We start from the raw sequence: 138,190 nt of genomic DNA on the forward strand, positions 1-138,190 counted from the left end.
ACTTATTCTTTAATAAGTTACAGATGAGCATTGCGTTTTAGAAAAATACCGTTGACGTTCTAAATCTTACTCTCTTGTGTGCTGGATTTGTTAGTAATACCATGAGCATTTGTGCGTTTCTTGAAAGGTTTATCATTCACTATATTTCCAAATACTAAAAAGTTGATAAATAATGTTTTAAAAGAGAAAAAATTGGCCAGCACTTTTCCTTTTTCTTTCTTTGTTTTTGGGCCAACTGGCCAGCCCTTTTCCTGGAATCTAGCTAATCTTGTTAGTTCACTTAGGGAGATTATTTTCCATTTTTAAAAAGGTTAGTTTCATTATTAGTCCCTAAAGTTTGATATTATTTTGGTTTTACCTGTTAAAATTTGAAACCAGTGATTTTGGTTTCTGATATTTGATCTTATTTTAGTTTTAGTCTCTAAAATTTAAAATCACTGGCTTTGACTCCTTAAATTTGATCTTATTTTGGTTTGAGTCCTGGAAATTTTAAAACTAATAATTTTGGTCATTAAGATTTGACTTCATTTTGGTCTATTTTAAGATTTATGGTCCCTAAAAGCAATGGTCCAAATCAAAGTGAAGTTGAATTTCAAGGGTTAAAGCCACTTGTTTCAAACTTCAGAGACAAAAATTGATTTCAAATTTCAAAGACTAAAGTCGGTGTTAACTCTTAAAGTTATTTTGCAATTCTGTTTTAAAGTTATTACTTCTTACTTTTTTCGGGCCATCGTTGGTTCTTTCTTTCTTTTTCCCCTACAAGAAACAAACAAATTAACGCAAAAGATGCACAACCAGTTCAACAACAAAAAGCGTGAAACTACAAAACGCAAAACAACAAAAAAGAAGAAATGTCATCCAGTTTCTAAGACTTCCTGAGTCATCGTTCTTTCTTTACTGAATGGTCAGTAACGGTCTTTTATAAGTTTATATACAAAGTTACGGTGTATTAAATATAGGGAAAAGTTAAGCAATATTTTAATTTGCCAACAAATTTAAAACTGAACATTAATTTGGCACCTATGCTTTTGTATGTCCAATTATGAAATCAGTCTCTAGGCTTTAGTTTAATGCCCAAGAATGCCACATCCTATTTAGAATAATCCTTATTCAGAACCAGAAGCTATATCTTAATTAGGTTCTATTAAGTACAGTTATATATTCAAAAATCTTACAAGTTGAAGCTCATTAATTGCATTCACTTCAACCTGGTGTTCTTCAGAATTTTGGGTACCTTAAAAAATTTATAACTTATCCTAGAAATATTTAACCTTAAAAACTGCCTCATCAGTTCTCACTATTGGATCCAGATTTTACACACACTAGGAAAACTTATTTCTCATGTTATATAGTTCTCCAATTAATGTAATCTATGAGTTGAAAAACTTAAAATGTCTTCTCCAAGGGAAACAAATCGGGACCAGGAAACCGGTATGTTACTTTGCAAATTGGACGCATTTTACTAATTTTTAAGCTCTTGTTCTGGAATAATATAGCTCTTGGGCTCTCTTAATTCTTGAAGAAATCTGTGACTATAAAACCTATGACTAGTCATTTTTTCAAGCTGTTCGGTTCTTGTGAAAGTTATCTACTACCATTTGAACTTTCAAGTGAAATGGTCTTAATATCAAATTAATCACAGAAAATGTTCTAAAAACAAAGGGTGATGATGATGGGTCTTGTTTGAACAGCAAGTTTCAATCCGTGGCACCTTTATTTTCTTCCTTTTTCTTGGAGGCTTCGTACTCAATGGCAGGGAACTTTTCTTCCTTTTTCTTGGAGACTCGGTACTCAATGGCAGGGGTAGCCTTGTGGCTGGGGGATGGAACCCTGGTAAAGTTGGCAGTGATAAGATCAAAGTATAAAGGGAACTGTTCCAAAACAAAAGCGGTGACAACCAAAGAAGATATGATATAAACAATAGGATAACTTCTATGGATGTGTTGCTCAAGCAAGAAGGCATGGCAAACACAGAAAGAGAGCCAAATGTTGGCAATGGCCAAGAACAAGGAGGTCATGCCAAAGATAAGCCTCCTTGGAAGTTCCATGTGGAAGTCGATAGGCTGATAACGAGAGGTGAGAATAGAGAGGAAGAGGAAGGTGGAGATGAGGGAGAAGCAAAGGGCCACCAATGATGAGGAAGAAAACCATTTGTATCCTGTTCTGTTTTCATTGGTTGGTTCAAGGAATACCGGCGGCACGTTGGAGTTCGTGGAAAAGGCCACTGTGGCAATCAGCGTCGACACCACAGAACATGCCTGTGAGGTTTTACTCAGCCACTTTCCGCCGCTTGTCACTAGATTCTTGTGAGTTTCCCTGAAGATATCATCTGGGGTTTCAAACTTCTTGTTGTATCCCGCGAACACATCAGCGGGTGCTGAATCCTTCACAAACTGCATCACCAATAACATGCATAACATGTTCATCCAGCATTTAACAAAACAATATTGGGCTAATGTGCAGATTTGCTTCAGAAGTTTTGAATCAAGACCAATGTTGCCTCGAAAGGTTTTTTTTGGGGTTCAATGACGTCATGAATCTTTCAAAACATAGCAATATTATCCCATCCCATTAAAAAAATAACCTTAACTGTTAAAATATTAACATTGAGTATTAATATTTTTAATAATAAGAAGAAACACTGCTATGTTTTGAAACTTTAGGGGCAACTTTGAATTTAAAAAAAAAAAAGGGAAAAATTTGCATCTTAACCCGATAACATTCATATTAACAAAACGATTGGAAAGGGGGAAAAAAACAGTAAAAACTGTACGCACATTAAACCACTTGATCTCCCATTGCATCTGAAGTGCTTCTCCAGGAATGAGCCAAGGCTCGTCTCCAAGCCTGGCTGCCAAATGCAATGCACTGTTGCCCTCTTTATCCCCTTGCCGAAAGAGATTTTCGTTAAGGATTTTCTTTTCACACAGAAACTGATATACCTTGGTCTGTCTATTTTCTGCTGCTAATAAGACGATGTTTTTTTCTTCATGATTCACATCCTCAATAGTAGATGGAAATAATTCCAGAATTTTCTCCACCATTTCTTTGACACCATTTTTCGCAGCAATCATTAGCGGCGTCTCAATTTTCTTTTGGCCATTTTCCCCCATTGGCCCCGACTCTATCTTCTCTTGACCATTTTTCACCATCGGCCTCGACTCTATTGAATCACTCAAAATGGTAGATTAATTATTGCAAGTGAATTAAGAAATCTATGTTAAATATAGCTCAGACTTGATTTTTTTTAATAAATATCTAATACTAGTACTTTATTAATTGTTGATGATAGATTGGTGAATATTAACCTCTGTGTGCGCGCGCGCGCTTTTGGTTTTTTTTTTTTTTAATATTTTGGGCCGGCGGGGGGGTTGTTAAAGACACGAACAAGTTGAGCGTGCCAAACATAAAATTTCTCTGAAGTTGACTAATAGACTTTCAGTGGAACTGTATAGGTCTTATCTTTCATAAATGCTAAAATCGCACATGCTTTTTTAAACAAAATAAACAAATGTCGTTTCAAACAAAAATTAAACAACAAATGCTACATTATATTGTACTAAAAATTATATAAATATTTACTTTATTAATTTATACCAAAAACATGCATCAAAATGGAGAGGATACTTCTGCGTGCATAGTTGCAAAATATTCATGAAAAACGTGTAATTTTTTGTTGGGTTCCTCAAAGAACTTCGCATAAGTTCTGGAAGTAGAGAAAAAGCAGTTTGCATGATCTAAAATAATTTGTATAATTTACTTTTTTATTGCTTGGAAAAGTCTGCATATATATGAGTTACAGGTAAAGGGAAAAAAATGTGATTAATTTCAACAAAACTTATGAGAGATTCATGTAATTTACTAGACGAGATTTTTACCAGTGAAAGTTGGAGTCTTTCCAAGTGGAGTTCCAGTCGCTGACTTGTAAGCATCCTCAAGAAGTGCAATCATTATTTGGACGGACAATTTATGCGTCTCCTTCTTTTTTCGAATCCCATTTAATTTTCTCCATCCACCTGGGAAGTTGTGTGTGTGTATATATAGAGTCAGATCATATATCACTGATTATTTCGAATTAATCAATTAATACATATTTTCTCCGTGTGTGTGCATGACATTTTAATTAAATAAAGTAAACATTTAAGATTGACATGGGCTATATATGTACGTACCTCGTTCAAGAATTTCCAGCAGGTGATGCAGGCCTAGTGTTATGCTATCGAATACCTTCTCAGACCAGGTTGCGTGACCACATGAACATATGGCTGTCAAAGAAAAGTTATTAATTAGTTCCTGATGAACCTTATAGACACTCACCCTCTGAAATTCTTTAATACTTTTCTGATCCTTAATATAGGACCTAATTGGGAAGCTGATATTAGTCCTATATATAAGACTTATTTTACATATTTACCAATTTTTTTCCAAATTAATTCTATTGATGTTCCCTTAACAATGATCAAGTAGAAGAGGGAGGAGGGAATCGAAAAAGATGCTTAGGGTATTTAAAAAAAAATCATATTACTAATTTAACTAGCATCTTTCATCTATTCAAATTAATTAATTAGGTCTTATATTAAAAATACGAGGAATATAACTTTTTCTATGTTGACTCAGACAACATGGATGCCGGCACATGGCACAAAGTAAAAACGAGCATCAGCCTGTAAAACGTGCTTACCATCAATAAGCTTGAAGATAGCATCACTGACTTTCGATGATTTCTGCTCTTCTTCCAAATCGGGACGCTTCGTAGCTTCCTTCTTCTCCCTGATTGGCAGCACTTTCGAGTTCGAAAAAAAACAATAAATAAACGGGGAAAGGATGATGACCATAGAATTTATATGTGTGTGTGTGTGTGGTGTTCAATATAAAGAAACACGTACTTCTCAAGAATGCCAAGCATGAAATCTAATCTAACGCGCGCGAGCGCGCGCGCGCACAATGCATTTGCCTTCCATAGACAATACTTACAATGGTAAATGAGATATTCAATGAATGGTCGATGAAAGAGGCTAGAACTTTTGAAAGCTGAAGGCATTGCTGCTAGGAGATGAAGTGGAGACAATCCTTCGTGGTTGAACCTCGTGGCTTTCACGAGATCTTTATAAAGGTAAATTATTTCAACGGCCACATCTGCGAAATCATAAAGCAAAGCCATTCAAAATAGCACATTAAAACGGCAACAAAACAGGCAAAATAGATGAGTATTAGTTTCGATTTACCAAAGTGTCCTTCTGCAACTGCACAATGAAGAATAGTATCTTTATTGTCCCTTATACAGTGGGCAACGTTGGCGGAAGAATCTCCAAAGCGATGCACATATAGATAATGAAGCCAAAGAAAAGTTTTTTTCTTGCCATTGAGAGCTGCTAGGAAGAGCGGAGTCTCGCCAGCAATGTTGCGGCTACCAAGTAAGAAGGGATTTTCGCGACCTATCTTCTTACACATTTCAACTTTTCCCATTGAGGCTGCTATGTGTAAGGGAGTGTTCTTTCTCTTATTCCCAGCCCCAAGAACGGCGTGCTTGTTCACACTCTCCTCGTCATCTTCTTGAACTAAGAGGTCAACCATGTCTGCCACCACTTTCTCTTCGCCATTAGACACAACCATATGTAACACTGTGTCTCCTGCAATCGTTATCTCGGCTATGCGTAGGTCCCTTTCTTTCTTGAACGTTTCAAATGCTTCTGACCACTTTCCTCTCATGGCATCACTGCGCAGTTTCTCCAACGAAGTCATTGTCTGGCACGATTGACTTCGATGGACAAATTAATTGAAGGGGTTGTTATATGTATATACAAGACACAAGTAATTCCGAATCTTAAAAAGAGAAGTAGGGTCATTCATGGACAAGTTTTGCCTCACGTAGAAATGGAATAACTTGGATTGATTGCCAGGGATATATGGGATTGATTCTATTATTATATTATTTTTATATTTTCATTTTAAAAATGGAACATAAAATAATAATTACGCTTTTTAAATGATGCCTTTGTATAGTCTTGAGTGCGTCATTGTTTCGAGCGCCTCAACTGCATATGTCAGAAGACCCTTATTGCACAGCACGAGCAATTGCCCTTAGACTTTAAATGATTATATAATTGATAATTGAAGAAAAACTTCGATCCTATTCTACATTTATTGTGGTCGAAAAGATCTTACCGTGTCACCCTACGTACATCGCTGCAACCCAACTTAATTTACTGAGCAGAAAGTTTCCATCGCATGCTATGCTTGCATAAATTACATTTCAGTCAAGCGCCTACTTAAAAATGCAATTGAATCCCCGGTGATGTGGCAAAAAATTGTGAGAGATATGAAAACGAAACAGGAAAAGAACAGCACATGATGATTCAACGAACGAAAGGGGAGGGAAAAGAAAAATACAATCAATATTAGCTCTATCGACTGGCGCCATCGAGAAGGATGATCCTATCTTATGCTTTTCTTTCGAGTGCGTCATTGTGTCGAATATGTGATGTGCATAAAGAAATGAATATCACTTTCTCTTCCAGTCTAACACTAACAGTACTGCAGGGGAATCGAGAATTGAAGAACAGAGTAAACGAAGAAGAAAGGTAGATGGAATAACTTGAACTGAGAAAGAACCGCTGCTTTGCCTGGGCCTAACAATTGGAATTGTTTACTCAATATCATTATCATCAATATCAATATTCGATTCAATATTCAACATTATCGTCATCGTCAACAATAATAATACCTCTTCCACAAAGGCATATTCTTCCACGGCTTATGACAGACACAATTCACTTTTCACGAGCTGGTTTCACATTAAACCAAGCCATACATGTAGGATTGCTTTCATGTGAAGTGAACATTGTGTTGGGCTTATTCTCCATTTCGAATCCACATATTTGCGTCCCGCCTCTAACCTCTTTAGCCTCCTCACTCCTTACTTCCTCTTTAGCTTTCAATGAACTCCACTTCACTGTCTCTGTTGTTCTTGGCTCCCCGTACTATCATTCTTCTCTTGCATTTGTTTCCTTCCTTATTTGTCTTATCTTACCCAAAAATAGTGAATCTAGAAGCAGTGTCAGCTGTGTATTTGAACAATCATTGGTTGTGTATTTAAGCAATTTCTCATGCTCATGACAGTGTTGCTTTAATGAACTATGCTCTGGCAGACAAGGGATGTATTCCACCATGGGCTGCATTTGAAAAGCAACAAAAAGGGAATATGTCTATTTCTCTTTTTTTTTTTGAACAATTTGTTGGCCACGGTGGTTTTGTGGTTTGAGCATTCTCTATATATATATATATATATATATATATATATATTGGGTTAGAGTATATTTGGTTTTGTTAATGTTAACAGTCATTTCTCATGTTCTAATGTTACCAAGTCCTTTTCAAACTAGGAGGTTCCGAATTAAAGCACCAACATTTTTCAGATTTGTCTGGTTCTTTTTACTGTTTGTTTTGGTTGAAGAGTATGAATGTACGAGTCTTTGTGGAATTTTTTGAATGTTATAAGTGGTCCGATAAAGTTGTGACATAACAGTTTTAAAGTTTTCATAATTTCAGCCATTTCCCTCGGATATTATAGTACCATATGACTATTAAAAATAATAATACCATATGACGAAACCGAAGAAAGTTTTAACTTGATTCCCACATGCACAAGAAGGCTTCATTAACATAATCTGATTTTCAATTAGAATATCGATGAATCAAGTAATCAAGTAATATCTGAAAAACTAAACTTAGGATTGCAAGCAATGAAGTGGGAAGAATTTTTTCTGCGTAAATATAATCAAGGTGTCCTAAATGATGTCCTTAAAAGGGTGTAGCTCATCATATCCTCGGGTTATAAGGTTAATAGCTTCTAAACAATCAGAATAAAGAGCTATTTTCCAATAAACCTTGTATGCTTTTGCTATAGCTTTCTTCATTTTTTTTCCCCGCAACATGGCACGATTTTTGCTTAGATTTGTGTCCAGTGGGTTATGGCAGCTTCAATGAATTTCTACAGCTATATTGACACCATCCACACCTTACATATATTATTTTTCTAAATATAATTATAAATCACTATATCACTATATTTAAGTAAATAGTGATGGAGTGAAAAAAGTTGAAATATTATTATTTGATAGGAAAGTTGGTTATAATAGAGATGAGCATGGAATCAAGTCCTGTTTGGTACGAAGCATTGAAAATGAGAGATTAGGATTGGAATTGCAATTCAAAAAAATTATTAAAATAGTATTTAGCATGAGTAATTGCTTGTTATATAGGATTAGACAAACCCATAGAGGCAGGACTAGAGAATACCACTTCCTCCCATGGTATTCTTCAATCCCACATATATGGGTTTGACTAATCCCATATAACAAGCAATCTCTTATACTAAACACTCTTTTAATAGATTTTCTGAATTGTAATTCCAATCCCAATCTCTCATTTTCAATACTTCCTGTCAAATGTAACCAATTATTCTTTTTTTTTAGTCAATTTGCTTTTCTATAAACAAGGGCGTATTAGTTTAATGTGCGACATATTGACGGAAAATTTATTGGGCAATTGTTATAGCTCTTGAACAAATGGCCAGAAATCGCATTAACTTGTATTTTTTTTCCCCAGTTGCTAACAAAAATATGGGGCATGTGGCATCTTAATTGGGCCGAATATCGCAAGGACAAAAACGAACCAAGATTCAAATATCAACATATTAGGATTGGCTCTATTAAAAAGGACATTTTTATTATTTTTTTTAATTTCAAAATTTCAATTTATGTTTATTTCCTTCTTTGCATGCTTGGAAAATATTAATTTCAGAATTCTTTTTCTAGAAAATTTTCCTTCTTTTTACTGGGTTATTTGAGTTTCTGCTGTGTTTTTAAAACAGTTAAATAGAGACATGGGTGTTAAAAAATTCCGTTAGCTTTAACTATGATTATTCCTGTTTCTGCGTCTTTTGGCTCCTCTCAGCAAGCGCACATACGAATCAACATGGGCTAATATTGCAGGAATTGCTTAAGAGAGACCTGGAGGAAAGAATGTTTCTGGGTTTGTTGTTGGAGTGGAACCTATGAATAGGAACAATCATAGTGATAGAGAGCCCCGAAAGGAGCAGACCAAATATCTCACCCACCCGTTCTTCCTTCTCTCTCTCTGTCTCTCTACAATGGAATGAGAGAGAAGAAAAGCCCATTAATAGACAAATCCCAAAATCCCCCATTTATGCGCTACTTTTTTTGTTTTTGGTACAATGATCAAATATATATGAAGACGAGGAAGGTTCATTACAGCACTAAAAGTAGCGCCATTCAGAGAAGCTCTGATACATTTAAGTATGAAATGAGCAGAGCTTTTGTATGCTTGCTTCGGAGTGAATCGAATGAGACAATCTTGATGATTAAGAAGGATCCAAGTACTGCAAATTGTCTCCTCCGCCGTTTTCTTCTTCTGAAAGAATAACTCCCAAAGTATATCCGAATTGTCCCGGAGGGGGAGGTTCCCTGTTTTAATTATCTCAATCGAAGGCTAAGGAGATAAGTGAAGAGGACCTTCTAAACTCTTGAAGGATGCTAGTTGGCTCTATTATTTGTAAGGTAATGGTATAGACCATAGGATTTGAGGGCTAAAACTCACTTATGCTCCGCTGATATGCCTTTTCCTCTATCCTTCACGCCCCCTTTTCTTTCATTTATTCGGAGAGGGTTGCCCTCAAAATTTGCCCCAACAGCTGCCTTGTTCTCTCATTACTTTTACCGGTTTCGGTTCTCTGTTATCCTTTTCTGCGTTGTTTCTCTAATATCTCTCGGTTATTAATGTTTATTAGTTGGGTCTTTCTTCGTTTGTTTCTCCTTGGCCATTTGGATTCAAGGGTTTCATTGATCACACTTTGTGGGGTTTTCTATGTGGCAGATTTGTATTTCTTTGGGATTGTTGCCTTCTTTTTTTGTTCACTAAAGCGATTCATGAAAGCAGTTTCAATGCTTATTGAATTGATGAGCAAGGTCGTGCTTATCAAATCTGAGCTATTCAAATTTAATACAAACTGCCGAGATTTAATCTTTTTAAAAAAAATTTCCTTTAATATGTACAAAATCTAAAATAAATGCAATCTTTTATATGTAAGTTTTTTTAAAAAATATTTTTTTATTTAAAAGTACTAATTAAAAATTTTAAATCCAGATTATTAAAACTGTATCTGAATGATTTAGATTTCACTGTAGCAATGAGCATCATCGATAAGCACTGAAACCGGTTCTAGCGAGTCATATGGTATTTTGCAGAATTTTAGGCTAAATTCTAAAATTCATAACATATAGTTAACTTAAAATATAGTATTAAGCTCATTATTCTTGTCTCCTTTTAAAACTCAAGAAGTCACCTCCATAGTAAAAATATGAAACTGGCTTCACATGTGCCATCTAATATAAGAATAAAACCGATGACAACAAAATATAAGTTAGAAGAGCCTTGTGCAATTTTTGAGTGTTGTCATGGAGCAAGAAGAAATCATCGGCACGGAAAGAGATCCACAAACAAACAATGGACGTGAACATGAAGTACAAGGCACGGTAAAATCGGGAAGGAACGAACGTACGACCATAAAAATATTGATGAGAAGGAGAAGCAACTATAGACAAGAAGCAGATGGTGGAAATGAGAGGGCAGAAGAGGGCCACCAATGAAGAATCTTTAAAAATTTTGAATGCTTGTGGCTTGTTTCTAAGGATTGCATAGCCCTTCTCATCATAACCGCCCTGGTACGTTGGTACGTGCGGCGAAGGCCACCAACATGCTTGTGAGGTTTTAGCCACCCGCTCTCCCTGTTTTTTCTTAAGTTCCCTGTGACTCTTTCTGAATATGTCTTTAGGGGTCTCCATTTTCTTATCGTATTTCTTTGACAAACCACGAGGGGCTAACTTATTCACAAACTGCGTCACCATACATAAATATATCAACTTACCATGTTAGCTGTCCTTTTTACTTGCCATCAATTTATTTTCTACTTTTCAAATTTTTTTTCTTATTTCTTTTTATCATTAGATCCCACATAAAATGAGTAAAATTTTGATATCTTATGAGCAAAAAATAGTTTTTTTTCCAAATTTTTATGCTTTTTTGAAAGAAAATCATATCTAAATTAAACAACTACACTCCTTTGAAAAATCTTTAAAAAAAAATGAAAATTACATCATTATTTGCCCATAAGATATTAAAATTTCACTCGTTTTATGTAGAACCTAATGTTTAGAAAAACAATAAAATTCATTTGGGAAGTAGGAAAAAACTTAAGGAGCAGTTAACAACCCAAATCCCAAACAAGTCATTGAAATAGTGATACTCACATTAAACCGGCGGACTTCCTTTCGCAAGAAGAGTGTTTCCTCAACAATAGGGTTGCTCCAATTAGGCTCAACCTTAACCTTAGCTGCCAAGTGCAGTTAATTGTTTCCCTCTTTATCTACTTGCCCAAACAGACTTTCCTATAGCCATTTTTGTTTGCACCAAAAACATATGTACTTCCATTTGTCTATATTCTGCTGCTAATAAAATTTTGTTCTTTCTCTCAATATTCACATCTTTAATTGTTAACAAAAAAAAAATTCTAAAATTGTCTTCATTTCTGTCACCCCATTCTTGGCAGCAATCATTAAGGGTGTGTCGATTGTTATTGTACCAGATGCTGGTGTTGCCATTGACTCCAGCTCTATCCACCAATAATGCCATTCACAATTCAAATCATAAAATTAGTTTATAATTACAGGATTTTTTGGCACAAAAATATACTCAAAGTATTTACTCAGTATTTTATAATTTCAGGTGAAGAATGGTTTTTGATTCCTAAAATGTCAAGTTTTATATATGAAAAATATAATAATGACAATGCTTTATAAACTGAGATCTTGGTTTTCAATAATCTCTTTCACCGTTATCTTTTTCTGTCTCCATGGAAATTGAAAGATGCTCCGAGAGAGTTCTTGATATTATTTGTGACATATCTTCTTTGGAAGCATGCTGAAGGAGTATGTTTTTTTTTTGGTGGCTCTCACGTGTATCAGGTGAAAACCATTATTCCTCTCTCTTTCTTTGTTTATTTGTGCTTTAAGTTTAGTTAGAAGAAACAAAATACTTAGTTCTTCAAATGTTTTCTTTAGTTAAAAAGACGGTGAAAAATTGGGGGGAGCAAAGAAAAGGAAAAGGAAAAATGAAAAAAAAATCATTGATTTCAAAGTGACAAGTTAGTGATTTTGAAATATTTTGACATGTCAAAACCATTACAAAATAATCAGTATCGCCTAGTTGTCATTTTTTAAATTCAGCAATTATTTTTTTGTCATTTTTATTAAAGAAAATGTAAATTAAATTACACACAAACATAAATGCATGGATGCATGTACAAGTTTAGTAGTGCATATTAAAATATTAAAGGGAGAGTCTCAGTTACATCCAATCGAAATACCTAAATTCAAATTTAGGCTATCACTTTTAACAAATCCTAATTAGGCCATGAGACCTAATTAGGGATTTTTGAATGTTGTTAAATAACCAAAACGCCTTTAAGAAAAATTGATTACAAGTGATCCATCATCTCTTATGATTTTTTAGATGAAAAAACATACAAGTAATTTTACAATGTTTGAAATTTGTATATATAAAACTTATGCTATTAAAGATATTTTAATAAGATATGTTAAAATACAAATATAAGTAACCTTCAAATAAATTTTTTTTTTCAGTTCTTATAATTCACGTTAGTTTCATTTATTTAAGCAATGTTGGATCCAACCGAAAACATAAATTATTACAACTTAATATTAAATATTTATTATAATTAAAATAATTTAAAATCTTAAAATAAATATTTACAACCTGGAAAGGAAAAAAAGATTTATTTAAAGACTGCTTATTATAAGTGGAAATGTTTTATGAAAATATTTTGAAGGTTTTAGTTATATATACAAAATTTCAAACACTTAAAAATTATTTATATTTTTCGGTCTAAATATTAATAATAAGATATGATGAACCACTTTAGAGGGATCAAATAATCAATTTTTATTTTTAACTAAAAAGAGGCACTATGGTCATTTAATAACATCCAACAATCCCTAATTCGGTCTCATATCCTAATTAGAAATTTGTTAAAAATGTAGGTTTCAATTTGAATTTAAATATTGCGGCTAGATTTAATTGGGGTTTTCCCAATATTAAATAAAAATTTATGTGTACATGCGTAGGTTCAAGATCGTAATAGATGGGGGCATCATATCATCAATAATTTAACATATCCACACATGCATCACAAGATTTGGGTGGTGTTCGATATGCCCACCCAACCTAATTCAGATAATTCAGATTTATTTTTTATTTTTATTTTTAAATAATTATTTTAATAAATATATATAATTTAAAATAAAGATAACATTTTAACTATCCATTTTAAAAATTATTAGTTAAAAATTTAATTCTAAACAGTTGAAACTAACTATATTTGGATGATACAAGTTTCATCATGATACACCACTAGGATGAGGACTAAAACTAAGTCTACATGCTAGTGGGAAAAGCAGCAACTTCCACCCACTTTGAGACATAGTCAACTGCCACAATAATGTATTGATTGTTGAAGGATTTGGGAAAGGGTCCCATGAAATCAATCCCCCCATACATCAAACAATTCTACTTCAAGAATATTACTAAGTGGCATTTCATTCTTTCTAGAGATATTGCCTACTCTCTAGCATCAATCACACTTCAAAGCAAAGTTTTAAGAGTCTCTAAATAAGGAAAGCCAGTAGAAACCACATTGTAATACTTTAGCAGCTATCTTATTGCCTCCAAAATGCCCTTCATACTCTGGAGAATGGCAACATCTTAGAATTTCTTGCTGTTCACATTCAGGAACACATATCCACATTGATGAAACAAATAAGGTCCCTCCCAAGAGTATGACTTAACATCATGCAAGAAGTTTTCTCCATTCATAAGGTTTCAAATCATGAGGCATGATACTACAAACAAGATAATTGACAATGTCTACGTACCAAGGAGTCGTCATGTGGTTGACATTTAAGAGTTGTTCATCAAGAAATGCCTCACTGATCACTTTGTCAGCTTCTAGTTCAGCATTAGTACTTAATCTAGATAAATGATCAACAACTTGATTTTTTGTGCCCTTTCTATCAACAATTTCTAAATCAAACACTTGCAACAAAAGCACCCATATAATCAATCTTGCTTTTAAGTCTTTCTTATTGAAAAGATATCTTAGAGCCAAATAATCAGTGTACACAGTGACTTTGGCTCCCACGAGCTATGATTGAAACTTACCAAAAGCAAACACCACAGCAAGTAATTCTGTTTTCGTAGTGGTGTAGTTTTCTTGAGCATCATCTAATGTGTGGCTTGCTTAGTAAATCGGGTAAAACACTTTGTATTTCTTTTGCCCAAGTAGAACACCCACAGCATAATCACTAATGTCACACATCATAATGAGAGGTCAGCTCCAATCTGTAGGTGTAGAGACTAGCCTTTTCTTCAATTCCACAAATGCACCTAAGCAAGCATCATCGAACTTAAATTCAGCATCTTTCTCAAGTAATGCATAGAGAGGTTTGGCTATCTTAGAGAAATCTTTGATAAAGCATCAGTAGAAGCCTGCATGGCCAAGAATGCTTCTTACACCCTTGATCTTAGTAGGTGAAGGAAGTTGCTCAATCATCGAAATCTTTGCTTTATCCACCTCTAGACCATTCATGGAGACTCTATGGCCAAGAACTACGCCTTCTTTAACCATAAAGTGGCATTTCTCCCAATTTAAGACTAAGTTGGTCTCTTCACATGATTCCAACACCTTAGCCAAGTTGTTTAGACACTCATCATAGGAATTCCCAAAGTGAAGTCATTCATGAAGACTTCTATAGTATGCTCAGTCATGTTAGAGAAGATAGCCATCATGCACCTTTGAAAAGTAGCTGACACATTGCACAGCCCAAAAGGCATACATTTAAATGCAAAAGTCTTATATGGACAAGTGAATATAGTCTTTTCTTGATCTTCTAGAGCAATAGCAATTCGGTTGTACCCAGAAGACACATCCAGAAAACAGAGGAATTCCTTACCAACCAATTTATCCAGTATCTAATCAATGAATAGAAGCGGAAAATGATCCTTTCTAGTGGTAGCATTTAACTTGCAATAATCCATACAAACTCTCTAGATAGTAACAGTACAAGTAGGAATTAGCTCATTATGGGTGTTAGAGACTACTATCATACTGCCCTTTTCAAGGACGCATTGGATTGGGCTCACCCATGAGCTGTTAGATATAGGATACACAATACCTGCATTAAGCCTCTTTAGGATCTCCTTCTTTACTACTTCCTTCATAATTGGGTTCAATCTTATTTAATGCTCAATAGAGGGTTACGGTTGACTTCAAAAAAGATCTTATGCATGCAAGTTAAAGGGCTAATACCTTTGATATCTGTAATAGTCCATCCAATAGCTCTTTTATGAGCTCTTTTACAAGCACATCTTAAATAATGTCATAGGGTAGGCTATACTTCTATCAGCAAATTACAAAGTCATAGTGGTTGGTCTAGCCTCACACAACTTCAGATTGTTGAAAATATAAAAAGGCATCAAGTTGACACTAGCTCGAAGATCACTAAATGCCTTACCCAAAAACTTGCTTCTGATATGGTATGGAATCAAAAAGCTATCAGGGTCTTTCATCTTTTGAGGTATTTGCTTGATGATATCAGTACAACTCTTGGTAAGAGCAACTGTTTCAAACTCAATGAACCTCTTTTTCTTAGAGAGCACATCTTTCATGAACTTGGCATATTTAGGCATCTGCTCCGAAGCTTCCACTAAAAGAATGTTAATGTGTAGTTGTTTGAATATCTCCAAGGATTTCTTGAATTAGCTATCATCTTGCTATTTTACAAGCCATTGAGGGAAAGGTCGTGGAGGCATATATTTTGGCTTAGCCTCTTGTTGCTTCTTGTGATCTTCACCATCCCTTTTAGCTTTACTATCATTTCTCTTCTTAGCTTGCTTCTTCTTTTTGCTGTCATCTTCTTCAACTACAATTTCTTCATCAACTTCCTCATCTTCATTAAAGACAACATCATTGCTCATTCCACTAGGTTTAGGCATATCTGGTAATTGCTTTCCACTTGATAGAGTAATTGCCTTGCATTCCTCTTTACCATCCCTTTTTAGGTTGCGAATGGTGTCACTAGCTAGGAAGGTTTCCTCTTGACGTAGCATTCATCTGAGATGTGAATTGCTCTACTTGCACTTCAAGATTTTTTATTGCTATCCCATGAGAGAAAGAGTCGATTTAGTCTCAGCCCTTACAAATTCTTGATTAGCTAAAATTTGAGCTAACATCCTCTCTATCTTAGAATCTTCTTCCTTCTTAAGAATTTGCCTTGGTTAAAATTGAAAACCCAGTAGATGAAGTGGTTTAGTACTAAAAGATAGCAAATAATTTAATTTTTGCCCTTGACTCCAAGAGAGGTTAGGATGATTTCACCATGCTAGATTGTAAGTCTACGAGTAAGGATTGTTCTAAGGATTTTGAAATTTGCCCATGTAATTAATAGATCCAATAGTCATGTAGAGAAGACATTGGTTAGACATGTGGACATCCTGACATTATTCATAAACAACAGGTGTGACATGAATAGAATACACACTTTGAGAATTGCTCTTTTGCATATAGGACTGTAGCGCATCAAACCACTTATTCATTGCAGATAAGATAGCAACAATTTGTGAGGAAGAATCATCCTTAGTAGTAGCCAGTGCTTGTGTAGTCTTCCTATCAGTGCTTTGAATATTATGTGTTACTAGTTGATCTAAAGGTTGAATCACCTCATTAATAGGAACATTACGGTATCCCCCATTAGTTATAGAATCAAGCATTGCCTTAGATTGAGGATTAAGGCGATTACAAAAAATTTGGACTATCAACCATTGTTGAATCTATGATTAGTGCGTTGCTTCATCAACATCTTATATCTCTACCAAGCTGCATAAAGATGCTCATCTAAATGCTGTCTAAAACTCAAAAATTCATCCCTAGCTTCCATAGATTTATCATCTAAAAAGAATTGAGCTCTAAATTTGCTTTCAATCTTATTCCAAAAGCTAATAGACCCTTTTGGAAGATTTTTGAACCATTCTCTAGCCTTTTCTTGAAGAGTAAAAGGGAATAACCAGAGTCTAAAGACATCTTTGGATACCCCATTCCGTTTGAAAAAATCACACACTTCTAGCAAATATATCAAGTGCTTGTTGGCATCTTTAGTATAAAGACCATGGAACATCCCATGTAATTAAAGCATTATGATCATAGCCAACTTTATCTCAGAAGTGTATGCTTGCGTTTCCGCCATCCAAATACAAGATTAAGGGCCCCTCAAATTCTTGCTTGCAAAGTCATTGACTATAGCCCTATCAAATTCATCTTCAGCCATGGTTTGAGAATTAGTATCTTCATCAAAAAGATCAACTTCATGCAGTACCACTTCCAAACTGTCTAGATCCAAATATTGCATAAGGTAGAATATACTAGTGGGAAAACAACAAAGCAAGTATTAAACTAAAATAGGAACAAAAGTAGACAAAAATAAAACTATATGAAGTAATTATGTATTTATCTACAAGCTCAAGCAAAATTCACTAACACTAACCTAGAGTTGGCCAAGGGATTCTTGACACCAAATCCCCAGGCACTAAAAACTAGTTTGTACTACAGTACACAAGTCATGACAAGTAATACAATAATGAGAAAAGATCATTCCCACAGAGATTTGTGCAAAAATCAAGATAATTTTTGAAAACAAAGTTTAAAAAATAGAAAGCGATAAAAATAATTGACTCTTAAACTTAAAGGGATAAAATGGACCTAGGATTATTCATCCCATTTGTATTTGATAACCTTTAATTTATCACCTCTCATGGATGTTTTTAATGAAAAAATGTGTTAGTCTAGGATTCAAAAAGTACTTGTAAAAACTTTCTCAAGTCAAGAATATGTGTTTAATTCTATTAATTGCTCAATCTCTTGTTACAATTAATAAAACCCAAATTTAAGTTCCAATCCTAAAATGAATATGCAAGATCGGCAAGTATATCTCTATCCTACTGACAAAACCATCTATTTAACAAGCAAACTTCAAGTTCTTACACTATTTTACCTAAGTTCTTTACTCGACCTGGCCCTCTCAAGCATCAATCAAGTGAACAAAACAAATAAATGGTGATCAAGCATTTAGAAGCATTAAGAAAAGAGTAAAATAAACACACACACACGCGCGCGCGCGCGCGCACACACATATCATTAATCACAAAATGAGAGGATTAATCAAGAGTTAACCCATACAAGTGTCCAAATAATCCTAGAATAAAGTATTTAGCTACTCATAATCAGCTACAAGCCACAAATACAAACAAAATTCACATCCATAGCAGATTACAAGAGAGGAAAGGGAGGAGAAGTAGCAAAACCAAGAAGATGAAGCTCCAAATCTCTTTCAAAGCTCAATCCCTTGTTCCAAACTCTTCAAGCATCCAAACCCTAGCACATAAAACTCCGAAGAATGCCCAAGAACTGCAAAATGCCATCTAAGGTCAAAATATGAGCTTAAAACCTAAAATGTTCGGGCTTAGTTGAGCTATGCATTTTACTGTCAGTGAGTATGTTGTGGTTGAGTTTGCCTTTATTTTAGTTAGGCTATAGCCAACTTCGAGTATGTTGCGGCTCACTTTGCTTCTAGAAGATTATGTTCTTCTCCCTCAAATAAGGATTTCTGTCACATCCCAAATTTTTGGGCCTAGAAGTACTAAAATTAGCTTGAATTGGGAGCCTACCAGACCCCTTATGGCAGGAGTCCCAGAGATTCCCTAGAAGGATGGAGGGATTCCTAGGGACTAATGCAAAGAGAAAGCTTTCTGGGACTGAGAAAAGAGAAAGTTAGAGACTCAGAAGAAGTCTCAAGGCCCAAGAAGAAGAAATAGAGATGAATGTAGGCCAATAGTTATGTTGGAAGCCTCAATGAGGTGAATTTTGAGGTTAAGTCAACCAGGGGCAAAACTGTAATTTTGTAAAGTTTTGGACTAGTAAGGGTAAAAATGGAAATTATGCTCGAAAATCTCAAAAAAAATCCCAAAAAATGGGAAATGGTATGTTAAGGCCCAAACACTTCAGAAAAATTTCAGAAAAATGGGAATAAGGTTCAGAGGCCTGTATGAGGCTAAAAATGACGAAAATGCCGCTAGAAGGAAATTATGGAATTCCTAGGGTTTTGACTGATTTTAAATACTATTAAAAATGAATTATTTAAAGTATACAGAGGTCTTAGATAATTGGAAGGAAATGGGAGAAGATACTTGAGGAATTATCACAGGTTTTAAAAATAATTCCGTCCCCAGAAATCGAAGAAATTGGCTTGAATAAAATTTAAAGCCTATTTACATACTATCCAGGGAAAGTCAAAGTCAAATGTCTAGAGGTTAACTTTGAACTTAAGAAAAATTAGATGAATTCCCCATGATGAACAAATAGTATTGGTACCCGAAGATAGATTCTCAGAGTTGTGGATCGGTAGAAAGAATTCGGTCCAGATCACTCCGAAATAAATATTATTAATTATTTTAATTATTTTAATGGAAGAACAAGGGAAGAGCATCACTCTCTCTTTGGACATGTTATATAATGTCATGTGGATTTATTTGATGAGAGAAAATGGTGCTACAACATGTCCCAGTGGTCCCGGGAAAGTCAGGACCCCAAAAAGTATCCTACACGGTGTAGAATGGTAAGATAGGTGGAGGAATGCCTAAGAGTTGTATTTTGCACGAATTTTATATTAATTTGCTCCCTATTTTAATGCTTTAATGATGAAGGAAAATGGAAGAGAAAAGTGTACTGTTTGATGGGAAAAGAAGGTATTATGTGTACGGCTGGATACAATACACATGTACGGTCGGATGCAAGACACGTTGGATTAAAAGCATGTGGATTGATGATGTAAGCATGATGTCATCATGATAAGGTAAGTATGATGTCATAGGACACTTGTCACCATAAGATTAAAAGAGAAAATGGACGGTCCAGATCAAGCTACACATTTTTAAGATCAACGGCCTAGATTCAGTCTTATTTTCTATAAATACCCCTCCCCTTCCTCTCATTTCATCCTAAGCCATGGAAACCTTGGGGAAGCTCTAGAAAAGTGGTTTCTAGAGAGAGAAAGAAGAGGGAGAAAGAAAGGCCAAGTGGTCTCATGCAAGATCAAGCTCTAAAACAAGATATGTTCATGGTTTTTGATATAGTTTTCACTACTCTTGTTGTTGTTGAGCTTGGTTATGGATTTTAATGATTTTTGGGAGCTTGGAACCCTTGAGGAAGGTGCTTCACGAAATTTTTAAGGATAGGGGAAGATGAAATTGATGTTAGATTAATGTTCAACGGCTTGAAAAGAACACGAATCAGGTGGTTTTATGCTTAAATTGGTTGAATTTCATGATTGTGTAACATGAGTACTATTTCAGTCAGACCTGGTTCTTGTGCCTAGGATTTGATTTTGATGATTTTGATGCTTCCAATGTGTTTAAAATGAAAAATTGTGTATGGATAAGATGAAAGAATGAAGTTGGAAGCATTGGAATCAAAACTGAAAATTAAGTGGTAGATTTCGTTTTTGGCCTAAAACCAGGGGAAGAAATTAGAGTTTGATAAATCTAAGATCATATTTGGATTTCTTGGGTAAAATTGTATAGGATTGGCCTAAGGGAACAATTTTTACAAAGCTAGAACACTACATTATAAATTAAGGAAAAATGGATTAAGTTTAAAGACTTAAGTCTTCCATATTGTGTAATTCTTAGTCCTAATGAGTAATGTGATCCTTGTGACTGTGATTAGGACCTTAAGGCATTCAAGAGAAGGTTTGGATATGGTTGAGTAAGCAATCTTAATGGTTGGAAGCAAAAGGGAGTAAGAAGAAAGCTTAAGGACACAAGGTAGCAAACATGACCTTACTCTGATGTGCTTGGTATTTGCTTGCATGTATAACATGTTCTGTGTTTATATGATTTTATGAACTCATGCATTATGATTATGGATATGTTTGAAATATGTCATAAGCCTATATGTTTTATGGTTAATGCATGATGATTTCCAAACATGTCACTATGTTATAGAAATGTTAAGTTGCAAGCATGTTATGAATGCCAAGCTTGTCATGTATGTTTAGGGTGGTTATTATTTACTACTGAGATTCTCCTGAATCTCACCCTCCCTTAACCAATCAGAGTAGGTCAATGATAAAGAGAAGGCCTGCATGAAGAAGGCCAAGAAGATGGAAGCAAAGAGAGTGGAGAATTTACATGCGTTTCCATGTAATGATTGACATTGCTAATTATGTAATTAATTGTGGATGTATCAGGCATGAAATGTGATATAATGTTTGATGTATAATGTAATGGCATTCAACTCAAATTATATGAATGAATGGGAATCCATAAGGCTAGTTATTGCATGTTTGAACAAAGAGAGGATTAAAGTAAGAATTATTTAATAGATAAAACGTAGGTCCTGGAACAATCAGTTTTCAGCTCTAGTTTGACCTATCAAATGAATGAGTTTAGGCAGGAAATTTGACGTGGTTAAATGACAAATCCTAAACTTTAAAACAAGTGGTAGATCACTTAAAACGGATGTGTGTGCTAAGAGTTATGCCCTCCTGAAGTTGGACCTATAATCTGGAAAATACCCAGTGAACAGTAACCTGAGAACTTATTGCGAATTTTCAATCTACAGGCTTGGTTCATGAATCGCTTGAACCATAATGCTTCCAAATGCATACTTTGAGGGGCTAAAGGTAGGATGTTTCAATTTCCACCTATGTATGTTTTCTAATGATTCTTCTTTATTCTCATCATGCCTTCATGAAGTAGCCTTAATCCTCAAACTCTTCGAAAGGCTTCAAAGTGGCTTGACATTTAATTCTTAGATCAAAATATACCTTACAAAAGAGTAACTCCATAAGCTCATAAATATCAAATTGAAACCAAAATATGCAAAAATTAAGTAATAACGTGCAACCCAAAAACATCATGCACATTTTATCTTTGAGTATTCAAAATATGCACTAATGCACCAAAAAGTATCCAAAGCTTAAGAAATATAACCCTAATCTGATCCACTAACACTTGAATCAGTGTCTCAACTAGTTTGGTGCCTGGTCTAGTCTCAAATCCTCCCTCTTCGTTTGATCTCTCTCTCTTCCCCCTTCTTTTCTTCAAGGACCCACCATCTAAGCGCTCTAAATATCTACCTATTACTATGAAGAGGATGAAAATGCACCTGAGAAGAAAGCACTATCCAATTAAAGCACATCCTTCATCTCCTCAATTTCTTCTATCAAACGCTAGTGAAAGTAGTGGCACATCCTTTATCACCCCTGTCAAGTAAAGGTTGATGTTTTTTGGTTCTCTTATCAGCCTACATGCTATTATCAAGAGGAATCGAGGGAGACTGGAATGGATACATTCTCACTAAGGAGTGAAAGAAAAAAAAAATTCCTTTACGAGTCAATTAACTGCCACTGTTGATAAAATAATGACATATATAATGAATTCTTCTTTTCAAATCGAGTAAGAAAGGCTCCTTTGACATATGCATTTTATAATTTTTAGCAAGTTTTATATAATTGCTTTAATCTAAATAAATGACAAGTACTATTATATTGTTTTGATGCAGAGCCCCATAGATTATCCTATCCATCAATGCTTTACAAAGCCGGATCAAAAGTCAAACCGAAAAAACCAGCGGGTCATAATTTAAACGATTACAACAGTCAAACCGTCTGGTCAGACTGGTGACACAATAATTAAACAAAAATAATATTAGATATAATACATAAATAATAAATTATTAAATAATTCAGAAATACATTTAAATAATCCAAAATTATGATGACTTGGTAAACTAACATAATATTATTTCTCATAACTCACAAATCATTGAAAGTAATTAGTACTGGGAAAACGGGCCGGGCCGGCCCTGCAGGGCCGGGCCGGCCCTGCAGGGCCGGCCCGTGACGGGCTCGGGCTTAAATGGGCCGGCCCGTTTAAGCCCGAGTTCCAAAAATAAGTCATTTTTTCAAGCCCGGCCCGTGAGATGACGGGCTCGGGCTAGCCCGCGGGCTTTTGGTCTTTTTAATTAAAATAATTTTTTTTATTTTTTTGTATATTTTATCAAAATAATAAAAATGAAACAATAAAAATTACTAATAAAAGGTATAAATATAAATAAAATTGAGTCACAAATATAAATATTATCATGTCTAAACATATATTACAGTATAATAAAGTCTATTGAATAAACAAACTAAATAGAGGACAAATATAAACAATTAAATAAGCATTAAGTTCAGTAGATAATTACAATGCGGATGATCTAGTTTGATTATAAATAATTAACAAAAAAGTTTAACTAACAAACATAGTATACATAAAGAATAATCATTTATTATACCGACAAAAAAGAAAAGAGTTCATCATTCTTAGTTCTAAATTTGTTTCTACTATAAAAATGATATAGATCTTTATTTTAGTTTAAAAGATTTTTTGATCAATTATATTTCAAGTATAAAAAATATGGGAGAATGATAAATAAAGACTGTAAAAATTATAGATACAGTATTTTAATAGGTTTTGACAACTTATAAATAACAATATATTTTTATGAATATACTAGTTTTAAATTTTACAATTTTCATGTTTTTTTGGTTATTTTTCCCACAACTATAGTGATTCTTTTTTTCTTTTTGTGAATGCTATCTATGTGAGCTGTCAAGATAAGTAAAACTAAGAGTATGCTATGTTTAAAATGTTAGGGTTTTCTTTTTTAAGTTAAGAAAAAAAGACAAAAATTAAAAAAAAAATTTGGTCGGCCTAAACGGGCCGGCCCGCGGCCCTACAGGGCCGGCCCGTTTATTTTTCGGCCCTACAGGGCTAGCCCTTTTAAGCCCGACTTCCCTTTCAAGGCTCCAAAATACAAGCCCGGCCCTCGACTTAAACGGGCTTAAACGGGCCGGCCCGACGGGCTCGGCCCGTTTTCCCGGCTCTAAAAGTAATGTTCTAAAACCTTACATATTTAAATTTATACACATTTAAAATATTCTGTAATATTAAATATTATTAATTTATTCAAATCAAAATAGGGTTTTAAAAGTCAAACTAGACATCGAAGCAGAAAAGGTCAGCCGCTTATAGGCTTAACACCCCTATTTCTTTTGGCCAGTTGTGGGCGAGGAGGGATTCGAACCCCCAACACCGTGGTTCGTAGCCACATGCTCTAATCTTATGAGCTACAAGCTTTCAATAAAATAATACCATATGACTACAAATGGTCTAAAAATATATTAGGATTTTGGGAGTCAATTTTTTAAATTTTTTAAGTAATTTTTTATTTTTCAGTATTTTTTATGTTATGCTAAAAAACCGTCTAGTTTTCTAAAAACTATTCTATTGCTGGTCCAATTTTGGGTTCTGGCTTAATGATGGCTCAACCCCGGTGCAATCCAACTCAATTATAAAATCTATTTTATGGTCTAGACCGAGCTGTTAATGAGTCAGATTGACGGTTCGACTGACGGTTCGACTGATCAAATCGTTTGGTCTTGTTCTTTAATCATTGCTATCAACTAAGTTTTTCATAGTACAGGGTGATGGAGGAAGTGGAGGAGAGTTAAGAATGAGGAAGAAAATTGAGAGCGCAAAACTTTCTTATCTGGTATCATTGTTATCTCTATCACCATCGATTGACGGCTAAGAAGAAAAAGAGGCGAGATGAAGAATACCACTGTGTTTGACAGTGCTTTCTTCTTCAGTGCATTTTTAATCCCTTTAACGTACGCTTCGACGGTGCTTCCTTCTCCAATACTTGAAGAAACATCGTTCATCAAGGGATAAGAGGAAGAGAGTGTGTTTGGGAAATGAAGAGAGAGGTGAGAGGGTTTGAGAAAGAGTAACTGAGTAAAAGACAAGGGCAAAAGCAGAAATTACTAGGCCCGAGATATTTTTTTTGGTTAAACAATAGATTACTTAAAATTAGTAGCGCGTAGATAAAATAATATGAACTGTAGCATTTTTATTGGGCAAGCGCAAATTAGTTGGTACTTGGGAAGAATTTATCATTTCGAATATTTTATTAGATTAAATTTTTCTTAGGCCAACTAAAATAATTTATTTACAGTTAATTAATGTCCTAAAATCATTCAACTTTTTTAATGCATACCAACGAGTGTTTCCAAAAAAATTATATTTTTATTTTAATTAATTTTTATTTACATTATTCGATCATTTATATTTTACAAAAGGGAGAGCAGAAAGTAGTTAAGTATGAAGTGAGTAATAAAAACAAGCATTATGTTAGAAAGGACAACGGTGTCATTAGTTAATTGAATTGAACTCTATATAAATGGATCTAATGTGATGTCAGTTTTGAGTGCAGGATGTATTATCCTCACCAATGAGATGGAAGATAACTTAAGTCTCCCTCCTTAATCCCAATTGTTTTGGGTTGTTGGTTAATCTCTCAAATTAGGGATTTGGTTAACTCTAAAAAGATTCTTGTACTTTGTTCATTATTAATAACACTTTATATTTTTCATTCTCATTACTCCACATGGTATCCAGATTTCCAAGTTCGTTTGGGCCAGAAACAAAGAGCCCAGTTCTTGAAGATCAGTTTTTCAGTTAGAAGCAAATCCTCTGGCAAACGGCCTCGTCTGTGTAAGCCAGAGGGATCTATTATTCAGTCCAGCGATCGAGTCCAGCATGTTTTAACAAAGCCCTAGCAGAATCATGTTTTCCAGTTTAGGGAAGCAGATCCTCTCAGCGTCTTATTTCTCAGAATCCCTCAGAATCCTGAAATCCTTGCCGTCCAAATAATCCAAAGGCTCATAGTCAACCATCTTCAACCTTTTGCTTCTCTCTCCTCTTTCGACTCCCAAGAACTGGTATTGGACTACTACTGGTTAACAACCATTTTTTGGGCAAGAGGGCAAGCAAAACGAAGAAAGAAAGTTAAGACCAAGACGGAGGCAGCCAAAGTGTGAGATCTGTTTTGAGAGTGTGAAGGCGACGCGAGTCTGTCAAGCAAGAAGGTAGACTATTTCAGGTTCAATATGCCAAAATGGGTGCTGGTGTTCGACCTTGTGTCAAATGGACCATAAATTTCAAGACATAATGTTGGGTTCCGACCCTCTGGTGGTGTTGTGAAACCTTCACTCACTGGGTGGACAGTGAGCTCTGCACCAATACCTCGTTGATCGCCACATTTTGTTCTGGTGCCAGTCATAAATATGAGCATTGAGCATTTCTGATATTTATCTGCCTCTAACATCTTCATTTTAAATGGCCAAGGGAGAGAGTTGAGTGATGTTTTGTTTAAAATTTGTAATTTACGCTTGAGTTGCTTAATAACCATGAATCCAAAAATGCATGAAGCTATTCTGTCTATCCCATTCTTCATCTTTCACGTCATTCTCATAATCGAATTGGAAGAGGGAAGTTACAGGTCCTAGGTCCCAACCACAATCAAACTGCAGATATTTTGATTTTGATGAATCTTTAATCATTAATATTAATTTTTCTTTTAAAAAAAATATTTGATATGGAAAGCATGGTAGTGGAAGGAGCCAAGGAGGCGATTGCAGTGGTAGGCGGGAAGCGTGAAGGGCAGGCCACAACAGCTAGTTGGGAGGGAGAGGGAGTAGGAAGAGGAGAGAGAAGTCATAGGTTGAGGATGAATGGATGATACACAATGGGCCTTTAGATCATTTGGACGGTCAAGATTTTAGGCTTCTGAGGGATGCTGAGAAAAAAGACGCTGAGACGATCCGGACCCTCCAGTTTAGAGAGGGTTCTCGCCGTCGATTCTTCAAATTTCTTGATTTCCGTCATGTTCACGTCTTCGCCGCGGTCAAAGCTTTCAGAATGTCCCCTTCGTCTTGCCATTTCTTGTCGCTGTGTGCATCAAGATAAGCGGCAGAGGACAATGACCCATCATCCGTCACAAGGGCGCTGTTTTATGTTCCATTCTTGAGCGTTTGCCACTGTCAGATATGTGTTGAAGACCAGTGATGGAACACCGTATTCTTCATCATTCGAATCTGTATTAAAGGTCAGCAATGAAGCACCGCAGTTAACGTCCAGTGCCATCCTCGACGACACCAACATTCTTTTTAATCATCTTCGTGAAACAGGTTAGCCATTGACTACTTCTATCTCGCCGCTTTAGCGGATCCCAGTTGCTCTCTAATCCACGATGTATGCGTGTCTACTTGCCGTCGAAGCCATTTCACAGGTCTCCCAAGATTGCCGCTCGTGCTGTCGTCTTGAAAAAAACCATTGCCTTAGGATTTTTCAAATTTCTGGTTTCTTGGAAGGGAAAACCGGAAAGCAACATCAATCTAGAACGTGTCCGAGTCGAAAGATGAAATTTGAAAGGGGTTGGCTATAAATCGACAAATGAGATTCTGATAGCTTGAGAATCCCATGGTTGATGAAGTTGCGAGGGGAGAAATCTTGAAGACATTGACATTCACCTTTGAAGACAAGTCTATCTTGTTGTCGAAGCTCTGCTGCAAGATTCATATGGGTTGTTTCCCAAGATATGGTTGAAGTCTCTGCTTTGAACAACACTCTCTGCAAGCGAGGCAGAGGGAGCAGGGAAGCCATTAATGCCCCAGATTGAAGCAATGCGATGCTATTTTTTTTCCTTGGTGCAATTGCAGACATAACGGTGAGAAGCATCTAAAGCTGGAGAACTGGGTTGCTTCAGCCTCGGGAAGGTCTAAAGGAGCCACCAGTTTGCGACCAGCTATTGTTTGCCCCAGTTCATGGATGCCTAAACTTTGAAGAGAGATTGTCAAGAGGGTTGGTCTCGTGGGCATTAGGAAACTTGATGGAGATAAATTTCTTGGTTCTTTTGATTATCGATGAGGCTGTGATATCTCTTTAAGGATCGCTGGTTTAGGGTGCTGTTGCTTCCACCATTCATGTTAAGTGGAGAAGATGGATTCAGCTATGCTAGCTTTGAGACAGCAGCGTATAATCTGAAAGTCTTAAATCTACCAATTGAGTTTTCATTAACTGTGACGAGTACAATCATGGGCATCGTCCATTAGTCTGAACATAATTCTCGCTATGGTTCTCTGGTCCCGCCACGCAAGCAAACCAATGATGACATGTGGCACAAGAAGTTGAAATTGAAGTTGTTAGTGGGCGGATCAGGTGGCATTAATTCTTAGGAGCAAGCGTGACTGAAGCGTGTTTGAAGGTATCATGTTATTTGTCACATCGAATTTGTATACCCTTGATGCTTTTGTGTTTGGCAAGTTAGTCACTTTAGTCAAGAGGCGCTCAACTTGAGGTGCCTGTTAGAAAGGGTAACCGTGTGATTAGTTAATTGAGTTGAACTCTATATAAATAGGTCTAATGTGATGTTGGTTTAGAACGTATGATGTCTTATCCTCACTAATGAGAGGAAGAATAATTTGGGTTTTCCTTCTTAATCTCAATTGTTTTGAATCGTGGGTTAATCTCTCAAATAAGGAATTTGGTTAACCCTAAGAAGATTTTTGTACTTTGTTCTTCATTAACAACACTTCATATTTTTCACTCTCATTGCTTCACACATTATGTTTTTAAATTTATTATTTAATCAATGTAGGATATGGGTCTCAAGAAGATTTAATAAATTTGTCAACAACTATACTCGCAATGACAAAAATGATCATCCACGCAAGTTTCCTTTGGCGGAAGCGCCGTGCTTGTTCATGCACATCGGATTACACTCTTCATTGAGGCAGCTCGCTAGAAAATGTTCCTCCACGCATATCCTATGAATCTGACCACTTGTCTCTCTCATAGCTGACAAAAATAAAATGCATAATAACATACACAAAATTTATAATGAAGACTAAATCATAATGTAATTAATAAGAAATCGATGGCAAAATAAATAAGTGATCTCAAAAAATATATATAATAACTAAAATGTCATTTACTCATAATAAGCCGAATACTACACATTTATTATCATTTTCTGTATTAAAATTTCTCATTGTATATTGCTCATTTATTGTGAGACTTTTTCGTTAATATATATTTTTCAGACCTCATAATGGTTTTTCCGAAATTAATTGTATTGGTCATCTATATATTGAATTGAACCTGAAAAGGTGACGACGACGAGCGACAAAACAAGTACCGGTGAAGAAATATTCTCGGCCATCCTCGATCTTGTTAAGAAGCAACCCGAACTATCCAAATTAATTACCTTTTTTTTTCTTCTTAATGTTCAGTAGTTGCTAGGGGAAGTTCATAATAGAGTGTTTATATAGGGGTTTGAAGTGGCCAGGATCTAAATTTTGACCAAATAAAAAAAAAAGCACTGAATCGGCAGAAATTTAATGGCAATCAAAAATGATTATATCATTTCATAATTAATAAATAGCGGGGATTTTCTGCCGAAAAAAGGAAAGAAAATAAACGAGAAAAATACTATGAAGGAAAACATCTAAAAATAGTTTAAAAAAAATCAGTTTTTGAGAGTTTTTCCTTATAATTTTTTTCCTTTTTAATTATCTTCTCATCTAAATTAAGAGTTAATTAGTTTAATGTCCATTTCTGCGGGAGTATGTGTACTCCCTCTGGTCTTATTTATATGACATTTTATATCCAAATAATTAAATTACGAAAGATGGCCAAAATTAGTTAATGATCTTATTTTTTATATAAAAATTATAACATTCCAATTTATCCCTGTTAACCTTTTCTTTTAAAACTTAAAGTCCAACATGCCACCAAATAAACAAATTACAATTATGACATTCTTGGAAATATTTATACGTGCTTTAATTTACTAAATTTTATAATGGGTCTTATATTAAGACCAAACAAAATTTCTACATAATGCCTTACACATTAAGTATTTGTTATAAATTTAGTCTAATTGATTATCGGTCAAATTTTTTACCTAAAGCAATGAGGCATAAGAACAAGAACAAGAATAGATAGATAATTTTAATAAGAGGAATTATTTTAAAATTCCAAAAAAAGGAATCTAAATTTAAAACAAAACAATTCGCCACCAACTCGGGGACACTGATTTTTTTGTTCCCTGCCTACTGCATCACCTATTGTATACATATACAATGTTTTGAATAAATCTTTGGCGTCAAATCAATTTAAATAGTTTGATTCAATTTATTTATTTATTTTACTGAAAATTTTGGAGAAAACAATGATTTCATATATAAAGATCGACCATGAAAATCACTGCCAAGTGATGCAATGCCCTGTCTGGCTTGTTATCCACTTGCCTAAATAGACTTTCCTTAAGGATTTTATTTCTACACATACTGATACAGCTTGGTTTTCAATGGTGTCGACCCAAGTCACACTGACCTACTCTCACAAAATTGACGTTAACGTTATGATTCATTAATAATAATGTACAACAAAAAACAATGACGCTAAGCAAGCAAATAAATTTCAGGGCATGGTACCCTGCAACTTATAAGAAGTCAAATTTTTATGATTAAGGGGAAGCGATGGAAGTTGGATTAAGGGGTTTGAGAAGAAATTGGGAAACTGTTTAGCAATAAAAGCTTAATTATGTGCTGTTTTGCAAGGTTTGAAAATGGCTAGAGACTCTCAAATATACAGCACTTGATTGTTGAATGTGATTCCACTGTTACTGTTGATATGTTACAACAAAACTATAGGAAGAGGAAGAAGTTGATTATAGTATTTTAAAGCTTGTAAAAACTGAGTTGTTTTGCTTTGAACATGTTGGGATACGTCAAGTATATAGAGAGGAAAACACTTGTGCAGATTATTTAGCTAATCTGAGTTTTGAACAGGGTGAGGTGGAACCTGTTTTATTGTCCCGCCTCCGAGGTGAGGGAATGTCTGTACAATGACTTTTCCATGTTCACCTTTGATATAATTATGGGCTCTTGCCCCAAATTATAACAAAAATATATATAAATAATACACTCAATCTATCTTTTAGTTCATTTCAGAGGAGACTAAACTAGTTTTAATTCAACCACGTGCAATAGTAAGTCACCTTTAGTACTAGTGTCAGTCAATTTTATATCTAGAATATAAGCTAACTATCAAGTATGAAGAGTTGTTTGACTTAAATGGAATGGGCTTGGCACCATAAATTAATGCTTAATATTAACTTTGGTCTTAAATATAACAGTTGGATAATGAGTTATTTTGATCCTAAATATAAAAATTTAATTTACTTTGTCTTTCAAATTTTTTAAACATATCCCTATTGATTGCATATAAACTAAATGAGTATGCTATGCTCAGATCAATCGTGTGATAGGCATATTATCATTCCTACTGACTGTTGATAGCGTCCCTTATTGCTTGAAACTTCATCTGACTTACATGCCCTGCCTTTCACTATATATGTACAGGATAGCCCATGTTGAATTCAAAATTTGAATCAATTATCATATAATCATTAATTATCTCAACTTATTCAAGACAATCATGAATCATCCCAATAATTAAGTAATATCTGCTCAGTATATGACAAACAATAATCATCCCAACATTTTTATTAAATTACTCAATTTGGTCAACTCGAGGTATATATACTTGAATCAGATCAGTTGATCATTATTTGCACCCTTGTCTTCCCTGCCTACTCAAAACTCGTGACTTCATTAATGAAACTAATTATAGATACCTTATGATTGAGCCACAAGTCGGACCGACATCATCAGGAGCAGCCAACAAAAGAAATTATATAAGTGAGGTCCAACTGTCCAAGGAATAATTATCACAAAACTCAAGTATAGTACTAGACAATGAATTAGTATGCTGCTCATTGCACACACGTTACTGCAAATAAAAGAAAAATAGAATTATCAAATCCCGCACCCGCACACGCACGCACACGAGGTTCTTAAATGAAAGTGATGATGGATTTTGTCGTTTGAATAGTAAGACATACACTTAATTTTGCTGGCTCGAATCTGCTTTAATTTTCCTTTTTCTAGGGCCTTTCGTAACGGAGGGCATTTGTGGTTTTGCGGTTGGGGGGTGGAAACTCGGTAAACATAGACATTAACGTACGACCAATGAATATGGGTAGTGAAAGAATGGCAAGGATGGCAATTGGCAAGCCAAGACTTGCATAGGCAGTTAAAGATTTGCAAAGTTGCATGAGAGAGATCCACAAAGCAACAATGGAGCCAACCATGGTCAAAATAGCAAGGTGAAGAATAAAAGGAACATATCTCCAGAAGTTAAAAGATTTAGAACGAAAAGCAAGTATGGCCAAGAAGGAGATGGTGGAAGTGAGGGACAAGGAAAGGGCCACAAGTGATGAGCAGCTCTTTCCATCGAACTTCTCTGACACAATATAGGAAAAGGCCATGGATGCAATTACGGTCGATGCCACAGAACATGTTTGCGAGGTCTGATTCAACCACATTCTATCCCTTGCCATTGGTAACTCGTAATTGTCTCTGAAGACTTCTTCTGCTGTTTTCCCATCATTGTTGGTTTTCTCCCACAATTCTGAAGGCACTGAATTTTTCACAAACTGCATCACCATCCATATATATACCATGTTTATTTATCCAACAAGTTCAATAAACCTTTGACTTCAAGTCAACTAAACAGAAAATATATATATATTTCCTATAGTGATTATTAGTATTTTAATTTTCGATCAGACCTCATGACCAAGACAGAGAAATTTGGGAGAAAGACACAAAAATACTCTCAATTCCATGAACCCCAATTAAGGACTTTGAAATAGTCTATAGAAATTAGTCTGAGATTAAATTGTAAAACAAATTTACCTAAGTTCCCTTAATTTGAAATTCTTTTTGAAATTTCAAGTTTGGAAAATGAAAAAAAAAAACACAAAATGACAACAATAATTCAGTTAGCAATATGAGTTATTTCCCAGAAAACTTGTATACTCCCTGAGGATTTTATAGGAATTAAATCATTTCGAGGACATTAAGATATTCTCAAATTACAGTCCTCGATGTATGTCTTACTCCCAAAAGAATTTAATAAAAATGGATACCTACCTCAAACCACTTGAGTTCCTCCACCATGGTAGTTGTCTGCCAATCTAGGTTGATCCCAGGATTGGCTGCCAAGTGTAATGCAGTGTTTCCATCTTTATCAACTTGACTAAATACCCTTTTGTCGAGGAATTTATTTTCGCACAAAATCTGATACAGCTTGGTCTGCCTCTTTTCTGCTGCCAATAGAATTGTGTTTTTTCCCTCTTCATTTACAATGTTCACCGTGGATGGAAAAAAATCTAGTAACTTCATCACTATTTCTTTCACACCGTTCTGAGCAGCAATCATTAAGGGCGTCTCAACTATCATAAACACTGCCTCTGTCCAATCATTCATAGTCCAAATCACAAAATTAAATTATTGTTGTTGCAGCAATTTGAACTCAGAAAAATCATGCTAACTGAAACTCGCTCTCATGTAAGGTCTACAATTAACTCATGAATTAATATTTCTAATTATTTAACGAACCTTGATCGATCACTATTCTTTGATGGTATAAAGGTAATTCTCATGTCAATCATAATTGTATAAAATCATACAATTTTATAACTATAATTTAATATTTGTATTAAGGATGGGCATTTTGGCCAAAATAACAAGTCAATACTACGATTTAACAGTCAATACTAAGTTGAATAAATGAAGGTTGAACCTTAAAACTAAAAAAGAGAATTGTACAATATATATTTTGATTTTAAAGAAGATCTATATAGATTTTTAAAATAAAAAGGATGTCTTTGTATCTTACATGAAATAGGGGGGAGGTTACTATATTTTACTTTAATAATAATGCTTCAAGCTGGATGTTTCATGAATCTTTTTACCGTTATCCCCTTCTGATTGTTGGGAAATTGAATGCTGCTTCACTCTCAATACATGTAATAGAGTTTCATCAGAAGTTTCTTGAAGAAGCCAGTCCATTAGTTCAAGAGAACATGTGTATTTCTGCATTTTTCTTATCTCAATGAACCATTTTCCTATGAAATAAAACCCCAAGTCAGTGGCCGCAAAATATTTATAGAAAATAATATTTAAAAATATTTTATAATTAAAATAAAGTATGTTCAATTAAACTTTTGTATTTAGCCATTGAGTTTAACCCATCAATACTATTTGGTCTTTTCCTTAAACTTAAATTTCAATAGAGTATCATATGATTATAATCACATTTTATTCATTGGTTTCATTACATAAATACTCATTAAGAATATACTCTTCCAATCCTAAATGCAAGATCCATTTTATAATGTAATTTATACTACAAAATGGATCTTACATTTGAACCGGAAGAATAGTTATCAACTCATGTAATACACCTGATATATTTAAAATAAAAATATGTCATGACGTGAATCACTTATAACAAGTGAATAATATTTCAATTAAACGTGCTAAGAATAATATTTCAAAGAAAATAATTTATCTAACAATTAACAAGAGAAATGTAAAGCAAGACAAGAGACGTGATTAATTTATATACACGGGGAAAAGGACACAAAAATACCCTAAAAATGCTCAAAGACAAATTAAGGGGTTAGATTTTAAAATATCAAATCAAATCCCTTATACTATTCTAGAAATTTTTATACGTTGCGAAATGATAACATTGGCCATTTACTCTCAGTGACTACTTTTATTTAGCTACTAACTATTTTAGTTTCGCTATTAACCACTTTTATATTTTCAAAGTTCTGATGACCACACTTGTCCTACACAAGAGTAGTAAATAACTAAATAAGAGCAATTACTAGATCTTGAACATCACTTGATATATTTTTTAAATTTTTGAAACAAAAGCAATCACTAGCGATACTAGAGTAGTCAATAACTAAATAAGAATACTTATCAAAATTCTAGAAACAAATATAGTCAATAGTTAAATAAGAACAGTTATTACTTAAACAGAGAATAGTCATTAAAGCTTCAGCAATTAGTCGTTGAAGCTCCAATAGCCATTTGCCAGAAGTTACCGCGATAAAAAACCAGCCAAGAGTGCAAAGGTGTCTTTCTTTTTTTTTTTCCCCAAAAAAAAAGTGAATAGCAAGATTTGAAATTTTCAAAATAGTACAAAGTTTTTGTCTTGAGATTTTAAAATTTTTCTACCCTAATTTGTCATTTAGCAATTTTTAGGATATTTTATTGTTTTTCTCCCTTGTCATAATGTACCTCCTTCAGAAAATAATAGGTAGAATTATCCCTAAGGATTAAATTCATAAACTTTTATTTCTAAAAACCACTAATAGTTTGGCCTGACTTTCTTCTGGAAATCGTAATACATTTCCTTTGATCATAAATATAAGAATCATTTTATAGTGTAAATTATACTATAAAATGGGTTTTAAATTTAAGACTGAAAGAGTGTGTACATATATATCATATCCATGTACTTGTATACATGATTATTATCTAATATTGGTAGACGTGTGCTTTTATATGCATAGTCACATGGCTTACCTCCAAAATGTACAAAAAAGTGCTCCAGGATTGATAGGGGGACTACCAGGAAGTAAGCCAATTTACACAACCAACGCACAATTGGATTCAAGATATACGCACTCCAAGTACGTCCTTCAAAAGCACCGTCTGCAAATATGAGTCACAAATTAAAATTTATTTGTTGCGAAACATGACGAATAAACCACATAACACTCAATTCTCAAACACAAATTATTCACATTCGCCCTCTAAATTTTATTTGTTGAATTTAAAGAGCTCGAAATGCGACTCAAATAATGGGATTCTTTAGCTAGAGTTCTTGAGTTTAAAAGCGTACGAGTTTTTTAGCATTTCATAAAAAATAATTCTTTTAGTAATGAATTTAAAATTCAAAGAGGGTATATAATTAGGTGCGTGCATGGGAAAGCCAAGGAGAAAGTAGTTTCATGGTCCAATGTTATCATGCGTACATGGGTCATCCTGAGACTTGGCTTGCAGTTATCAGTGGTTTGGATTATTAATCGAACACAAAAGCTTCACAGGTAACCATCATTCTCTTCACCATATATTGCAGTTATGAAGAACCGTGCTTGTAAATCATACTTACAGTTTATTTTGTCTTTCAATTTACGCCTGATGGCCCGACGCATAGTTCGGGTTCTTCCCATTCTGTCAGTCTCATGCCCTGCCCCTCTCTCTGAACTCTAAAAAACCCTTCCAAATTCCAAACAAACATGCCACCCGCATATTATTATTCATTATTATTCATTTTATAATATAGAACATAATGAATAAATAGCATGATGACAAAATTAGAAGGAAAAGAAAGACTCAATATACATATCTGCACTCTTGACAAAATTAACCATAAGATTGAATTGCTACTTATCACTACAATCATTCATTTGCTGGACAAGCAATTTAAACAACTAGGCCAAACATCCTTTTGCTCGGCGAGTTCACATTCTGCTCATCGAATGCTCATCCCTTCAAACGCAACTTTTGAGGAGAGGAGGACCATTTTTCTGAAAAAGAATGCTACTCATCATTATTTTTTATTTTCCCTATTTATTTAGTTTTATGAAAATATATAAGGTTAAGTAGCATTCAACACCTTAAAGTATGTTTTTGGGAACACTTAGTATTATAGAGTAATTTTTTGTGCATCCTAAATCATAAAGTATTTTTTCAATAATATACAGTACTGTAAATAATTTTTGATGTATCTAGTAATTAAAAAAATATTTTTAATTTTTAGTAGCACTTATTATCTTAAGATAATCTTTTATGCATTCAGCACCCTAAAATGCCTTGCCCCAAAAATTACTTTGAGATATTAGGTGCTATTAGAAAAAAAAATGTTTTGGGTGATGTATGCACCCAAAATTACTCTACAATACTAAGAATTCCTGAAAAAATATTTAAGGTGTTGGATGCTAATTTGCCCTATCATATTTTCATAAAAATAAATAAATAAGAACAGCAAAAAATAATAATGAGTGGCATCCTTATTTAAAAAGAAAAATTGTTCCTCAATCCCTCAAACGCTGCTTTTAAAGGGATGTACATTCCCTGTGCATTGATTCCATGAGAGGGGAATGTGAAGTGATTTTATTATATTACACCAGCATTTTTTGCTACCACCAACATTACTCTAGAAAATATATTGAATGGGATGTAGATCCTATTAAATGGTACGTTTAAAGGTTGCTGTAGGAAGCTTGAAATGCAGGATATGAAGGTTAATGGATCTCGTAGAGATTTCTTCCTGACAATGCCGTTTGGAGATAAAGGACATACAGAAAGACATTGTACTTACAGTGATAAAGAAGTTTAACAACGAAGGATCGACTAGGAAGATCAGTACTTTCAAAAGCTGAAGGGGTTGCTGCTAGGAGATGGAGTGGAGACAACCCATTGTTATTTTGTGTCATCATCTCTTTAAGACGATGTCCGCAACGTTGAAGTATTTCGATTGCCACATCTGCGAAATCAAAGCAAACCATATACACTTAATAAATAATGCATTAAAACATGGCAATATTATATGAAAGAATGAATAATTAATTGTTTCTTTTTACCAATATGTCCTCCTGCAATTGCACAGTGAAGAACGGTGTCATTGTTGCCCCGTGTGATCTGAGCAGAGGGCATCGCAGGTCCTAGACGTATTATCCCCCAAATATAAGAATAAAGCCAAATAAAAGTTTTTCTGTTGCCATGGAGAGCCGCTATAAATAGAGGTGTCTCGCCCGCAAGGTTACGTTCATCAATCAGAGAGGGCCGTGCATCAGTGATCATCCTACAAATGTTAACATTTCCTATTGAAGCTGCTGAATGCAGAGGAGTGTCACCTTTGTTATTCCCAACCCAAACACTCTCACTTGATGGCGTGTCCGGAAAATCATTATGATCAACAAAGGATACAAAGGATTCCACCACATGCTCTTTCCCACTAGACACTGCCATGTGTAATATGGTGTCTCCTGCCGCCGTTATCCTGGCCCTGCGAACCTCCTCGTATTGTCGGTACATGTACAGAACTCTATCCCACTCGCCATTCGTGACTGCAGTTCGTATGTACTCCACCTGTCTATTGGTGGCGTTCGAAGTCATTTTCTCCTACACAATTGGCCTCAATGGACATTAAATAATTTTCATGACCTAAGCATGGATCATGTCTTATTTGGATAAAGAACCAATCCTAAAAGATTTTTGGCCTAAATCAACCTCACTTGTGCCCCGTTAGCCCTGAATTACAACATTAGTCATCTTCATACGCGCACTCTCTTCTCTAAACCGTATGCACAGATTATTGAGGTTAACTATTCAAGTCAAATCAATTTTCTTAATTATATAAATGAATGTTTATCAAAACAATAACTTGCTCACGTCAATTAGGAACTAGAAAGCTCTTCATTAGTACAAGTCTACTTTCATGAATTGTGCTCAATCTCGTAACCAAAACTCCAACAGAAAGAAACCAATCGAATTCAGGTATATTTTAAATGTCAAAGTACACGTCAAATTTTTTGATAAATTTTTCAAACAATACATATAAATCCTTCAAATTAAATTGAAATGGTGTAAATGAAAAGGGGAGGATTTACCAACAAAAAATAATAATAAATAAATGACACAAAGATCCAGATCAGAGCCTTGCCAAAGAAACAGCAGCATAAGAATGTGACTTCACCAACAAAATCTTGAAGAACCCATTTGGTTCAATATAAATATGAAATATTACTAATTTGCAGCTTGCTAATCAATTTGGTTATTGATTAATCCTAGTATGTACATAATATTATTCGAATATCCACAGAATTCAAGATTGTTGTAGAAAATATGCTCAAGATAATGGACACACGAAGATGGACCTAAACATAATGGATCGTGTCTTGAATATTACAGTCTAGTCATCTTCTGACCCAAACTGCTGTGCGGGTATACAAATTATTGATTTTCATGTTTCTAACATCCACAAATCGTAAACTACATCTGGACACAACTCTATTTTCCGTCTTGTAAATAATATCTAGAAAGCTCTTAATTCTTTCCCTTTGCCCACGCCTACAATTTCATAAAAGCAGTCAATCTCGTGATTTAGCAATGATAAGAATGTAAAATGCAGGTATATTCTTAATCTTGCCGTATTTGTCAATTTAATATATTTTTCAAACCCACATCTTTCAGATGAATACTCAATTTAAACCCTTCCCAAATTAAATTTAAATGACACAAGTGAGAACTGTCGGCCATGGTTGTGGAAGATCAGACCAAACAAAAACCCCAAAAAAGAAAATATTACCATAACACTCGGAAGGGAAAAACTTGAAGAAGAAGAAGATGAAAAAGTTAATGATATCGAAGAACAAGAGCCTTACTATTGCCAGAGAAATAGCAGAACGAGATCGTAACTTCGCCCAAGCTAAATCTCCAAAAAGCAGAGATGATGAGTGTGGAGAAGAGAGTAAACAATGAAGCATTATATGGAAAACGAGGAGACCATTAAATATTTTAATAAAAAAATTTTAAAATATCCTATTAAAGAATAAAATCAATATATATATAAATACTCTTCCACCAAAGTTAGCAGCTTATATGGCTTATTGATGGCTCTCCTCACAAAATACTGTTCACAAGCCTTTTGATTGTTATCTCGGGCTGCGTTTAAGTTGGCTTTTTATTGTTCATGTATCTGACTCGGGAAAGTACATATCATGTAAGCAGATCAGAAGTTTAAAATTCAAATACTATTCAAGTCCCGCCTTATACGATACGATGTTCCTTTCTTGAGTTCAAATTTGAATCTGAATCTCATCTTATCTGGGTTTCAATATTCTACTCAAACCCTCTCCGTTATCTCTTCTCTCGGCTTTCCCTCCAAAAACTTCTTCTTCCACTGCCTATTTGTCATTGATTCCTTTATCTTCTTTCTTCACAGGGTCCTTCATCTTCAGCCAGGTGAGATGAAAAGAATATACTATGCTACATGCCTCATGGAGTATTTTCAACTTTGAATCAATGATCTGCAGCCTCATATCTCTCATTCTAAGTTTCAATGTTCATATTTCCTCCCCTACATCACGCCTCAACCAGCCTTCCGTCATCAATTTCTCTTCTTCTCCACTCTCTCTTCATCAGTTTTTGCTTCTTCTTCATGGTCTCCTTTACCTTCTTCTACTTCTAATCAACGATTTCATGGTTTCTTACAGGTCACAGCAATGGGAAAGGAGAGAAGAGAGGGAGAACTGCCGTCGAAAGAGTGGAGACGGATAGCCATTGGTTCCTTTTCCATTCTCTTTATGAGAAGCCAATAGCTGTGGGGAGTTTGAGACGAATTTGTTTATGTTTGTCAAGGTTATCATTTTTTACCTTCCAACCCTCTTTCTCAGGATCTGATCCTTTTCATTTTTCTCAAAATTTTAATTAGACAGACTGTGGGCAAATGTCATTGTGTTTATGAATAGTCATCACACGGGGATTTTCTCTTTTTAACAGGAGGCTATTAAAGCTCTTCAATCGGTAAGCCCGCTTAGATTTATGGTTGTAATATTTTTCATTTGTTTCTCTCTCTTCTAGCCGAGTAAAATGTTGGCGGTGATTCGGTGAATAAGACTCAAGAGTAAAGTCTGAATGTGTTGGTTTGTGTAAGGGAAGAACAATGGGGGAAGAGTCCATTGCTCAACTAAGATACTTTTCTCAAGGATGAGGGTATTCATAATGTTTGATTCTTCACATTTCTATGACTTCGATTTTGTTGAAGATACATATCTATATTTGGTATTAGAAATTATTCCCATTGGTTCTAAACCTACTTCATTCTTGATGGTTCCATATATTAATTTCGTTGGGTTGGTTTGTCCGTATGATTTTAGCATGGTAAGGGTGTTCTGGAAAACTAAGTATGACTTATAGGGGATATATTAGTATCATTTAACAGTAATTTGTCTATTTCCATGGGGTTTTAATAGAAACTTTTGATCTCTTTTATGGAGTTGAAGTTGTGGATGTAAATACTTTCTTCCAAAATGTATTTTAATATGTACAATTTCTTTCCTTTTCATTTTATGTAGTTTGAGTTTGTTTTTCTACTCCTACACTTTAGGTAAGAAACTCAATGCTTTGACCACATTTTCATAATATAAGATGTCATTGTTGAACTTGCTATTACTTTCCATCAATAATACACTGATATCATGCAATAATACTTGGTATGTATGAAAAAGTGTTTATTTCCTTTTATTTCAAGATTTTGGGGAAACAATTTTTTAAAATGATTGCAAAGTCTTTAACCAATTTACGGGTTTTTGGGTTCTAATGTAAACTTGTATGCAGTTCAATTGTGGATGTGACAATTGATAAAGGGCAGTTACCTTTTGACAAATCTTCTCAGGAAATTATTTAAGTGTAAGTCTGCTCTCTTCTCTTCTTTTAGGGCTTGTGTCATGGTTTGTGATTGGAATTTATGTTATTGGTGGTCAGGAAGGTGATTTTATGGCCAAACTTGGCCCACCTATCTTCAAGTGTTCACGCATACTAGAGGTAAGCCGTGGGCAAAACCCTCTGTTTTTTCCTCCCCATTTGATCTTATGGTGATAATTGGTAAACCCGGTGCATGCATTTCCATCTATTCCCAAAGTTTGGCTCACTGATTCATTTTATACTGCTGTCTTAGGCGGTGAATACTGATTTTTACATCTGGATGATGAGACAAAGTGGAAAGTGATGCCTCCCATGCTAAAACAGAACTCACACATTGAATTTGGATAGATTAACAAAACTAAATAAATAAGTTAATTATAAGAAATATAATATTACATCGCTAAAATACCCCTTTGTAACATGTGATTATACATTTGTTTATATGTTAGGTAAATTAGCTTAAAAATGATAAAAATAAAAAAACAAAGTAAATTAAAATTTTGTATTTAAAATAAAATCTAATTTCCAAATTAGCTCAATAGAGGAGAACTTTCTTGCGTATATCTTGAGATTGGCTGCAAATTTTTCATATTTGTTTTCTTTGTAGAATTCCAACTCTGTAAGTGAATGACACTTTGTGATATGTACCATAGATGAATTGACGTGGCGTGAATAAAGGTTTGCATAGTCATATTATAAAGAATTTTCAAAATGGGTCGCATATTAAAATGTCAGCTAGCAATGACATCTTTTCAACGTAGTGCCATATATGGACCATCCGAAAAACAATGATGTGCACGCTTTTCGGGAATCATTATGCATTTTAAAAATAAAGGAAACTAGTATTAGGTTATGTCTAACTCAAATACTTAGAGCAATAAGGTTTGCATAGTTAATCTAGAGTATTTATAGCTAAAAGTGTCTTTCGATCCACTTATAACTCTCTCCTAAGTAATAAGGTTATGTCTAACTCAAATACTTAAGAGGATAAAATAATTTCACTCTTCATCAATTATATGGGGCTCCTAGGTATATTTCTATCCTACTCGCAAATCAGATAAAAATCTAATCCCATATTACTCAATCCTAGAGCCTAATTAAGATTTCCTTCGTCAAGGCTAACCTCAATGCTCAAACTCATATTTAATGATGGCCAAACATTAAACAGATATATTAAACCAAGATCAAGTAACCAAAATTAACATCAAGCATAATTCATTAAATGAAAACAAAGTCTAATCCATACGTAAGTTCATAGCTACTCTAAGTCTAGAAGAAAACTAGCCACACATGGCTAAAATAAAATCCATAAAAATAAAATTCAAACTAAAAAGAAAGAGTTCAGATTTAACAAAAGAATAAAGATGGAAATAAGAAAACAAATCTATGAGACGTCCTTCTCCGCTGTCGCTAGAAAGAGAATCGCCACCTCTGCTTGCTACCTCCAGTCTGCTCGTCTCGATTCCTCACTGCCGTCACCGCGGAACCAAGAATTACAAATGGATTCTGCCGCTCTATACTCGCTGCTTCTTCTCTGCCTTCAGCTCTCGCTGCCGCTCAATAGCCGAAGAAGTCGAGATGCCCCTTCGCTGCTACCCCAGGTTCCTATTTATAATTGTTGCGTGTCTTCTCTCCCGTGCATCCCCGCCTCTTATCGATATCCATCCATATATATCCAATATAATATAATATATTATATCTCATCATGATTTGCTTTGCGTTATCACGGATGCTTGTTTCCTTCAATCAATATAATACAATATATTATATTTGACTAATTCCTTGATTCTTGACCGGGACCCACGGCTTCTTCTTTTCTCCCCTCTTCACGCCTTTGATTCTCATATGTGATGTGAATATATATATATATATATATATATATTATTTACTGCATATGTTGCTCCTTTTTGTCTCATCTTTTGTTTATGATATTTTCTTCTCTCAATAATTTTATATCTCCTGCATTAAAGATGATAAAAGATTTGAGTAGATTTCATGCAAAAATCATCTTTTATCTTATAATTAATTTAAAAGAAGATACATTAATAAAAGATGGTTGAATAGGTATAAATTATCCATAGATTTCACTAAATATATTTCAAAATCTATACCTATTTAATTATAAAAATAATCATTATCATTAATATATATACTCATATAACATACAGTACAATTACAATAAAAAACAGTAGACCTCTCCTCTTCTTTGTTTTTCTTTAGATTATACATAAAACATAAATACTTTTCCACTTCTATTTATGAAGTAAAGGAAGAAAGTTTTTTTTATTTTATTTATAAGTACCTTCATTGAATTTTTAATATAAATATATTATTTTGTTATTTATTTATTATAGTGTAAATATTTATTTTAAAAAAAATATATTAAATATAGATAAAATTAAAAGGTTATTATATTTTAACTGAAAGATAATACAATTTAAGGTTTCCTTACAACGAATAAAACTCGCTTGTAAATAGATAAATAGAGGAAGGGTATACATTTGCATAAGAAATGCAGGACTCCTGGGCAGTTTTTTTTTTTTTTTTTTTGAATTAGGATGTAATTCACTCGGTGTACGGCATTCGTAGGTAACCCACTAATCCGGGAGGTGAGGGCTCGCAACGAAGACCATGTAAGTAGGTACGTAGCTTGGCAAACCTTTACTTAATTATCCGACCAAATGAGTTTCCTCTCCAGGGTAGCTTTGGAACACGAGAAAAAGAATAAAAAAGGTGATTATAGTGCCTGCAACACGCTAAGTCTTTGGAACACGAGAAAAAGAATAAAAAAAAGGTACTTATGGTGCCTGCAACACGGTAACTTAGTTGTCGTCAACTCCTTTGCCCTTCATTGTCATTTTGAATCCTGAGATCGTGACATTGTTGGAACAACTTGCGCTCTCCATTTTTCTCTTTCTTCCATGCTCTTTACTTTCTAAAAGAACTTTTGCCTTTGATTTTTCATCTTGATTCTTCAGTACTTTTCTTTTGTAGTAAATTATCCTTAAAAAAATTAGTAAAAAATCTCTGTTTAAAATTTTAATTAAGGGTCTGTTTGGGTGACACCCCAAACCATGGTTTGGGGACCCAAACCATGGTTTGGAGATTTAGTCACCCAAACACCCCCTCCAAAAACCAAAACCATGGTTTTGGGTCAAAACCATGGTTTTGGAAAAAGCAAAATTTTTTTGCTTTTGAAGAAAAAAGGGAGAGTGTGAGGGCCTATATGATATGTATCTTGTTATTTTTTTTATAAACATATTTTTTATAAATATATTTAATCTTATATTTTATAAATATATATACACATTAATTATTTATTAATTATATTATCTTATGTATTACTCCTCCGGTCCTAATTATAAGACCCAATTGACTTATTTGAGGAGATTAAGGAAGTAAGTTAAGTTGGTTATTTATAATAAATAAGTGTTGTTATTCCTAAAATATTCTTTCTAATTAAGTATATTGGCTAAAACTATCATTATTAAAAGGATTATCTTGGAAAAAAATGCATAAATATAAGAGAGAAAATGGATTGGGTCTTATAATTAGGACCAAATAAAAAGTCAAATTGGGTCTTATAATAAGGACCGGAGGAGTATTAATTATGTTGGTAAAAAACATATTATTAACAATTTTATTCCTTCAAATTAAAATATATCATAAAATCTATTTTTTCTGTAATTATCATATTAACTTATGTCTTTTTTTTAGTAATTTGTATATATAAAAAGTGCTTTTGATAACAACTATCCAAACACTCTCACTTCTCAGAATCACTTTTTTACAAAATCTATTCTTCACAGAATCTATTTTCCCCAGAATCTATTCTCCAGAATCACTTTTCCAAACCACGGTTTGGTTTCATCCAAACACACCCTAATAAGAAGGACTTGAAATTATACAAATATAAGTGTAATCCGTAAGTACAATATGTCATCCACTGAGTGCAACATATTATTCCCTGTGTACAATTACACACAGCGGATGATATTTTACACCCACGGATCATATTTGTACTTGTACAAATCAGGTTTTTCTGGCCAATTAAAATTTCAAACTGAGATTTTTATACTAATTTTTTCATTATCTTTTACATCTCTTCCTCTATTTTCTTTTTCTTATTTTCCTATCTCTCCCTCTTTTCTGTTTTCCTGATGAACTTTTTCTTTTTTCTCAGAATTCTTACATATTTTGAGCAAGTAAAAAATATTGAACTAAATAACGCGCTCAAACCACTGATTTACTCGGGTGACTCCTAGTTCATACCGGGTAATTCCGTTCGTACCAGTTCACTTTTTCCCAGTTTAGGTGATGACTTGGACCGAAAAACTGGCTGATTGGCTAGTCTCCAGCCTAATCCGGTTTTTTTAACCTGTCTTTTGATGTTGTTTTGGCCTAGTCTTATTTTCATAAATTATGACTACAACCTATATTCCCTATTTCCCAATCACATCACTTCAATTTAACTTGAAAAGTTTAAATCTGCTTGTCTTTTCTTAACAAAATATTGGTTAAACGTATATTAATGTGAATGCACGGAATGATTAAAAATAAAATAAAGGAGGAAATGGGGAAACGATGAAGAAGACAAAAGAAAATCGAAGCCAAAGAAGGAAGGAGCAAACCAGTAAAAAAAAAAAAAAAAAAGAACAAATAGAAGAAGAAGAAAAATAAAAAAGGATAAAGAAGAGGAAAAGAAAAGAGAGAGCGCAAAGAAGATGAGCATGATGTGTAGAGCCGGGAAAACGGGCCGAGCCCGTCGGACCGGTCCTTTTAGGCCCTGAAATTATAAGGGCCAGGTTTAATATTTTTCTATTAAAATAAGAAATAAGTCCTGGAGGGCCGAAAGCTTAAAAGGGCCGGCCCTGGAGGGCCGTGGGCAGGCCCTTTTAAGCCCTTTTATAATTTTTTTATTTTTTAAATTTTTTTATATAATATTAATGTTATTAATTTTTTACTTTGTTAATAATATTTCAAATATTTAGTTATTATTATCATTTTAAAATTAAATTTAGTTTTAGACAATAATTTATCCAATTAAATTTTTAAAAAATGGGTTAATTTGGACTTTAATAATGATTTGATTTATATTATATGCGTTGATATTTTTAAACTATATATATATATTTGATAATAGAATATTTTTATACTTATATAACTTGTGATTCTATAATTTGAATTAAAAATTCATGAGTTTCAACAACAATGTTTCTCACATTAAAGTAAAATAATAGTTAGATTACAAAATTTAAAAATAAAATTCTTATAAAAAAGAAAAACTTGATATTTTTGTTACGAAAGAAAAGTATACTTATGAAAAAATTAATTAATTATAGTGATGATGAAGTTTTAAAAGATTAATGATAGTGTTTATTTATTGCACAATTACATTATAGATAAAACTTTTAGATGTTGTTATCTTGTTCATGAATGTTTTAGATGTTCTTAGATGTTGATGAATATTTATATATGATAGTATTTTATATTTGTGACTTAATTTTATTCATATTTATGTCTTTTATTAATAATTTTATTGGTTTATTTTTATATTTTTATAAAAAATATGATAAATATAAAAAATAGTATTTTTTTAAAACAGGCCAAAAGCCCGCGGGCTGGCCCTGGCCCTGTAGCTTAAGGGCCAGGCCTAACAAATTGGAATATTTTTAAAATTTCAGCCCTGGAGGGCCGGCCCTTTTAAACCCGCCAGCCTTGAAGGGCCGGCCCTGATTCCTAGCTCTAATGATGTGTTTGTTGACTTTGAGGCCATTCCCATTCCCCTAATGATCTATTGACCCCAAGGAACAAAAAATCGGACCGGACATTAAACCGGTTGAGATAGTAGGTCAAGGGTTAATGGTCAGACCAGGGTTGAACCGGGGTCTGACCGGTCATATTAAAATAATTCAATTTAATTGACAATATCAATATTTATAAATAATAATCACTCAATAAAATAAAAGAAACATATACCAAAAGTTATATATTATATAATTTTTATAAAACATAAAACAAATCACGAAGTGAAATTATATTATATTTAGGATTACAATCTGTACGCAACAATTTTTTTTAAAAAAATCAGAGTCATGCCTTGAAACTCTTGAGATCATATTCAGAAAATCAAATAGAGGATATTTGCTTCATTTCTATGTCTCGAGATGTGAATAGATAGAAACAATAAGAGAAGCATAGAAGCTGAGGCGTTAACGAGAGAGGAGCGAAAGCCAAACCTTAGGTACCTGGTAGTATAGATCGGCAAAGATGAGAGGAGAGAAGGCATTATTGCGATGGCTGTGACTGTGCGAATCTCGGCGTGGTGGCTGAGTAAATGACTGGGGCAGTCGTGAAAGGTGAGTGAAGCAGGACGAGTCGAGAATGAGTATGAATCACTAGAGAGAAAAAGACGAGTGAGAAAGGGAGAGGGGGGAGAGAGAGAGAGAGGGGACGGTGCGGGGAGCATGAGGAGTGAGGTTAGTGATGAAGATGAATTTCGACTAGGGATTTCAGGATTTGGGAGAAGGAATGAGAATGGCTGAAGATTTGGGGCATGTAGAGTCTGTGAATGTGTTTAAAATTTCTTTTTTATATATTTTTTAAACAGAGAACCATTTGTTTCCTGAGGCCGTACACCAAAATATTAAATCGGCCAAACCATCAAAACCGGTGGGTTACCCGGTTTTTACCGGTTTTGACCGGTTAAACCGGTTTTTTACCGGTTCGATGATAAGCCGGTTTTTTCTCTCAACCAGACCGGATCAGAGACCAGTTCATCGGTTTTTCGGTTGAACCAACTGGTCCGGTCCGGTTTTTTTTTTTTTTTTTTTCATTGATTGACCCCAAAAGCAAGTCTTCCTCTTTTAATTTGCTTATGCTTCATACGAAATTGCCTTTGATTTTCGTTTCGGATTTCACTCACAGAAAGAAGAAAGAATAAGGACTTGTTTGGTTGAAGGAAAGGGTGGGAGAAGGAAGGAAAAATGATATTTAGTGTCCTAAAATAACATTTGGTGTTTTTAAAATATTTTTCCCCATATCTAGGGTGCTCATTGCTGAATACTTTAAGCATAAAATTACACCAAAAGTGCTTTATGATACTGGGTGCTGCAAAGAAAATACAAAGAAAATACTTTAAAGTTATAAATATACCAATAATTAATTTAAAATGCTAAGTACTATTCGAAGTACCGACCTAAACCCAAAAATGAATCGTATTGAACTATTGATATTCTTAAAGTGAAATACCCTGTCCATGCACAAAGACTTGTACTGCCGGCTACAATTACAACTGCACAACGGAATTCGGTTTTATAAAGCTATTGTCGATATTTCTGTCCAAACAAAAAACATATCAACATTTTTTTACAAACCTAAAATACTATTTAATGCCTGCTTCCATCTATTTTCCCGTTTTCATTCCCATCCCTTAATAATTAAATTATGTTTAAATAACTTCTATAATTAGGGATAAGTATACTTCGGCAAAAAAAAAAAAATTATGGGTAAGTATGGTCAATGTTATTTTTCACACACATTATTCTTCCCTTCACTCAATTTTCAAGTCGCATTCAAGTAATATGAGATTCTATCACCTGATTTTTGTCTATTTTGGATCTTATTGAGCCATGTCTATCGATCCAAATGCAAGTCCTTTTCTCTTGGGAAAATGGAACCAAGGTCCAAAAGAAGAATAAATACTACAAAAAAAGTCTCGCGTAAGTCCCAAATAGATTATGTTAAATCCGGTCAAAAAAAAAAAATAGATTATGTTAAATATTACCAAAAAGTTCCAAGAGATTATGGGCCTGTTTGAGATATCGGTGAAAATAACTTATAACGATATTTTACATAAGTCGAGATAAAACTCTCTTCACATATTTACCTCCTATTCCGTAAATCACAATTAAAAAACTACTTATAAATTGTTTCAAACACATCATATAAATCCCAAAGAAATCTCATTGCAAAAGAATCAAAAGCTATAATTACTTTTCTGTCTTTAATGACTTAGAAACAAAAAGTGGAAGGAAGAGTGATTTTTGTGAGTGCTTGGATAACTCCATAAACACTTTGCAGAAGTATTTTTTTACAAATCAAGACAAACTCTTCAATATATTTACTTCATATATCATAAAAATATTTTTGAAACTATAATTTTGTTTTTATCCAAACACCCTTTAAGAAAGAAATTCCAGACCAAAGAAATGGAATTCGTCAATCATCTTTACCCTTACTGTCATTGAAGTCGAAACGGCTTCCTTCTTCACCATCTCAACATATTTTTGGTTCACAACGCTAATCTCCTTTTCATTGTGTCGTGTTGATAATTTAAATTAGAGTTTCGTTATGGGTAGATAAGATAATAAATGGGTATTATGTTTCTAGGTATATTGTGAGTGGCCTACTGTGTTTGGCTATGATTAAGGGGAATGATTGAAAATGATGATAGTTTTTATGGGTAGAATGCCTTTGATACGGAATGAAAAAATATGTTGAAAAAATATGTTGTTAATACAAGTCGTGATAATTATCAATCTAGTTATTTCACTTGTTAATGACAATTGTATTGAGTAGGTTCATATTAAAGATGACAAGTACGTCCGAAGAGCATCCAACATCATAAATTATTTTTTAATACATCTAACATCCTAAAACTCTAAATTATTTTTGGTGTATCCAACACCTTAAATTATTAAGTGTAAAATTACAACAAAAAAATACTTTAGTTAGAGGGACTACATTGCATTAAGTCAAATTATAAAACTGAGTTATAAACAAGTTAAAACTATAAGAACTGAAAAATTAATTTTCTCAAATAAAATTTTAATTTTTTATAAAGAAAATAAAACTTTAATTTTTACATGGCCGAACTATTTTGTGCATTTTTCTTCAACTTAGGAGGTCTGGATGGGAGTAATATCTATTTTTTAAATTTATATTAAAATTATATTTTTTTCCATCCTCTCTCTAGTGGCTAGTCAATATCACTCCCTCTCCCTCTCTCTCTAATTTTCACTTGTTACTTTGCATGTGGTTATTATTGAGGGGGGACCACGCGATGCATTATTGAGAGGACCCAATCATGCTCAATTAGTACAAATTGCATGTGATTGAAACTGACCAAAAGAGTCTGCTCTGAGACAAATAGCAGAACTCAGGGCCCCACACAGACGTAATGGTGGAATTTCGCGTGGAAATGGCCTCGAATCCGCTCCTTTCCGTCGCTTGTGCTTACTGACCAATGTGGGGAGTGTGGCAATGGAACTGGAGAGTGGAGACCTTGACCACGTGCTCGGGAAATGTAAGTGGGCCATCCCCTGTTGGAATCTTATAGTCTCTAGTAACCGAGTCTCACAATTCATGGCAGCCTTGTCGATGAATGGCTCGAGACAAATCAAAAAACCAGGAGAACCAACACTACTTGGCGCATGTCATGGTCCAGAAATGTATGGGCCTTATGGAAAGAGATGGGCTGAAAGCTCATTTACATGGACCCAAACAGGTGGAATCCAAATAGGTTTGGAGATGGAAATATGAGGTAGAATAGGAGGCAGCGTGGGATGTCGATTGTCGAAGGATTTATGTAGAATCTCTCTGGTTTCCCTTTTCCTCTCCCTGTGTCTCTTTCCCTCCGAGCCTGCGGCTCTCTTCTTTCTTTCTGTGAATTCTGTTATTTTCTTAGAATTCCTGTGACTGTTCTTGAGTACTATAACTGATCTCTCTCTCTTGCGATTGTATGGTGATGAATTTCGAACTATACGGTATCAGATTTGCATCCATATCTCTGTTCTATTTTCTTGTGCATTTCTGACTATAATTTCAAGTAACATCACTGTTACATTGGTGCTGAAAGCACAAGTGACTTGTAGTTGGGCAAGGGCGATAGGCAATTCAACCATCAAACTGAAAGCTTGTAGAACATGGTCTTGATGTTTTTCGTCAACAATAATACCACATGGCTTAATCGGGACAATCATTGAAACTTGCTCCCAAGCAAAATGAAGTTGAAGAAATTAATTGCAAAATCCCTCTGCACTTTGGGCAAAGGAAGAATTGACCTGCCTATATGGGTCGTTCTATATAAGTCCATAGCAATATAAATATCATTTTGGGCTTCTAATGCACCACACAATGGTACTAGCTCCTTGTGGAAGAACGACGCTGGTAATTTAGTCATTCTAAGGACAATAGACATGAGGCGATGAAGAGCAACAAATTCATATGTAATATGTTCATCTAGCCAACAGTTATGGTGTCCACAATGATAAAGACCTTCAAAATGATGTAAAGTTAATGCATATGCACTGAAGGTGCTGAGAACCAATTCAATAATGTCCAGATCAATACCTTCTACTATCCATTTATTGTCGGTGCTTGGCTCCATAGGTACTTGTTCAAAGTTTGCATGCGGCATATGTTTAGCAAAATGCTTGTGTCCCATCCAAATCAGTCCTTTGATATGCAATAATTCTAACAAGCGTCTCTTATAATCATTCAAGCTCCTTTAGGTAGCAAGAGATGAAAAAGTAGAACAAAAATCACTATTAATTAGTTGTAGCAGAATATTTTTATCTGGAAAAATAATCACATCAGCAACTGAGACATTAGAACACTTCAAAATTTTGGATGCAAGTTTCATAACTAATGCACAGATAGGTGCAATGTCAATAAAAACATCCTTATCATTTCCTCTGTAGTTCTTTGCCATCAAAACAAAATGCTGCAGAGATGGAACCAAAGTATGATACCCAAAAAGTATAAGGTATGGCCACCAATTAGTAGTTAAGAATTGAACAAGGATTGAGGGACCAGCATCAAACACCAACTGTATATGTAAGCTACTATATGTGATAAACAACAAGGACCAACCAGGGTGTCCTTTTGAATGAACACTTCATAAAAATCAATCTTTCTGGAATATTCAATATATTCTATAGTTCCTTACCATGTCAATTTCCAGACAATTTCCAGACCAGACGAGAGGGGTAGAGGTAAGGCATAGGCACAACATTCTTCGAAAGCCGAGGGTTTAGAATTTAATATATTGAGGAAGTACCTATGGCATAGGTCTTGGGAACTTAAAAAAATTTAAGAGAGCTGCATTAGTAGACGCCCCGAAGGGTCGCTGAGCAGAGTCGACGGAGGGGATGATCTCAGAATCGTGGCTAATTACCACCTCATCGGTGTCTGAATTATGGATGACTTCAAAAGCATAATGTAACGACTGCAAGTCGGCTTCACAAGGTGGGGATGCATCGTACGTGTTTTTCAAGAATGTCATCTTCAACAACAGTCTTGCTCATTGTCATTGATAAGGTGTCAGAATCCACAATAGTTGAAGCACCACATATTGATATTTATTTTTTTTAATAAAGATAAAAATAGAAAAATTCTTATGAACGACAAATATTAGGGGGGTGTTCAATTTGTTTGAAGAATAACTTCTGAAAAATAGATTTTAGAAAGAATAGATTTGATAAAAAATAAATTTTGTAAAAAAGTGATTATGAGAAGTGAGAGTGTTTGGATAGTTATTATCAGAATCATTTTTTATATATACAAATTACTAAAAAAGACATAAGTTAATATGATAATTACATAAAAGATAGATTTTATGATATATTTTAATTTGAAGGAATAAAATTGTTAATAATTATTTTTTACTAACATAATTAATAATACATAATATAATATAATTAATGAATAATTAATATGTGCATATATATTTATGATATAAGATTAATATTTTATAAAAAACTAATTGAGGAATGTTAAAGTCATATTATTGTTGAGATTTACTCTGACAGACACAATCATATTTTCTAATTTGAGCCAGAAACAGAATGGATTCACTTTTCCTGAAACCAGAGTTTTGGATTCCAAAACTATTATTTTGACTCCAACTATAATTTCAGATTATGGCTATAAAATTGATACTATTTAAGTGATATCCTACTAAAATTATAGTTTTGCCTTCGAAACTATAGTCACAAGAATCACCAAATAGGCCCTAAGTAAGCATGGTGCGCCGTAGAAAGTGGAAACAATCCGGTTTTACTTCCAATGCAGCACCGTGAAAGAAGGTCTGACACGGAAGTGAAAAGTCAAGAATGAAAAGACGCGACATCCTTGTGAGGACAAGAATAACCTACCGCGTTAATACCAGTGACGGGATGGATCAAATGTTAATATAATAAATTTAATTTTCAAAATAACTATAATTAATATAAAAAAATATTAGTTAAAATAAATGATTTTAAAATTAAAAAATTAAAAATATATTTTTTTAAAGTTAAAGAATCCAAATAAAAGATTGTATAAAAACAAAAAATTAAATGTCTATTTTAACCTTATATCTATATTTATATTATTATATAAATATATAATATTTTTTAATTTAACCATTGGTCTGAATTTTTTTTTTTTTTTAAACAAGGCAAGAAAACTTGATTTAAAAGTTCATGGCGGATGAGTCAGCTAAAGCCATGTCAACGTGCATTCGGTCTATACAGTCCAGAGGGGGCCTCTGCCAGTAGATCGTTTCTTCCTGTATGTCCTGTGCCTTTTTGGCCAAGAAGTCTGCACAATGGATAGCCTTCCGTGGTGCGTGGTTGATGCTGACTTCCCAATCTGAGTAAATTAGCTCCCGGATTTCTGTTAATTCGGTCTGGAGAAAGTGGTTTGCTCCTCCTTCGGTTTCTATCAGTCTGAGAGCTTCCATTAAATCTGTGAAGACCTCAATCTTACTGAAACCTTGCTGTTTGCACATTTGCAGACCTGTTAGTAAGGCCATTAGCTCAGCCGCTATCGGTGGTAGGACACCTAATCGTCTCTGAAAGCCAATACGCCATCTGCCTGCAGCATCCCTTACCAGACCTCCACATGCTGCCTGTCGGTGTTGATTCACGGAACCATCTACATCAAGTCTCATGACTCCTTCCAAAGGGGGGCGCCACTTCTCTTCCCTTGACACTGCGGCACCAAATATCATGTGTTGCAATCTTCCTCTTTCCGTAGACTCCATGAGTTGGTAGAGTAGTGTGTGTCTGATTTCCTTAGCCGAAAACCGTTGTCCCTCAAGCACACCTCTGCATCTGTTCTTCCAAATGAGCCAGCATGTTGTGGTAAAGACCTTTGGCCAGCTCCATTTTGCAAAGTATGCGTTTCCTACTCCTTTTGATAAATTTTGCTTCATCCAAACCTGCAAGTTAGATTGAAAAAAAACTAAAAAGAAGATTGGGATGCACAATGTTTATCTAGATTTCTCTAGCAATCTCACAGTCTCTCAAAATGTGTATAGTGTTTTCCTCACCTAAGCACTCAAACGGGCACTCCTCACTTGTTTGGACTCCTCTCTTTTTTCTAAGCACGTTGGTAGGTAGTCTCTCTTGAATAGCTTGCCAAAGGAAATATTTCATTTTTTCTGGGACCGGAAGTTTCCAAATGACCTTCCACTGGGCTCTATTATTAGTGCAGAGATGTCTGAAGGTTTTATTATACGCGGCTTTGACACTGAAATTCCCATCTAAAGCTTTTCGCCACCAGAATTCATCTTCCCCACTGCTACTCGGTGTTTTCATCTGCTCAAGCATTGCAATTACTTCATTAGGGAAGAAGTCCCTGCATCTATGAACATCCCAACGGCCATTAGGGAGAATGAAGTGGCTCACCTTCTCACTAGGAACAATTCTCGTAACATTTCTTTCTACTAGGTGAATTAGTGGAGTTCCCAATAGCCATTAGGGAGAATGAAGTTGCCACTTTTAATTCTTCGGCCTACACCTTGATAAAAATGGTCCCAAACCTTTGTAATGCTGTTCCAGACAGCAGAAGCATTTTGTTTTTTGTAAACCACAGGGTACATTCCATTACCATATTTGTATTTACTTCTTAGGCATTGGACCCACAGTGCTTCAGGTTTGGTAAGGATCCTCCAACACAGTTTCATAATGAAAGCAATATTTTGACTTTGAAGATCTTTCATTCCCAACCCACCATTTGCCTTCTCCTGTTTGATTAAATCCCAACCAATTAAATGCATCTTTTTCCCCGTTGGATTCTGGTTCCACAAGAAATTCCTGCTTACTTTCTCTATTTCTTTCAGAATTCCTTTGGGGATAAGCATTGTCTGCATGTAATAACTCGGGAGGGCTGAGATCACTGATTTAATCAGGATTGACTGACCTGCCATAGTGAGAAAAGAGCTCTTCCAAGATGCCATTTGGCCTTGTATACGCTAGATGACTGGAAAGAATATGGCCTTTGTCACTCTTTTATGAAGTAAAGGAACTCCGAGGTATTTCCCTAGGTCAGCAGCGATACCAATTCCTAGGTTTTGGCTGAGTTCCCTAGCTTTGTTGAAGCACACATTCCTTGAAAAGTAGGCCTTGGATTTGCTAAGGCTGATTTTATGGCCCAACGCATTGCAGAAGTTCCTCATAGTGTTACTCATCACTTCGGCTTGCTCAAAGGAAGCTTCACCAAACAGCAATAAATCATCAGCAAAGAAGAGGTGGGAGAGGATTGGTCCTGTAGCAGTAAGTTTCAGACCTTTCCATCTTCCATCCCTAACAGCTTTACTTATCGTTTGACTTAATCTCTCCATGCATAAAACAAAGAGGTAAGGGCTCAGTGGGTCTCCTTGTCGAACACCTCTTGAAGGATAGAAAGTGTGTGAGCATTCCCCATTCCAAAGTACTTGCATAGTTGTCGAAGAAACACAGGCCATAATCAAGTTCAACATCTGTTCCCTTATGCCAACACTTCTGAGTGTATCCCTGAGGAAATCCCAATCTAGTCGGTCATAGGCTTTTTCCATATCAATCGTTACTGCCACAAAGCCTTTTTTCCCTTTCTTGGTGCGCATGGTGTGTATTGCCTCCTGTGCAATAATAACATTATCGTTGCCATGTCTCCCGGCAATGAAACTGCATTGTTGAGGGAGAACCAAGTATTGCATTGCCTTTCTCATTCGGCTCGCAATAATCTTTGTGATAACCTTGAAAATTACATTACAAAGTGAGATTGGCCGAAAGTCTTTGAGCTTGGTAGGGTGATCAATTTTAGGGATCAGAGCTATGTTTGTTTGGTTAACCTCCTTGACTCTGCTCGGGTTCGACCACACTTCTTTGATAAAGGAGCAAACCGCACTCCCAATATGTTGCCATTGTGACTAGAAAAAATGGGCTTGAAATCCATCCGGTCCAGGCGCCTTAAAAGCCCCCATAACAAAAGCAGCATTTTTAATCTCCAAAACTGTCACTTCACTATGAACGTTCAAATCGTCACTGGTAGTGAGTTGTGGGAATTCTGTTTCCCAATTATAACTTCCCAGAACAGAATTGTCCTTAGTGTAAAGTTGCTCAAAGAATTGCCCAACCATCTTTTTCAGCTCTTCTTGATCGGAGATCCAGTTCCCATGGTCATCTTGAATGGTTTCCACCATTTGCCTTCGTCTTCTGATTTTAGTGGAAGTGTGAAAGAATCTTGTGTTCTTATCTCCCCATTGCAGCCATTGGCATCTAGATTTCTGGTACCATATGAGCTCTTCTTGGGTTACAAGCTTGTTGTATTCACGCCATAGCTGTTTTTCAAGTTTGAAGAGGCCTGATGAAACTTTATCTCGCCTTGCTCTATCAATGCCTTCCAATCTCTTCATTACTTTCTGTTTCTTTCTAGGAATACTGCCCAAATTCTCCTTGTTCCACTTAATGGCTTTATCTACAAAGGTGCTGGCCCCCACACTCCAGTCGTTTCCTTCCCAAGATTCCTGTACCATAGGTTGAAAGCTTTCCTCCAATGCCCACGCTGCATTGTATTTAAATCTTTGTTTGGTTCTATGTGGGGTACCTTGATCTTGAGCTGTTTTAACCATAATGATTCTGTGATCAGACTTGAATTTTAGTTGATGGCAGCATTTACTGTGCGGGAATTCAAACTCCCATATCAAATTGCCAAAAGCCCAGTCAAGTCTCTCCTTCACATTTCTTTTTTCCCACGTGAAACGTTCACCCAGGATTGGAATTTCAAGGAGACCTGCCGAGTTGACACATTCTGCAAAGCTCTGCATTGCACAGATTTTTGGTAGAGATCCGCCCAATTTGTTGGAGGGTGTCAAAAAAGTGTTAAAATCTCCAATCACCAGCCAAGCCCTCGAAACCGATTCTGCTTTCTTTGATGGCATCCCAAAGAGGACCTCTTCTAATGTGAGACGGTTCTCCGTACACAAGAGTAGCTAGAAAATTTTCCCCGGTATCTTTGTTTAGGATCTGGCAATGTAAAAATTGAGTCGTAGAACAGAGATAATCAATTGTACATTTGTCGTCATCCCAGAGTACCCAAATACCACCAGCGAAGCCCGTCGCCTCCAACCTAATCCAGTTATTAAAACCAAAACGACGGACAGTCTTATCCGCTCGCTCCCCACTAATTATTGTTTCCAAAAGACATAGCACATCAACTTTATACATTTTGACAATATGTTTGATGGTGGCAGAGAAATTTCTACTCCCTGCCCCCTACAGTTCCAAGAGGCGACTATCATTTTAAACAAAAGGATAGTTAAGAGACAGGGGTGCTTACTAGTCAATTGGGTCCCCATCCATCCATGTGGGGTTAAGAGGAACCTGTACAGATTGTGTTCCATTTCGCTTTGCCACCACGATGGGTCCTGGCGTCGTCGTTCCTGCTGCTATGTGTCCCAGTGCTAGATCACGAACATCTGATGAATTTCGGTCTTCAGGTGATTTTGTGATCAACTGGGTGTTCTGCAAGTTCTCCAGTGCCCCCAACTGTGCAGTTGCTTTTGGAGTTATGACTGGTGTGGGCTTGATCACATGGGAACCCACTTCATTCAAGTGCCCACTAACAACAATGTGAGTTCACTGGTGTGATTTATCTTGGGCTGGTTGTCTATTAGGAGGCAGAGGCCTTCCTAATTCAGTTCCTTTCTCCCCGTTCTCAGCATTGGTGTGGGCCCTACCCAAAATCACCGGCCCACTTATCCTAGGCATTATGTTCTCTTTCCCTTTAAGTGTCACACTTGGCACTCCCTTTTGCACTTCCCTCTTGCTTCCCCCTCTCTTTGTAGACCCTGCTGCTACTTTTTGCCCTATTCCAAATTTTCTTTCACCATTTAGGGGTCGCCCTTGTTCATTTGGATTCGAGGCATCCGAGCTGGTTTTACCATAGCTGACATAGTCCTCTGACATCATCTCTCCTTCTTCCAGAGTTGTTAAAATTTCAAAGCTCGACTGCACCCCGCCGCTCCTACTCTGCTTGAGTTGCTTGTGTCCTCTTTCTTGGTTAGGCCTGCCACCCTTTGTTTCTTCTTTCCTTGGATTACGAGCTCGGTTGCCTTTAACAATCATCCACACGCCAAAGTCTTCTTCCACAATGGGGTTTTTCCTTTCTGGTGCCGGTGTCGATGAAGATGTTGACCCCATGCTGTTGCGTGTTGGTTCTGCATATGTCCAGGAACAATTTTCCTTTTTATGTCCATAGCGGCCACAAGTAAAGCATATTTGGTTCAAACCTTCGTATTCAACATGAAAGAGTCTGTTGGCAGCCATTACTCTCGGTACTAGTCTTTTTTGGAGGTCTAGTTCAGCACATATCCTCGCATATCGGCCTCTTTCCACTCTAGAATCCTCTTCCGATAGTAGGGTTAGTGTGTTCATGTCAAACCGTAGTGTTTTGCCTATTCGGTCACCAAGCCTGGATATGAACATCCTGTTGTAGCACTATAAAGGGATGTGTGGGATGCGAACCCAGGTGACAATTCTTCCAAGCGGATTGCAGAACGGGTCGAACTCCGGTTGCCAGCGTTGCACTAGGACACAATGTTGTTTCACCACCCGTGGTCCTTCGTACATGATTTTTTTGTATGTTCCGTCCAGCCTTCCTTTCTGTGGAGCTTAACTACAAAGTAGTTGTTGGGAATATCTATGAGATCAAAGTCCTGCGTGCCCCACATTCTCATCAAATAACTTTTCAAGGTATAAACATTGTATTTCCTTCCTAGCACTGTAATAATGAGCGAAGAGTTCCAAGGTCGACACCATTCACTATATTCCTCTGGTAAGATCGGAACAACTGGGACTTGGTTCATGAGTGCTTTCAGTTCATCTGAAAATTCTGGTAATTCCCATTCTTTGTTCATAACGTTAGATAACAGTTCATCTTCTTCCATACAATTTCCTTGGTTGGCTATTCCATTAAACCCCAACAACGAATCCCTGTATGAGACTTGGGGTCTTTTTGTTGTGTTTTCAACAGTCTCTATCCCCGCGTCATGCTCCATTTCTTCTTCCTTTCCATCAGCTACATCCTCTACCTGTGAGTCTTGCATCAGTGCATCAGGTATTGGGGGTAGCGAGAGCACTTGCTTCTTCTTCTTCTTACTCCCACTAGCGAGAGCGTTAGAGGGTTGGTCCGGAGGAGTTTTCCGGTGAGAGCTGTCTTCCATTTTCCACGGCACGAAATTCAAGAGAGAGCACTTTAGAATGCACAAACTTGGTCTGAATTTTAAAACATGGGAATTTCAATTTCAGCCGCTCAACAATATTGACATAGTAATTCTAAATGTTAACAAAATATTCACAAATATTGACATAGTATTAAATTTAATTTTTTTAAATAACAATAGTGATTGGCACAAAAGTCATCTTTTGAAACAAATGGTGTGATTCATAAAATCTAATTCACACTAAAGCCATTAGGTAATCAAAGGTGCATTTTTCCCTAAATAACACGTGAAAGTCTTTTTAGCCAATTAAACTTTTATACAATTTGAAACTTCACAGCATTTTGAAGGATACAAAAAATGTAAAACTATTGAGCTCAAGTTTAACTGGCTACATTAGCTGGTTGTGAATGGAAGAGCCCAGATCTGCAATTCTGGATCTGAAGGAGTCGATGGAGTGCGTGGAGTTCCCCCTTGTACCAGGCAAGTTAACAAAGTTGCTGACTTTTTGGCAGCTAACGCAGAAAAAGGATATGACCCAGATGAATTGGTTGGTTGAGTTGTAATGTCCTTTACTCTGTCTTCTTTTTTTTTTTTAAAAATAAATCGAACTTTACCCTGGCTTTAGCGCCAGTGAATTGGAGGGGATAAAAAATTTTAAAAAATTTGATTTAAAAAAATTGAAGAAATAGGATTATAAAATTTTGATAAAAAATACTCAAAATAAAAGAAGAAGAAAATTTAATTACAAACTTTTAATCCTACTTCTTCAATTTTTTAAATTAAACTTTTTTTTTCCCTCTCATATCAAACGGACTATTAGACAAGCTGGTTGCCTAGGCTTTGTTTTGTTTGTCTGTTCTTTACTTCTTCTTCTTTTTTTGGCGGAGGTGTGCTGTTAAGTTGTATTTCTAGGTTTTTTTTCGTGTTTCTTTTGGGTTTTGGCTATCAGTATCTGTCCCTACTTATTTTTAGTATTAATAAAATGAGTTTTTTGGTCAAGAAAATGTTTAACTGGCCACAGTGAAAACTATTCTTTTTGGCTAGGATATGGGACTTTGATTGTGTTAAAGACATTGCAAAGGCTGTTTTTGTGGCTTGTTTGATTTTAAGGTTTCAATAGCTTCAGTTATGGATAATTTGGGAATGTTATAATTCTTTTATTAAAATAAGACAACTAACTCATTTTAATCATATTTCTTAATCTGTTGTTATAAAATGTCTTATAAATAAGACTTAGAGGAAGTACTCATAATCTTGTAGAAAGGGACATTAAAATCATTAAGAAAATTTTTTTCATCAGTACAAAGAAAACTTACATGGATAGAATCAGTTATTTTTTCAAAAACACCCTCATTTATTAAGAAAATCATTAAAAAATTTGTTAAAGATAATAAATATGTAAAAAAATAAAAAACAACTTATTTTTTTTAAAACACCCTCATTTATGCACTACAAAAAAACAGCTAATTATCGACGGAATTAGTGACGGAATCATTTCCGTCGCTAATTTCTGACGGATTACCCACGAAAATTCCGTCGCTAAATTTAGCCACGGAATTAGCGACGGAATATAATCCGTCGCTAATTAGCCACGGAATTAGCCACAGAATTTTTTCCGTCGGAAAATTCCGTGGCTAAACTTTTATAATTAAAATTAGCCACGGAATTTTTTCCGTCAGAAAATTCCGTGGCTAATTCCGTGACTAAAGTTTTATAATTATGATTTGCGACGAAATACTTTTCTGTAGCTAAAATATAATATATAATATAATATAATATAATATAATATAATATAATAATATAATAAATATATAATTAAATTATATATCTTATAAATATTAAATAAAATAATTAAATTTAAAAAATATATTTATGAAAAAATTATTTATTATTTAAAATTCAAAATTAGTGTCATTGGAAATTAATATTATATTGAAAATAATTTTTTTTAAAAATAAAGCATTATAAAATAAATAGAAAGCAAATATCTAAAAATTATTTTGTTGCAAAAATAGTTATGATTAAAATTATATAGTTTATTTTTAGTTTCTAATAATATATAAGTGTATAAATAATTATTTGTGTAAGAGAATATTATATATATATATATTTAATTTTGTATAATAAGTCAGTAAGTTCATCGCAGCTCAACTGGTGAAGTCGCGCGCGTGCACAAGCGAGGTCTTAAGTTCGAGCCGTGAAGAAGTCACTTTGAAGAGAAATTATATGGTGACGACATGTAGCAATACAAGGTGGCATGTGAGATAGCAATACGTGGCGGCAGAGGTGAGGTGGTAGGGACACGTGGAGATGAGGTCGTGACACATGGCGGTGGAGCTGAGGTGGCAGCGACACGTGGCGGAGGAGGTGAGGTGGCACTGACACATGGTGGAGGAGGTGGTGACATATTAGCGACGGAACCGACGGAATTAGATTCCGTCGCTAATCTGTCACTAATCCGTCGCTAATTCCGTCGGTAAATTCCGTTGCTAATCAAATGTTTTTTGATAGTGATAAATAAATATGTTTAGCGATTTATGAACTATAAACTATATATAAGTGCACTCTCTACTCTAAAATAAATATAGATTTTTATTTATTTATTTGCATTAGTCTAAAATGCCCCCAAATGGCAAACTGTTGAAGTCATACTCAGTTTTCTTTATTGTAATTGAATATTTATCCAAACAATAACTTGATAATCTGCACATCTGATACATTCCCTGGGTGTATACCGCAGTTCCAAGGCCCAGTCTGAACAGAGTAGATCTCTGGTATCATTGATCATGCAGGATGGTTATGTCCTCTATCTTTCATTACCGGTTGGAAAGCTTCCAATGAGTCCGTATAGGCCACAATTTTCTGCAATCCCAAGTGCTTACAGATGAGGAGTCCTGAGAACAGAGCCCAAATTTTTGCTGAGATCGGAGGCTCAAAGCCCATCTTCCCCCAGAATCCTATGAGCCATTTCCCTGTTGAGTCTCGCATGAGACCTCCACAGGTAGCAAGTTTTAGGATGTTGACTGAGCCGTCAACAACTAAATGACTTTAGTGGTGCGTGCATTCTCTCTGATCCTATTTACAAAATACTTTTCATCTCCATAAAAAAAATTACTTGCATGTTGAATCTTTGAATTTAATGTTTTTATATTTTTAGCTTACAAAGTAGTGTCAGTTTGTTGTTAAACTCGTATTCACTCTAAACTTAGTTGAACTTATGAGGTCACTCACCGAATATATCGTTTTATTTTTTAGCTTATAAAATCGTGTCAACTTATTTTTAAACTCATAGTAAATTTTTGGATTTTATTATGTTTAGTGATTTTGTATATGAATTTTATAGAAATGTCTAAACTTATTTAAATGAAATGATTGTCATTTTTATCTTTTAATTATTTAATTATATACTTTTAATATCAATTTATTAATAACAGTAAACTCTTGCCAATTTACAATTTGAGTTTGCGATTGAGTTTACATCCCTATCACGAGTTTGCTTAAACTCACAAGGCTGATAATCTTGATGTTATTGGTCCTTGTAATAAGGCACTTACTAATTTCAAGGAGCATTGACTTTTTTTTCTCTATATATACCTATATTTAATGAGGGTAGTGAGACAGAATCATGTGAATAAACTGTTTTGCCTTTTATTTATTTTTTTGCCATTGTCTAGACTTTATAACCTTGAAATATGGTGTATATTAAAATTGGAAACTTAATATTATGATTAGAGGAGTACTAGAAATTCTTGAATGCTTCTAGCGTATCAACTCATTTGTGCTCTACCCAATAAAAATGTTTCAGCTCATATTATTTTAATCTAGGTGGTAGCCTAGTAATTTCCAGTAACGTATTGTTTTTAAATAGGAGAAAACTTACATCCAGTTCCTTGCAACCAGTGCATCCGGTTTTCCAATCAAGAGGTGCCACCTGAATCTTTTTAACACATCAGCAAAAATGGCCGTTATGACATCTCCGTTCATCATGATTTTCACACGGACAGAGCTAGATCCGTATTTATCTTTTTACAAGCATGGTATGAAAAGATCCGCCCATCTTATATTATCTTCAACTTGGACCAGATTATAAATATCCCACTTACAAGAAGTTTAGGCTGAAAAGACAATAGTTTGACCATATCTACAAAGTTCAAACTAGTTACACTCACAATAACGTTGAAATTGAGGAGGAACTCAAACGATTCCGAAGGAAAAGTTTCCTATAGTTCATATTGTTTAGAGCACGAAATAGTTACCCAAAAGAATAAAAACCACTATTTAGTGCACAAAAACATTTCCCCATGCTTGCTACCGAGAATAATCACAAAAACTATTTGAACAGAATAGCATTCTTGTTGTAGAGAAACTCTTCAAAGAATTGTTTGGATGCAACCCAAACCTGCAAATTGAAAATACATTAATTAAAATGTGCAGAACAACAGATCTGAAAGTTCTGCATTAAAAAAAATTTAATAGACAAAATCCAGAAGCATTAATGTGGAACGGACAGTTTAGCAGATGATCACAAGTCTCGACATTGAATTAATGAATTTAAGGTCATATTAAACCCCGGCCCCCAGTATCATTTGGATAGTGAGAAGCACATGAATCAAAGGAAGAGAACACGGAATTGGAAGTAAGAAAATATGGCAGGGGAAGGAAACCTTGTTTGACTGAGTTAGTGACCTTAGACCAATCCTGTCGCTAGCGAAAAGAGTGGCTCATATGGGAGTAGAAATGGAAGAGAAAGCCTGGTTGCTATGCCTCCCAAGAAATCGTCCGAGAAGCGGAGAAGAATCTTCGACGATGACCAGCACCGATGAAGATGCCAAACAATAAGCTGATCATTCCTAAAATTCCCTGGGTGTATACCGCAGTTCCAAGTCCCAGTCTGAATAGAGTAGATCTCTGGTATCCTTGATAATTTAGGATGGTTATGTAGTCCATCTTTCATTACCAGTTAGAAAGCAAGTTTCAGATTGTTGACTGAGCCGTCAACGACAAGGGAGGGAGTGTTCTGTGAACGCACGAACAGGGTCATTTGGAGCATTAATGACTTTAGTGGTGCATGCATTATCTCTTATCCTATTTACAAAATACTTTTCATCTCTATAAAAAAATTACTTGCGTGTTGACTCTCCGAATTTAATATGACACTTGCTAATTTGAAAGAGCATTGAATATTTTTTTCTATATATATATATATACCCATATTTATTGAGGTTGCGAGAGAGAATCATATGAATAAACTAGGGATATTCAATTTGTCCCATTTCGATCATTTCATCTCAATCTTGGTGAGTTCGAAATGGGATGGGATAGGATGGGACAAAAAAAATTTTCGAAACGGGACGTGAGACCCCATCCCACCCCGTCCAGGGTTTTTTTTCAAACATTATTTATTAATAATTATTATTAGATTATTCAATTTACTTATTAATAACAATTATTTTTATAATGATTTTTAGCTCTTAAGTTGTATTATTATCTCAACAAAATCTTCTTTCTCAATAAAATAATTTATAAAGCCATTATATATTATTTCTTTTACGATATTTTTTTTACAATATTGTTTTTACACACCTTTTTATATTATATAATTGAGCTTTCTATGTAATATTTTTTTTATAATATTTTTATTTTTAGAGGTCTAATAAAAAATAAACATTATAACATAAAAAAAATTCATACAAAAAATTATAGTTGTTTTTTTTCAAAAAAAAGAAAACGAGACGGGATGGGAGGGGATGCGGGGACAAAAATTCTGTCCCGTTCCTGTTCACCAAGACATGCTTGTCCTGGTATTGTCTCGTCCCACGTCCGGTGAACACCTCCATTTAAAACCATTCAGTAGAGTTTTTAAAACCGTCAAATAGAGACAAGGTGTTAAAAAATTCCATTAGTTTTAACTACGATTGTCCCGTGTTTCTGCGTCTTTTGGCTCCTCTCAGCAAGCGCACGTACGAATCAACATGGGCTAATACTGCAGGAATTGCTTCAGATAGACCTGGAGGAAAGAATGTTTTCTGGGTTTGTTGATGGCATGGAATCTGTGAATAGGAATAATTATAATGATAGAGAACCCCAAAGGGAGCAGAACAAATATCTCACCCACCCGTTCTTCCTTCTCGCTCTATATCTCTCCACAATCGAATGAGAGAGGAGAAAAGCCCATTATTAATAGGCAAATCCCAAAGTCCCCCATTTATGGGCTACTCTTTTTTTCTTTTCTTTTTTTTCCGGTAGAATGACGAGGAAGGTTCATCACAGCAGTAAAGTAGCGCCAATAAGTTCAAGCAACAAAGAAGCTCTGATACATCCGAGTATGAAATGAGAATAGCTTTTGTATGCATGCTTCCGAGTGAATCGGATGAGACAATCTGGATTAAGAAGGATCCAAGTACTGCAAATTGTCGCCTCTGACACTTTCTTCTTCTGAAAGAATAAGTCCCAAAGTATATCCGAATTGTCTCGCAGGGGGAGGTTCGCCGTTTTATCTGAATTGAAGGCTATGGAGATGAGTGAAGGGGACCTTCTAAACCCTTGAAGGATGCAAGTTAGCTTTATTTTCCTGGCATCATGAGTGGCCTTGTTTGTTAGCCTTCAAATCAAATTGATCATCACAGTTATTCCATGGAACTGCTGAGTATGACCATTATATTCGATTTCAGATCTAATTTTGATGACTTCAAAACCCATTTAGATCATACGAATTTCCAGAGTAAGAGTAGCTGTTTGTAAGGTAATGATAGAGACCACAGGAATTTCCAGAAACCATTAAAATTTGAGGGCTAAAACCCATTTATGCTCTATTGGCATGCCTTTCCTCTATCCATCACGCCCCCTTTTCTTTCATTTTTACGGAGAGGGATGCTCCCAAAATTTGCCCCGAGAGTTGCCTTGTTCTCTCATTATTTTTACCGGTTTTGGTTCTCTATTATCCTTTTCTGCCTTGTTTATCTAATATCTCTCGGTTATTAATGTCCATTAGTTGGGTCTTTCTTTATTTGTTTCTCCTTGGCCATTTAGAATTAAGGGCTTCATTGATCACACTTTGTTATGGCAGATTTGTATTTCTTCCGGATTGCCGTCTTTTTCTTTTGTTGTTCTCTGAAGCTATTCATGCAACCATTTTCAATGTTCATTGCACTGATGAGCACATGAGCACTATTATGCTCATCAAATTTGAACCTTTTAAATTTAATATAGAAGGCCGAGATTTAATATCTAATATTTTTGTTGTGTTTTTAAAATTTTTTCCCTTTAATATGTACAAAATCCAAAATAAATGTCATCTTGTAAATATAAGTTTTTTAGAAAATAATTTTTATTTAAAAAGCACTAGTTGAAAATTTTAAATCTAAACTATTTAAATTGCATCTCAATAATTTGGATTTTACTACTAATGCTTTGATAATCACTGAAATTGTTACTAGCAAGTCATATGGTTTTTTGAGGAATTTCAGGCTAAATTCTAAAATTCTATGACAAACTCAATTATTCTTATATATTTTGATATCTTTTATATAGGTTTTGTCAACTTAATTAGTCCCTTTTGACCTTAATTGATTGTTAATTGATTTAATATGTTTTATTTTTGAATTATTATTTTATAGGGGCAAAATTGTCATATTTTGATTTAATTATGATTAATTGATTTTTAAGGACAATTAATGCTACCTTATTCTTAAATTTTGATTGTAGGTTTTTGGAAGATTTAAAAATAAAAATGAAAAAAAAAGATTAAAAAAATTAAAAAATATAATAATAAAAGGGGGAGCAAAATGCAACGTTTTGCCTGCCCAACCTAATATCCAACGATCATCTTGTTCATCCTGGAAAAACACACGAGGGAGCTGGCTGCAGAAAAAGAAAACCAAAGCTGAATAGAGTGACGGCACGAGAGGACCAGCGGCAAGGAAGAGAGAACGAAGGACCAAAGCTTCATGGAAATCACACTTCTTCTCCCCTGAGTCTTCATCTTCCATCGACAGCATCTGTTCTTCTTTCTTCTCCACGGCTTCTTCTTGGGCGCAGAGAGACGACGGAAAAGAAGCAGAACGAAGGGCTAGAAGTGCGACAGAACCAGAAGAGAGACGAGCAGAGGCGCTTGACGGCATAAGGGGGAACAATCCATCATCATCATCTTCTTCTTCTCCTTCTTGATGTCAACTGAACCAGTGAGACGCGAACAGAAGGGGGAACCAGGGGCAAGACCGTTGACGACATTCTCTCCATTCGCCATTCGTCTTCTCTACAACTTTAAAGCATATGGTGGAGCTTTACTGATGCAGGGGCTTAGCTAAATCCTTCAATTCTCTAGCACAGTATTTATGACTTGAACTCGGAGCTTCAAAGAGAGTTTCAGCTCTTCTAATCTTTATTTCTTTCATTGTAATTGTGATTTCTAGGTCTTAGAATGAATTTTATAATGTTTGAATGTGCTGTGATGATTTATATTTGTATTGAGATTGGTTGTAGCTGCTGGAATCTTTGATTAGCATTTAACATTATGCTGTGATTAGCTTTAATTTCTTTACATTGTACTAGGTCAGATTATGTTTTGAAATTATTGTGAATATTCAGTGGTAATTCAAGGTGGCTTGGTTATTGGACTAAAAATGTTAATTGCTTTTCCTTGATTCTTTTTGGCTAATTGTGCTGAAACAGTTTAATTATGAGTAATTAATATGCATGGTGGCTTGGTGTTGATTATTCTAATTAAACCGAGTCTAAGGGGTGGCCCTTAGAGTCTTTTGAATTTAGCTAACTCCCAAATTAATTGAAGTAATGATAGCTTTAATCATTGTGCTAGAGGATTGCTTTTCTATTTGCTGTCACTTGTTAATTCACTTTGCTTATTTCATTCATATCCATTTTATAAACTAAAAATCCAAAAATTATTTACTCATTTTGTATCCTTTTAAATTTTGCCAATTAGTTAGTTAAAAAGAAAATCAATTCCTTTTCAAGTCAATTCTTTATTTTTGATACTTAGTTTGCTTAGGATTTCAAATAAAGGCTCCTCAAAGTGAAACGACCTGAGTTTTGCACTATATTGCATTGCTTGGATTTTTTTTTTGATTCGGAATCCCAAGGCAAATGACAAAGGCTCTCATCATTCTACTTAATTAAAAATATACTCCTCCGGTCCTAAATATAAAACTCTTTTTGTAGTGTGTATAAAGGTCTTATATTTAGGACCGAAGAAGTAGTATTAAGCTCATTATTCTTGTCTCCTTTTAAAACACAAGGAGTCATCTCTATAGGAAAAATATGCAACTGGGCTTCACATGTGCCATCTAATATAATTTAGTTTTTCAGTTAGACTGCTCCGTTTCTCTTTCCATTTTTATTCAGATCTTTTACTTTAACTTTGAAAATTCATTTCTTGGGACACACTCATCCTAATGAGATGCTCTTGGACTTATTTTAAAGCCATAGAAGTCCTTTATAAAGGGAAAATACCAAACATGACTTTGACGAGCATTCTTGTGTCCTCACTTATAACAGTTTATAATGAATTATATTATTAATAGGATACAGGTATATTACTTTGCAAACGGGACGACCTTTACTAATTGTTAAGCTCTTGTTCTGGAATATAGCTCTTGGGCTCTCTTGATTGTTGAAGAAATCTGTGATTACTAAAGACACATGACTTGTCATTTTTTCAAGCCATTCAGTTCTTGTGAAAGATACCGCCATTTGAACTTTGAAGTGAAATCGTCATAATATCAAATTAATCAGAGACAAGGTTCTAAAAACAAAGGGTGATGATGATGGGTCTCGTTTGAACCATATAATAAGTTTCAATCCGTCGCAACTTTATTTTCTTCCTTCTTCTTGGTGGCTCATATACGTTATTTATTAAGCCCATTGTTATTCAATGTGAAACTTTCCACATCAACTTAAATCCGCTCGCACTTAAACAATTTAACATTTACAAGTGATAATTATCCCAATTATTTAATTAATCGATCCAATTAATTAAATCACTCAATAGGTTCAAGTCATACACTTGAACAAGATAAGATGAATCTTGTGAGAACCCCAAAAGCCATCAATGAGGAGGCAATATAAGTGGGGTTGAAAAGATATAAAACTCAAACTACAGCCTGTGATGGAGCGAGAGTATGCCCACGTACATATATTGTTAGAAATAGAAAAGAAATAAAAACATCAGATCCCACAGAAGCTTTTACAATGGAAGCGGTGAATAAAACAAGACATGATATGGGCTTAATTTTGGTGGTTCAGATCTAGGTCCTTCGGTACTGAATGGGAGGAATGGGCGCTATTCTTGGGGCAGGGGTCCCTGTTAAAAGCCAAAAAAACTTGTGACGAAGGAATATGGGGAGCTGTGAGACAACAATAAGAAGGAAGCCCGATGACAACAAAATATAAGTTAGAAAAGCCTTGTGCGATTTTTGACTGTTGTCATGGAGCAAGAAGAAATCACCGGCACAGAAAGAGATCCACAAGCAAACAATGGAGCCGAACATGAAGTACAAACCATGGTAAAACCTGGAAGGAACGAATCTCTCAGTGTGAAAATACTGACGAGATGGAGAAGCAACCATAGATAGAAAGCAGACGGTGGAAATGAGAGAGAAGAAGAGGGCCACCAATGAAGAATCTTTAAAAATTTTGAATGCTTGTGGCTTGTTTCTAAGGATCGCATAGCCGTTCTCATCATAACCACCTGGTATACTGGTACGTGTGGCAAAGGCCACCGATACGACAAGGGTCGACACTACAGAACACGCCTTTGAGGTTCTAGCCGCCCACTCTTGCTTGATTTTCATACGTTCCTCTTTACTCTTTCTCAACATGTCTCTCGGAGTCTCCATTTTCCTATTGAATCTGCTCCACCACAAAGCACGGGGGAGTGACTTATCCACTAACTGCGTCACCATATATACATACATCAACTTACCATGTCTATATATCTTAATATCAAATAAATCTTTGAAATAGTGATATGCTTTAAATATAGCCATTAGATACCCACATGAATCCAGCCCATCAGTTCGTTTTCCATGTCGATTACTTCCCCAATGTCTTGATTACGGTTAAACTCAAGACTTGTTGCCACGTGCCATGCGTTGTTTCCCTCTTTATCCACTTGCCCGAACAAACTTTCCCTTAGCCATTTCTGTTCGCACAAAAACTTGTATGCATCTGTCTGCCTATATTCTATTGCTAGTAGAAATATGTTTTTCCCTTTATCATTTACATCTGTAATAGTGGATGGAAATAATTCCAGAATTTTCTCCATCATTTCTATCACACCATTCTCGGTAGCAATCATTAGGGGTGTGTCAATTGATATTGTACCAGATGCTGGTGTTGTCGTTGCGTCCAACTCTATCCACCAATTCCCTTCACAGTCCAAATTAAATCACAAAATTAGTTCATAATTGCAGGATTTTTTGGAACAAAAATATATGAAGTAACCAAGGAATTTTCATGAACCATTTTACCAGAAAGCTGCTCTGAGGGGTTTCTTGATATTACTTGTGACATGTCTTCTTTGGAGGCATGCTGAAGGAGTTTGGTCATTATTTGATGCCAGCATTTGTGTTCTTTCTTCATTTGTGGTATAGTAAACAGACGGTACCAGCTAGATACGTCTATTCAAGACCCATATAGGTTAGTTAGGGACAAAATGTTTTAAAACATTTATCATTTAACACAGAAATTTATAATTATATGTAATTAAAATGACGTGTTCATTTAGACTTTTTTCCCTCAAAATCATTATAGATGGTTGCATCATCATCATCATTATCATCATCATCATTAAATAAACTGTACATGTACGCTCTTGCATGACATGTCCTACCAGCTTTAGAAAAGGTTAATAGCACGAGTAACGCAAGGAAACTGATGGCAGCCAAAAGTAAAGCCTCGAGGATTGATTCCACGAGGAAAATGGGGAGCACTATCAGCAGCCCTAAAGTAATGCATATCCACTTTATAAAGTTTGCCAAAATGCTTTGTTCATCATTTTCTGCAAATCAAATGTTAAGTCACAAAATTTGTTAGTGTCTTGACTTATTAGATATATACGAATCAATGAACCGTACGATGCCACTCAATTCCCAAATACTATTTCTTAACAGTAATATAATTATCCCTCTAATGTTTTTGTCGAATTTAAAAAAATTATAAAGAGTGAACATATATAAAATCTTCACATATTGGAAATGTAACTCAAATAATGAGATGATCCATAAGATAAAAGAAAAATGTAAATTGCACAAACAAACATTCATACATGTAAAATTTTAACAAGTTCAAATTAAAACTAAAATATTAAATAAAAATAGGATTTTTGGCGTTCATTTCTTATCCATTATTGTATCTTTTGATGGTGTGCGTAGGGAAAACCTCACTTGATGGAAGAAGGCAGGAAAAAAGCACAAAGTGATGAACTAATAAGTACGCAAGAGTGTCATTTCTTACATACTTTAGCGGGCATATTATATTTACCATCTTGCCACAATCATAGATGCACCTTATATATTTGCTAAATTATGGGGAGAAATGTATTAAACCACACAAATGATGAGTTGCATCAAATTAAAATTTGAAGACTGAGTTATCACTGAATCAAAATTTTAGGGATTAAATGATTAATTTTTTATCCATATTTCATCTCTTCCTAGTATCATAGTTTCATATTGTTCAGGGAAAGGTCTTTAAGCTAAATCGAAGTAAAATAAATGCACATTTGTTGTGGACAAAAGAAAATAGCTACCGAGTAACGTGCTTTTCAATATTTCAACCACCACGGCAGATTTCTTCTTCGCATCTTTCCAAGGCTCTTCAAAGATCCCTGCAGACAAGCCATCTGCATATTATATATATATATATATATATATATATATATATATATAAAGTACAAACACTCCCCCGTCGTTAATATGAACACATTCTGAAAATTTTGCTTGTTCCTTAATATAAGAAACTTCATAAAGTTTAATTAACTATTTGCGAGTTACTTCCAAAAATGCTTGCATATCTAACCAGTTCATTTGTGGGGCGTATTTGACTTTATGCATACTTGTACCAAATGATTTTTTCTTTATAATTTTCTGCAAATTAAATATTATGAGTCACAAAATTTGTTAGTGTCTTAACATATTACACACGAATCAATGAACCGTATCCCACTCGATTCCCAAACACTATTTGTTAGCATAATACAATTCTCTCTCTAAAATTTTTCTTGACTTAAAAAAATATAAAGCGTGAACATAATTTTTATGTAGTGGAAACGTAACTCAAATAGTGAAATGATCCACAAGTTAAAGTCAAGGAAAAATGACACACAAAAAAAGCTGAAAAATTGTAAATGCCAAGTAAGGCATATCAACAAAAATTTGTTATCCTTTATAAATTTAGTATTATCAATACCAAATAAACTATTATTACCAAACCTGATTTGGGATTTAGTAATTTTCAGCTTCTTTTTTGTTATCTTGAAGTCAATTATAATTACAGACTCTTAGATGACATATTTACCATATTGCCACAATCAAACAAAGTGCTTACATTTGCTTCGCTGGCTGGCATGCAATTCTTGAAGCGTCGTGGCCTCATTCTTCTCCTCAACTGCCAAGAACCCTTCGAAGTTCCAAACAAACAAGCCATTTTTAATATTATTGTGTGTGTGTGGATAAAGAAACTACAAATACTCCCCCATTTTTAATATGAACACATTCTGAAAATTTTGCTTGTTCCTTAATGCAAGAAACTTCATAAAATTTAATTAAGTATTTATGAGTTATTTCCAAAAATGTTTGCATATCTAACTAGTTCATTTGTGTGGCGTGCTACATATTTGAACTCTTGAGAAACATAACGTTTCTAGTTTTCAAATAAGGCCATACAGAGAAGAAACGTAAACAATATTCATCGTTATAAAATGGTACTCCGGATTTTATTATAAAAATCTCAAGTATGTTTCATCATATAATGTGTCTTGTCTAAAGTATTAATTTTTTCAAACTGGTATCCCTTACTAATTAAAAATTTCTCAACCAATTGACTAAAATCCTTTAAGTAATGACTTTTATTAAAGGTAATTTTGATATTCTACCAAAAAAACATAACGTATTTAAACTAACTTTTTTAACTTATGTAAAATTATTATTAAATAATCGTAACAAGCTAAGGATAGGAGGGAATTCTTTCAAACATTGATATAGCTAGGAAGCTTGAAATGCATTAGAAGAAAGCCAAGCATGAAATCATAGACACACACATGTTCACATTGCATTCCCTTCACAGACATAGAACTTACGATAAATTGGACGAGCAAGGCTTGGTAGTTCAAGGAGGGCAGTACTTTCGAAAGCTGAACGATTTGCTGCTAGGAGATGAAGTGGAGACAACCCTTGCTTGTTGCGCTTCATCATGTTTTCCAAATGATCTCTATAAAGGTGAACGATTTCGATTGCCACGTCTGCACTTAGCAGTACTTCATCGTAAGTATATTAACAGTATTTGAAAGAATGGATGCTAATTTAGATTTACCAGCATGCCCTTCTGCAATTGCACAATGAAGAATGGTGTCATCGTTGTTGTTCCTTATACATTGATCAATGTCGGTCGAAGAAACATCATGGATTCCCACATACAGATAATAAAGCCAAAGAAAAGCTTCTTTGTTGCCATGGAGAGCCGCTAAGAAAAGGGGTGTCTCGCCATCAATGTTGCGACGAGCAATTAAAGAGGGGTCTCCGTCACCCATCTTCCTGCACATTTTAACATCTCCTCTTATTGCTGCAAGGTGCAATGGAGTGTTCTTTCTATCATTTTCGGCGCCAAGAACAGCTTTCACGTTCCAGCTTTCCTCACCATTTTCATTCATTGTAAGCTCCACATCCTCTTGGAAGGGACAGTTTTCTTGTTCAACTAAGAATTCAACTAAGAATTCAACCATGTTCGTTTGCCCGCAAGACACAGCCATGTGTAAAACTGTATCTCCCGTCCCTGTTATCTTGGCCGTCCAAGGCGCCCTCTCTCGCTTGCAAGTTTCCAATACTTCTGACCACTTTCCTTTCATGGCATCACTACGCAATTTCTGCTCCAGATTTAGGCCCTGGACTTCACCGACCGACGAACTCATTGTCTCTGGCACGATTGACTTCAATGGACAAATTAATTGAAGGGGTTGTTATATATACAAGGCAAGCTTTGCTCAACTATCCAGCAATTCCCAATCTTGGCCGGAAGAAGAGGTTTCAGGCAACTGAATATGCTGTTATTCCTACATGGAAAGAGAAGTTGAAACATGGGACAAGTTTGGATTGATGGTGAGGGACATGGTTTTTATTTTATAATTTTATTATTGTATTGTTAACGGATGTTTTTGATAATATATTTAATTTTCATTTCTTTTCGCATTCTGATGAATTTGATTTCATTTGGTTCAATTCATCTTTTTAGGTTATTTAATTTTTTTATAACGTTTACTTCACAGATATTAATATTATTTCTTACATATATTGGACCATCATGCTTACATGAAATGTTCAAAAATAATTTTATTATTATATTAATAAAAATATATCAATTTGGGATGGTCTAAGATGTTACAGAAAATCAATCACTGAATCACATTTAGAAAAGACCTTCGAAAAAACAAAATGAATAAATATATAAATGCTGCATAGGTCAAAATACCATACTCAATATAAGTTAATATTTCAACTAAACACACTATTTATAAACCATATATGCATGTACGTCAAATTGGCTTCCTCCATATTTCTATAAAAACTCTGAGAAAGAGATATTATTTATGAGCATAACTAATGCAGCTTAGGCTAGTTAGAATAGGCATTTAATATTAGAAAGATGACATGTGTAGAAATGGGCAGTATTAAAAGTTCAATTTTTTTACACTGGTTGCAAAACCAGTGTATAAAATGTTACTAGTACAACCGGTGTAAAAAACAAAACAAAAAATAATCTGTGATTTGAGAATCAAGTTAAAGTTAAAATGCAATCAATTCTCCGGTAATCCATGTGACAAAAAAAAAAAGTGAGAGATATGAGAATGAAACAGAAAAAGAAAAGTAGATAAATTTTACCTCAATCAGACGTGCGCCGTTGAGACGGATGGTATCTTGAGCTTTTCTTTATCGGCAGTCATTGTGTCGAACATGTGATCTGCATAAAGAAATGAATATATCACTTTTCTCTTCCAGTCTAACACTAATACAGTAACACTGTAGGGAATCGAGAATTCAAGAACAGAGCAAACGATCAAAGAAGAAAGGTAGATTCAAAACTGCTGATCTTATTTCTTTTCACTGTGTACGTACGCCTCTACTTTCATGAAAGCAGTCAACTGAATTCTTTCAATGACTATTAAATTTAAGCCCTTGCCAAATTAAATTTAAATGATGTCAACGGGAACTATAGGTCATAGTTATGGAAGACCAGACCAAACAAGAACCCCATAAACAGAAAATATATCAATGACGCCCAAAAGAAGGAAAACTTGAAGAAGAAAGAGTGCATGAATGAGGAGGTGGGGGAGAAAAATGAACCAACAACAACCAATAAGAAGTTAATGATGTCAAAGAAGCAGAGGCTTACTAAATTAAAGAAATGGCAGAATGAGATTGTAACTTCGCCCAAACCAAATCTTAAAGAAGCGGATGTGAGTGTGGAGAAGAGAGATAAGCAGAGAGGCATTATATAGACAAGAAGCAGACCCTACATCCTCCTTAATCTTTCTTCTACCTGACGGTGAAATCCCAAAAGAAAATTCAATGAAATTTCAATTTCAACAACCCGTCGGCAAAAACGCGCAAGGGAAAGAATAAAGCCATCATGGTCATCTTCTTCCTTGCGCTTTCACCTTTTCTTTTCTTCTTCTTCTTCCATTTGTTTTTTTCTTTTGTCTTCTCCAAGCGCTCCCCCCCCCCCTTTTCTTCTTTTGTCTTCTTCAAGCGCCCTCCTGCTTTTCTTTCCTGATTCTCTTAAGACTGGTTTTGCGGTTCGGTATTAGTCACAAAGCTACTTCTCTGCTTCCCCAATTCAGCTGATTTGTTCCCATTTTTGCATGTTATTAAAACTATTTTATTTAAAAACAAGACATAGATCAATTAACTTATATTCATTACATACGTCAAGTTCATAAGTTAACTTACAAGCATGTATACACATTTTGACAGATACAATAACAAAATAACAAGTTTCCATATTTCATAAATGAATTTACAAGTCCATATATGCATTTTAACAACCAATAGTTGTAAAACAACAAGTGTCCTTATAAAAATTTACAAATCTTGGTTTACATTATAAGAATTTGTAAAAAAATTTACAACCATTCATAGATGAATTTATAAGTACACATACACATTTTAGCAACAAAAATTCGTTGGCAAAAAAATAGAAAAATAAAAAATGTGATTGAAAAATTTACTAGAGGACATGAGCAACTTGATCTAAGCTTTGTCCTTGATTTAAGTTATGTCAACAAAAGTGATTATTGTCATTTTAATATGATAGGTGAAACAATTAAATTTGATTATAAACATCAATATATAAATTTATAACTTTATCATTAATATGATTGCAAAAAGTTAAATATTTATTAAAAAACAACTTAGCCGTAGCTCTATTTTTCACTCCTTCATCTTTTGACATACCAAGTACGTAATAAGCAAGAGACTTATGTTACTTTAATATGAATTGAAAACAGGACAAGTAATTTAAGTTAACTTCACTTGAAAATAAATTGAGGGCTGAGAAAAATATTAAACCGTAATGATCCAAGATGTTCTTATAACAAGTAATGCACGACATTATCATATTTCATATCCTCTTATATCAATATTAACACAGAATACCTTTCGTATGGGGGGAAAAAAAAGAAAGAAAGATATTAACATAGAAAACCGACAACTTTGCCGCACAAATTATATCATAGAGAAAATCATTATGTGATATCAAGGGAGGAACATATCTATAAAAAATTCCGTATAGAACAAGTAAGCAACATGTCAAGTTTCCACAAAAAGAATGAGAATAGGTACATGTTACTCATCCGTTGCAAGAAGTTAGTTTGATATATGTACATGTATTATACTCTCTCCTCTCCCTTGCTTAGTTCCCTTTGTTTCTAGATATAAAATACAACAGAAGAATTTACTTTGATTTTAATAAGTTACACGAGTATTGCATTTAAAAAATAATCATGTTGACGTTATGAATCTTTCTCTATTATGTGCTGGATTTGTTAGTAGTATCATGAGCATTTGCGCGTTTCTTGGAGGTGTATCGCTCACTAAAAAGCTGACAAGTGAGGCTTTAGAAAAAGAAAAAATTGGCCAGCACTTTTATTTTTTCTTTTTCTCTTTTGGCCAACTGGAGAGTACCCTTTTTTTTTCTTCTCTTTTTCTTTTTTGGCCAACTGGCCAGCTTTTTTACTCGAGTCCAGCTAATAATGTTTTTTCCCACTTAGGAAGACGATTTTCCATTTTTAAAAGGTTAATACCCTTGTTAGTTTAAAAAATTTAACCACATTTTGATTTGGTTCCTAAAATTTAACCTCATTTTGGTTTTGGTCCTTAAAATTTGAAACCAGTGGTTCCGGTTCCGAAAATTTGATCTTATTTTAATTTTGGTCCTTGAAATTTTGAACCGATGTTTTAATACATGAAATTTGACTTCATTTTGATCAGGTTTAAAAATTTTTGTTCCTAAAATAAGGGTGAAAATCAAAATGATGTTAAATTTCAAGGACCAAAGTTACTTGTTTCAAATTCCAACCGTTAGTTTCAAATTTCAAGGACTAAAGATGGTAGTAACCCTTAAATTATTATAAAATTTTGTTTTAATGTTATTACTCGTTAACTTTTTTTGGGGCCATCGTTGGTTCTTTCTTTCTTCCTGTTTTTTTTTTTCCCCAACAGGAAACAAAGATTCATTACTGCAAAAGAGGCACAACCAGTTCTACAACCAAAAGAACGCAACTACAAAATGCAAAACAAACAAAAAGAAGAAATCACATCCAGCTCCTATGACTTCCTAAGCCATCGTTCTTTCTTGACTGAAAGGTCAATAATGGTCTTTTATTAGTTTATATACAAAGGCATGGTTTATTTAATATAGGGAAAAGGTAAACAATATTTTAATTTGCCAACAAATTAAAAACTGATCATTAATTTGACACCTATGGTTTTGTATGTCCAATTATGAAATCAGTCTCTAGGCTTTAATCTAACACCCAAGAATGTCACATCCTACTTTAGAATAATCCTTATTCAGAAGCAGAAGCTATATGTTAATTAGGTTCTATTAGATGCAGTTAGATGCTAAAAAATCTTGCATCTTGCACGTAAAAGCTCATCAATTGCATTCACTTCAATCTGGTATGCTTCAGAATTTTGGCTGACTTAAAAAATTTATAACTTATTCCAGAAATTCTTAACCTTAAAAACTGCCTTATAAGTTCTCTGTATTGGATCCAGATTTTACACACACTAACTTGGAAAATTTATTTCTCATGTTTTATGGTGCTCCAATGAATGTAATCTATGAGTTGAGAAATTTAAAATGTCTTCTCCAAAGAGAAAAAAATTTGGACCAGGAAATCGGTATTTTACTTTGCAAATTGGACGCCTTTTACTAACTTTTAAGCTCTTGTTCTGGAATTAGCTCTTGGGCTCTCTTAATTCTTGAAGAAATCTGTGACTATAAAACACGTGATTTGTGATTTTTTTTTTTTTAAGCCGTTCGGTTCTTGTGAACGATACCACCATTTGAACTTTGAAGTGAAATGGTCACAATATCAAATTAATCACAGACAATGTTCTAAAAATAAAGGGTGATGATGATGGGTCTTGTTTGAACCAGAAGTTTCTATCTGTGGGAACTTTATTTTCTTCCTTTTTCTTGGTGTCTCGGTACTTAATGGCAGGGGTAGCCTTGTGGCTAGGGGATGGAATATTGGCAAAGTTGGCAGTGATAAGATCAAGAGAGAATTGCGCCAAAGTCTCAAAGAAGGAATATAATTGCTAAAAGGTTCCAATAGCAACTAAGCAGCATGTAATGATAAGTTTCAGAGTAGGAAATGACAACTTATAACTTGTTGCTAGGACTTTTTAGTAGTTATGTTTTTCCTTTAGAACCTCATTGTTGTTCTCCCTAGGATCAAAGTATAAAGGGAACTGCTCCAAAACAAAAGCAGTGACAACCAAAGATATGGATGTGTTGCTTAAGCAAGAAAGCATGACCAACACAGAAAGAGAGCCAAATGTTGGCAATGGCGAAGAACAAGGAGGTCATGAAAAAAAGATAAGCCTCTTGGGAAGTTCCATGTGGAAGTCTATAGGCTGATAACGAGAGGTGAGAATAGAGAGGAAGAGGAAGGTGGAGATGAGAGAGAAGCTATTTGCACCACAAGTGCACGGGTCGTCACAAGTAATAAAGTAATAAGTAAAGTATCATTCCCACAAGGATTTGGTTTCAAAACCTGGTCAAATATTGATTATCATACTTTCACTTAACTTGAGTAATACAAATATCAAGAGCGAAAACAACTATTTATAATGTTAAAAATTAATTAAAAGAAAAAGTGATTTTTCAATTCTAATAATTCAGAGGGATCTAGGATTATTTATCCCCCTTATATTTTAAAAGTATTCAATTAAGTCCCCATTGTATTTGCTTCTTAATTATAGATTATGTTAGCTAAGGATACTAAATTACCGATAAGTGCTCTCTCAAGTCTCTAAATAGGTGTTCACTCAATTAATTCCTTAATCTCTTGATTAATTAATTAAGCCTCAATTTTAATTGCAAATCTTATATGACTATGTGAGGTTAATGAGTATACCTTTATGGCATTAACAAAACCATCTATCCAACTAACAAATTTCAAGTTCTCACACAATTAAACCCAAGTTCTACACTTAACCTAGTCCTCTCAAGCATCAATCAAGTGAACCCAACAACCTCATTGGTGGCCAATCAACAAGAAGCATTAAGCATAGAGTAAAATCAACACAATCATATCATTAATCACAAATATATAGGGGAAATAAGTACTTAATCCATACAAGAGTTCAAAATAATCCTAGAATCAAAGTACTTAGCCACATACTCAAAAAATCCATAAGAACATATATATATACACACATCAGCACAAAATGGAACAAGAGTAGAGAAAGTAAGATGGAGAGAAAAAACCAAGGAAAGAAGCCCAAATCTCTTCAAAGCTCCAACTCCCACCTCAATCTCCCTCAAGAAGCAAGTCCTAGCACAGCTAAATATTCCCAAGAACGACCTAGAACCGAAGAATGGCAGCCAGGGTTGAGTTTGGGGTCTTAAAACCTAAAATTTTCTAGCTAAGTTGAGCTGTGCATTTTGCTATCAGTGACAACAACGCGACCTAAAAATTTTGCACCGCGGCCAAGTTTGCCTCTATTTCAGTTGGGCCGCAGCCAAAACAGAGTGCGCCGTAGCTCATTTTGCCTTTGAAAAATTTTGTACTTCTCACTCAAATGAGGAGTTCTACCTATGATTTGGCCTCTATTTGTTCTTCTTTGATTACCATAATGTAATTCTTAAGAAACCTTGATCTTTATGGGTTGAAACTTTAATTCCTAGACCAAAATAACCTTGCAAAAATGACAAACTTTATAAGCTCAAAAATAACAAGGAGAAATGCCAAAATATGAACAAATATATCTAAGATTGCATAGAACTTAAAGAAAAAGTGTTGAAATGACATGAAATTCTAGAGATTAACACACAGTAACGTGCGTATCTTCATTTGCCTATATTCTCTACTAATAGAAGTATATTCTTTCCTTCAGTATTCACATCTTTAATCCTCGATGGAAATAATTCTAGAATTCTCTCCACCATTTCTGTCACACCATCTTCATAGCAATCATTAGAGGAGTCTCCATGGTTATTGTACCTGGTGTTGCTATTGATTCTAACTGTGTCATGAAACATTTTGTGACCATCATTATTGTAGGTGAAGAATGAATTATGATTCCTAAAATGTCAAGGTTCTATATATATACTCCTCTGGTCCTTAATATAACATATATTTAACCAATTTGATTAAGAAAGTTAGATAAGTTAGTTAATTATAAGAAATATGACATTTTTTTCCATGAAGCACTATAATCATCTTCCTTAATATCCTCCCTCCCTCTCCTACAATTGATTATGGTTCATGGAGTATCAATAGAGGTAATTTAGGAAAAACTAATATATATTAGAAGTAGGTCTTACATTTAAAACCAAGATCAACTAAATAATTAAGTCTTATATTAAAGATCAAAAGAGTATATGAAAGGTGTAATAATGTTTTATAAAGTAACATTTTGGAATTTTCATGAATTTTCTTTTTACCGTTATAATTTTCTTCCAGTTGCTGCAGGAAAATTGAAAGCTGCTCAGAGGCGGTTCTCGATATGATCATTTGTGCCATATGTTCATTGGAAGCATTTTGAAGAAGTTTGGTCATTACTACAAGCGACATTTTCTGCTTCCTCAACATTTTTGGGGACTCATCGTACAATCTCTCTGGGAATATTAAGGACCAGTAGTTCATCAGCAGGGACAATGTTATCAAAAATTATATTATTTAAAAGCAGTTTATATATAATCACACACACACATATATATGCAATAAAATATGCACAATTTTAGACATCTTTTTCCCAAGATAGTTTCTTTCCATATCAAGATCTAACTTGAACCGATATACTCCTCTCCTTTCTCTAGCTTAGAGGAAAACGTAGTCCCCAAGGCTAAGATGTTGTCTTTAGCCAGATAACCGATGGAAATACGCAGCAGATATATGCATATGGGAATGATTTGCATACCTATTTCAGAAAATGGGAACACCAGGATGGAGCTGTATTTGGACAACCAAAGCATCGACTTGAGAAACTTGTTCCGAGTGTCGTCTTCTTCTTCTTCTGCAAATATTAAGGCACAAAGTTTTGTTAGTCCTAACGTATTAATGATAATAAACCATATTCCACTCGATCCCCAAACATTGTTTGTTAGCATTAATTAATTCTCCCCCTAAATTAATAATTTTTTTTAACCAGAAATATGTGGGAGAACGCTATTCCAATTAATTTTTTTTACCAGAATATTCCAAATTAATATATATTGTATTAGTGATCCTACATATGTGCATGATTTTTTATCACAAAAAAAGAAAATTGTACATGCTACTGCGTGCATGCACATTGACGGGCCATACCTGCGTTAGGAAATGACAATAGGGAGAATTATGCCTAAGGATCGATGAGTAATAAATTTGGAGGCTTCTTAATAATAAATTTGTAAATTTGCTCTGTTAGCATTAGTTCTCACAAAAAGTGCATATAGAAGAATAGATGAAGTACTACCTCCGATCCTTAACATAAAAGTTAGTTTGACATTTAATTTGATACTAAATATAAGACCTCCAATTCACTTTGTCCCTTATATTTATCTATTTTTCCTAAGTAATCTTTGTAGTAATTGCACATGTTAAAGTTCTTCAAATGGTAGTTCTAGTTAATGCATATGATTAGTATGGGTATTCTAGAAAAAATAACACATATTTATTACAAATAACTAGCTTAACAAATTTTCTTATTCTCTCCAAATTAATCAATTAAATCTTATATTAAGAACAAAAAATCGTATAGAGGGAAGAAGGCAGGAATAAGCTAAGCACAAGAAGAGTGATGAAACGAGTAAGCAGAGGACATCAAATGTGTTAGACAGCAACAGATATAACGGATTGAGCTGCATTAAATTTTAAAAAAATTTTGGAAAAAATGATTATTTTTTGTTGTATTTTATCTCTACCTAACATCATATTGTTGTATATATGTTGTTAAATGCAAGGACTTTAATAAGCTAATGCTAATTAATATAAATGCTCATGGACAAAATTAAAGTAAATAGTTAAGGAGTAACATGTAAAACATACTTATCTGAATTACCTTGTTGTAGTTCTTCACGCGTCCTGGCCCTTCTTAAGATTAAATTTCCACTCCCGTTCTTTTACCCAAAAAAAAAAAATCTCGTTCCCATTCAACAATCCAAACTAGCATGAATATTCTTGGATGATAACTTCTTGTCATGTGTAATTAATAGAAATTCTTCATAGAGTAAATTACAAATTTAAGAAACAAAATGGATTAGTGTCTTATATTTAGAACTAAATTAAATCTCCAACTATCTCTTGTATTGAAGACAAGAGGCAGTATTTCTAAAAATGTTTATATATACCTAATTGGTTTATTTGTGTGGCGTATTTGACTATATGCATATTTATAGCCTTGACAAGTATGCTGTTTTAATTTTTGAAATGAGGCCATATATACAAAGGAGATATCTCAACCATATTAAAAAATAATCAACATGACATTATAAATGCACCTCCAACAATAATCAACGTGACATTATAAATGCTACCTTCAAATATTGTTAGATATAGGAAACTCGAAATGCATCAGAAAAAAGCCGCTCTGCGTACACATCGCACTCCCTTCACAGAAAATAGAACTTACTCTCAGCTTGAATAAGAGCAGTTGGACCTAGAGTCAATGACAGATGAGGGAGGCCAGTAGACGTGAAAGCCGAACGCTGTGCTGCTAAGAGATGAAGTGGAGACAATCCTTCCTTATTGCGCTTCATCATTTCTTTCAGATGATCATTATAAAGGTGAACAATTTCTTTTGCCACGTCTGCACTTAGTAGCACCTCATCATTTATGAAAGAATGAATTAATGTTAATTTGGATTTTACCCATATGCCCCTGTGCAATTGCACAATGAAGAATGGTATCCCCGTTGTCCCTTATACAATGAGCAAAGTCGGTTTAAGAAACTCCGCGGCTCTCTTCTTTCCTGCCATAGAGAGCTGCCAAAGAAGTGTCAACAATTAAGGAGGGGTTTGTGCCCCTGATCTTCTTGCGAGTTTCAACATTGCTCATTCTTGCTGCTAAACAGAGGAGTGTTTCTTGCATTATTCTCAGCACGAAGGACGAGGTTCACATTCACTGTAACCACTACCTTGTTAATATTCATATGATGAAGCAGATTTTTCTCTTGTTGAACTAAGAAGTCAACCATGTCTGCCACCACCTTCTCTTCCTCATTAGACAGAGCCATGTGTCACACTGTGTCTCTTGTAGCTAGCCGTTATCTTCTCCGTCCAAGGCGCCCTTTCTTGCTTGCATGTTTCAAATATTTCGGATCACTTTCCTCTCATGTCATCACTGCGCAGTTTCTCCAATGAACTCATTGTCTCTCACACGATTATTGACTTTAGTGGACTGCTTACATAAGACGGGTTTGCTCAGCTGTCAAGTAATTCCCAATCTTGGCAAGAAGACGAGATTATCGCATCTCACGTAGAAATGGAGTACCTTGGATTGGTTGTAAGGGATATGCTTTTTAACCGATGCTTTTAATAATATACTACCTCCGCTCATAAATATGAGAACTAGTTGACTAATTTGAGTATATTAAAGAAATAAATTAAGTTAGTTATTTGTAACAAATAAGTGTTGTTTTTCCTAAAATATCTTTAATCAAGTTTATTAGCTAGAAATATCATTATTAGAAGGACTATCTTGGGAAAAAAATAGATAAATATGAAAGACAAAGTGGATTCGGTTCTTATATTTAGGATCAAAATAAAAGTCAAACGAGGTCTTTTATTAGGAATTGGAGGTAGTATTTAATTTTCAATTCATTTTGCATTCTGATCGATCAATTTGATCTAATTTGGTTCAATTCAACTTTTTAAGCGATCTAATACCTTTTCTATATGTTTACTTCGCAGATATTAATATTATTTCTTAAAGAGTTGAATTGAAGCTTCATGCTAACATGAACTATTAAAAGATTAGTTTTAAGATTATGTTAATTAAAAAATGTTGCTAAAATTGTGAGAGATATGGAAATGAAACAGAAAAAAAGGAGGGAATGATGATTCAACGACAGAAATGAGAGGAAAAAAAGAGAGTCAGTCTTACCTCAATCGACGCATGCCATTGAGACGAATGGTATCTTATACTTTTCTTTAGCGTGATTGAGTCATTTTGTCGGACATGTGACCTGCATAGAGAATTGAACATCAGTTAACACTAAGGGAAAATGGCATTAAGGTCCCATACAATACAAAATACTACAAAAAGGTCCCAAGAAATTTGTTAATGATTCTAAAGTCCCAAAGGGACTTGAGTGCAATTTGGTGAATTGTAAAAAGATGTCTCTGCCCCTGGTGAGATGCATCTAAACTAACTCAAAGCTGCCCTGTTTTTCAGTCTGAAAATCAATACTCTATACGCAGGAAGCAAGAGAGAAAAAACCCAAATTTCATTCTGCTTCTTTCCCCATTCCCATCTGAAAATCTCATCCACTCTATTAATGTCAATCATTGGCAAAAATCGCTTGTGTTTTTGGTTTGGTGTATGTTTGGTCATTCAAGTTGGGGTTTTATTATTATGAGTGTTTTGTTTCTGGGTATATTGTAGGTGGATTGAAGGTGGGCTTGCTTTGTCTAGGCATGGTTCAGGAGGAATTGATGAGAAAGATGAAGGTTGGTGTGATTAGAAACCCTTACTGTGAAATAGGAAAATATGTTGTCAATAGGGCCGCGACAGTTGTCAATATAACTCCTTGACTTGTCAATAGTAACAGCATTGTACAGATTTATATTAAGTGATTTTTAAAATTTTTTACACAAAGGCTATGACCTTCTGTAACCTTGACTCATTGGTAGAGGTCACGAAAAGAGGAAGAAGAGGCAAACATGAGGCAAAAAAAAAAAGCCACTTTGATCCTATGCAAATGATCGCAAAAGAAGTTTTTCGTAAATAGAAGTGACATAAATTTTTTTTGTAAATGTCACAACACACACAAATAATTAGTTTAATACTGGATACATGCAACTATATGTTTTTTTTAATGGGGTTATAAAATCGGTGTAATTACATGTATATGAAGTTGTAAATGAAAGTTAGCTGTGTATTACATTCTGATGCATAGTTAGTTGTCATTATCCGCACCCTTCATTGTCATTATATGCTTCGTCACTTGTCACTCACTGCACCATCAGTTGTCAATTAATGTGCTGATATGAATTTTAAAAAAAAAATGATTTTTGTTACATAATATTACACAACATCATACAATATCACTAATTCCTCAAAACTAATTTATTTTTTATAATGTGATATAGAATAGTTATTAAAAGTCAATCATCACTGATATGAAGTCATAAAATCACTTGTCATGAACAACATATTCACTTGTTAATGGTTTTGCTCTGTTCTGATGTTAGTTTAGTAGCAAAGGAAGAAAAAAATGAAGGTTAGTATGTGTAGAAACTCTTAGCATGAAATGGGATATTGTGTTGTCAATCAGGCCGCGATAGTTGTCAATGTGTGCCACGACAGTTGTCAAGGTAGCTCCTTGACTTGTCAATGACAGTTGCGTGATTCTTGATGCAGGTTTAAATTACTGATGGTGAGTACATCTGGAAAGCATCTATTTTGCTTTGTTCACATAGGGAGGAAGTTTATAAATGATAGAGAAGATGATATGAGATATGTGGGAGGTACTGTAAGAACAACAATATAAAGGAGGGCACAAGTTATGAAGAATTGAAGAAAATTATATCATCAATTGCTGGAAAAGAAAGTAACTCATTTCTTTTGAAATTCTCAGTTGTGTATAGCTCAACAGCATCTAGCGTAGAAATTAACAACCTAAGTTATCCAAAACAACAAGTAATATAACAGGCGTTAATAACAAGTGATATAACAATTTCATAACAAATAAATGTGTGGATATTAATAATTAATATTCAAAATTTTTACAACTGAAGGTGTCATTTATTTATAATGTTAAGTGATATTTGCATTAAAATATAATTATTAAGAAGAAGATATTACTCAAATTTATGTTCAATTCATAAGAGACAGTGCCTTCATTAACAAGTCACAGTACTTTATTGGCAAGTCACAGTGCCACCATTAACAAGTCATAATGCCACCATTGACAACTGATAATCCGCTGCGGCGTTTGACCATATCTGTCGCCGCACCCCCATCTGTCCCAAGGAGTTGCCATTCTGTGTAAGGCACCGGGGCGCCTAATCATATCCGCCGCAACGCCCAAACCTTTCAAGAAGTTATTCGGTGAATAACAAGTCACGGTGCTACCATTGACAAGTCAGTGTGCTACCATTGATAAGTCATAATGCCACAATTGATAAGTCATAGTGTTTCCATTGACAAGTTATAGTGCCACCATTGACACTTCATTAATGATAATTATACATGACAATATAACCAAAATATAATATGACAGAGTAATTGAAAATATCATATGATACTAAAACAGGTTATATAACTTGAATTCATATTGTTGACAACTTACATCAGCAAATTAATTGACAAGTCACAATGCTCCATTGACAAATTATAATAGGTCTAATAACAATGTAGGGTGTGGATAATGACAGCAGAATCTAACATGCCAAGTTGCACTGATACCATTAACAAGTGAATATGTTATTCATAACAAGTGATTTTATGACTTCATATCAGTGATGATTGACTTTTAATAACTTATAAAAAATGGATTAGTTTTGAGGAATTAGTGATATTGTATGACGTTGTATAACATTATGTAATGAAAATCATATTTTTTTTAAAATTTATATCAGCACATTAATTGACAACTGATGGTACAGTGAGTGACAAGTGACGAAGCATATATTGACAATGAAGGGTGCGGATAATGACAACTAACTATGTATCAGAATGTAATACACAGCTAACTTTCATTTACAACTTCATTTACATGTAATTACATTGATTTTATAACCCCATTAAAAAAAACATATGGTTGCATGTATCTAGTATTAAACTAATTATTTGTGTGTGTTGTGACATCTACAAAAAAAATTTATGTCACTTCTATTTACGAAAAAATTCTTTTGCCATCATTTGTCTAGGATCAAAGTGGCTTTTTTTTTTTTCCTTTTGCCTCATGTAACTACTCACCCTTCTTTGTTGCCTCTTCTTCCTCTTTTTGTGATCTCTACCAATGAGTCAAGGGTACAGAAGGTCATCGCCTTTGTGTAAAAAATTTAAAAAATCAGTTAATATAAATCTGTACAATGCTGTTACTATTGATAAGTCAAGAAGCTATATTGACAATTGTTGCGGCCTTATTTGACAACGTATTTTCCTATTTCGTAGTAAGGGTTTCTAATCACACCAACCTTCATCTTTCTCATCAATTCCCCCTGAACCATACCCAAACAGAGTAAGTCCACCTTCAATCCACCCAAAATATATCCAAAAACAGAACACCCATAATCACCCTACCCACCTATAATAAAACCCCAACTTGAATGACCAAACACACACCAAACCAAAAACACAAGCGATTTTTGCCAATGATTGACATTAATAGAGTGGATGAGATTTTCAGATGGGAATGGGGGAAGAAGCAGAATGAAGTTTGGGTTTTTTTCTCTCTTGCTTCCTGCATATAGAGTGCTGATTTTCAGACTGAAAAACAAGGCAGCTTTGAGTTAGTTTAGATGCATCTCACCAGGGGCAAAGGTGTCTTTTTACAATTCACCAAATTGCACTCAAGTCCCTTTGGGACTTCAGAATCATTATCAAATTTCCTAGGACCTTTTTGTAGTATTTTGTGTTGCATGGAACCTCAATGTCATTTTCCCTAACACTAATACAATAACACTGCAGGGAATCGAAGAAATAAATTCAAAAATTAATTAACCAGTATAATACTTTTATAAGAAAATTAATTAATACTAACTCCGATTTTTAATATAAAACCTATTTGACTAATTTGGGATATTAAGAAAATTACTAAATTACTTTAAAGTATGAGAAAATGACAAAAAGGATGTTGGAAATTACTAAATCCCAAATCAAGTTTGGTAATAATATTTTATTTGGTATTGATAAAATTAAATTTGCCAATAGCAACAAATTTTTTTTGACATTCCTTATTTGCCATTTAGTAATTTTCAACTTTTTTGTCATTTTCCTTAAACTATTTATATTTATCATTTTTTTAAACTAATTTGACTCACTTATAAATTCATATATAAAAAATTTCATGTCTCGTATATTTCATAAATTACAATTGAAAAGTTGTTTTTAAAAACTCTTATGATTAAAAATATTAATAATTAATATCACAATTTTAACGGTTAACGTTAGTTTTTTAATGACAAGGGCAATATTGCTACAATTTTAAATTTCCACCACATTTGCATACAAAAAAACTTTCATGTACTCAATGCTTCTAAATGAAAACTTCTGAGACAACTTTACACCTTAATCCTTCTATATATATATGTTGACTACACCAATTTGGAAAATATATTTAATTTACAGAACTTTTTAATGCAATTACTCCATTCTTATACTCAGATTAAAAAGTGTAAATACATATAGATCACATAAATGCTGTTCCCTTCAGTACATTTAATTGATAGCTTTTTTTAATGACAATTACTATGCCTATTTGCCTCGCAATTAAAATTGAAAAAAAATAAAAGATTAAGGTCTATTCTTGTTACAAAAGATTTTGTGAAGAAGCCGTGGCTGTAATACCAAGAAACCATTGCCTTGGGGCTAACGTAGGATCCACTCAAAGACCTACCGGTTTAGATAAATATCTAATGCGTCCTGATGAACAAAAGAGAGACAATTTATTAAAATTATTTAATGGCCATATAAAATTAGAAAAAATTATGGAATATTAATTTTCAAGGTTTAGAGATATTTTGGAAAATTTATTTCCCCAAAAATGGCTTAAATAATTTTAATAGATAATTTGAAGAGAAAAATGGCTTATTTTCTTAGAAAATTATGAAAAAATACTTAGAGATTTATGTTTAATCTAAGAATTTTAGAATAACCAGTTGTGATTGTAAAGAAGATAATTGAGGCATAAAACCTTAAAATGAGTTAAGGATTAATTTCTGGAATTAAGAGTTATTTTCTTGGAAAATTTAAGAAAAATATTTAGGAGTTAATTTTTGACCCAAAATTTTTAGAGAAATTATTTTATGGGTCAAAGAAGCTAATGGATAATATAAACCCATATAAGATATTGTGGAATAATTTCTGAGTATATATTTTATATTTCAGAAAATAGAAGGAAGGGTGGAAATAGAGAAAGGGATGAAATTGGAATAAGGGGAGGAAATGGAGGGGCATAGCGGTCATTTTGCTACACCACTTCCCTCTCACGTGCCACTTCCTTTTAACCATCTGATCCCTTCTCAACATCCTTCATTTCATTCGGTTTTCCGTAGAGAAGAGAGAGAGAGACGGAGAGCGAGAGAGGGAGAGCACGGGAAAAGCAGTACCGGAGTTGGTGATCGGAGGTATTTCAATGCATGCAAACCGATCAAACTATCCAGGTGAGCCTCATGAGTCCCTTTCTGTCTTCGTTTTCTGGGTTTGATGCATGGTTATGGCGTTTGACGGCGGGGGCAGAGAGACAGGTAGTGAAAGAAAGTGAGTAAAAGGATAGGAGCTTCGGTGAGCTACTGTTCTATGGCAAGATTATAGTATATGATGCTGGTTTTTGTGTTTGCATGTTACTGTTGTCTCTGTTTCATGAGTTCCCAAACAGAGCATGTCATTTCTATGTTCATAGGCATCGGGTTTGAGGTATTAGGAGAGAGTAAACGTGTATTATATGAATATGAACTTGCATGTGGATTTCTTGCTCTGATTTTTGTGAGCCGAAACAGAGCTTTAATTTTCTGGTTATGGGTTATATGTTGGGTCTTTCAGAATTGAAGGAGTGTAGAGAGAGATATATATATATCGGTTTGAATAAGGCTTACTCCTCTATCCTAGGTCAATCGTATTATTGGAAAAATTTTAGTAGGAATTATGGATTGAGATTTTGTGAGCAGGGGAGATTGACGTAACATATATTTATATATATATGTCTTCGTGTGTGGGTGCTCGGAATGTTAAAACTAAATTTGGGAAGCTGAAATTTAGTTGGAAATTAAAGTTACGAGCTCACATTTTTTAAAAAAGATGAATAATTACTTAGATGGTTCATACATGTTTGGAAATATTAAAATGACGTTATGAGAACATGGAAATTGACTATGGGGGTGAAGAATTAAGTTTGGAAGCCGAGAAATTGATTTGGCCTTGTTGGCTAATGTTTCTTGATGTAAAAGGACAACCTTACATGCTTAAAGAATGATTAAAGGTTCTTAAATCAATGTTTGGGTGCTCGATAAAAAAAAAAAAAATTAATTAGAACAGTGGCAGGAGAGGCTGTTCGAAATTTGGGAGATATTAAAGTGATTAAGTGCTACTGACTTGATATATACATATACATGTATATAATTATGCTTGCGTGGATGACGTAGGAAGCTAGAATTAAAAATGAGATGCTGTCTGAATTGTAAGAGAAATTAAAGAGAATGATGAGATGTTCAAAGAGAATAGATTGAGTAAGAAATATTGTCCAAGATGACCAAATATTTAATAGAAGGAATAGAGTTCATTAATGGGTCAAGAGAAGTTATATATTGATAATAAAAGTTTAATGGACTACACATTGACCCACATATCTGTAAAACTATATTATAGGATTTAATATTTGTCTGAGCTCGTCAAGAAAGCCAGTAAGGAAGAAATCTGGACAAGGTAAACTGAAAGAAGAGACTCCAGGTAGTGACTCTTTCCCCTCATATACTTATGCAATAGTTCTGCATGTCTGTTTTTGCCATAGTGACTATATTCTCTCATGAATATATGGTGAATATGTTCTGTGATGAATGACTGTGAGCTCGTAGAGCTGTACTCAAGTATGAGTATGTGAAAGTTGCTTTACATTGAGCTCGTAGAGCTGTACTCAGGTATGAGTATGTGGAGGTTGCTCTGCGTTGAGATCGTAGAGCTGTACTCAGGTATGAGTATGTAGAATTTGCTCTGCGTTGAGCTCGTGCTCAGGTATGAGTATATGGAATTTGCTCTGCGTTGAGCTCGTAGAGCTGTGCTCAGGTATGAGTATGTGGAATTTGCTTTGTATTGAGCTCGTAGAGCTGTACTCAGGTATGAGTATATGATGTTGATTTAATTGCCATGGCCATGTGTGTTGCAAAGGGTGGGATGCATGAGCATCGTTGATTATATTTGTTTGCAAAGCATGGGATGCATGAGCATCGTTGATTATATCTGTTTGCAAAGCTTATGATGTTTGAGCATCGCTGTTTATGCTTGGATGCAAGTACTGATAATATGGCTTGTTTTGCATGCGTTTATGAGCTTTGTATAATTGTACGATGAACTGCCGTCACTACTGAGATTCTTAGAATCTCATCGCTTTCATCTATGACATGCAGTGAAGGCTAGTGGCTCAAAGGGCAAAAGCATGGTATTTAGCTTATATTTAAGAAGGTTGGGAAGCTGAAGAACTTAATTTGTTGGTCACCAAGTTTATTTAGAATAATATAGTTATATTTTGCTAGCCACATGGGGCTATGCTTTTGTGTATAATTATATGTAATTATGTAAAGTACATATGAGTTGTATTTACCTCTATAAAGAGGAAAGTGGTGGCTATGTTGCCAGCAAGTGATTGCCATCACCTTTGATGGCTACTTATTAGTAGATAAATGTTTAGTTATTTCAAAAAATTTAAAATTTTTCAGAAAATCACACTTCTGATACAAGATCAAACCTGGTTTATTGGTTCAATGGCTAATTAATTAACTTTTATGGTATAGTTATAGTAGGTGTTACAGTGGCTATTCAGAAAATATATAAATTTGAGCCAACAAAATTAAGTGCACATGTCCTATAACACCAACCTCCCTCACTTTTATTTTGAAAGTTATTGTGTGTGATTTGATGTTTTTATTTTACCCTCTCGCTCCTTCATTCTGTAGTTTGAGTTTTTTGTTTATTCGACCCCACTTGTACAACTTCATCGGTGATAGATTTTGGGTTGTATTGCCTCCAACAAGAAAATTACATTTACTTAGCCAAAAAAAAAAAACTCTATCATATTCAAAAATATATATATGTATGCGACTTAACCCTATTAAGAAATTTAATTAATTGGATCAATTAATTAATTATTGACATTATTATGACTTGTAAATGTCAGAATGTCCAAATGTGAATGAATTTTAGTTGATGTGACAGTTTCATATTTAAAAAAATTGGCGTTAAAATTTTGAGTTAAGAAGCGGCATAATTTCATTACTCATCCTCCATTTAGTCTCCTCCCCGTTTTCTACGACGCCATAAGGCTCTCATGACCTAAGGCTTTTGCAAATTGGTTTTAATGGAAGTTTACGTAAAACCGGAGTCAACGCTCAGAAAATTCTCTCCCCTTATCTCTAATGGGTCGGGTGTTAATTAAGGGGGGGAATTTTGACAGGATTAGGGGAAATGACCTAAAAACCATGAGCTTGCAAATGAGAGAGAAAACCTGTTTAATATATAGAAATACTCCTCTTTTTTTTATAAGACACTTTCAACATATTTCATATAGATCAAGAAAAATCTTAAATTATATTAACTCTTGATCAAAATATAATAACTTTTTAACTTTAACATTGTCTAATATATATACTTTTCGGAAAACATAACTATCTATATTATAATAAATGAAGGACAAATAGTATAATCATGCTAAAGATTCAATGAATTGATTTATAAATAGGACCAATAAAAACCTTCTCTATCCATCTTATAAATAGGAGACCAAAAGAGTATGTAACAAGTTAATTTTATTTCTAATTCTTCTTTGTGACCCCACAAACGGTGTATTATATATACATTAAATGATTATTTCACCACAAATAAGGTAAATAACAAACTAACAAATTTTCAAAAGAAAATTATACTCATTTTTAATATTTAAATTATTGAAATATGTAATAAAAATTGAATGAATAAATATTAATTGATTATTTTAAATTTTCAAACATAACATGCACAAATATTTATCAAAAAAATGTAAATAATATCATAATAAACAATAAAAAATTATTTTTATACACTGTGGAAAATAAGTATATTACTCTTTTATATTTAAGCAAATGATGAAGTGAAAAAAAAAAAACAGTTGAAATATTTTTGTTTGATTGGAAAGTTGGTTATAATAAAGATATAAGCATGGGCCCAAGTGCTCTTCTTCTATTAACTCACCTTTTTTGACGTAATAAACAAGGGCATATTAGTTTAACGTGCGACATATCAACGGAAAATTAGAAAGGATGAAAGTGTTTTAGGCCATAACGCTGTGCGCTAATCAAATTTATTGGGCAGTTGTTATAGTTCTTGAACAAAAAGGTAGAAATCGCATTAAATTGCATTTTTGCCTCAATTAGCTAACAATAATTGGCCCAAACTTCACAAGTAGGAAGACTAAATTAAATGTTGTGGGGAAAAGGAAGACATTTTTTAATGTCATCATGAGCTTAAAAAAAAAACGGAGAAAATCATTATCTCCATGCCGACGTAAGCAAATGTAATGTAATTATTAAAAAGTTTTCTAAAATATGTAGGTATGTTGAATGTGATTTATGAGGTTGATCAAAATTAAAACAAACTTCATGACTTAGAAAGCATTTACATTTTATAAGGGAAAAAAAACTATTTACATTTGAGCCAAACATCGCAAGTAAAACGTTTAAACTACATATATGCCTTAAGGAAAAGAAAACCATTTTCTTAATACTAATATGAAATAAAGAATTTAGATAAGCTGAATTTTGAGGCATATCAACATCAGAAATAAATGTCATGATGACTTCGACAAAGAATATATAAATGTATTTACCGATTATTTACTAATAAAATCCTTACATTAATAGGGAAATTTAAATATACTATATCAATCATATCATTATCCAAACTAGATTAGTATTCGTTAATTGTCAGATTTGTTTGACTTAACTAATACCAAGTATTTTTTTTTAAGTCTCAATTTAAGTAAGAGGCTTCAAGAGCTTGGTCCTCTATGAATAAGATGACATATGAGTATGTAAGTTTCTATTGTTAGGCGAAGTGTGAGCAAAAAAAAAAAATCATTAGCATTGAATTGAATAAGATCAATAGTTTATTAAGGGACGGAGGTGACAAAATATTTTAATGATTTTAACTTTAAACACAAATAAAAAGTGATTAAAGTTTTTAATTATTTGACTAGAATTTTATAATTGTATTTGTTATTTTTTAGCAAATGAAACGTTATTAGTATAATCTTTTTAATTATCCTCTCTTTGGTCTTTACTCACTCTTTCTCCCTATAACAAAAGTGTTTTTAAAAATAAATTGTTTTTAACATATTTATTATTTTTAGGGGAAATCACAAATAAAGACCCTCGAATTAGCAAAATCACTCTATGGTCACCTGAATATGCTAAATTACTATGAGGGACCCGGTCTCAAATTATAATTATGAAATCATGGCCAAATTACCAAAATACCCCTCTTTAATTTTTTTTTTTAAAAGAAAGCCACTGCCTCACCGGAATCCGGCCACCGGCGTCAGAGCTTCGGCGGCCGCTTCTGGCCACTGTCGGCGGCAGGACGCCGGAGCTCCGGCGCCGGCGGCCGCTTCCAGCGGTCTTCCTTTGTTTTTTTTTGAAACTGTTTTTTTTTAAAAAAAATTGGGGGGAAGTGAGGTTGGGGGATTTGATCTCCCAACCTAATGCTTCCCAAAATAAGGAATGACCATTGAGCCAACAAATTTTTATTAACATTATGATGCAAAAAAAATAATAAGTTAACTCATTTACTCTTGTTCCAGGTGATAACAACAATACATTTGGAAATAACAAGTTCTGATTGTAAAATAACACGTCTGGAATAAAAATTTAATAATATGTTTTTTTTATAACAATAAATTTTGTTGTAGGCAATAACAACAATATATTTAAAAATAACAAGTTCTGATTATAAAATAACAAGTTTGGGATTAAAATTTAACAACACGTTTTTTTTTATAACAACACACTTTATTTCAAGTGATAACAATACATTTAAAAATAACAAGTTCTGATTATAAGATAATAAGTCTGGGATTAAAATTTAACAACATGTTTTTTTATAACAACACACTTTGTTTCAAGTGATAACAACAATACATTTGGAAATAACAAGTTCTGATTATAAAATAACAAGTCTGGAATTAAAATTCAACAGCACCTTTTTTTTATAACAATTAATTATTTTATACTTTTGGAAAATAAATTATTTATAACTTATAAAAAGTACTTGTAATCTATTTAATTTGCTAAAAAATAATTTTTATCTCCAATTTATAATCAGAACTTGAAGTATAATTTTTTATAGATTAAAAATACTTTTTTATTGTTCAAATTTATAAATAAAATTTAGGGAAAATGGCAACACACTTTTTTAATTTTTTTTTAAAAATTTTTTAATCTATATATCTATACAACTTATTATAAATCAAACTACTTCTTATAAATTATAAATAGTACAATTTATTGTGGATTAAAAATACTTTTTGACTGCTTAAATTTATAAATGAAATTTATCTCTAATTTATAATTAAAAATACTATTTTATTCTTTAAATATAAAAAATATTTTTAATATTTAAAGAATGAAATAATATAAAATTTATACTATGATTAATAAATCAAAAATTCCTTATTATAAATACTTTATAATTTATAAGAAGTAGTTTGATTTATAATGAGTTGTATAGATATACAGATTAAAAAGTATTTTTTTAGAGAAATAAATATATTAAAAATATTTTTTATAAGTTATAATAATTTATTTTTTAAAAGTATAAAATAATTAATTGTTATAAAAAAACGTGTTGTTAAATTTTAATCCTAGACTTATTATCTTATAATCAGAACTTGTTATTTTTAAATGTATTGTTGTTATCACTTGAAACAAAGTGTATTGTTATAAAAAAAACGTGTTATTAAATTTTAATCCCAAACTTGTTATTTTATAATCAGAACTTGTTATTTTTAAATGTATTGTTGTTATTACCTGCAACAAAATTTATTGTTATAAAAAAAACATATTGTTAAATTTTTATTCCAGACGTGTTATTTTACAATCAAAACTTGTTATTTCCAAATGTATTGTTGTTATCACCTGGAACAAGAGTAAATGAGTTAACTATATTTTTTTTTTGCATTATAATGTTAACAAAATTTGTTGGCTCAATGGTCATTCCTTATTTTGGGAAGCATTAGGTTGAGGGATCAAATCCCCCCAACCTCACTTCCCCCCAGTTTAAAAAAAAAACAGTTTCAAAAAAAAAAAACAAAGGAAGACCGCCGGAAACCGCTGCCGGTGCCAGAGCTCCGGCACCGGTGGCCGGATTCCGGTGAGGCAGTGGCTTTCTTTTTTAAAAAGAAAATTAAAGAGGGGTATTTTGGTAATTTGGTCATGATTTCATAATTACAATTTGAGACCGGGTCCCTCATAGTAATTTAGCATATTCAGATGACCATAGAGTGATTTTGCTAATTCGAGGGTCTTTATTTGTGATTTCCCCTTATTTTTATCTATATAACTTAGTAATTTGTACTCTTCCTGTTCTAAATACAAAATCTATTTCATAATATAATTTACATTATAAAATAAGTTTTATATTTAGAATAGGAGACCTACAAAACTAACTGAAAAATTATTGGGACAATGACAAAAAAAAGGTGGAATTTTGTAAATGCCAAATAAAGAATGTTAACAAAAATTTATTGCTATTTGCAAATTTAAACTTATCAATACCAAATAAAATTGTGTAACCAAACCTGATTTGGGATTTGTAATTTTAGCTTCTTTTTTTTTTTGTCATTCTCCCAAGAATATTTAGTTATACAATAAATTTTGGTTAAAAAAATCAGTCAGAATGAATAAGGGCACCTGGGCAAAGGGTACCCTTTTTTTTTTTTTTTTTCCAGGCGGCAAATTTTCTTGATACAGAAGGAATGGATTATAGTGCTTGTGGATGGCCACAAAGCCCACAACCTCCTCCAAGTGACTACTAACAACTGTTCAAAGTCCCCAAAAAGATAACAAAAAAAGAAGAGAGGACTCCGAAGTTAACGCCCCGATGCCTATCTGCAACACACCACAGCCAGCGCTGTTCAATTTTACACTCCCGCTCTGTGCCTTCCTCTACTGAATTCGATGTTTCTATTTCTAATGCATCGTTTCTGATTCTCGTTGTTAGGGTCTCATTTCTTGATCCGCTATGAGATCTTTAATCATAACTTCGCATCCTACCCATCTCTGTGTTGCAGCATCGCCAATTCATGGCTTCCCACACCCTACCAACAACACTTTGAATTTCTTGCTGCCAAAATCCAACGTCCGCCGCTCACTTTTCTCGAATTCTCAGCGCAGGTCATCCCTCTTTATTACGTATTGCTCCTCGCCTTCTGGGCAACCGTCAGATTCTCGGACTGAAGCAGTTGAGGGGGATTCGACTGAAGCAGTCGTTGCGAATGATAGATTTCATAGTGCAGTTGAGAGCCCAAGAATCCCTTCCTTTGTTACTCCCATGCCCAATTTAAGTTTGAGTGATAAAGCTTTCTTTCTCCTGGCATTCATTGCATGCGCGGTATGACCATCATTCCCTCCTATTTTTTCAGTAATGGTAGTAGCGACTGTAAGTTAGAGTTAATGAGTTTTCTAAAGGCTTCTTTGCCCTTTGTTTAAAAAATAAATTTTAATTACTTACTATTTGATGTTGTATTATCATGTCAATGTTCGTAGAAGGAACATGGTAATGTTAATAAATCAAAATTTGCAATAAACCTGGTATGCTAGCACGAAACAGATTAAGCAGTTAATTTTTTAATTGAATTGTCTGTGGGAAGTCCCTGTATTCTTTACCTTGGAATTATATCTTTTCTGGCTCTCATTCTGGGTTAGTATCTTGAATTTCACATATGCAGACGTCAGTGGCATTCGCCAGCCTAGTTGTTGCTGCTGTTCCCACGCTATTTGTAAGTTGACGATCGCAATGCTTATATTTGATGATCTCATCTGACTTCTGTATTTCAGATTTATTTCCTGTTGATTGTTCGTTCTTACGTCTATTTATTATAGTTATAGCTGCAGATGCTTTAAATCTTTACTATCGTATGATATTGCGCTTTTTAAATTCAGTTCCTGCTTACATCTATCCTATTTTCCGCCCTTTCTTTTATAATGCATAAAATATGTAGAAATTATAACCCAATAGAGGCACCCCGTGTGTCTTAAAAGATGCAAAATGAAAGAAAATAATGCCAGCTTGATGGGCTTGACCGTTGCATCAGATCTGAGGTTTTGTAGGGGAGAACCCTGTTCTTCAATCAATAGGATCGAATTTGAAAAATTTTCCCAAATTCGACTAACTAATTAATTGGGCCTGCTCATACTAACTAAACCCAGAAACTCGTCCAAATGCCAAAGTGGGGATCATGAGCTGAACACTGAATTACAGCCATAAGACTACCCTATTGAATGACAACTAAACTGAGTGAAACTCTGTTGAAAACTCAAGCTTTTCTCTCCAGCCAAAAAGTCCAGAGAAAAATGAGTGGGCTGTGATCCCTAAATTCAAACTATACTCAGTTTCTCTAATTAAGTCTTAGTCTTTGTAATTTTGAAATAGAGAATTTTGCATCTGCGTATTGAGACTGGTTTTGAAGGTCCAAAAACATCAAGTGTTATTCTGAAAGCTAGGGTAACAATAGATCGACACTATTTGTTCCAGTTGCTTCCTTCAGTTGCATCAATGCCCTTAATCTGCTTTTTCCTAGCAATAAAGTGACAGCCAAACATCTAGACATCCTTTTAATCAGCCTCAAAGGAAAGGAATGAGAAAGTAGCTTTGATTCAAGCTTCAGCTCACACTGGCAGACCCATTTTTTGCTTAAATAAATCTGTGAATGAAGTGAAATGTAAACCTGTTTGTTTCAAAAATATTTACAGGTGAGGACATGATCTAGGGGAATGTAGATGAGTTTTATGTCTTAAGAACTATATATCTATATGTGGCCTGATCTCATCTCTTGCCCCCACCTATAACTGTCCTAGATTTAAGCTTTTGTTGCATAATAATATTATCCAAGTTCTGTGCCTTGATCATATAATAACATACTAGGATGCACATCTACTCTAAGTCTGAGAAACTACTTGTCCAAGTACAACTGGTTATGCTGCATTGAACTATTGGAGACATAGACATCAAACTTTTCCGTGAGGCATTTTTGTTTCTGTAGATGTTGTGTCTGTTATATGTAAAACTGACAATCATAGAATCTGCTCTTTACATATGCACTCTTAGAAATATTTCAAACATAGTGTCATGTCTAATGGTGTACCTCTGATTTCTGTTTGTGTAATATTCATTCCTGTGAATATCTCCATTATTTATTTATCATTTTCTAGGCTTTGTGGAGGCCATTTTACTTTCACTGGAGTTTCTAGCATCCCATTTACTGCCTTAAGGCTGTTACTACTCTTCTTTGTGATCTTGCTCTGCTGTTTAACCATATAAGAATTTTACTTGCATATGCCCTCATTCTATTGCTATTTTTTCTATAACCATGGAACTTTAAGTCATTATTTAATTTATTATTTGTGTTGCATATGATGTTTTGATTCATTGCGTGTTCTGAGGCCTGCACATGCTACGTGCCATCCTTATATTCATCATAATATTTCAATTGTTATTCATAATTAGATTCTGATTACTTCATATTTACATATCTAAATCTTTGTTAGGCAATGAGAAATGCTGCAATATCTCTTTCAAAGCTAGCAGATACAGCTCGTGAGGAACTCCCTAGTACCATGGCTGCTGTAAGGCTTTCAGGCATGGAAATCAGTGATCTTACACTAGAGCTAAGTGATCTAAGGTAAAAATAAATTTCTCTGAATTGTTCCCTTTTCTTATTTTCCATTCCTTTTATTAATTATTTCCAAAATTTGGCTTCTAATATGGCTATAGGGAATTCACAGTCATGAATGGTGTCTAATTATCAGTCCAAATCTTATATTTGACAAGCTGTGGATGGAGTCGTAATTGATATGCAGAAGTGAACTTTTTTACCAAAATTGCTGGGGAAAACCCTTTGGCGCCATCAATTATTAATGTGCTGATGGTGGAAATTTTTCCCCTGGCACTTTTCTGCACTATCAGGAGTAATACTGCAACAGTTAACTGAAGGTTTTGGCATTATGTAGTAAAATGATAACAGTAAGAAATGAGACAATCTCATGGTCTACTGGTTTATAGCTTTTGATACTTTTAGGTGTTATGTAGCCATGGAATCAGGATTGTTGGGTATATGTGGGAATGTATGATCTTAATATTTAAATGAAGATCTTGACAACCTTGTATTTGGTTGATTGGGCTGTTAGCATGAAACTTTTAATGCCTTTTTCACATATATAATTTTTTTTCCCCGGTGTTACATGTATAGTGTGTTAAATCTGTACAACGGATGCTGCCACATTTATTAAATTGGCAAAGGATGCACAGTGGTGTGAACCCAAAAAGTAAAGAGAACACCTTGCTAATGACGGATACATTAGAATCGACCGTGAATAAATGTTGATTGATGAGAATTCTTATTTCTTGATTTCATGATAAGGGAGAAGGCACGCATACAGATTGGAGAAGGGAACTAATCTTCCAATCAATTTCACCAGCTTATTAAAAAATCAAGCCAAATAATACCTAACAACAATAGGAACATGTTGACAAACTATGGAGAAGATAAATCAGGAAAAGTTAAAAGCTTAACGCAGTATGCTTGTGCTAGGTGCTTGCTTACTTCCCCCATTGGTACAAGGCTCTATTAAAATTTGAAGACTTACATAATAACATTAGAAGGTTGAGCATGGATTTTTGAATTTTGAATGTGGGGAACTGAGATTAAAATAATGTTGATGCTCATTTCTATTCATCTGGGATTGTTTTCGAAGTCATGGTCTAACTACGTGTTGCATAAATCTGAAATAATTTTTTCGGAACTCAGCCAGGAGATTGCTGATGGGGTTAGCAAGTCAACTCAGGCTTTGCAAGCAGCTGAAGCTGGAATTCGACAGATTGGTTCTGCAGCTCGCAAGCAAACCATTTGTACGTGTGATGTGTTTATTGGAATTCCTTTTGTTCTCTATCTCTCCCTCTCTCACACCATTTAATTTAATTCTTGGTTTATTGATTGCTTTTAGTTACAGCATATAGCGGCTCTTCTACTCATGCACACGCATGAAAAAAGCGCAATGAAACGAGTAGGAATGGTCTGTCAGAATGTCTGTTTTCCTTTAGCATGTTAAATCTTTCTTCAGAAGCCAAAGAAGCATCATGTCTGCGATGAGTTTCGTAGCAGAAGCTAAACTTGCAGTCTCTGGGATGCTTCCCCTCCCCCACAAAACCCCCACCCCCACCCCCCCAGAAGAAAGAAGGAAAAAAATATTTTTATGCAAGAATTTCAGTATTCATTACATCACAAGGATGGATGGGCAACTATGTTACAGTGCAGTAACTTCACTTTTTATCTCCCTTTTACTATGAGAGGCGCAAATATGAAAATTTTATGCCCTTATCCTCTATGTATTACAAATAGGGGTGTCCAAAAACTCAGCAGTCCAGTATGACTCCATCTGACCCGAGCAAACCTGACCTGATCTATTCCCCAAAAAACTAGCTTGAAGCCAGAGAGGACCAGACCAGAATGGTCTTATCAGGCTAGACTTGACAAGTGACCAAGTACTCCAACTAGTGGATCTGGTCTACCCCCCCCCTTTTGCATTTTCAGCTATTATTTATATAATTTTGAATTGTAACTTACAAATTATTTGTCTTTATTCATTTGAAGACCGTTATTTTTATTATTATCATGATTAATGTCATGGAATGATAATGTTATCAATTTAGTACCCCACACACACTTTAGTACTTAAGAGAATCTGATGATAGTTTTATATGAATCAGCCATGATTGAAGAGAGAGCGAGCTTGCCTAAAATATCCTTGCAACCGGTTGTTGCTGGAGCTGCAAGAAAGACCTCCAGAGCAGTTGGCCGTGCCACAAAGACCTTCATGAACATAATGTCTAGAAGGAAAGACGACACATCAGAAGAATGTGATGAAGGCATTGTGGATATGGAAGATTTCTGATGATTCATTGCTGCCTTTTTGGATTATTCCACTGTGTGCATGTTCTTTTTGCCCAATGACATGTAGATAGCGTAGGGAAAGTCAAGTTTGAAATATCTTCCATGGAAAAGATTATGAGAATTAAGAAATGCATGTGAGTATGTTGATATAGCAAGTCATAAACATTCTGTTGCATGCAATGATTATAACAATTTGTAGAGTCTACGGGGAGGCAAGTCGTCATTCATAAATAATACAAAATTCCTTACTTCAAACTCCATGTATGGTGGGGTGAGGTTTAATAGCATCACGCCAAACTCCTAGAGGGAAAACGTAAATGAACTACCTGCAATATATTTTATTTTTAGATTTTGTTCTCATTTTCATACTAGTTACTAAATATTGGGGGAAGTTCAATTCTTTACTTTGAAGGCATTCGATTGAGAGACTGTGTTAAAGAAGTAGTTAAATTTGGGTGGTTTAAAGATAGGCAGATAGTAATAAAAGAGAGTCCGAATAAAAATATATGACTAGACTTAGCACCCGGTCAAATTGAAAATGATCTTAAGGCTATCATCTTAAGGGTAGGGGCTGCAATCTATTGTAAGCATTTTTTTTTTTTTTCAGTGACATGCTTCAGATAACTACTTTTTATCAATTTTTGTCTCAAAAAAGGAGGCAGCAAGAGTTTAAACCATAACTGTTCAAGATCCATAGATGATCAGGGATACGACGTGGGAGGGATGCCAGATGAAAATCGTATTCAAATATGGCAAAAGGAAAAGAGTTCCAAGTTGGACGATTTTTTTGGCCTGCCTAAGTTGCATGATTATAAGTTATCGACACTGCAAAAAGTATCAAATATTTAAGCAAATACGATGCAAATTGTAATACAAGCCCAGTTTAATTATCTCACATGAGCAAAAAATATTAGTTAAGAAATAGTTATAATCTTATGTAAAGAATTCGTAAAACTTTGCCAATTGGTAATGCAATATAAGATTAGATTAAAATGCTGATGTACCCAAAAAAAATGATAGGACTGAATGTGTTATATAAATCAAGGTATTAGATATACTTGAAGAATAAGATCATGCATTGAATATATTTGTACCCTATATTATATTACTTCTGATTATAAATTCTAATTATAGGTATAAGATTTAGTTTATAATGTCATTTGCATTTTTACACTATATATTGTCTTATATTTAGAATAAGAGGTAGTATATATTTGCATTTTTTTTAACTACAAAATTTTTCATGTTTTGGTCAATAAAACAAAATCAAACTGAGAATTTGCTGATTCTTTTTTTGGTCGAAGAGAATTTGGTTTTCTACTGCGGAGAGTGATGAGTGTTGGGCCTGGAAGATGGAGAGGAGTTGGGAAAGCAATGGACTTGTTTGGAGCTCTGCTCAAAACGGACTTTTAAGCAAGTTTACATAAACTGAGACAAAACTTTTCTTATATACTTGTCTCGTATTCCGTAAACCACATTTGAAAAGTTACTTATAGGTCAATCTAAACAAGCCTAATATTAGTAGAAGCTTTGCATTTTGGCAAAACACATTTTTCGTAAATCCAGATAAATTCTTTTAAAATTACTTTTGAAACTATTCCACCAAACAGCCCCGCAGTCAATCTTAGGATCCCACTTCCTTGCCGATTCCACCCTTCCTTCTTCGTTTGCCGCCGTCACAACGATCAAAAGAGGTACCTTCCATAGTAGTTTATTGATTCAACAACTCACATGTGATTGGATGATAACTCAAGTTCTTTGTGAAATGAAATCTTGGAGTTCATATCATGTGATGAAGTCCCCTTATCCCCTGTTCTTTCCAATGCATATCTTCCGGCAATTGTTTCCATTCGTGTCATCTGCCACTCGTTTGAAGTATGAATTTTGCTATTATTAGGGGGGAAAACTAGATTCAATACCATGTGAGAATTGTAAGAGCATCATGTGCTTTCAATTAAAAAAGTCTTAATCCGTGTGGGGTATTTACCGGATTTTGTAGTTGGTTTTCGGTTTTATTTCCTTATAATTTTTTGCTTTCTATCCGTTCGAATTCCCCCCCCCCTGTTGTGCATATCTGTGTGAGGAAACAAGACAACAATACCTTAACCTCCTAGATTCAGAATGCTAATTTTGAGGAATGCACAGTATATTACGGTCACAGTCCATGGCATTTTGGTTCATGTAGTCATGGTATTAGTAAATTAGTAAATTTATACATCAGTGTTGGCGATCATATATCTCATGATTTGGAGTCCAGATCATGTTAAATGCATTCCTTCTGAGTTTGTGTAATGTTTCATTATGATGTAACCCTCTACTATTTCCAGAGAAAGTTAGTGACGCGCAAAATGAAACCGAATAAAACCCCCTAATTCAGCAATGTTCATGTGCAAGAACTAAAAACTGACACTAAGGAAAATAGCAATGTTCATTGATGATTATGAGTAATGTAGATTTGTTGCTATCTCATTGTTTTCTGTTTTCCTTCCTAATTTGAAAATTTAGAAGGGAACTGAAAAGTGTTCCCTGAGTTTTTAATTTTCCAATGATATTTCTGGTCTTTGTTACAGTATCTTATTGTTCTGTACTGAATTCTGTATGAATTTGAGACACCATCGAGTAGCAATAGTGACATTTTATGAAAAATAGTTCTTCTGGTTTTCATCATGCTGGCTTATTTGCCCCCTGCAAATGCAGGGATTATCTGTAATGCCTTAAATTATATGCTGATTTATGCTTCCCAGTGGCTTCATACATCTGCCCATATCTCAACTAAAAACGTCTAACTCGATGAGTAAAAATTTATAATATGTAATTAGAGGGATCTTAAGATTTTATTATACCGGATAAGATGTCTTAGATTTAGACATTCTTGATACTCCAGAAGCTACAGGGCAAGCCTGCTGCCTATTAGATACGGTGAGATTGTCCTCTTTCATGAATATATGACCACCGACCACTTTGGCTGCTCTGCTGGTCCAAATAGGAAGGGGTCGGATTTTCTTGTTGAGGAAGATCTTGAATTTAAATTTGAATTCCAATCTTGTGAGTAAAAAGAAAAATCAGAACATGAAAGAATTAGCATGGCCATTGCCATTGTAGGTGGTTATGAGCTTCGTCATGTTGGCCTTTTTCTTTCTTATTTGTGAAGGTACTATGAACTGGGGCCGAATGACCCGCCGTATGCAGCCAAGTTTTATGACTGTTGTGGTGCTGAGGATCCAGAGGCATCTGGCTGCACTGCCAACTTTCATGTCTCATATGATGATGACTGATGTAATATCTCATCCCTTTTTTTGTCGGTACAGTCTCCTAGTGCCATTCACGTATCTTTCTCACTGTTGTGTAGATATCATTCTCAAATTTCTTCAGCTACACTTTTGTTATCCAATGGAAAATTCAATATTAGCAACACTCTCTGTTTATAATATTTTTGCTGAAAATTTTTGCAATATGGCATGGATATTAGTAGATCCATGGAGTCCATGGAGCCAAGCTTACGTGCTTGCTGTAGAAAAACTCGCCAGTGTTAGTCAACCTCCATCTCAACTGGTCCTCTGTTCATTGCTCATGTGGTGGCAGCATTGTGTTGAAGTGGGTCAACTAGTACTGTGGTTTATATGAGAAAGCAATCTCCAACGAGATTTGGAATCTTTTTACTAATATAAATACACTTGATATCTCATGCTGACATTGACTCATTAAACCAACGTCCAAACTTTCTTAAACCATAAGTACTAGTGCAATATTGTTTAGGTTATTGATATAACAACTATTTAATTAATTTGTATAATTAAGAAAATAAAATAAATTATTAATTATAATAAATAAGATATAATCTAACTAAAATACTTGCATAATGTAATATTAGGTTATATATAATTTATAAGTAAATTAACTTGGAGAACAATAATAAATATAAACACAGAATGGATTGAAATCTTATATTTAAAAGTAAATTTAACTCTCACCCAGTTATTTTGAATCAGCAAGGGAGCATAAATCTTCAGTTGTTGTCTTGTGAAGGAAGGAAGGGCCCATTCTGTTTCAGCATAACCATTGCTCATTTAGGACCAAGAGCACGCTTTGTCTGACTCCGCAGAGACAAGAGAAATAAAAGTTCATAATTTCTGCAGGAAGAATAATCATTAATTATAATGACAAGGGGCCTCAATTTTTGTCTCTATCTTGTGTTTGTCCTAAACAATTCCCATCATTTGCCTTAACTTTTGGTTGCCACACCCCCAAGAAACCGTTTCTTATGAAAGACTTTAAAACACGGTTTGGATTGGCTTATAAGCATGTTTTACATAAATTGAGATAAAATTTTCTCACGTCCTTACCTCATACTCTGTAAATCACAGTTAAAAAACTGTTTATAAGTCATCTTAAACAAACCTTAACTTATTGTATCGTCATTTATTGTGTTAATGTTTCACGAATGCTAATTCCTTAGAGGGTCACGTCCTAAAAACTAGTCATTAGAGTTGAGGAGTCCAGAACCTTATAAAACCTTTTTTTTTTTTTTGCCAATACTTATAAAATATTTATTGGTAACCTTCCCGATGTAGGAGTCAGGACATAATAAGATTATTTCAATGATCAGTATTGCTGCCTAAAAAGAATTTTAGAATCAACCTTAAAAGCTTATTGTAGAGTTTTTCACCTGACATGAGTGGTACTTAATCATCATTAAAACTGGGAAATTAAACTCTGATTTATTACAAGCATGCTTATGTATTGATAGGACTGATCAGGCATCCCAAGCTACAAACCTCATGCGACCCATGATTTTTGCCTGCAAATCATGAACAACCATAAGCATAGAGATTAATAGATTAATCCTGCAGGCAGTGTGGGGAAGGAACTAATTAGTGTTCGTCCCCACAGCCCATAAAATTTTGCTGAACATCATCATTAACGGCACTTATATATCTTTTCACACAGAGTCAATATATAATATAATATCTTTTTATTCATTATAATCTATTACAATCTCAGAAAGTACTATGACACTTTGAGAATCCCTCCAAATTTTTAAAACAAAAACATGGGTGCAGGAAATAAGAGAAAAGGAAATAAAAAGGCCACACAAAGTCTTTACCTTTCACCGAAAAGTGGAACCGTATTCAAGTTTGCCTTGACTTTATAGATTAAGTATTCATTATAATAAGCACTAACCCTTAAAGTCTGTTTGAGTCATCACCTCCAACCTTCAGCCCAGGCGAGCATGCGTTCATTTTGACTTTTTGCTTCACTGCAAGTTTTTGATTTCATGCACAAACAAGAAAGAAGAGGCTAGAAGGAGAATCCTCAAAATCCCTCGGAGGAAGATGACGATTCTAAATAATTACCATCCTACTTTTGATTAAACTGGAATGGAATGAGTCGTTATTAGCAGAGACAAATCACTGCAAGCACATTGGGATTTTGGAAAGGTTTATATATGCAGATGGGAGTTGTTACTGTGGGTGAATTGAAGACCAGTATATCTGGGAAGAGATCTTTTCGGACAAGTTCAAGCATAAGGCATGCCACTGAATGGTAAGTATATATATGATGCTGTTTTTAGTGTCATCTTTGTGTTGATCGTTGAATTTTAACATGTCGATTAGTGCAGATTTAGATGCAGTGTGTTAGCTTCTCTTTTTTTCTAAAAAAAATCTAGCAATATAAAAGTTGCAATGAGGATTCAGGTAAATGAAAAGTAGAAGAAGAAGAAGGTTCAATCTATTTCCTTTCTCCCTAGAGAAATTGATCTACAGTCCTTTTTCTTGCCTCCATGGACAGTCCTTTTCTTTTCAATTGACCTTAAAGTAGAGTTTGAATTTTATCAGATTAAGTTTAGCAGTGTTCTTCTATCTGGTCAATCTCATGGTGAAAGAAAACCCAACAAGACCTTTCCAATTTCCATTGTCTATCCATTTTGCTTGTTTTTGGAATCTCATTGGTGATGTACTCTTTCTCAGTCCTTCCACGAAGAATGCATTCAGATTTGCCAAACAATGTCGCAAAATTTCCCTTTTATTTAGGCATATGGATCAGCCAAATCTGTGGCAAAAACGCTGAGATTTTGCTAATAGCTAGATCTATATCATCACTGGTACAAATTACTACTCCGTCTTTAATATAAAATTAAATAACTAATTTAAAAATATTAAAAAAATTAGTTTAATCAATTAATTGTAACAAATCTATGTGGATTCCTTTAAACTGCCCTCTTGGATATGTATATTAGAATTGCTCTTCTAATCAATAGGAATATTTAGAGGAAGTATTATAAACTTGACACACAAAGAGGATAAAAGTTTTATATTTAGAATTAAATTTAATCTTTAATTAATTCTTATATTACGCAGGGGATTATTAATTTAAGGACTTATTTTGGCGTTAGTTTTATATGGAACAGTAGCAGTAATGGGTTCAGAATATTTTTGCGCGTGTTTATCAGACGGGCAGTTCAACAAAAGGACGGCGCGCCATAATTATTTGAAATGATTTTAAATTGTTCTTTAATTCATATGTTACTATTATTGTCATGTTGTGTCTGCTCCTCCACGGAACAGACGCCATAATTACTTTTTTTGCCTTTTAATTTTTTAATTCATGCAATTTTAAATTTTTTTATATTTTTATACTTCAACTTTTATTTTTTTTGTAATTATTAGTACATTTGAATTATTGCATCCATTTTTTCTTGGAACAGACGCCATAATTTCTCATTTAAGTTTTTTTTGTTAATAAGTTCTTCTTTTGTTTTTATAATTCATACTGTATGTATATATATTTACATTCTTGTGCTTTTTACGAAAATTAGTCCTTAAATAAGTACAGACTATAGAGCCGTAAAATGAGTTCTTCCTCTGCCAAAAAAAGCCTTGTGGCCTCGCATGGGCAGAACATCCACAAAATCAACTTGACAAAGCCAGAGTGACCTTATGGTTTCCTCTTTTATCTGTAGTTGTCATTTTGGGTTGAAATGAAGTGTTCCACTGTAATGGTATGATCAGTGTCTGAATACTATTTGAATTATAAACTAGATCATATACTCCTCCGGTCCTTATTATAAGACTCCATTTGACTTTTTATTTGGTCCTAATTATAAGATCCCAATCCATTTTGTCTCTTATATTTATGTATTTTTTTCAAGATAATCCTTCTAATAATGATAGTTTTAGCCAATATACTTAATTAGCAAGGATATTTTAGGAATGATAACACTTATTATTATAAATAACCAACTTAACTTACTTCCTTAATCTCCTCAAATAAGTCAATTGGGTCTTATAATTAGGACCGGAGAGTATTTAGGATCGGAGTTAGTACTACTCCTAATCCTAATTATGATAACTCGTTTATAGTATAAACGAGATTTTATAATTAGGACCGGAGGTAGTATTTGATTTTACTCTGGAATCATGTTGCTACATTTCTATAATTTCTGCTTTAGGATCCCATTCTGTTTTTTAATTTCCTAGTTGAGGCCGTTATTGTCCTGAAAAATTACTTCATCTTTGATTTGTGATATTCAAGGTGGATTGAACAATAGTTTGCCCTTGAAGAGGCTCATACAAAGGCCAGAATTATCATATAATATTCCTACCTGTTTTTTTTTTAAAAAAATGATTCGATCACAATTGTTTATTACAGGCCAATATCAGATGTTACTAGTGACCTTACCATCGAAGTTGGAGCATCGAGCTTTGCACTTCACAAGGTAAAACGGAAAAAACCATCATTCTCATAGCTTGCTTCATATTCAGTTTTTTTTTTTCCTTTTATTGCAATGGATTTTCAAGCTTAGCTAGGACTCATTAGTAACAGCAACTGATGGGAATTATGAACATAATGATCCATCCTACATTTTTTTTTTTTAATGGTTAAGGTTCTGAAAGTTTTTGCATAATACTTGTGAGTATCTGAAAGTTTTTATCACATCAAAATTGTCCTGAAAGTATTGAAAAAGAAACAGTATCGCTCCTAACCATTAGTAATGATGAACGTTGGTTTTAAAATGGTGAGGGTGATTTTGCTTCTTTTTTAACAGGAGCACATTCCATGCTCATCACAATTATGAGTATGAAGTGCTCATCGTAATTTGGACTATTCTGATTGATTTTAGATGGTTCAGATTAAATTTAAATTTTTTATAGCATATCTTTAAAAAATAAATTTATCATTGACAAAATTGTATATTAAAAATTTTAATCTGAACCGTTCATATTAGATTTTGAATGGTTTAGATTGTATTATAATGATGAGTACTGAATGAAGGCCCCCTATTTAACACTCCCAACAAAAACTTCTTTATACTCAGTTTCTACACGAAATCTTTCGAGACAAGATTGAATCTGAACACTTTTTTCATTAATAATCTCTGGTCATTTGTGAAAAACAGAAAGACTGAATGGATTGAATGAGGTACCATATGCTATGGGATCCATAAATCAAAACAAAAGAGATTTTTGTAGTGAACTTCAGTGATTTGGTTGCATTTTTTTGTTATAGTTTCCTCTTGTTTCTCGGAGTGGAAGAATTCGGAAACTACTGTCAGAAGTCAAAGATTCAAAAGTCTCGCGCATAAGTCTTGCAGCTATACCAGGTGGGGCTACGGCATTTGAGCTAGCTGCCAAATTCTGTTATGGAATCAATGTTGAGTTCACCCTCTCAAATATTGCCATGCTTCGCTGCTTAGCCTATTTTCTGGAAATGACAGAAGAATTTTCCGAGAAAAACTTGGAAAGCCAAGTTGAAACATATATGAAGGACACGGTGCTTCCCAGTATACCAAACACGATAACTGTTCTTCATTGCTGTGAAACTCTTCTTCCCATGTCAGAAGAAATAAACCTTGTTACCAGACTCATCAATGCAATTGCAAATAATGCATGCAAAGAGCAACTTACCTCTGGTTTGCTTAAACTTGACCATAATTTCCCTTCCAAGACAATGTCAAACTTGGAACCAGAAACTCCCTCAGATTGGTGGGGAAACAGTCTCAATATTCTCAGTCTTAATTTCTTCCAACGAGTTGTTTCTGCAGTGAAGTCTAAAGGACTTAAACAAGACATGATTAGCAAAATTCTGATAAGCTATGCACATAATTCCCTGCAGGGTATTGTTTTTATGGATTCTCAAGGTGTTAAAGGAAGTTCCCAGGATTTAGAATTGCAGAAGAAGCAAAGGGTTATTATTGAAGCCATAGTTAGCTTACTTCCTACTCAGTCAAGGAAAAGCCAAGTTCCAATGGCATTTCTTTCAAGTTTGTTGAAAGCTGCAATAGAATTGTCAGTATCTATTTCTACCAGATCTGATTTGGAAAGAAGAATTGGTCTACAACTTGATCAGGCAATTCTTGAAGACATCTTGATCCCGTCAAATTCACATCAAAATCTTCATGGTACAATTTATGACATAGATTCGATATTGAGGATCTTCTCTATTTTTCTGAACTTGGACGAGGATGACAATGAAGACAGTGACTTGCGAGATGAAAGTGAAATGGTGTATGATTTTGACAGTCCTGGATCTCCAAAACAAAGCTCAATTCTCAAGGTATCCAAGTTGATGGATAGTTTTCTTTCTGAGGTAGCACTTGACCCAAGCATTTTGCCATCAAAATTCATAGCATTAGCAGAATTACTTCCAGATCATGCACGTATTGTAAGTGATGGACTCTACAGAGCTGTTGATATCTTCCTTAAGGTAAGATGAATCACCATAATTTCACTTAATGATTAGAGTTAATACTGTTGTTAATCTGTACAGTCTGATCGAATTTTAAGAACCAAAATCAAAATTTGATCAAACTGTAAGAGCTAACAATAATATTGTATTTCAAATAGTCCCCAAGCTATATGTTCATTTGGGTTTGGTTATATTAGGTTCATCCAAACATGAAGGATTCAGAGAGACACAGGCTGTGCAAGACCATAGATTGTCAGAAGTTGAGTGAAGAAGCAGGAAGCCACGCAGCACAAAATGAAAGGCTGCCAGTACAAATGATGGTTCAAGTTCTGTACTTTGAGCAAATAAGACTTCGGAATGCTATGGGTGGTGGTGGGCACAGCCACATGTTCTTTGGTGGACTGCATCATCAGTTTCCTCAGCGTTCAGGAAGTGGTGCAGGAAGTGGGGCCATATCTCCAAGAGATAACTATGCATCAGTGAGAAGAGAGAACAGAGAACTGAAACTAGAAGTTGCAAGAATGAGAATGAGGCTCACTGATTTGGAGAAAGATCACTTTCATATGAAGCAAGAGTTTGTGAGGTCTAATCCTGCCAACAAGCTCTTTAAATCTTTCACCAATAAACTCAGTAAGCTTAATTCTCTGTTTCGGATTAATAGCATTAGGTCCATTCGAGGTAGAGTTGGTTCTGATGGTCGCTTCCCTTTTCCAAGGCGTAGGCGTTATTCAGTTTCATGATCATATAACACTTGGCTAATAATTTGTAATCTATAATATGCCATATTTACATATTGTATAGTATGTATGTGTCCGTAGCGTAGTGTCATTGTCGTTATTTTCCAACTTCCAATCATTAGTTTCAGAGTACATTTTGATTAGATTATGAGGGTGGATGCTCGATTAAACGAGCATTTGCTTATCAAAAACTTCATCAAAATCCCTTTATAAGACGTCAAAGAGTTGAGAGGGAGCGGTTTGGGCTGCTTGCTAATCTTATACTACCTCCGATCCTCGTTATAAGACCTCATCCGTGTATACAAATGAAATTTTGATAGGCAAATACCTATAAACAAAGTCTTATAATTAGAACCAGAGATAGTAATTTGTATGAAGTTGACCCAATCTAAATCATAATAGAAAGGGAGTGTACTTTGGTGGGGCATTACTTTATAGGTTGAACATTTTGAATTTTAAATTTCAATGACACTTCATCTTTTCGTTGTATATCAGAAATTAAGAATCAACTCAAAGTATAAAATTGGAAAGAGATCTGTTTCTTGATTCTACTGTTCTTGGTTTCTTCTCCATTTATATGTTTTAGCGTTTTTCCTTCTTGATTCAACCTCCTAATACATGAGTGAACTCAAATATTATAATCTTTTATGACCCCACCACAACCATCACATTCATTTTCACCCAAGCAAGAGGGGTTTAGACTAGTATATGTAGCTTAATTACAACACATTTTAAGAGACCCAACATTTTTCAATTGAACCCAAGATATCCACTGTCAGTAGCAGTGACTAATCTCCTTACACTGTAGACTTCATAAAGAGGCTTTAGTATTGGCTACAAAACTCTTTTCATATATACTTTTAGGGATCAAACTTCTAACTAGATGCTCAAGCAACCTTGCTATAGGAAACCAAAATTGTCTTGCTGATATTCTTTAGCAAATGAAGATTACTTAAATCATCCTTCTTCGATAGGTGGACATGGTTCTTGGGATTGGATCGGCCCTAGTCTTTTCTCATGTCTTATTACGGGCTTTGCCCCCGTTAAAAAAAAAAAAGGTCGCCCTCCGTCTCCGCTGCCTCCCTTCTCGCCTCTTGAGGTCGAAGGTCGAAGCTTCTTTCTCCAATCTCCACTGCGGCACGGGCCACTCTCCCCTCGACCACTGCAGTCTGCTTGTCGTCCACTTTCCAATTTGCTCGACATTTACCCAGTCCCTCCTCTCTTAATTTCCATCGAGGTTTTGGAGATTCAGTTTCTCCACCTTCTTCTTCTTGTTTTTCATGGCGATTCTTCTGAGTTTTGCGTCAATCACAATTCATCTGGCTTAAATTTTGCAGTGTCTGCGTGAACAAAAGTGTACGGGAATGCGAGTATCCTTAGCAGGGTTTCGAAGTTCCTTGCCCCTTTCAGGGTTAATCAGGTGCCAACACTGATTTCTGTTCGTCTATCATCTTTGGGATTCTTCCAATTTTGATTTCTTCCTTCTTCATCTATCTCGATACTTAAAAAACGCATTCTAACTATCTGAAAGATAGCTGTTTGGCTGGTCAATTTTCTTCGCTAATCGGTGGCATTTTGATAATTTTGGTTGTTGAAGCCATTTTGGAAGATCACTTGACATAATCCTTACCTTGCAAACTCACTCATTTGTGTGTATATGCGACTGACATTGTAAATATCCACTCTAATTAGGATTGTCTCCTACTCTTATCTCTGACTGCTCTCTGAATTCTGAGGGTAACGTGGTTCATCGCATCATCGTATTTATACCGGGATGCACATAATGAAAACTCAAAGCTACTTTATGAAGAAAATGTATAAAATGAGAACTAATATTGATTGTGGTTCAACAAGCTAGAGGAAGAGGACCAACTGGCACTGAGAATTCAATCCTATTGAGCATCGATGGAATGATTTTTCTTTTTACCCAACTTCTATATGAGATTTGGACGTAGGGTGTCCATAAATTGCCTCAACTCATTTGCTGGAGTAACTCTGAATAACATCACTGCCTATTTTATTGTATTTATAATATGCAGAAGTTCTTTCTGTTAATCTTTGGTCAATTTCTGTAATTGAGGAGTAAATATAATACTACATTTTACGGAGTCAGGAGAATCACTTTGTTATAAGCAATTTGGATTCATGGCCATGTAATCCTGTCAACAAGAACCTCAAGAGCCTGGTCATACTGTATTGTGCATTTTCTATCTTCTGATTTCACATGGTGGCCTGATTGAAACCAAGGCCAACGACTTTATGAGACTTTCATTCAATGTCAACTCTAGGAGGAAATTGCAGAAAGTGGTGCAGTTTTGTTAAAATGGGACAGTAAACCGCACCTTGCAAGAAAATTATGATTATAATATTTTATACATCTAGTGAAATTCTCCGGTATTGACATTCCTTATGCAAGATTTCTTTCTATTTCTCACAGACAATTTGAGCAAGAGATGGAGACTGTGATTAACGTGCTGCAGCCTGGACCATTGGGAATCATAGAACATAAATTTGCAGCTAAGGAGATCAGTGAGGCTAAAGCTACAGTCCACAGAGCTGTAGCAAATTGGAAAAGAAATGCGAGCCTAGAGGAAAGAAACATTGGTCTGGAAGACTATATTCAGAAATGAAGAAATCCCGGTATCAGTGTATTGTTTTTAAATCCTCTATCTTATTTCTGATTCTGTTTCTGTCCTTTTTTTTTTTTTTTTTTTTGTTGCTCCCTTAAATTGTTGTAATGGATTGTGCAAATGAGTACTTGTTGATAAATCTGATATTACTGGGTGACTGTCTGTTATATAGAGTGAATAAGCATTATAAGCGAAGCCATTGCATGTCAATTGTGTAGGTCAAGGCAATGACCAATTTTACTTTGTTTTTGTTTGTCCCGGGAGGAATTTTATACAATTAAACACACAAATACACAAAAACATGTCAACTCCAGCACCAAGCCCAAGCCTACGATCTCATCTAAGCATGATAGGTTGTTCTGCAACTAGGGCAACTTGCCATTGACTTCGGTTTTGTTTATTGATTTATCTATCTTTTAGTTGAGAACGAGCTGAAGCGATCCCACATAACTGACCGGGAAGTCACGGTCTCTGATGTGTAATTGTAGACAAAAGGGTACTAAATCCTCAAGATCCTGGTTCTTTTTTTTTTTTTTTTCCTTTTGGGTGAAAAGGGTCCTGGTTTTATTAATTCAACTATGGTTATCCCAGCACAAATGAACATTTGATTCATGGCTGCATTAGCTTTCCAATTGTGTAATTTCTCATTAGCGAATGAATTGATATTGGAGCAGACATGATGTTAATATTTTCCGAAGGGAAAATTAATTTGAAGGTCCTTATAGTTTTGTTCAAGTTTGAATCAGGTCTCTAGAGTTTTTTTTCTTTTTATTGGCTCCTTTAACTTTTTATAGCTATATTCCTCAGTCCTTACCGTTAGATTTGATTAACACCGTTAAAAATTTTCACTAGCCAAACATGTTTGATGAAGATCTGCTCTTTCCTTCACCTTCAGTTCCTTCACCATCATTCTTCCGATCCCCATCCAACCTCTCCATAAAAACCTTTCCTTCCTCGGTTGCAAAGTTAGGACCCTCTCTGACTTTTTTTTTCTGGCTAAAATATAATGATGGATGGAGTTTAGAAGACTTTAAGGGATGTCACTTTTACTTGCTTTTGTTTTTCAATACTGGTTTATTGCTTTTATTTTCTGTCGAGTAAAAATCTTTTGATACTCTATCCTTTGCACAAAAAAAATTCATGCAAAGCTCCCCACTTATTAGAGAGAGATCTTGGTGAGGTCAACACAACTGTACCCTATCGAATTCGTGACTTGCTAGTTAGAGCTATTCACTTGCTAGTTACACACTCATCACTCTTAAGTGAGAACTATTGGTGTTCCATTGAAGTTTTGAGGGCCTCTATTTTTTGTGTTTGAAACACAGCCGAACATAGTTTTTTACTTAACAAAAGTGCTAATCACTCTTAAGTACTCAAAGGACAGTTACAGTTATGCACGGCACCGTCTTCCACTTCTTCTACCCCGTCTCTAATGACTTCTTTGCCTGCAAAGTCATCGAGGAGTGCCTTCTCACCGATTCCCTCCATTGCGACTACCTCCAAAATGAACCCAACCACATGGCTCTCTTCCCCATACCCTCATATTCCTCAGATTTTTGACATCTTCAACAATGGCGATTTCCTTCTGCTAGCTCCTAAATCTCTTTGACCACATCATCGACCGTCCCTTGCTAGAGACCGGGGTCGCTTCCACTGTGAAGCAGCTCCTCGAAGCAATTGTGCATTAGCATTTACAATCAGGAGTATGGTGTGGAAGGAGATGATCAGCCTGTTTGGCCAAGCGTTTGGAGGGCAATAAACAGCTTTTTTTAAAGCATAAGCCCGATCGAAGAATTTGTATTGTTTGGCTTGGCAATTGAGCAATCTGGTTTTTATATGAAAAGCTACAATAAACTATAAGCTAAAATTAACAACTTATGACTTATAGCTTATGGATTATAGCTTTTGAAACATGGAGAGAGAGAAAGCTAAGAAATGTAGTACCTTATTTACTTCTTATTATAAGCTTTAAATAACTAATTTGTAGATAAAAAAATCAGTTAAAATTAGTTGAAAGTAATAAATAAGTTAGAAATATACTTTTGTTTTCAAATATGCTCTTATAAATATATTTTTATTTTCAAATATATCCTTATAATAAATAATAAAAAATAAAAGAAAATAGATGATATCAACAAGAGCTTATAAATAATTAGGTAAAATTATTTTTTAATAATTTTTCATTATTTACTAAATTTTATAGCCATTTTTATAATTTTATAAACAAGTTTACTTTTATTCAATTATAGTCCAAATAATTTTTTATCAATCTCATTTTTACAAATTAGTTTTTTCTGAACTTTAATCCAAATACAATTCAGTTTATTCAATTTAGTTTTTATTCAACTTTTTTTTTAAAAGTTACTTTTTTAATTGCTGATCCAAACGGACTTGATGTTGAGCATTGAGAGAAGGGGAGGGAAAGAGCGTTCAGTCAGACTTAATGCTTAATGGGCTAATGAAAATGGTGTTACTCAGTATTTAACTGCAAGGACTGACATATGTAAAAAGATGTAATAAAATGAAAAACAAGTTCAGGGGCGCGGTTCACAATCAAGTCAAATTATAAGGACCTTTGAATTAATTATCCCTTTTCCGAGCGAAGATGAAGTTACGCTTGAAGCATGGGAATTTAAAAAAGCCGCAGTGATGATCATGTCGATGCACACGAATCTAGACAAAAAAAAAAGGTTAAATTTTCACAAATCGGATGTCAACACAGTTTTTTTTTTTTTTTTTACCCGCGCCAACGCAGTATTTTACAATGTACTCTTTATACAGGGTTCATAAAAGTTACTTGAAGCGACGTTATGTAAATATAATTGTTTGCGATGTTTTAGGACTCCCTCCGTATTTTAATATAAAAGTTGTTTCAGTAATTTGAGTAATACATTTTTTAAAAAATTAAATAAATTAGTTAATTATAATATATGTAATATGATTTTCTTAAAATATTTTATAATTTATATATCAGTTTATAAATTAGATAAATTAATTTTAAAAAATAATATAAAAGATAAAGGGAATTAAAATCTTATATTTAGAATTAAACTTAACACCCAGTTAGTTTTTATTAATATTTAATTAATATTTTTATTAATATTTAATTAATATATTTAATAATAAATATTTAATTTTAATTTTAGAACAATACTTATATAAAGCTTCTTATATTAATTATGTCAAGTTTTCTAATAATACATAAAGTCATATGTTTTATGACTTGAGTATTTTTCTTAATCTTATTAATCTATAAAAGCTTGTATCTTCTAAGTAAAAAGATAAAATAAATATGTATGAGGGGTGAGCATATTTAGACTTTCTTTTATAAGGCATTAAATAAAATTAGAGTAAAATACTCTGACCTCCCTTCCATTTTGTCTTAATTATACAGACCTCCTTTCTATTTTAAAAACATACACTTAAATCTAAACTGTTAACTCTATTAAGAATATTATAAAAAGATGCTTTTTAATTCAAATTTATATTGAAATACTTTCTATTTGCCAAATTACTCTGCATAATATTAAATCCCAAAATCTTGATTAAAACTATATCGAAGAATTTAAGATTTTCTCATTTACCTTAATTTTACCTTTTTTATTTTTGAAAATTGTTGTTTGTTTAATATTTTTATCGTATTGGGCCAAAAAATTAAGTAATTTAATTAATGCAAACATAAATTTAAATTATTTATATAAGTTTCCAAACTCGAATAATTTATATTATGTAATAAGAAATAAGCATTTAAAATAATTTCTAGCCATTTAAAAAAAATCTCAAGTTTTAATATTTCATGAGAAACTAAAATTATATAATTCTATAATATAAGTGAAATTAAAAATTTTATAACATATTAAAAATTTTGAAAATACATGTATTATAATTATTTTTATTGCATCAAATTTTTTTTTATAGGTATAAATGTTTAAAGAAGGATATTTTGGTCAAAATAAAAATTTAAACTTAATGGTCAACTAACGTTTAGATGGGTAAAAATTAAATCTTAAAAATATAAAGAAAGTTTGTGTAACATATATTTCAATTTAAAAGAAAGTTTATATATGTTTTCAAAATAGAAAGTAAGTTTCTGTAATTTAAGTAAAATAGAGAAATAGTCAATATATTTTACTCATAAAATTATGGGTTAGTCCAATTTTACTCAATGTAATCCTTTATATGTTAGAGATGGAAAAATGTGCCTGTTTTGGAACATGGGTGAAAATCTCTTATAAACATGTTTCACGTAAATCAAAACAAAACTTCTCTCATGTATTTGTCTCGTACTTTATAAATTATTATTAAAAAATTATTTATAAACTATTCCAAATAAGCCTAATATCAATCACTTGTCCCTACAACTTACAACATCATAACAGCTGGTAAGCTGAAAAATTACAGAAAAATTTCAAAACATAAAACATAAATTTGCTGAAGAACTAATCCTAAAAATCACTGGTGATTATGGATTTACTACAAAAATTTAGATATTTTGGACAATAAATTTTAATTTTCCCCTGTAAAAACTATACTGAGAATTTGGCTTCTCCCGCGGAGAGTGGCGAGCGTCCAACCTGGAACATGGAGAAGAGTGAGGAAAAGCGATATCAGCCGAAGCTCTGCAAAAGATGCAATCAATCTTACGATCCCACTTCCAACACTTCCACGTCTTGCCGATTCCACCCTTCCTTCTTCGTTTGTCGCCGTCACGACGATCAAAAGAGGTACCTTCCATTTTCGTCTATTGATTCAGCAACTCACATGCAATTGAAGGACAGCCTGAGTTCTTTGTGAAATGAAATCTTGGAATTCTTATCATATAATTGATTTCCCTCATCATCTGTTCTTTCTAATACACATCTTTCGGAATTATTTACATTTGTGAACTATAGATTCCATGCCCTCTGAGAATTGTAAAAGTATCATGTGCTTTCAACTGGGGGGAAAAAAAATTAATCTGTGCAGGGTATTTACCGGATTTTTAGTTGGTTTTCGATTTTATTTCCTTCTAATTTTTTGCTTTCTGTCTGTTTGAATTTCCCCTTTATTGTGCATATCTGTGTGAGGAAATAATGTCCTGGATTTTTTGCTCCATTAATCGAAATTTAGAACAGAAGGAGTTCTTGTTTTTATCTCCAAAAAGTCAGAGAGGCTTGTTTAGGGTTATAGTTGATCTATATATAGGATTTTTACGGTTTTGAGGGAGGTTCGTATCCCAATTAGATAATGCGGGGGAGATTGGAGTAGTTTATGCTACTCGAGAAGGTGAAAAAAAACAGAATAAGTTCCCTTATTTAGGTTGATGTCAGGCACAATGTTGTAGTAGACTAAATTTTAAACCTTATATCTTTTCCACTTACATCAAATTAATCATCTTTTGGTAGTGATTCAGTCCCATTTCTCTTAACTATATTATGTCTGGACGAGAATTGTGAGATTTTTTACTTCACATTTCAAATCTGAACTGGATATTCTTCCATTTCATGGTGCGCTTTCATTGTAGATTGAGGTAGTATAGTGTTAGAATGCTAATTTTGATTTTTGTGGAATTCACAGTATATTATGGCTTTACAGTCCATGGCATTTTGGTTCGTGTAATTATGGTTTTAATAAATTTATACATCGGTGTTGGTAATCATACAGCTCATGATTTGGAGTTCAGATCATGTTAAATGCATTCTTTTCCTTTGAGTTGGTGTAATGTTTCATCATGATTGAATCCTCTACTATTCCAGAGAAAGTTAGTGACAGGCAAAATGAAACTGAAAAAGACGCCTTAGTTCAGCAATGTTCTTGTGCAAGAACTAAATACTGCCGCTAAGCAAAGTTGCAATGTAAACTCGAATGCAGGATTCAGCGACATAAATATAGAAAATCCCACCGAGACACCTATAGAAAGTCACTGAGAGACGTAGAAATATAAAAAATAATGTACACTAGCACTTTAGAGGCTAGCACTCCCCACATACTCCTCTAATGTTTCCCACACCTTTTCCATCATAATTCATTTTCCTAAATACTCTGTTTCCCACACTCCCATGAGTTCAGAGAATTCCTGGCACTTTTTTATTTGTTTATCTTTCAATTCTCTAATCTCTAGGTTTTTTTTCAGGTTTTTGCTTTCAGTTGCTTGCTTCCTCTCTTTCGTTTTTCCCTTTTTTTTTGGGGGGGGGGGGGTGTGTGTTTTTTTGGGCTTGGCTTTTTCCTCCGCTTTCATTAGGCAGTTTCTTTCCATTTCAGCATTGCTAAAGCTGTTTGCAAGAGAAATAAAGCTAGAAAATTGGACTCTTCTAATACAACAGTAACATAACAGAGACTTATCATTGTAAAATTGTATTCAGGTTTATCTAGCACAGGACAGTGTACTAAGCCTACCTCAGGTCCAGAGACCACATATTATGGTGAAGCATCATACCATGATCTGGATAAGAATTCCAGGAACTTGATATATGTCTTAGAAATATTTACGAATTTGCTTTTGGTTTGCAACTTTAAGACTCCAAGCTTAAACTGTTTTGCTCATCATAAGGGAAGAAGTTTTGGAAAACAAAAGGATAGGACTAATTTAGATCGGTACAAAAAGAATTCAATTTTTTTATTGTAATGGTTGCCTCAGAAACTAGCAATGACTGTTGGGAAACTTCCATTAAAACCTGCTTGATGATATAATAATCTCTGCACACAGTTGATGCGGGATGCGCTAACATCAAGAATTACAAGCTAAAGATCAAAGTATCTCTATTTTTTGTTTGCTTAAATTTTGGAGCTTGCTTCTGGTTTTTTTTTTTTTAAAAAAAAGGATATGGAGCTTGTTCAATGACCTACATTCACCCAAGGAAACACAGAACCTAACAATTTGATGGTCCTGGATCAATATCTATTTACTTTTGAACCTACACCTGCACTTCCGCTATGGATCTTGGAAATAGCGAGGGCCAGATAAAGCGTTACTGGTGCAGGACCAGTATAGCACTAAAGTTGTAATTGGAATGTAAGGAAAGATTAAGGGGAGAGGGACAGCGTGTAGTCTTAGGTCTGTTGGCCAAGGTATTGTCAAACTAAAATTATCTCTCATTCCATAACATTACTTTCTTACCACTCAAAAATCCCAAGTCTGCTCCAAATTCCACTATTAACTCTTTAAAGCATGTTTCCTTTTTCTTTTCTTTTCTTTTCATTCCTTTTTTTTTTTTTTTTTTGGGACATGCTGATATCTATCCTTTTACATTACATCAACTACATTTCCTCAAGTTCTCAAGTAGCTGTGCATTTTCTAGTTCGTCCAAACACTACAAAATTGTATGACTCTTGTGTTAATGGGCTGAGGCTTAGTGGTACTATGCTTCCAGTGCTGAAAATTTGAGTTCAAATTCTAATCAGATTCAAAATTAACCCATAAAAATTGTATACCAGTGGCCTATTGCTAAATAATACAAGAGTTGTCTTCAAGATCAGAGGTGAAAGATGTAAATTTAAATCCTAATTAAAAAGCCAACCAAAAAGAGACTATAGGCTATGCATCATTGATGGTTATGAATCACGTAGACTTGTTGCCATCTCACTGTTTTCTGTTTTCCTCCATAATTTGGAAACTTAGAAGGGAACTGAAAAGTGTTCCCTGAGTTTTTAATTTTCCAATGATATTTCTGGTCTTTGTTACAGTATCTTATTGTTCTGTACAGAGTTCTGTATGAATTTGAGATGCCATTCAGTAGCAATAGGGGCATTTTATGAAAAATAGTTCTTCTGGCTTTCAGTATGCTGGCTTATTGGCCTCTGTAAATGCTCAGGAGTTATATTCTGTAATGACTTAAACTAAATAAAGCAGAGTAGGCTAATTTATGCTTTCCAGTGGCTGTATACATATACCCATATCTCTACTAAAAATATCTTAGCTGATGGACAAAAATTTATAATCTGTAATACGTATCACTGCGATCTTAAGATTTTATTATGCTTGATAAGATGCCTAGATTTAGACATTCCCGATACTCCATAAGTTGCAGAGAAAGCCTGCGACCTATTGTATATGGTGAGATTGTCTTTTGCCATGAATATATGACCACCAACCACAGTGGCTGCTCTGCTGGTCCAAATAGGAAGGAGTTTGATTTTCTTGTTAAGTAAAATCTTGAATTCAAATTTGAATTCAAATTTTGCGAGCAAAAAGAGAAAACGAACACGAAAGAATTAGTTTGGCTATTGCCATTTTAGGTGGCTATGATCTTCTTCATGTTGCCCTTTTTCTTTCTTATTTTTGAAGGTACTATGAACTGGGGCCCAATGACCCGCCGTATGCGGCCAAGTTTTACGACTGTTGTGGGGCTGAGGACCCAGAGGCATCTGGGTGCACTACCAACTTTCATGTCTCATATGATGATGACTGATGTAATATCTCATCTCTTTTCTTGTCGGTATTTGACAGTCTCCTAGTGCCATTCATGTATCTTTCTCACTGTTGTATAGATATCATTTTCAAATTTCTTCAGCTACGCTTTTGTTATCCAATGGAAAGTTTAATTATTAGTAACACTCTGTTTATTAATGTTTTTTGCTGAACAGTTTTGCAATTTCTCATGAATATCAGTGGTCTGGTCTGCTCTGGTCCCCATCCTGAGAAAAGGAAAAGGGTGGGAGTGGTGGGGTGTGTTGAAATGCTTTACTTTTACTTTAACATGGCTGATTGCTTTTTGTTTCTTTGCTGACTTGGAATGTGAGAATAGTCATGTTTAGGATATGTGGCCTGTGTGAAATCAAGTTTGGGTGTTTGGGATATTAACCACACCTCCTCGAGGGTACGTGCGGATATAAATAATTGAATCACGTAGGTTAAAAACGTTATTAAAATTTGTTTAAAGTAATAAATGTGTAAAAATATTTTTTTTATTTTTTAAAAATATTCTTATTTATGGGAAGAGAATATGCATATAAGAGATAACATATACTTGGCGGGGACTAAAAGGACAAATTTTGGTTAGAATTCTCGGCATCCTTTCATTGTACGACTATCTTATAAATATGATAGAGAATGAGTAGAAAAAATGTGCACAAAAGATAATTATTGTAGTGATATACTACCTCCTGTCACATAACTAATTTGAAAAAATTAAAAAAATTAGTTAAGTTGGTTATTCTAAATTATGCTCCTTAATATGTGTATTGAAATTATGCTTTGTAAGAATCTCTTACAATTAGTAGCGATATTTTGAAAAAAATGTAAGACAAAGTAAATAGAGGTCTTATATTTAGAATTAAACTAGATTTTTCAATTAACTCTTATATGAAAGATCTGAGATGGTAACATATAATTGGTATGGATTAAAAATGAAAAAAAATGGTTAAAATTCTAGATATCTTTTGAGTGTATTTTATAAATAGAATCAAATCACACACACACAAAAAAAAAAGGGTATCATATAAATAAGCCCCGGAGAAGTAGGTACTATCTCTCCGAATGAGTACTGAAATTGTTGAAGAAGCAGGAGATCTAATTCAACATTGCATGAGGGGAAAAATCTAATTACATAACAACCAGGGCATTTTTCAGTGAAGAAAAGAAAAAAGCGGGACGTTAACAATCCCTTTCATCTATATTTAGGTATTTCTCCTTAACGAGTGAATGAGCTTTTATCAATTAAAAAGTAATATTCTGAAATTTCCAAATAAAACATACAAGTGTGGATAATTTCTTTGCCTTTTTTCATTCTATACCCCAAATTCTCACCAGCTAACTTGGACTTGAATTCTATGCACTGAAATGATTAATATTTAAAATTTTATTTTCTAAAATTTTGAATTGAATTGAGAGGAAAATGGGACCTCAAATGAGCCGCAAGATAAAAAGGTTAAGGTGGATCAACCACCCAAAGTATTTTTTTAAGTACATCTAATATTCTAAAATATTTTGTGATGCATTAAACACCTTGAAGTATTTTTTTTTAAATGCATCCAGCATCTTAAAATATTTTTTTGTGTATTTAGCACCCTAAAGTATTTTTGTAAATGTGTCTATAATTCAAAAATATTATTTTGTGCATCCAAGCACCAAGACCAAAAAAAAAAGTCAGGGTGCTAAACGCCACTGAAAAATATTTTAAGATACTAAATATACCTTAATCCAAAATAAAATATTGAAGGCCTGAAAATTTTAGAAAGTATTACTACCTCATTCCCTAGTAGGCTTTAATTGTAAGTTTTTGGGGAAAAAAATCAATTTCAATTTCATGAGAATGATTGGGAAATGGAGAGAGAAAAATAAGGAAGGGATATGATGCGAATGATTTGTAAATACGCAGAAAGAGAAAACTTTAATAACAATAAAATTAAAAATTTTTATTAATTTAATGTACTCCTCTTGTCCTATTTATAAAGCAAAGAGAGAAGATATTTTTTAATCCTATTTATAGGGTATTAAGAGAAATTTTGTGTATAGATGTACAATTTTACCTTTCATCTATTATTGTGTGAACTTTGTTTATATGAGATATAATATATATTAAATAAGAATAAAATTGGAAAGTTGTTGAATTTTAAATGAGAGTTAATGAAATTTAAGGTTTTTCTTAATTTGTGTAAAACATGTTAGAAATGACTTATAAACAGTGCCAGAAGAGTATTTTTTAATATGTACAAATATTTTGCAAGTGATTTATATTAAAAATCAATGTGATACTCTTTAATAACCATGAAGTTAATTAACTTTATTTGCGACTTCCAAAAAAAAAAAGGTCATTTTCCCAAAAACAGACATTAACTGTGTTATGGGAACAGAGGGGGAGAAGGATAATAAATACGATGGCAGAACAAAGGGATATGCGCATGTGGCAAAAACATGGGCTCTGCATTAATGAATGTCTGCATAAGCTGAGGGCTTGGGTTATGAGGCTCACACTCTTCATGAGACTGCATTTAATTTCATGCCTGGAAAGTTTGACAAGACCCTTATAACCATTTAATAAAAGTGTTTTTATATTAAAAAAATATTTTTATATGAGTTGAGATAAAATTTCCTATTTCGTATAATTGCTTTTAAAAAACTAATTAATTACAATTTGATCGAATTTTGATTTTGGTCTCGTAACGGTAGGATTAACTCATTAAGCTCCAATCCGATAAGGCCAACCTTTTTAATAACGACTTTCATATGTACCCCTCCAATTTCAAGCAACATCCTCCATTTTGACTACCTTAAATGGCTTGGTTTAATGGGCTCAACTTGTTTTCTTAAACTAATTGACTTCTAGAAGATGCCCTTAGGACCTGTTTGTATAGTTTTAAAAATCACTTATAAACAAATTTTAAATAAAATGAAACAAAAATTTTTTTACATATTTTTCTCGTATTTCGTAAATTATGATTGAAAAGATACTTATAAGCTATTTCAAATGAGTCCTTAGTATTTTATCATGATTATGAGTTGAATTATACTCCTTCCGGTCCTTTTATAAGTTACAAATAATTAAATTATATAGATTAAAATTTTAATTAAAAATAATTAAAGATAATAAATGTATAAAAAATATATCCTCTCCAATCCTATTTATAAGCTTCAAATTTAGAAAGGGGTGTTTTATTTTATAAGTTTCAATTTAGTGTTTGTCTTAACATTTAATACATTTTTTCCAATTTTGTCCTTAATTATTTATTTTCTCTTTTGTCATAATCTTTCTTATCACATCTCCCCACATATTCTCTTTTATCCTTTTTTTTTTATTTATTACAAAGGCATATTTGGAAACAAAAGTATATTTCTAACTTATTTATTGCTTTTAACTAATTTTAACTCATTATTAGTTATCTACAAATTAGTTCTTGAAACTTATAATAAGGACTAGACGGAGCCCCCCCCCCAAATACACTCTTATTTATAAAGAGAGTGAGTGAATAAGTAAAAAACTATTATAATTGATGCTAAGACATAAAATCAATTATGGGTTAAAAAAAAATTTACTCCCTCTATTCCTATTTAGAAGTTTTAAATTTGGTAAAGGATGTGGTTCATTTTATAAGCTTCAATTTAAATTTATCTTAACATTTAATGTATTTTTTTCAATATTGCCGTTAATTATTTCTCTCTTATCATGTTTTCCTACACATTCTCTTTCATCCTTTGTTTTATTTATTATAAGAGTATATTTAAAAATAAAACTACATTTTCAACGTATTTATTATTTTTATTTAATTTTAAATAATTATTTATTATATGTAAATTAATTATTTGAAGTTTATAATAAAGATATGAGAGAGTAAAATTTTAGATGTCTCCAAGATGCGACTTCTAAAACGGAGGATAGAGATATTCCAAAAATTTTAACTTCTCTGATTAGGTAAAGCTCTCTTCATTGCAATTTTCTTCATTCACAGAATTTGAAGCAATGACCATAGTTAAAATTTTGAATGAGCTCCATTTTATCTTTGTACTATTCAAGTCAACTATTTTAGGTTCAACTCAGTATTATTGCTGGCCAAAAAATATGATTTAATAGCAAGTTCTATTAGATTAATATCTTGCGCTTACTTTTTTTCAAGAAAATGAAAGAGACAACTTTTTTGGCCCCAGAAAAACAATAGAAAGAGCCAACTTGAATAAACAAAACTAAAATGTTCCAATTATCAATATCATCAATATATATTAAATATAAAAATTATGACAAATTAATTTATTTATAAGTTATATATAGAGCATAGTTTATTTTTCATACTTAATCAGATAAACACAAGGAAGACCGGGTGTCGCTTTTCCCGGAGAGCAAAGGACCCATCCTCAATGAAAAGATGCAGGTCTGGCATGGTGGTGTGCTTTTTTTAAAAAAAAAATTATAATTTAATAATATAAAGTAAATATATTATATATATCTATCAATATTAAATTTTGAAATTATACTAAAAATTATAATTCGAAATCTCAAAAAAAATTTCAATAATATTAAAATTATTTAAAATTATAAAACTCAAATTTTTTAAGCACGAAAAGTTGAAGGAAAAAAAAATCTACCAACACAACTAGCTTAGTTATAAACGATAAGTTTGTAAATTTCAGAAAATTAATCATGGAAGAAATAAAAGATTCAGTTGTATTTTACTCCAAAAAAAAATTCAATTCTAATAGATATCATCATTACATATCGTGTAAAATGTCAAATCTTTAGTTTTGTTTGGAAAAAATATTAGATATAATCAAAATCTTCAAATCAAGTTAAGCAGTAACTATCTTATCTTTTCAAGGAATTTATATCCTCTTTTTATAAATTTTTTTATTATATTCTCTTTCTAGATATAGATTATTGTTGTCGTTGAAGAGAGTCTAAATGACGTAAAATCCTTGAAATCCATGCATCACCAGCATTTTCAAATTTGTATAAATTCTGAGACCAAATTCTTCCTTTTCCTTTTTCTTTTTACTCACGCCTTTTTATTTCCATTCTCTGCCATTTTCTTTATTTTGATCCCCACTTCCCATGTGGACGCCAGTTGTCCCTAATTTTGTTCCTCCTTTTTTTCTTTTAATAATTGTCTAAACATTGATCCATAAATCTGACAAAAAGCCTTTTATTTTGTGCATACGAAGAAAGGTTGGCACAATTTTTTATAATAAAATTATCAATGAGTTGTTATTGCGATTCATATTTTTTCCCCTTAGTTCTTATGAAACTAAATTACCTACCAACAAGATCTTGCATTAGGAGGGATATTCAAACTCACAAATTTTTTTGGGATATGAATTGCATTTTAACTAATCATACCAAAATCCAAAAAACCAAAGGGCATTATTGCTGGTAAGAAGAAGAAAACAAGAGAAAACTAACAATTGCTTTATTTCCACATGAATGATATAAGGTTTATATAGCAAAACATAGTGGCATTATTATTGGTTGGGACAGGACATGTGGGTGGGATTAGAAACAATGACAACTACAGCCACCTAAGGCTTTGTTTTATTTATTTATTTATTTATTTTACTTACTTATTTCTGTTGGCATTTAAATAAGAAAGGCAAAGAGAAGTGAATGAGTGTCAAGTTGGATTATGAGAAATTAATAATAAAAGCAAAGACAACTCAAGGTTGTTGAGCTTCCAATTTCTTAATGATAAGGCAGAGAGGAAGAAGAAGGAGAAGGAGAAAAGGCATTACAAGAGACAAGGAACTTGGCTAAATCTGGGAAATTAGTTGACATGGCAGATTCTTCCATTTTGTCAGATTTTATAGCATTCATTTTCATAATGATGCTTTCTTCACTCATCAAACTCTTTTAATTAATGCACTAATCATAATACTCCAACAACTTCTGATTTGAAATGTAAATATGTAGAGAGAGGATGCACATTTGTTTTAGTTATGTCATTATCCACTAATGGGATTAGATCTAATAGAAGAAACTAATATCTCAAAACAAAGCCAATCATCGTTCGAATCTCGTCGAGAGAGATCTTCATATTTAGTGCCTGACAATATCTTAAGCAATATTGTCTCTAATAGAAAGATATGTATGTCTGGTAAAAAATAAAACAATTATGTCATCAACTCATGATGATCATTGACTACTACCATAAATTATACGTACAGTGACAACCTGCAATTTCAAGACAAATCAGAAATTAATATTAGCATTGATTATGTGGCCTTGTTAAGGATTATGTTACATTAATTAGTACGAGTATTTAGTGTTATAATATTTGATTTTATGATGGGTTGAATTATTAGTTGGGTGTAATCAGAAACTAGTTTGTCTTTGCGCGTGTTTTGCCAATCTCCCTTTTTGTACTCATTTTCCTTCCATGCAATGCACGAGACGATTAAAAACTTTAATCTGTTTCGCATGGTAGGAAGGAAATGGAACAGAGGACAGGAAAGGAGAAATTTTTTTTAATAAATTTAATTTAAAAAATTAAAAAATAAAGTTAAAAAATTTTAATTAATTTTTCTTACTTTTACATCTAACATCACCTGTTCATTAAAATTTTATAATTTTACTTCTCTAATTTTCTAAATTGAACTCATCAAAAAAATTTTCCCTTTCCTCTCATTCCCTATAATGGGAAAATCACTATGAAATTTCAAGAAAAGAATGTAATTAACGAAAAATTCCATAATAAGTGAGTATATAATAACAAATTTCGATGCAGAAAATATCAATAGGGTGATGTTTATTGACATCTATAGAAAAACTTTAATTTGTTTTTCCTAAAGCATAGATATTTTCCTATTCAAGACAATTTTATTCGAGACACTGTCAAACATCTCTTTTAGTAGGGATTCGAACCTTGGTTTGTTATATTGAAAAACTAATTTTTTGTCAAAAGAAAATTACTCAGAGACATGATATCCAAGCCCAGCTGGAACATGCAGTCAAATGCTTATGTACGATGGCTTCAAACTGATATGACTATTGCAGTGAGTTTGTTGGATTTAAATTAATATCTAATAATTATTCATATTGCACATTACATTAAATTCGTTAATAATTAATACCTGTTATTATCAATGACAATTTAAATACGAGAGGGTCTAGTACTTTGACGTGCTTGGAAGGGATAATGATTAGGATAATATAAGGACATGTTTGGAAGCCTATTAGAAATGGAATTGCTTGTTTGCTTAAATAATCCTTTGTCATATATTTTGTTACTCGCTTCTGCTTCATGCATTTCTATCAAAAGGAATAGGAATAGGAAGAGGAAAGGGACACATATGTCTTTTGGCATAATAGATAGGTGAAAAAAATGAATTTTTAACATTTCCCTTAATTTTTTATGCATTTAGAAATCAAATATTACCTCCCGTGCTTAATATAGAAACTAGTTAACTAATTTAAGTAGATTAAGAAAACTAGTTAAGTTAGTTATTTATAATAAATAGATGTTGTCTTTCCTAAAATATCCTTGTTAATCAAATGTACTGGCTAAAACTACTATTATCACAAGGACTATTTTGAAAAAAAAGAAGAAGATAAATATAAAAGACAAAGTAGATTGAGATCTTATATTTAGAATCAAAATAAAAGTCAAACAAAGTCTTATATTAAAGACTGGAGGTAGTATCATTTAGTCATATTTATAAGTTAAATCATTTGCCCTACAGTGGAAGCAATTATTTTCAAAGTGTATATATTAAATATGCTTAAAGTTGAAAAGTTATTAGATTTTAAAACAAAGTTAATGAAACTTAATATTTTTCCTCGTTATAATCAAACATGTTGAAAAATACTGATAAATAAGATAAGAAAATGTATATGTTTTTATAATAAGAAATTCAATAAGAATAGAGGGATTATTTTATATAAACTAGGTGGGTCTCCCTAATATCAGGAGAATCTTAGAAATTATCAGTGTTGTCTGCATATAAATTTCATATTTATGTTAATAATTTACACTGATTTTGAAATTGATGCTTGTTAAGTTAAGCTCTGCTGGTGGCTATGATCAACCAAAAGAAAAGGAATCATTACAATTTTTTAAAAAAAGACAAAAAGGCTTAAAATTAAATTATCTTCATGTAGTCAAATTAAAAAAAGAAAAGAAAATTAGGGATATTTTATGTGTGTTTTCATCCATTGACTACTGTTAGAAAATGTTCCCTGAGGTTAAAGGTTATAAATAGAAACACTACACATATTGATTAATTAATCAATTAGAAGTGAGAGGGTGGCACGCTTATATGAAAGATGAAGAAGGAAGTTTTACCTAATAGCGTATGAACCACGCAAACAAAATAAAGGGAGGGCTTGATGGCTGTTAGCTAGTGAGTAGTCAGCTTCACACCACACCAGCTTCTTTTGTTGTTTTACGCCATTCACCCCCTAATATTTAGTTGGAAGATTAAATTTGATATCAAATAGTACATTCTTTTCCAGAGTTAATTAATTAATTTAAATAGATTAAAAAAAATTGTTAAGTTATTTATTTGTAATAAATATGTGTCATCTTCTCTAAAATATCCCTGTTAATATTAGTTAGAACTATCATTTGATGGAACTTTTAACATATGAAACTATTAGAATAAGTATTTTAAAAAAATAAATAAATATGAGAGACAAAATAGATTAGAATCTTATATTTAAAATCAAATTAAATGCCGAACTAGCTTTTATATTAAATACTAGGGATAGTATATGAGATCATAGTCTACTTTGTCTTTGATATTAATCTTTTTTTCAGGATTTAATTTATCGAATGTATAAAACGATATATAATCTAATATTATGCAACGCTATTTTAAAAAGATCATATCATATTTGTTATAATTAATTAATTTATTTGATTTTTTAATCTATCTAAATTAATTAGTAGTAATTATACTACAGACCAAAAGGAGTATGTTAGTTGATATATTGGTTATCGACTTCCTCCCCATCAATTCATCCACTTGGAGGCGCAAATATAAAAAGGAACCCTTGTCTCCTATGAAAAAAGTTCTCATTGAAATTTTATTGATGAGAATGACTTAAACCAGAATATCTGTACTTCACATTGACACTTGTAGACATGAAGTCGAATGAAGATTAACTTTCTTGATGTCTTGAGTCTGTTTGGATGCTCCAAAATCGATCCCAAGCTGCTTCAAGATTGTACCCTTAGAGCTTCCAAAACTTATTAGTTAGAGCTCTATATTAAAACCTTCCAATGGGACCAAAAAAAAAAACCTATTAAACTTTAAAATGATAAAATAAATAATTTTGACAGATTTTATCATGTCAAAACTATTATAAAAATGGTTAAAATTATTATAAGAGTAGTAAGCATATCTATTTATCTTTTTGAAATTCAATAAATATTTTTTTTGTTTTCCCAAAAAACCACTTAAAAATAGTAACATTTTTCCTCAAAAACTAATTATTTCCAAGATAACACAGAACAATCCAAATACCAGAAAAAAAAATTACTTCTAACCCATTTACTCTATAAATTTATCAAGTTAAGCATGTTTAGAGAATTATCAGTCTATAAGCAAGCTTTTTAATCATGTTGGACATTACATTATGAAAATTTAACCTTTTCTTGCCAAGCGAGGCTTAAATTAATTAAAATTTTTTTTTAGTAACGTATGCATTTTTTTTTCCTAATGAAAGATGCCAACTTACGTAACGCAATTTTAATCCTCTTTCCTTGAAGTTGTCGACTTAGCTATCAACCGTAGCGTGCACACCCATACTATATTCCGCACAAGGCAAAATTGAAACATTAAATAAAATCGTTTCACGTTTGACGCGATAAATAAACCAAGTTGCCAAGTCATGATCATATTGATGCACACAAATCAAAATAAAACAAAATAAAAGCTATTTTCGCAAATCCTATCTCAACAAACAGTATTTAACAAAATAATTTAATGTAAGATTGACAAGGGGTCAGTTGAAGTTGCTTTCTCTAAATGTATAAACTTACAATTTTTTTAGTAATATATATAAGTTTGATTCTTTCCAAATTCTCTTATGTTTTTAATCTTAATTCATAAAAGCTTCTGTGTCTTCTTTGTAAAAAGATCAAACTAACGTAAAAAATAATATGTATAGTGGATGATTGATTCTTACGAAACTATCTTTGGAAAATGATGCCATGTTATTTTAATTAAAGGCTAAAATAGTGTTGACATATTTGGCCAAAAAAATATTTCTGAGATATTTTATAAAAAATAAATTAATGTCTTCCCTTCATAGTTAGTTAATCAGAAAAAATATAGAAAAGATCTTCAAAAATTATAAATAAATACTCTATAAGAAAATTAACGCCAATTATATATCCCGAAAATTACAAATAAATGTCAACGGACTAATGTTAGTTCTTACGAATAAATGCAAAAAATCGTGATGATCCAATAAACATTTACATAATCAGACAAAGTAGTTGGTTATAACGATATTTTGGTTTTTTTTTATTTTTGTTAGAAATAACATTACTATTTACTACTTTGGGATTTATTTATAATTTTAGAAACTTCGTCAGCAATAATTTTCTTATAGGGTATTTATTTGAAATATATTAAGGTATTTTGTGAATTTTTTCGGCCAACCAACCACTAAAAGGTTTTTTTTTTTTACCAAAATATTATAAACAGTAAAATTATATACCAAAATATTATACTTTTAAAAGTATTTATCAATATACTGCACTTAAAATCATTTTTGAGAAGAATGATTTTTAAATTACATACAAATTATTCTTGGCATGATCAACTTCAGAAGTTGTTCTTAGCGCGAATGATTTTACTTTTTGAATTTAAAAATTCAAAAAGTGAAATCGTTCGAATGATTTTTTTTTTTTTCCTATTTACTCTCTATGCGAGAATCTATGCCAATTTTGCATGTAAGAATCTCTAACACTATGCACGCGAGAATCCCATTCCCTTCCTGTGAGGCTCTAGCTTCATAAATGGTTTTATATATAACATGTTGCTCTGTCTTCTTCTTGTCCTCTTACTTCATCTTTAAAATCCGGGCTCTCTCTTCTTCTTCTTCTTCTTCTTCTTTTTCTCACTTGCTCTGTTTTCATTATTTTCTTACTTTGTTATTTTGTCACTCTTGCTTCCAAGCATTTGACAAGTTTTTTTACTGCTGTTGTGCGTATGTTGTTTCTCTTCTATTTTTTTTCTTTTAAAAAATTTGCAGTTATGATATTAAATTTGATTTTTCATCCATACTACCCTTGATGAGTTAATATCTTATCATTCTAATTTTCAGAGGTGAGTGGTGAGTGGTGGGTTCAACAATTTGGAATATTTACTTTTTCTAAGCTAGGTTCCTCTTATTTTAAAGTAAAACTATCATCTGTTATATTGTTTCAAGATGTTAAGATTTTGATATAAGCTCTCATTTTTTTAGTAGATGATTATTATTTTTTCTTATGAAATTATACTCTTCTAGAAGTTTAAATTTGGTCAGATAAAGCTAAAAAATAATTATATATACACCCTAAATATCAAATATGTGGTATATATTAAGTTGGTAAATTAAAAAAAAGAGAAGAAAGTGTTCTACCCACTTCTAATAAACTACTGCTTTCATATATTTTTCAGGTAAAAATAAGGTGTAAGTAATGAAAAATTGAAATGAATGAAGGGTACTCATAATTTCTTTTTTTCATTTTGTCTTTTCCATCCATTTGCTATGTTGCATTTTTTAATTGGTGATGATATGTCATGATATAAGTGTTTTGAATCAAGAGTAAAATACTTGGCTATTCTTCTAGGTTGCATCAATTACATAGATCTTCCCTCTATTTTAAAAATACAGTTTATTGCAATTAGTTAACGCTGTTAGTAGGAGTATTCTAAAAAGATCATAAAAATATTCTTTTAACTGAAATTTATATTAAAATAAAATTTATTTACTATTTTACTTCTAATTCTAATAAATTCCTAAATTATATTTTTATAGTTTATTAATTTCATTCAGTTAAGGCAAAAAACAAGATTTGATTAAAACTTTAACATAATTTTTAAATAAATATATATTTGACTAAATATGCTTATAAATCTTTGTAATAAAGAAGTGTTTTAAAGTTTTGAATTATAAATTTAAATAATTTATAAAATCTTTTAAATTTATATCATTTAATTGGTAGAGATTCTTGTATAGGGAGTGAAAAAAAAAAAGTAAAATCATTTTTGGCGTGAATGATTTCACTTTTTGATTTAAAAAATTTAAAAAGTAAAATTGTTCATGCCAAATGACTTCTGAAGTCATTCACGCTAAAAACAACTTGTGTGTAATTTGAAAGTCATTCTTGCCAAGAACGATTTTAAATATAGCATATTAGTAAATACTTTTAAAAATACAGTATTTTGGTATAATTTTATTGTTTGTAACATTTCAGTAAAAAAAGCCACCACTAAATTTAGTACAATACTTCCATCATTTTTGTATATCTATTATGCTAATTCTCTAACCATACATGACTACATATATCATATTTTTAAAATATT

General features: G+C 33.6%; 7 protein-coding genes across 9 annotated transcripts; 4 read left to right on the forward strand and 3 right to left on the reverse strand.

The window, feature by feature from the left end:
- Nucleotides 1-1,697: 1,697 nt before the first annotated feature.
- LOC114745116 (uncharacterized) lies at nucleotides 1,698-6,368 on the reverse strand. The gene is made up of 7 exons (XM_028933257.1): nucleotides 6,166-6,368; nucleotides 5,226-5,745; nucleotides 4,975-5,136; nucleotides 4,682-4,783; nucleotides 3,879-4,016; nucleotides 2,778-3,163; nucleotides 1,698-2,393 (listed from the first exon to the last, which is right to left on the reverse strand). Exons 2-7 carry the CDS (start codon nucleotides 5,740-5,742, stop codon nucleotides 1,698-1,700), a joined length of 2,001 nt encoding a protein of 666 aa, XP_028789090.1. The 5' UTR covers nucleotides 5,743-5,745; nucleotides 6,166-6,368.
- Nucleotides 6,369-32,101: 25,733 nt separating this feature from the next.
- Nucleotides 32,102-34,073, reverse strand: LOC114745117 (uncharacterized). The gene is made up of 3 exons (XM_028933259.1): nucleotides 33,977-34,073; nucleotides 33,153-33,472; nucleotides 32,102-32,653 (listed from the first exon to the last, which is right to left on the reverse strand). Exons 1-3 carry the CDS (start codon nucleotides 34,071-34,073, stop codon nucleotides 32,102-32,104), a joined length of 969 nt encoding a protein of 322 aa, XP_028789092.1.
- Nucleotides 34,074-37,330: 3,257 nt separating this feature from the next.
- Nucleotides 37,331-74,869, reverse strand: LOC114745118 (serine/threonine-protein phosphatase 6 regulatory ankyrin repeat subunit A-like). Its single transcript, XM_028933260.1, has 2 exons — nucleotides 74,533-74,869; nucleotides 37,331-37,572 (listed from the first exon to the last, which is right to left on the reverse strand). Exons 1-2 carry the CDS (start codon nucleotides 74,867-74,869, stop codon nucleotides 37,331-37,333), a joined length of 579 nt encoding a protein of 192 aa, XP_028789093.1.
- A 24,242-nt stretch (nucleotides 74,870-99,111) lies between these two features.
- LOC114745132 (uncharacterized) lies at nucleotides 99,112-104,422 on the forward strand. 2 transcript variants are annotated; one of them, XM_028933275.1, is made up of 5 exons: nucleotides 99,112-99,661; nucleotides 99,999-100,049; nucleotides 101,818-101,951; nucleotides 103,077-103,177; nucleotides 104,036-104,422. In XM_028933275.1, the coding sequence occupies exons 1-5, from the start codon at nucleotides 99,293-99,295 to the stop codon at nucleotides 104,218-104,220; spliced, it is 840 nt and encodes a 279-aa protein (XP_028789108.1). In that variant the 5' UTR covers nucleotides 99,112-99,292; the 3' UTR covers nucleotides 104,221-104,422. The 2 variants fall into 2 exon arrangements, with proteins under 2 accessions (XP_028789108.1, XP_028789109.1); XM_028933276.1 differs by lacking the exon at nucleotides 104,036-104,422 and adding an exon at nucleotides 103,273-103,472.
- Nucleotides 104,423-105,571: 1,149 nt separating this feature from the next.
- On the forward strand, nucleotides 105,572-107,494 carry LOC114745119 (uncharacterized). The gene is made up of 3 exons (XM_028933261.1): nucleotides 105,572-105,636; nucleotides 105,830-105,913; nucleotides 107,371-107,494. Exons 1-3 carry the CDS (start codon nucleotides 105,572-105,574, stop codon nucleotides 107,492-107,494), a joined length of 273 nt encoding a protein of 90 aa, XP_028789094.1.
- Nucleotides 107,495-109,432: 1,938 nt separating this feature from the next.
- On the forward strand, nucleotides 109,433-114,786 carry LOC114745130 (BTB/POZ domain-containing protein At1g03010-like). 2 transcript variants are annotated; one of them, XM_028933273.1, is made up of 4 exons: nucleotides 109,433-109,763; nucleotides 111,870-111,936; nucleotides 112,728-113,924; nucleotides 114,104-114,786. In XM_028933273.1, exons 1-4 carry the CDS (start codon nucleotides 109,666-109,668, stop codon nucleotides 114,644-114,646), a joined length of 1,905 nt encoding a protein of 634 aa, XP_028789106.1. In that variant the 5' UTR covers nucleotides 109,433-109,665; the 3' UTR covers nucleotides 114,647-114,786. The 2 variants fall into 2 exon arrangements, with proteins under 2 accessions (XP_028789106.1, XP_028789107.1); XM_028933274.1 differs by having other exon boundaries at nucleotides 114,122-114,786.
- Nucleotides 114,787-115,708: 922 nt separating this feature from the next.
- Nucleotides 115,709-117,483, forward strand: LOC114745099 (uncharacterized). Its single transcript, XM_028933241.1, has 3 exons — nucleotides 115,709-115,880; nucleotides 115,981-116,063; nucleotides 117,081-117,483. Exons 2-3 carry the CDS (start codon nucleotides 116,008-116,010, stop codon nucleotides 117,271-117,273), a joined length of 249 nt encoding a protein of 82 aa, XP_028789074.1. The 5' UTR covers nucleotides 115,709-115,880; nucleotides 115,981-116,007; the 3' UTR covers nucleotides 117,274-117,483.
- Nucleotides 117,484-138,190: the final 20,707 nt, after the last annotated feature.

The sequence above is a fragment of the Neltuma alba genome, unplaced genomic scaffold (genome assembly GCF_004799145.2).
Source record: "Neltuma alba isolate B1F8T4 unplaced genomic scaffold, ASM479914v2 tig00004532_pilon, whole genome shotgun sequence".
NCBI lineage: Eukaryota > Viridiplantae > Streptophyta > Magnoliopsida > Fabales > Fabaceae > Neltuma > Neltuma alba.

Coding starts and splice junctions, on each gene's coding strand:
- LOC114745132 (XM_028933275.1), top strand. CDS start 99,293: ATGAGATCTTTAATCATAACTTCGCATCCTACCCATCTCTGTGTTGCA. Junction 99,662..99,998: donor TGGCATTCATTGCATGCGCG/GTATGACCATCA, acceptor TCACATATGCAG/ACGTCAGTGGCATTCGCCAG. Junction 103,178..104,035: donor AGCTCGCAAGCAAACCATTT/GTACGTGTGATG, acceptor TATATGAATCAG/CCATGATTGAAGAGAGAGCG.
- LOC114745099 (XM_028933241.1), top strand. CDS start 116,008: ATGCGAGTATCCTTAGCAGGGTTTCGAAGTTCCTTGCCCCTTTCAGGG. Junction 116,064..117,080: donor CCCCTTTCAGGGTTAATCAG/GTGCCAACACTG, acceptor TATTTCTCACAG/ACAATTTGAGCAAGAGATGG.
- LOC114745117 (XM_028933259.1), bottom strand. CDS start 34,073: ATGGACTGGCTTCTTCAAGAAACTTCTGATGAAACTCTATTACATGTA. Junction 33,473..33,976: donor ACAATCAGAAGGGGATAACG/GTAAAAAGATTC, acceptor ATGATTGGACAG/AGGCAGTGTTTATGATAGTT. Junction 32,654..33,152: donor AGGAACTCAAGTGGTTTGAG/GTAGGTATCCAT, acceptor ATGGTGATGCAG/TTTGTGAAAAATTCAGTGCC.
- LOC114745116 (XM_028933257.1), bottom strand. CDS start 5,742: ATGACTTCGTTGGAGAAACTGCGCAGTGATGCCATGAGAGGAAAGTGG. Junction 4,784..4,974: donor TGAATATCTCATTTACCATT/GTAAGTATTGTC, acceptor CGAACTCGAAAG/TGCTGCCAATCAGGGAGAAG. Junction 4,017..4,681: donor TATCTTCAAGCTTATTGATG/GTAAGCACGTTT, acceptor ACAACTTCCCAG/GTGGATGGAGAAAATTAAAT.
- LOC114745130 (XM_028933273.1), top strand. CDS start 109,666: ATGCAGATGGGAGTTGTTACTGTGGGTGAATTGAAGACCAGTATATCT. Junction 109,764..111,869: donor ATAAGGCATGCCACTGAATG/GTAAGTATATAT, acceptor TGTTTATTACAG/GCCAATATCAGATGTTACTA. Junction 111,937..112,727: donor CGAGCTTTGCACTTCACAAG/GTAAAACGGAAA, acceptor TTTTTGTTATAG/TTTCCTCTTGTTTCTCGGAG.
- LOC114745119 (XM_028933261.1), top strand. CDS start 105,572: ATGGAGAGGAGTTGGGAAAGCAATGGACTTGTTTGGAGCTCTGCTCAA. Junction 105,637..105,829: donor CAAAACGGACTTTTAAGCAA/GTTTACATAAAC, acceptor TCCACCAAACAG/CCCCGCAGTCAATCTTAGGA. Junction 105,914..107,370: donor CGTCACAACGATCAAAAGAG/GTACCTTCCATA, acceptor TTATTTGTGAAG/GTACTATGAACTGGGGCCGA.
- LOC114745118 (XM_028933260.1), bottom strand. CDS start 74,869: ATGAATGAAAATGGTGAGGAAAGCTGGAACGTGAAAGCTGTTCTTGGC. Junction 37,573..74,532: donor AATTGCAGAAGGGCATGCTG/GTAAATCTAAAT, acceptor TTGATTTCGCAG/ATGTGGCAATCGAAATACTT.